The sequence below is a fragment of the Scyliorhinus torazame genome, chromosome 5, assembly GCF_047496885.1.
Source record: "Scyliorhinus torazame isolate Kashiwa2021f chromosome 5, sScyTor2.1, whole genome shotgun sequence".
In the NCBI taxonomy this organism is placed as follows: domain Eukaryota; kingdom Metazoa; phylum Chordata; class Chondrichthyes; order Carcharhiniformes; family Scyliorhinidae; genus Scyliorhinus; species Scyliorhinus torazame.
In genome coordinates, this window is record NC_092711.1 from 139,121,878 (window position 1) to 139,242,570 (window position 120,693).

At 49.8% G+C, this 120,693-nt stretch overlaps 2 protein-coding genes across 3 annotated transcripts; both read right to left on the reverse strand.

Moving 5' to 3' along the window:
* Nucleotides 1-16,392: 16,392 nt before the first annotated feature.
* LOC140421886 (uncharacterized) lies at nt 16,393-21,989 on the reverse strand. 2 transcript variants are annotated; one of them, XM_072506850.1, is made up of 2 exons: nt 21,676-21,989; nt 16,393-17,873 (listed from the first exon to the last, which is right to left on the reverse strand). In XM_072506850.1, exon 2 carries the CDS (start codon nt 17,530-17,532, stop codon nt 16,606-16,608), a length of 927 nt encoding a protein of 308 aa, XP_072362951.1. In that variant the 5' UTR covers nt 17,533-17,873; nt 21,676-21,989; the 3' UTR covers nt 16,393-16,605. The 2 variants fall into 2 exon arrangements, with proteins under 2 accessions (XP_072362951.1, XP_072362952.1); XM_072506851.1 differs by having other exon boundaries at nt 21,666-21,989.
* Nucleotides 21,990-36,633: 14,644 nt separating this feature from the next.
* On the reverse strand, nt 36,634-96,828 carry LOC140421893 (uncharacterized). Its single transcript, XM_072506861.1, has 4 exons — nt 96,697-96,828; nt 90,982-94,221; nt 56,519-57,745; nt 36,634-38,435 (listed from the first exon to the last, which is right to left on the reverse strand). The coding sequence occupies exons 3-4, from the start codon at nt 57,380-57,382 to the stop codon at nt 37,674-37,676; spliced, it is 1,626 nt and encodes a 541-aa protein (XP_072362962.1). The 5' UTR covers nt 57,383-57,745; nt 90,982-94,221; nt 96,697-96,828; the 3' UTR covers nt 36,634-37,673.
* Nucleotides 96,829-120,693: the final 23,865 nt, after the last annotated feature.

The window sequence follows — 120,693 nt, forward strand, 5'->3', positions numbered from 1 at the left end:
TCATCCCTCACTCCCGCTATTTCCCTCGCTGCTCCCCTTTTCCTCAATTGGTGGGCCAGCAACCTGCTCGCCTTCTCCCCATATTCGTACTGTACACCCTGTGCCTTCCTCCACTGTGCCTCTGCAGTACCCGTTGTCAGCAAGTCAAATTCTACGTGTAGCCTTTGCCTTTCCCTGTACAGTCCCTCCTCCGGTGCCTCCGCATATTGCCTGTCCACCCTCAGAAGTTCTTGCAGCAACCGCTTCCGTTCCCTACTCTCCTGCTTTCCTTTATGTGCCCTTATTGATATCAGCTCCTCTCTAACCACTGCCTTCAGCGCCTCCCAGACCACTCCCACCTGGACCTCCCCATTATCATTGAGTTCCAAGTACTTTTCAATGCACCCCCTCACCCTTAGACACACCCCCTCATCCGACATTAGTCCCATGTCCATTCTCCAGGGTGGACGCCCTTCTGTTTCCTCCCCTATCTCCAAGTCCATCCAATGTGGAGCGTGACCCGAAATGGCTATAGCCGTATACTCCGGTCCCCTCACCTTCGGGATCAACGCCCTTCCCAAAACAAAAAAGTCTATTCGCGAATAGACTTTGTGGACATAGGAGAAAAACGAAAACTCCTTACTCCTAGGTCTGCTAAATCTCCACGGGTCTACTCCTCCCATCTGCTCCATAAAATCTTTAAGCACCTTGGCTGCTGCCGGCCTCCTTCCAGTCCTGGACCTCGACCTGTCCAGCCCTGGTTCCAACACCGTATTGAAATCTCCCCCCATTACAACTTTCCCACCTCTAGGTCCGGGATGCGTCCTAGCATACGCCTCATAAAATTGGCATCATCCCAGTTCGGGGCATATACGTTTACCAAAACCACCGTCTCCCCCTGTAGTTTGCCACTCACCATCACGTATCTGCCCCCGCTATCCGCCACTATAGTCTTTGCCTCAAACATTACCCGCTTCCCCACTAATATAGCCACCCCCCTGTTTTTCGCATCTAGCCCCGAATGGAACACCTGCCCCACCCAACCTTTGCGTAGTCTCACCTGGTCTATCAGTTTCAAGTGCGTTTCCTGTAACATAACCACGTCTGCCTTAAGTTTCTTAAGGTGTGCGAGTACCCGTGCCCTCTTTATCGGCCCGTTCAGCCCTCTCACGTTCCACGTGATCAGCCGGGTTGGGGGGCTTTTTACCCCCCCCCCCTTGTCGATTAGCCATCCCCTTTTTCCAGCTCCTCACCCGGTTCCCACGCAGCTGTATCTCCCCCAGGCGGTGCCCCCCCGCCCATCCCCTCCCATACCAGCTCCCCCCTCTCCCCAGCAGCAGCAACCCAATAATTCCCCCCCCCCCCCGCTAGATCCCCCACTAGCGTAGTTACACCCCCCATGTTGCTCCCAGAAGTCAGCAAACTCTGGCTGACCTCGGCTTCCCCCCGTGACCTCGGCTCGCACCGTGCGACGCCCCCTCCTTCCTGCTTCCCTATTCCCGCCATGATAATCATAGCGCGGGAACCGAGCCCGCGCTTCCCCCTTGGCCCTGCCCCCAATGGCCAACGCCCCATCTCCTCCACCTCCTTTCCTCCCCCCACCACCTCCTGTGGAAGAGAGAAAAGTTACCACATCGCAGGATTAATAACATAAAACTCCTCTTTCCCCCCTTTTTACCCCCCTCTTCGCCCCCCATACTCGCCCCACCACTTTGTTTCAAACGTTCTTTTTTTTAATTATTATTAAATAACCCGCTCATTCCAATTTTTCTTCCACGATAAAAGTCCACGCCTCATCCGCCGTCTCAAAGTAGTGGTGCCTCCCTCGATATGTGACCCACAGTCTTGCCGGTTGCAGCATTCCGAATTTTATCTTCTTTTTGTGAAGCACCGCCTTGGCCCGATTAAAGCTCGCCCTCCTTCTCGCCACCTCCGCACTCCAGTCTTGATATACGCGGATCACCGCGTTCTCCCACTTACTGCTCCGAGTTTTCTTTGCCCATCTAAGGACCATCTCTCTATCCTTAAAACGGAGGAATCTCACCACTATGGCTCTAGGAATTTCTCCTGCTCTCGGTCCTCGCGCCATCACTCGGTATGCTCCCTCCACCTCCAGCGGACCCGCCGGGGCCTCCGCTCCCATTAACGAGTGCAGCATCGTGCTCACATATGCCCCGATGTCCGCTCCCTCCGCACCTTCAGGAAGACCAAGAATCCTTAGGTTGTTCCTCCTCGCGTTGTTCTCCAGCGCCTCCAACCTTTCCACACATCGTTTATGGTGTGCCTCGTGCATCTCCGTCTTCACCACCAGGCCCTGTATGTCGTCCTCATTCTCGGCAGCCTTTGCCTTCACGACCCGAAGCTCCCGCTCCTGGGTCTTTTGCTCCTCCTTTAGCCCTTCGATCGCCTGTAATATCGGGGCCAACAGCTCCTTCTTCATTTCCTTTTTGAGTTCTTCCACGCAGCATTTCAAGAACTCGTGTTGTTCAGGGCCCAATATTAAACTGCCACCTTCCGACGCCATCTTGGTTTTTGCTTGCCTTCCTTGCCGCTGCTCTAAAGGATCCACCGCAATCCGGCCACCTTCCTCTCCTTTTTTCATCCGTATCCAGGGGGGATTCCCTTCTGGTTCGCCGCACAGTACTTTTAGCCGTTAAAATTGCCGTTGGGGCTCTTATTAAGAGCCCAAAAGTCCGTTACACCCCGTAGCTGCCGAAACGTGCGACTCAGCTGGTCATCGCCGCACCCGGAAGTCCAATAACTCAAATTATTAATAATAATATTTCTATAATAGGGTGACCAGAGCTGTACACAGTATTCCAAGTGTGGCCTTACTAATGTCTGGTATAACTTCAACAAGACGTCCCAACTCCTGTATTCAATATTCTAACCAATAAAACCGAGCATACTGAATACCTTCTTCACCACCCTGACCACCTGCGACTCCACCTACAAGGAGCTATGAACCTGTACTCCTAGATCTCTTTGCTCTGTAACTCTCCCCAACTCCCACCCATTAACTGAGTAGGTCCTGCCCCGATTCGATCTACAATGCCCATTCGAATGCTAAACTGTTCAGATGAATGTTAGTTAATATACCATATCCCTATTTCTTTGTCAAATCACTCCTGGTATCCTTGCCTCACAGTTTTACAAAATTAAACTAAAATATTGGGGTTTCTAGTATGCCAGCCACTTTTGGCGTACAGTGCAGGATTGGAATACTTCAAAGTGAGCAGCAAAAACCTGCGCCACAGAACCGAGACCATCGTCCATAACATCATTCGCAATGGCAGCCATCATCTTGATGCTGACAGCACCGTCGAGGTGTAGGCCGGCTCACTAGCAACACCGTCCCTGCAAGCTGGGCCCCACCTCATCGCCAACCTCCAGTCAGGATCATCCGGTAACATATTACAAGATACATCTCCCTAAAAAGTCATTATGGGATGTGCATTAGGATAAAATGAAGGATCAAAAGTCGAGCAGAGCCAGAGCCCGCAAAAACGCAAACGCTCCCGAGCTCACATCACGTGACCCACTCTTCACCCCAGCCCAGCATTTACTGCCCGTCCCTAATTGCCCCTCGAGGAGGTGGTGGGTGAGCCGCCTTCTCGAACCGGCTGCAGTCCCTGTGTGGTGTGGGTAACACCCACAGTGCTGTCAGGGAGGGAGGTCCAGGATTGTGACCCGGCGACAGTGAAGGAACGGCCGATATATTTCCCAGTCAGGATGGTGAGTGTGGGGCTCGGAGGGGAACTTGCAGGCGGTGGAGTTCCCCATGTGTCTGCTGCCCCTTGTCCTTCTAGATGGTAGAGGTGGTGGGTTTGGAAGGTGCTGTCGAAGGAGCCTTGGTGAGTCGCTGCGGTGCATCTTGTAGATGGTACACACACTGCTGTCGCTGTGCGTCGGTGGTGGAGGGAGTGAATGTTTGTGGATGGGGTGCCGATCAAAGCATCCAATCCATGCCAGTGTTTATTTTTCACTTGATGCTCCTCCCATGCTTTCCCATCTGACTATCAGTGTTGTAGCTGTACTGGCACAGCTTGGCTAGGGGTGTGGCATGTTCTGGAGCACAAGTCTTCAGGACTGCTAAATTGCCCTTGGGTTAGGTGGGGTTGCTGGGTTGCGGGATCGGGTGGAGGTGTGGGCTTAAGTAGGGTGCTCTTTCCAAGAGCTGGTGCACACTCGATGGGCTGAATGGCCTCCTTCTGCACTGAAAGTTCTATTCTATTCTATTGCTGGAATATTGTCAGGGGCCATAGCCTTTGCAGTATCCAGTGCTTACAGCCTTCTCTTGCTATCACGTGGAGTGAATTGAATTGGCTGAACACTGACATCTGTGATGGTGAGGACCTCCAGAGGAGACCGAGATGGATTATCCACTCAGCACTTCTTTTTTTTAAAAAAAAATTTTATTAAAGGTTTTCATAAAATATCAATAACAAAATGAGAAAGAAAAAAGAACCCAACATGGTTAAGTACAAAACACAATCTAAAAAAGCAACCCCCCAAACCCCTCCCCTGTACCTAAATAATAAATTAACATTAACACCCCGACTTAGGACAACAGGTGTATACACCCCCTCAGACCCTCCAGTGTAAATAACATAAACAAAAATAAAGTAAACTCCCCCCCCCCCCCCCCACACCCCGGGCTGCTGCTGCCATTGACCAATGTCTACCGTTCTGCCAGGAAGTCTAAGAACGGTTGCCACCGCCTAAAGAACCCTTGTACCGACCCTCTCAAGGCGAATTTCACCCTCTCCAATTTAATGAACCCTGCCATATCGTTGAGCCAGGATTCCACGCTTGGGGGCCTCACATCTTTCCACTGAAGGAGAATCCTTCGCCGGGCTACCAGGGACGCAAAGGCCAGAATTCCGGCCTCTTTCGCCTCCTGCACTCCCGGCTCCTCTGCCACCCCAAATATTGTGAGCCCCCAGCCCGGTCTGACCCTGGATCCTACCACCCTCGACACCATCCTCGCTACGCCCTTCCAAAATTCCTCCAGCGCTGGGCATGCCCAGAACATATGGGTGTGATTTGCTGGGCTCCCTGAGCACCTAACACACCTGTCCGCACCCCCAAAGAACCGGCTCATCCTTGTCCCGGTCATGTGTGCCCTGTGCAGCACCTTAAACTGTATGAGGCTGAGCCTCGCGCACAAAGAGGAAGAATTCACCCTCCCTAGGGCATCTGCCCACATCCCCTCCTCGATCTCCTCCCCCAACTCCTCCTCCCACTTACCTTTCAACTCCACCACCGAGGCCGCCTCCTCCTCCTGCATCACCTGGTACGTCCCACCTCTTGAACTCCTCCTCTATTTACTCCACCAGCCTTGTAAAGTTAAGCCTATGCAGGGCCCCCAGGCTCCTGGCCACCTGGACCCCCAAATATCTGAAGCTCCTCTCCGCCCTTTTTAGTGGGAGCTCGCCAATCCCCCTCTCCTGGTCCCCTAGCTGAACTACGAATAGCTCGCTCTTCCCCATATTGAGCTTGTACCCCGAAAAGTCCCCGAATTCCCTAAGGATCCTCATTACCTCTGGCATTCCTCCCACCGGGTCCGTCACATACAGCAGCAGGTCGTCCGCATAAAGCGACACCCTATGCTCCTCCCCACCCCGCACCAACCCCCTCCAGTTCCTCGACTCTCTCAGTGCCATAGCCAGGGGTTCAATCGCCAGTGTGAAGTGCAGGGGGGACAGGGGACACCCCTGTCTCGTCCCTCGGTGCAACCGATAGTACTCAGACCTCCTCCTATTTGTGGCCACACTCGCCATCAGGACCTCATACAACAGCCTAACCCACCTGACAAACCCCTCCCCAAACCCGAACCTCTTCAGCACCTCCCACAGGTACCCCCACTCTACCCTATCGAAGGCTTTCTCAGCGTCCATCACCACCACTATCTCCGCCTCCCCCTCCCTCGCCGGCATCATGATAACGTTCAAAAGCCTCCGCACATTCGCGTTCAACTGTCTCCCCTTCACAAACCCCGTCGGGTCTTCATGGATGATCTGCGGCACACAATCCTCAATCCTCGTGGCTAAGACCTTCGCCAGCACCTTGGCATCTACATTTAGCAAGGAAATCGGTCTGTAAGACCCACATTGCAGGGGATCCTTGTCCCCCTTCAGGATCAAGGAGATCAGTGCCCGGGACATCATCGGGGGTAAAGCCCCCCCCTCCCTTGTCTCATTAAAGGTCCTAACTAACAGCGGGCCCAACAGGTCCATATATTTTTTTATAGAATTCGACCGGGAAACCGTCCGGCCCCGGTGCCTTCCCCACCTGCATGCTTCCTATCCCTTTGATCAGCTCCTCCAGCCCAATCGGGGCCCCCAGTCCTGCCACCAGTCCCTCTTCCACCTTTGGAAACCTCAATTGGTCCAGGAAACGGCCCATCCCTCCCTCCTCCCGTGGGGGCTCGGATCGGTACAATTCCTCGTAGAAGTCCCTGAAGACCCCATTGATGCCAACCCCACTCCGCACCACGCTCCCTCCCCTGTCATTAACTCCCCCGATCTCCCTAGCTGCGTCCCGCTTCCGAAGCTGATGCGCCAGCACCCGACTTGCCTTTTCCCCATACTCGTAGACCGCCCCCTGGGCCTTCCTCCACTGCACCTCCGCCTTCCTGGTGGTCACCAGGTCGAATTCGGCCTGGAGGCTGCGCCTCTTCCTCAACAATCCTTCCTCAGGTTCTTCCGCATACCTCCTGTCTACCCTCACCATCTCCCCCACCAGCCTCTCCCTCTCCCCCCCCCGCTCCCTCCGCTCCTTGTGGGCCCTGATGGAGATCAGCTCTCCCCTCACCACCGCCTTCAGTGCCTCCCATACCATCCCCACTCGGACCTCCCCGTTGTCGTTGGTCTCCAAGTACCTCTCTATACTTCCTCGGACCCGCTCGCTCACCTCCTCGTCCGCCAACAGCCCCACCTCCAAGCGCCACAGCGGGCGCTGGTCCCTCTCCTCCCCCATCTCCAAGTCCACCCAATGCGGGGCGTGGTCCGAAATGGCTATTGCCGAATACTCAGTATCCTCTACTCTCGCTATCAGCGCCCTACTCAAAATGAAAAAGTCGATTCGAGAATAAGCCTTATGGACATGTGAGAAGAATGAAAATTCCCTAGCCCCGGGCCTTGCAAATCTCCAAGTGTCCACCCCTCCCATTTGGTCCATAAATCCCCTCAACACTCTAGCCGCCGCCGGCTTCCTACCCGTCCTAGACCTGGAGCGATCCAGTGCAGGATCCAACACCGTGTTAAAGTCTCCCCCCATTATCAGGCCCCCCACTTCCAAGTCTGGGATCCGACCCAATATACGCCGCACAAAACCCGCATCATCCCAGTTCGGAGCATACACATTGACCAGTACCACCCTCTCTCCCTGCAACTTACCACTTACCATTATGTACCTACCGCCATTATCTGCCACAATGCTCGACGCCTCGAATAACACCTTCTTTCCCACCAAGGTCACCACCCCTCGATTTTTGGCATCTAGCCCCGAGTGAAACACCTGACCTACCCACCCTTTCCTCAGTCTTACCTGGTCTGCCACCTTCAGGTGTGTCTCCTGGAGCATAACCACATCCGCCTTCAGCCCCTTCAGGTGCGCGAACACGCGGGCCCGCTTAACCGGCCCATTCAGTCCCCTTACATTCCAGGTTATCAGCCGGATCAGGGGGCGACCCGCCCCCCTTCCCCGCCAACTAGCCACGACCCCTCCTCGGCCAGCCACCCGCCCGCACCTCACACCCGGCCCGTTCCCCACAGCGGCTGGATACCCTCCTGTTGCTCCTCCGCCCACTGCCTCCACGCTGCCTGGTCTCCGCCCGCCGCCATTTTGTCCTTCTTCCCTTCCTTCTTCTGGTCCACCACCACCTTTTTTGTCGCCCCGCTCCTAGTTAAAGCCATATACTGACGGGGAGCTATTATTAACCCCTTCCCACACCGGGAAACATCGGAAAAGTGCCCTTGGGGGCCCTGAAAAGAGCCCAAAAGTCCGTTTTTGCGGGAGCCGCCGAATGTGCGACTTAGCTCCGCATAGCCGCAACCGGAAGTCTCGAGAGGGAATCCTTTTGGCAGTGTTTGCTTCACCAATCTGCCCCAAAAAGTCTGTGGAAACTCCTGAAAAAGGTCTGAGAGTCCGTTCCAGACGGGAGCTGCCGAATTCGCGACCTACTCCTCCATGGCCGCCACCGGAAGCCTCGTCCCCGCTTCTCAATGGCCTTGGTAGATCTTTTAACAGTTGTTTCCTCTGCTGCTAGAATTCACCTTTAATAGAGGCCCTCAAGTCAGCTTGCAGCTTTAAGCTTGCCCTTCCCCCGCCTGCATGCTGGAAGAGGTTCCTCTCTCTCCTGCACTTCCAGCCAAATCTTTTACTGTTTCTGCCGGGTCTGGTAGCCAAAAGACATAACATTCCTGGGGGACACTGTCAGGGGAATGCTGCAGTCTTCTTCCCACACCGGGAAATGTCAAACAAATGCCGTGGGGGCCCTGTAAAAGAGCCCAAAAGTCCTTTCCAAGCGGGAGCTACCGAATATGCGACCTAGCTCTGCATAGCCGCACCCAGAAGTCCACTCAGAACTTCTAACTACAGATGGCTGCAAATTCTTCAGCCTTGTCTTTTACACAATGCGCTGGGCTCCCCCATTATTGAGGATGGAGATCCACTCATGGCTGGACTGCAGAGCTTCGATCTGATCCGTTGGTTGTGGGATTGCTTTGCTCTGCTTGCCACGTTCTGTTTAGGCTATGTCCCATGCAAGAAGAGCTTGCTGCTACTAGCACTCTTCATTGAACCAGGGTTGATCCCCTGACTTGGTGGTAATGGTAGAGTGGGGGATATGCTGGGCCATGAGGTTGCAGATTGAGGTTGAATACAATTCTGCTGCTGCTGATGGCCCACAGCGCCTCGTGGATGCCCAGTCTTGAGTTGCTAAATCTGCTCAGTCTATCCCATTTAGCACGGTGGTGGTGCCACACAACACAACGAGGGTATGCTCAATGTGAATACAAGACTTCATCCCCACAAGGACGGTGGTCACTCCTACCGATCTGTCATGGACAGATGCACCTGCAACAGATATCTTAAAGAAGACAAGGGCCTGTCTTGCCAGTGAGGCAGGACATACCCAGGGACGGTGATAGTGGTGTCTGGGATGCTATATGGAAGGTACGATTCCGTGAGTATGACTATGTCAGGCTGTTGCTTGGCTAGTCTATGGGGCAGTTCCCCTAAATTTTGGCACAAGTCCCCAGATGTTAGGAAGTACAAATTTGAAGGTTCTCCACCTAACCTGCACTATTGTCATTTCCTAGCCCAATGTAGCATGGTCTGTTCAGTTTCATTCCTTGTTCTTTGGGAGCCAAAACAAGGAGGCAGATTATTATCTGAATGGCCATAAATTAGGAGAGGGGAATGAGCAACGAGACCTAGGTGCCCTCGTACACCAGTAGCTGAAGGGCTTTATCTTTACCGCCTGAAGGTAAGCAGGCGGTAAAGAAGGCAAATGGTAAGCTGGCCTTCATTGCAAGAGGATTCGAGTACAGGAGCAGGGATGTCTTGCTGCAATTATATAATCTTTATTATTGTCACAAGTAGGGTTACATTAACACTGCAATGAAGTTACTGTGAAAATCCCCCAGTCGCCACATTCCGGAGCCTGTTCGGGTCACAGAGGGAGAATTCAGAATGTCCAATTCACCTAACAGCACGTCTTTCGGGACTTGTGGGAGGAAACCGGAGCACCCGGAGGAAACCCACGCAGACACAGGGAGAACGTGCCGACTCCGCACAGACAATGACCCAGCCGGGAATCCAGGTCCCAGGTTCGATTCCCCGCTGGGTCACTGTCTGTGCGGAGTCTGCACGTTCTCCCCGTGTGTGCGTGGGTTTCCTCCGGATGCTCCGGTTTCCTCCCACAGTCCAAAGATGTGCCGGTCAGGTGGATTGGCCGTGATAAATTGCCCTTCGTGTCCAAAAAGGCTGGGTGGGGGTTACTGGGTCACGGGGATAGGGTGGAGGTGTGGGGTTAGGTAGGGTGCTCTTTCCAAGGGCCGGTGCAGACTCGATGGGCTGAATGGCCTCCTTCTGCACTGTAGATTCTATGATTCTCTAGCACTTAGAGGATCAAAGGATATGGGGGAAAGTAGGATTAGGGCTATTCAGTTATATGATCATCCATGATCATCATGAATGGCGGAGCAGGCCTGAATGACCTCCTCCTGTTCCTATCTTCTCTGTTTCTATAGTGTGTTGACAGACTTGCCGGGCATTACAAGGGTACTTAAGTGTCAACCGGGTTGCAGGGAAGATGTAAAAGATCCCACCGTTCTCGAGTGATAGGCTTGAAAAGCGGTGAGGTTATGTTCAACTTTTTTAGAACCAGGGTTAGACTACACGGGAAGGAATGTAAACAATTGTGATCTCCATAAAAAAGGAAATGGAGGCATTGGAAAAGGTGCAACAGAGATTCACCAGAATAATACCAGAACTGAGAGAGTGTCACCCTCTGCAGTGGTGTTGTCGCTGGACTCATGATCCAAAGACTCAGGGTAAAGCTCTGGGGGCCCAGGTTCGAATCCCACCATGGCTGATGGTGAAAATTGAATTCAATAATTATCTGGAATTAAAAGCGGCATGGTGGTTAGCACTGCTGCCTCACAATGCCGGGGACACGGGTTTCATTCTAACCTCGGGTTTGCGTGGTGTCACGCGAGAGTGCCTTTAAGAACTGGATGTTTAAGCAATGTACCTTTAAGAAAACAGTGATGTCATAGAGTGGGTGGAGCTCAGCTCAGGTCAGCCATTTTGCAGTTTTTAAGTTTCAGTTTTGAAAAGTGCCTGGCTGGTTTTGCTGAGAGCAGCTTCAAAGTGCCTGGCTGTTCTGCTGTGAGCTGATTAAAAGGAGAACGCCAGTTTGAGACAGAAGCTTGAGAAGTTCTGGTTTGCTGTGAGTTGCTTGGAGGGAGAAAGCCAGTTGGAAAAAGCAGTTTGTGTGTGTCTGTGTGTGTCCAGAGAGCTGCAGGAAGAAAGCAAGGTGCTGGAGCTGAAGTCAACCAAGCTAATATATCTCTGCCATTCTACAGAAAATATATATATCCTTTAACCTGATGTGATTTTGTTTAAAGGTGTTAAGTCTCTTGGAAGTTTGAAGGAACATTTTAAGGAATTATTTACTGTTGCAATATTTTCTGAGTTATCTTTGAAGTAAGGGGTGTTAAGAGATCCAATGTTCATTTAAGATGTTAAGTTGAGTTCATGGAATAAACAGTATTTTGTGTTTAAAACCCACGTGTCCATTATTGTAATCCCACACCTAGGGAAAAGCCGTGTGCCAGGAAAAGCAACAAATCCATTAAAGGGAGAGGTTGGTTGAACTCCATGATACATTTTGGGGCCGTTGCAGACTTGATGGGCCGAATGGCCTTCTTCTGCACTGTAGAGATTCTATAGCAGACCGTGAACACCACTGTCGATTGTCGTTAAAACCCAGCCTGTTCATGAATATCCTTTAGGGAAGGAAATCTGCCGCCCTTACCTGGTCTGGTCTCCATGCAAGTCCAGACCCACAACCTTAAACGCCCTCTGAAATGGCCCAGTAAGCCTCTCAGAAAGGAGGGAAACCGGACGGACCACCCAGCATCGAGCCAGGCACCGGAAACGACAAACGCAGCCCTGTCGACCCTGCAGAGTCCTCCTTACTGACATCTGGGGCCAAATGTGGGAGAGCGGTCTCACAGACTAGTCAAGCGACAGCCTGGCATAGTCATACTCACAGAATCATACCTTACAGACAATGTCCCAGACACCACTATCACCATTCCTGGGTTCGGCCTATCCCACAGGCAGGACATACCAGCAGAGGTGGTGGCACAGAGGTATACAGTCGGGAGGGAGTTGCCCTGGGAATCCTCACCGTCGACTCCAGACTGCATAAAGTCTCGTGGCTTCAGGTTAAACATGGGCAAAAAAACCTCCTGCTGATTACCACGTACCGGCCACCATCAGCTGATGAATCAGCACAGCTCCATGTTGAACACCACTTGGAGGAAGCACTGAGAGTGGCAAGGGGCAGGACATGCTCTGGGTGGGGCCTTCAATGTCCATCACCAAGAGTGGCTAGATAGCACCACCACAGACCGAGCTGGCCGGGTCCTAAAGGTTATAGCTGCTAGACTGGGACTGCAGCAGGTGGCGAGGGAACCAACAAGAGGGAAAAACATACTCGACCTCATCCTCACCAACCTAGCTGCCATAAATACATCTGTCCATAACAATATTGATAGAAGTGACCACCGCACAGTCCTGGTGGAGACAAAGTCCCGTCTTGACATTGAGGACACCCTCCATTGTGATGTGTGGCACAGTGCTAAATGAGAGCCTTCGAACATATCGAGCAACTCCAGACTGGGCACCCATGAGGCGCTGTGGGCCATCAGCAGCAGCAGAATTGTATTCAACCTCATGGCCCGACATATCCCCCACTCTACCATTACCACCAGGCCAGGGGGTCAACCCTGGTTCAATGAAGAGTGTAGAAGGGCATCCCAAGAGCAGAGGAGGAGACTCCACAAATATCCCCATCCTCAATGATGGAGGAGCCCAGCACATCTGTGAAAAAGACAAGACTGAGGCATTCGCAACAATCTTCAGCCAGAAGTGCCGAGTGGATGATCCATCTCGATCTCCTCCAGAGGTCCCCAGTATCACAGATGTCCGTCTTCAACCAATTTGATTCACACTACATGATATCAAGAGAAGGCTGTAAGCACTGGATACTGCAAAGGCTATGGAGCCCTGACAATATTCCAGCAATAGCACTGAAGACGTGTGCTCCAGAACTTGCCGCACCCCTAGCCAAGCTGTTCCAGTGCAGCTGCAACACTGGCATCTACCCAGCAATGTGGAAAATAGCTCAAGTGTGTCCAGTACACAAGAAACAGGATAAATCCAATCCAGCCAATTAGCACCTTATCAGTCTACTCTTCATCATCAGCAAAGTGATGGAAGGGGTCATCAAAAATGTTAGCATGCGGCACTTACTCAGCAATAACCTCCTCACTTATGCTCAGTTTGGGTTCCGCCAGGGTCACTCAGCGCCTGACCAATTACTAATGTAATTGTTTCTCCGGCACCTAAATGTATATCTACCTCCCCAGTTCCCCACCCCCCACAAACAGGTGCCTACTTATGTGTTAAAAATAATACTGCTAACTGTACAGAGTTGCTGTTGTTGAGCTAGTGCACAATATCCTACCAGTTTTTTGGGTTTTCTTTTTTCTTCTCTTCTATTATATATATATATATATATAAATTTTATTCTGTGTACATAACTGTAAATATATTTTATTCAAAAACCCAATAACAAACATTTATAGCCATGATGTGGAGATGCCGGCGTTGGTCTGGGGTGAGCACAGTACGAAGTCTTACAACACCAGGTTAAAGTCCAACAGGTTTGTTTCGATGTCACTAGCTTTCGGAGCGCTGCTCCTTCCTCAGGTGAATGAAGAGGTATGTTCCAGAAACACATATATAGACAAATTCAAAGATGCCAGACAATGCTAGGAATGCGAGCATTAGCAGGTGATTAAATCTTTACAGATCCAGAGATGGGGTAACCCCAGGTTAAAGAGGTGTGAATTGCATCAAGCCAGGACAGTTGGTAGGATTTTGCAGGCCAGATGGTGGGGGATGAATGTAATGCGACGTGAATCCCAGGTCCCGGTTGAGGCCGCACTCATGTGTGCGGAACTTGGCTATAAGTTTCTGCTCGGCTTACAAACATTTATAGGGCAGCACGGTGGCGCAGCGGTTAGCACTGTTGCCTCACGGCGCCGAGGTCCCAGGTTCGATCCCGGCTCTGGGTCACTGTCTGTGTGGAGTTTGCACATTCTCCCCGTGTTTGCATGGGTTTCAACCCTACAGCCTAAAAGATTTGCAAGGTGGGTGGATTGAACACGCTAAATTGCCCCTAATTGGAAAAAATGAATTGGGTACTCTAAATTTATAAAAAACATTTATTTAAAAAACGGTTGCTCTTTCAGTGCGACTCCTCAGATAATGAAGCAGTCCATGTCCAAATGCAGCAAGACCTGGACAATATCCAGGCTTAGGCTGACGTGGCAAGTTACATTCACGCCACAGAAGTGCCAGGCAATGACCACGTCCTACAAGAGAGGATCTAACTATAGCCCCTTGACATTTAATGGCGTTATCATCACTGAATCCCCAATTACTTACAGCCTGGGGCTTACCATTGAGCAGAAATTGAAATGGTCCAGCCATATTAATACTGTGGCCACCAGAGCAGGTCGGAGGCTGGGAATCCTGTGACGACTAACTCACCTCCTGACTCTACCCGCACCACCCCTCCGCCCAAAGCCTGTCCCCCATCGACAAGGCACAAGTCAGGAGTGTGATGGGATACTCTCCACTTGCCTGGGTCAGTGCGGCTCCGACAACACTCGAGAAGCTCGACACCATCCAGGACAAAGCAGCCCCGCTTTGATCGGCACCCCATCCACAAACATTCACTCCCTCCACCACCGACGCACAGTGACAGCAGCGTGTGTACCATCTACAAGATGCACTGCAGCGACTCACCAAGGCTCCTTCCACAGCACCTTCCAAACCATAACCACTACCATCTAGAAAGACAAGAGTAACAGATTTCTGGGAACGCCACAACCTGGATTCACCCTCCAAGTCGCTCACTATCTGACTTGGAAATATATCGGCTGTTCCTTCACTAACCTAACCCTAACCCACACCACACAGCGACTGTGGAGGGTTCAAGGCGGCGGCTTGCCCACCACCTTCTCACGGGGCAATTTATTTTAGATCTACTTGTCGTGCGGAAATATTCTATTTTACTATCCAAGATAAAATAAATGTCTTTCATCAGCTTTTGTGGATCATTTCAGTGGAAATGTGCACAGACTAATGGACCCTAGTGGGATCACACAAGGTTGCAAGTGAAATCTAATCACTAAAACATCTGCATCACAAGATTTAATGCTTTGAACAAAAACAAACTTGAATGTAAATAAAAAAAATATGGTGTGCACTCCAAGCCTAACACCATATTTTATAATTACTTAAGTTGCAAAGCCAGTTCTACATTTTTGTTCCATCGAAGAGTTCCCTCCAATGTTACTGGAACTTGAAGATTGCAATTACATTTCCTGGGACTAACCCAAAGGTGTGCCACAGTCCTCTGGAATTCACTCCCCCCCCCTCCCCCCCCCCCGGCCCCATGTTCCAGCTACTCTATCGGTGTCCAGGATTTCCCACGCTTCTTTCCATTACCTTCTTGTTTATCGGCCCTCCGAATTTTCCTGAGGACCCCATTACGTGGATTCCACAGCTCAAACTTGAGCCTGCCTGCCTTTACATTGAATTTAACATTCCATATAAAAGATGTCAAAGGACAAAAATAAACACTATTTACAAATTACTCACCCTCCCTGCCTCCCCCCCCACCCCACCCAAACTAACCACCCAACAATGAATAAACATCCCCCCCCCAACATTTAGTAGTGTCCAATTCTTTAAGTATACTATAAACGGTCGCCATCTACAGTAGAACACCTCAATCGACCCCCTTATGGTGTATTTGACCTTCTCGAGGTACAAGAACTCCATTGGATTAGCTATCCGCACCACAACCTTCAGTGGTGCCGCCAGCCTCCAGCCCAACAGGATGTACCTCCGTGCCACTAATAAGGCGAAGGCCAAGACATCTGCTCCCGCCCCCGTCCGCAGTTCCGGCACATTGGAGACCCGGAAAATTGCCACCAGTGGGCAGGGTTCCACCTCCATTCACGATCACCAACATGGTGTGAAAATGTACCCCCAAACTGCACCAGCTTGGGGAATGGCCAGAACGTGCATGGGCTGCCTGAAACAGCACTCGCACCTGTCCTCTGTCCCTTCAAAAAAAAGAGGCTCACCCTTGCTTCAGTACGTTGTGCTCGGAAAACTCTTTTTAACTGAATGAGGCTCAGCCTTGCACAAGACAATGTCGCGTTCACCCTCCGCCTCACTGCCTTCTTGCGCTGACTTTGAACAGACAGATTGTTTTTCCCCAGCCCACTCCCACAGCTTCTTCACAGCTCTTTCCAAGTTCACTGTTCAAGCGGACCGATTTCTGCTGCAAAGCCTTCACTCGGAGGGGCAATGGAGATTTCTTCCTCGAGCTCCAAGTTAGGTAAATCTTTATTTTATTCCCCTCAACAACACCATGTGAGCTGCAAACCACACAAGACCAAATCTGTAACTGACCTCTGTGAGAGACGCCCAGATAAATTAAACAAAGGAACCACGTGACACCCAAGACCCATCTCCACGGCAATGTGGCACGCTTTGGGAGGTACCAAACAGAAAAACAAACTAAATATCTTTTAACTTCAAAACACCCATTTGTTTTATGATCCATTGGAAATATGCAACTTGATTTTCACAACAAGGGTTAAATAACACCAGCCCACTGGAACAAAGTTATGAGATCAACCAGTCCAGCAGAAATAAGCTCCGACTGTACGACTTTGCGAGATGTCAAAATTAATGTGGTTCAGTGCGAATGTGATTAACAGCAGAATCCAATCCCTGTCATCACTTGTGACATTGCTGATGTTTCTGTAGGTGGGATAACTGACTGAATCCCTTCTCACACTGAGAGCAGGCGAATGGCCTCTCCCCAGTATGAACTCGCTGGTGTCTCTGCAGATTGGTTAACCGGGTGAACCCCTTTTCACATTCAAGGCAGGTGAATGGCCTCTCACTAGTGTGAACTTGCTGGTGTCTCTGCAGGTTGGATAACCAAGTGAATCCCTTCTCACACTGAGAGCAGGTGAACGGCTTGGCCCTTGTGTGAACTTGATGGTGTGTCTGCAGGTGGGGTAACTGAGTGAATCCCTTCCCACACTGAGAGCAGGTGAACGGCTTCTCCCCAGTGTGAACTCGCTGGTGCATCAGCAGGTTGGATGACTTGGTGAATCCCTTCCCACACTCGGAGCAGGCGAACGGTTTCTCCGCAGTGTGAACTTGTTGGTGCATCAGCAGGGTGGACGAATCAGGGAATCCCTTCCCACATTCGGAGCAGGTGAACGGCCTCTCCCCAGCGTGAACCCGCTGGTGGGTCCGCAGCTTGGATGACTGAATGAATCCCTTCCCACACACGGAGCAGGTGTGTGGCCTCTCCCCGGTGTGAATCCGCTGGTGCTCCAGCAGGGAGGATGTGCGGCTGAACGTCTTCCCACACTGAGAGCAGGAGTACGGCCTCTCCCCAGTGTGAACTCGCTGGTGTCCCTGCAGGTTGGATGACTCAGTGAATCCCTTCCCACATACAGAGCAGGAGTACGGCCTCTCCCCAGTGTGAACTCGCTGGTGTCCCTGCAGGTTGGATGACTCAGTGAATCCCTTCCCACACACGGAGCAGCTGAACGTCCCCCCCAGAGTGTGAATGCGTCGATGGGTTTCGAGTGCTGACGAGAACCGAAATCCCTTCCCACAGTCCCCAAATTTCCACAGTTTCTCCATGTTTTGGGTCTCCTGGTGTCTCTCCAGGTCGGACAATCAGTTGAAGCCTCGTCCACACACAGAACACGTGTATGGTCTCTCCCACTGTGAATGGCGGATGTTTTTTCAGGCTGTGTAACTGGTTAAAGCTCTTTCCACAGTCAGTGCTCTGGAACACTCTCACTCGGGTGCGTGTGTCTCGGGGCTTTTCCAGTCACACTGATGTTTAAAATCGGCTGAAGCCGACAGATCGGGCAAACATTACTCCTTCTAGATTCAAAGGCCGATGATATTTCTCAGCTGTCAGATCTTGACGTGACATTTGGTTTGAGATTTTGATCTGCAAACTTTCTCCTTGTATCCTGGAAAAGGAGTTTACAAAAGACATCGCTGTCAGTACATATTAGAAATTCAGAACAGACAATTCTAGTTGCTATGGAATATTCTTTCCTCTCATTCCCCTAGATCTGTAAATCTCCATCCCACACACTCTCCCTCCATTCTCACTCTGCTGTATCTAATATTCACCCTCCCAATTCTCCTGAAGGTGCTGATTCAGGCTGAGTGACAGATCCCTGCTCACTGCTTCCTGTCCTGGACACAGAGACTTGAAAAACTGGACAGAAAGTGTGTGTGATATACAGACTGGATTCACTTCCTTTCCCTTCAGTTGCTGCAAGTCACCAATGTCTTCCCAGAATGAGGAAAGAAATGGAAAGAGGGGCTTCCGATTGCGCGTATGTAGGGGAAGCGCCTGATCTGGTCCTCCTGATGATCCTTTTTGCAAGTTCTATCTTATTGCGGCAGTATCTCAATGAATCCCTACAGTACAGCAGGCCATTAGGCCCATTGAGTCTGTAGCGACCCTCTGAAAGAGCACCCTATCTGGGCCTCCTCCTCCCCGCCCTAAACCCGTAACCCCACCTAACCTTTTGAATCATAGAATCCCAACAGTGCAGAAGGAGGCCATTCGGCCCATGAAGTCTGCACCGAGCCTCTGAAAGATCACCCTAGCTAGGCCCACGTCCCCGCCCTATTCCCATAATCCCACCTATCCTTTGGACACAAATGGCCAATTTAGCATGGCTAATCCACCTGGTCATGGTATGCAGACATGCAGATAATGATATACAGACAGGCACAGGCGGACAGCTAATGAACACAGATAACATTGAAGCCTACTTGTGACAATAAGCGATTATTATTATAACGGGACATGACCAATGAGCAGGCAGGACACTCAGGGGTGGTATCTCACTATAAAAGGCACGAGGCACTCACACTCCGCCTCTTTCCACTGATGAACATCTACAGAGTGAGTCAGGGTGTATGTACAGTATCACACCTCCAGCACGTGGCTAAGAGCTAGTCTGGTTCAGTCAGACAGAGTAACCACACTTAGGTTAGCAGAGAGTCGAACTCATAGAGAACTGTGCTAACTGTGCTATTGGTTCAATAAATCAGATTGAACTAACTTCAAGGTCTGGAGTATCTTTTGGTTAAAGCTGCATCCAGTTGCAGCCGGTGTTATCCCAGAGCACATAACATATCGCACCTAACCTGCACATCTTTGGACTGTGGGAGGAAACCGGAGCACCCGGCGGAAACCCACGCAGACACGGGGAGAACATAGGAATTAGGAACAGAAGTGGGCAATTCAGCCCCTCAAGCCTGCTCCGCCAATCAGATCATGGCTGATCTCTTCCTGGCCTCGAATCCACCTCCCTACCTGTTCCCCCTTATCCCTTTAACCAGATTTTATGACGAGCTCAGGCGGTTCGGTTGGTACGGGGCTCTCAATCAGTTTAGTCACATGGAATGTTAGGGGGTTAAATGGCCCTGTTAAATGTTCCAAAGTGTTTCCCCATCTCAAGAGTCTTAACACTGATTCCTTCAGGAAAGACACCTATGTGTCAGAGATCACAGCAGATTATGTAAAGCATGAGGTGTTTTACTCCAGCTTTAACTGCAGAGCTGGGTGGGGGGACATCCCAGGCCCTGGCGGAATTTACACAATAATCAGCGGCACGCTTTTTTTTCAAACCCCTATAATTTTGGTGAACATCTATGCCCCTAACTGGGACAATATGAAAGTTATCACGTCGCTTCTACCTTGCATTCTAATCTAGGCATTCACCATTTTATTTCCAGAGGGGATCTAAACGGGGAAGTCCTTGGAATTTCACCCTCTCCGACGTTTCCAAGGCTCTTCCCACCACTATGGCTGTGCCGACTGCAAGTCTTTGTGAATATTGGATTCTAAGTATTGGGCGATGCAACTCGTTAAAAGCTTGGGGTTAGAGTGTGTTGAGCTGCAGTGGTCATGTTTTTTTTTTTAACAAAATCTGTTTTGCAGTGCTTGGGTGCTTTTAGCAGCCAGAAGGTGAAATTGACAAAGGAATGTGTTTTTCAGTCTGGACTACTGGACTGTGGTTTGACTGGGTAAAGTCCCCGGGGCATTAATGTGCTTTGCAGTCTGCAGAGATAATGGGCGGGATTCTCCTTTTGTAGCCGACGCTGAAATTGGGAAATGTGATTTGGCAGAGGATAGCTTCCAACGCCAAAATCGGGGCAGGCGCCGATTTGACGACAACTCGCGATTCTCCGTCACCTCGAAAACGGCGTCAATGCGTTTCACTCCGCACGTACAGTAGGCACCGTTTGCATATCGTTAGTGGGCCCGACCAGGTACTCTCCAGGGCCTCGGCGATTCGCCGCCTCTGATTGGCCGAGTTCCCAACGGCGCAGTTCACTTGTGCTTTTTAAAATCATGAAACCAGCGCGGCGGCTGCCGAGCGAGGGAAAGGGGGTAAGGACGGTGTCCAACTTCGCCATAGTGTGCTGACAGTTGTGCCGCTGGCCAGGGGGCTTCTGCCTGGGTTGGATGGAGTAGTGATGGGTGGCCAGGTGGTGGGCTGTGGGGTCTTTCAGCTGCGCACGCTGCTAACAGCCTACTTTGAACCTGGCGCAATGGGTCATAGAGGTCGGTAGTTTCTTGATGTCACATACAGTGAATTTAATTGGCTGAAGACTGACATCTGTGATGCTGGGGACCTCCGGAGGAGACCGAGATGGATCATCCACTCGGCACTTATGGTTGAAGATTGTTGCGAATGCCTCAGTCTTGTCTTTTGCACATATGTGCTGGGCTCCTGCATCATTGAGGATGGGGATATTTGTGGAGCTTCCTCCTTCAGTGAGTTGTTTAATTGTCACCACCATTCACGGTTGGATGTGACAGGACTGCAGAGCTTAGATCTGTTGCGTTCATTGTGGAATCGCTTAGCTCTGCCTATTACTTGCTGCTTATGCTGTTTAGCGCACAAGCAGTCCTGTGTTGTAGCTTCACCAGGTTGACACCTCATTTTTCAGCATGCCTGATGTTGCTCCTGGAATGCTCTCCTGCACTCTATCTGAACCAGGGTTGATCCTGTGGCTTGGTGGTAATGGTAGAGTGGGGTATATGCTAGGTCATGAGGTTACAAATTGTGGTTGAATACAATTCAGCTGCTGCTGATGGCCCACAGCACTTCATGGATGTCCAGGCTGGAGTTGCTAGATCTGTTCGAAATCTATCCTATTTAGCTCGGTGGTAGTACTAGATAACAAACTGCATTAAGTTGATGCAAAGTGGTAAGGCCCCAGGCCCTGATGGCTTCCCTACTGACTTTGTTTGCAATTTTGGGTAAATTTGGGTTTGGTCCAAAATGTATTTCATACAGTGTAGGAGGCCATTCAGCCCATTGACATTGCATTGACTCTCCGAAAGAGGACCTATGCCCATAACCCCACCTAACTTGCACATCTTTGGACACTAAGGGGAAATTTAACCTGGCCAGTCCACCTAAACTGCACATCTTTGGACTGCAGGAAGAAACTGGAGCAGCCGGAGGAAACCCGTGCAGACACGGGTGAATGCACAACCTCCACACAGTCTCCCAAAGCCTGTATTGTACTTTGGTTACCTGATCCTTTCCTCATTTGGAAAAACAATAAAAATAATTTACAAAAAAAGGAAAGGCATTAATTTCCTCACAGATGTTACACAGTGGTCAGCACTGCTTCCTCACTGCGCCAGGATCCAGATTGAATTCCAGCCTTGGGAGACTATATATCTACAAATACACATCTAGTAAATACCATATTACACATACCCAAACTTACATTGTCCATTTATATGTCAGCCATTCTCTGGGGAAACCACCACTTTAATTCTGAGACAGACACCTGGGCCAAGCTTTGCAGAGTCTGCACCCTCCCTGGATTCACTTCCTTTCCCTTCAGTTGCTGCAAGTCCCCAATGTCTCCCCACAATGAGGAAAGAAATGGAAAGGGGGAAACATGGATTTCCTCCCAGATGTTGCAGAGGAGGAAGCTTTAGCTCAACTTCCGTACTGTGACGTCACAGGGGAACGCTGCCTAAATCAGCCAATAGGAATCAGCTTGCTTCGTGGTGACGTCTCCGGGTTCCAGTGCGCAGGCTCGGCGCGGACACGAGAGCCCTGTCCCGTCCCGCCCCCCACCCTCACCCATTGTTCCCCGTCCAATTCCTCGAGACAAGGTTTCCAGGCAACCGGCTGCGGCCAGAGCGAGAAGCCGCTCAGTGACCTCTCCTTCCCCGGGACTGCGCATGTGCGAATGAGTGCCCGCCTCCTGACCTTCACGCTCAATGACCAAGATTGGAGAACCGGAAGGACTCACGTCCTCCAGCCAATCACAGCGTGGACTTTCGGTGACTGAAGATTGAGCTTCACACAGACTGAAACTTCCTCCTGTCTCCAGCATCTGTGAGTCAAACACTTTCTTTTCTCCCCCTTTCCATTTCTTTTCTCATTCTCACCTTCAATTGGTCACTTGCAGCAACTGAAGGGAAAGGAAGTGAATCCAGGGAGGGTGCAGACTCTGCAAAGCTTGGCCCAGGTCTCTCTCTCTCTTAAAGACATTGACATCCTTTGCTCCATCAGCTTGACACATTTATTTGGCTAAAAGGATGGTCTCTTTCCCAATGTTCACAATTAAAGGGCTGGTTTCCCGAGGAAATCATAGAATGAAATCCCTAAAGTGCAGAATTTGGCCCATTGAGTGGGCACCGAACCTTGGAAAGAGCACCCTATTCGGGCACTCCCCCACTCAATGCCAGTAACCCAGTAACTCCACCTAACCTTTTGAGCACTTATGGGCCAATCCACCTAACCTGCACATCTTTGGACTGTGGGAGGAAACCGGAGCGCCCGGAGGAAACCCACGCACACACGGGGAGAAAGTGCAAATTCCACACAGACAGTCACCAAAGGCCAGAATCGAACCCGGGTCCCTGAAACTGTGAGGCAGTAGTGCTAACCACTGTGCCACCATGGCTAAACGTCTTAGTTGACTTTGAAGAGGATGTTAAATTAATAGATGACAGAGATGTATCCAGTATTGTTATATGGTACTGATTAGATATATTATTTATGGTTCTGTAATAAAGTGCATTTATCATTATTTCTTGTTTTGTAATTAGCACTGTAACCACGTCATTTATTTCCAGTCACAGAATCATTCCAGCACAGAAGGTGTCTATTCGGTAACTTTGTCCATTCTGACTCTCTGTCGAACCATCCATTCAGTCTCATTCCATCTCTATATCCCCGTTCGCCTGCAAGTTTCCTTCAAATGCTCCTCCAATTTCATTTTGCAATCATCGATCATCTCTGACCTCCCGGCTATGACCCCTCGCTGCCGAAATAAAGTTCTTCCCCACATTCCTGAGCATCTCTAACCAAGGAAAAGAGAACTCTGTATTACTCACATTGTGAGTGTATGTATTTAGCAATTATTGATTGTCTCTGCTTGCATTCCCCTCATTGGCAGCGAGATGCAATCTGTGTCCAGGACAGGAAGCAGTGAGCATGGGTCTGTCAAATCAGCTCAATCAGCGCCTTGAGGAGAATTGGGAGGGTGAATATTATTTACAGCAGAGTGAGAATGGAGGGAGCTTTTGTGCAAAGGTGATTTACAGCTGTTAAGGAAGGAGAGAGGAACGAATGTTCCATAGAATCTAGAATTGTCCTGAATTTGTATCCTGTACTGACAGTGATGATTTTTGGAAACTCCTTTTACAGGTAATTACAAGAGGAAGATTTTCAGTCAGAAATCTCAAACCAAATGACACGTCAGGATCTGACAGTCAGTCCATTCATCAGGACCTGAATATTATCAGTGTTTGGATCTAGAACGAAAAGTGTTTTTCTATTCGGTCGACTTCAAGAGGTTTTAAACATCAGTGTGACTGGAAAAGCACCGAAACACACACGCCCGAGAGAGAGCGTTCCAGAGCACTGACTGTGGACAGAGATTTCAACAGGATAAAACATTGCACCATTCACGGTGGGCAGAGACTGTGTCCGTGTTCTGTGTGTGTGGGTGGAGGAGACTCCAACTGATCATCAAAACTGGGGCAATACAAGCCCTTACTATGGAGAGATCGTGGCAATGTGGGGACTGTGGAAAGGCATGCCAGTGTCCATCTGAGCTGGAAACCCATCGACGCAGTCACACTGGGGAGAGACCATTCACTTGCCCAGAATGTGGGAAGGGATTCACTCAGTCAAGCAACCTGCTGAGACACCAGCGAGTTCACACTGGGGAGAGGCCTTTCACCTGCTCTCAGTGTGGGAAGGGATTCACTCATGCATCCACCCTGCAGGATCACCAGCGAGTTCACACTGGGGAGAAGCCAGTCACTTGCTCTCGGTGTGGGAAGAGATTTAGTCGGTTATCAAACCTGCAGGAACACCAGCGAGTTCACACCGGGGAGAGGCCGTTCACCTGCTCTCAATGTGGGAAGGGATTCACTCATTCATCCAGCCTGCAGGAACACCAGCGGGTTCACACCGGAGAGAAACCATTCAGCTGCTCCACGTGTGGGAAGCGATTCACCAAGACAGCTACCCTGCTGACACACCAGCGAGTTCACACTGGGGAGAGGCCCTTCACCTGCTCTCAGTGTGGGAAGGGATTCACTCAGTTATCCAGCCTGCAGAGACACCGGCGAGTTCACAAGCGATTGCAGCGGTTGGACTCTGCTGTTATTGCTGCTGTTAATCACATCCAGGACTGAACCATGTTCATTCTGACACTTGGTGCAGTGGGAGGGTCGGTGCGTGTCATTCTGCTGGACTGGCCGGTCTCACAACTTTGCTTCCAGTGGGCTGATGCTCTTTGAGCCTGGGAGAGAACATTTCCACTGAAATGATCCACAAAAGCCGATGAAGGACACTTATTTTATCCTGAATAGTAAATAGTGTTTTTCCCCCATTACAGGTAGATCTGAAATAAATACATTTGTCTCTGTTCCATTGAGTCTACAGCACAGGGCCAGGCCAGTCAGCTCAATTGGTCTCTGTCAGTATTAATGCTCCACATGAGCCTCCACCCAGCCCTCTTCATCTCCCCCATCAGCATCTCCTTCTATTCCTTTCTCCCTCATGTCTGTATCTAGCTTCCCCTTCAATGTATTCATTTTTACAAAATATGTTTATTAGGGTATTTGCCATTTTTTAATAATAATAACAGCGACGTAACATGACACAATACACATTTCCACCCCCATCACAAACTTCACACCCCCAACAACAACTCCCCCCCCCACCCCCCCCACCCATTTTTGGATTTCTGCTTCTGCCGACATTTAAATTTTCCCCGAGAAAGTCGCCGAACGGCTGCCACCTTCGGGTGAACCCTAACATTGACCCTCTTCGGGCGAACTTTATTTTCTCGAGACTGAGAAACCCAACCACGTCACTAACCCAGGTCTCCACACTCGGGGCTTCGAGTCCCTCCACATTAACAAGATCCGTCTCCGCGCTACCAGGGAGGCAAAGGCCAAGACGTCGGCCTCTTTTGCCCCCTGGACTCTTGGATCTTCCGTCACTCCAAAGATCGCTACCTCCGGACTCGGCACCACCCGTGTTTTGAGTACCATGGACATTGCCTTAGCGAAATCCTGCCAAAACCCTCTGAGCTCCGGGCATGCCCAAAACATGTGGACATGATTTGCTGGGCTTCCCGCGCACCTCGCACACCTGTCCTCTACCCCGAATAACTTGCTCATCTTAGCCACTGTCATGTGTGCCCGGTGGACTACCTTAAATTGTATCAGGCTAAGCCTGGCACATGATGAGGATGTATTAACCCTGCTGAGGACATTCTCCCACAGACCCGCCTCTATCTCTCCTCCTAGCCCGTCCTCCCACTTGCCCTTAAGCTCCTCCACTGGAGTGTCCTCCTATTCCATAAGTTCTTGATAGATGTTCGATACCTTCCCCTTTCCCACCCAGGTACTGGAGACTACCCTGTCCTGTATCCCCCATGGCGGCAGCAGCGGAAAGGCCGGAACCTGCTTTCTCAAGAAGTCTCGCTCCTGCAAATACCTAAACTCATTGCCTGCCGGCAATTCAAATTTATCCTCCAAGGCTTTCAAGCTGGGGAAGCTCCCGTCTATAAATAGATCCCCCATCCTCCTAATTCCTGCCCTTTGCCATTTCCGGAACCCACCATCCAGCCTACCCGGTACAAACCGATGGTTATTACAAATCGGGGTCCACACCAATGCCACCTCCACTCTCGTATATCTCCTCCACTGCCCCCAGATTCTCAGAGCCGCCATCACCACCGGACCTGTGGAGTATCGGGCCGGCGAGAACGGAAGAGGTGCCGTTACCGGTGCTCCCAAACTGGTGTCTGTGCATGACGCCGCCTCCATCCGCTCCCACACCTCCCCCTCCCCCACTACCCACTTCCGAATCATGGCTCTATTCGCCGCCCAGTAGTAATTGCAGAGGTTCGGCAGCGCCAACCCACCCTCCCCCGCGACTGTGCTCTAGCAACACTTTCTTTACTCCCGGGGTTTTACCCGCCCACACAAAGCCCGAAATAACCTTGTTCACCCGCATGAAAAAGGCCTTTGGGATGAAGATGGGGAGGCACTGAAAGACAAACAGAAATCTGGGGAGGACCGTCATTTTCACGGTCTGTACCCTCCCCGCCAGTGATAGTGGGAGCATGTCCCATCTCTTAAAGTCCCCTTCCATTTGTTCTACCAGCCGGGATAGGTTTAATTTGTGCAGTGCCTCCCATTCCCGGGCCACCTGGATTCCCAGATACCAAAAGCTCTTCCCTATCATTCTAAGCGGCAGCTCTCCCAGTCTCTTCTCCTGTCCTCTTGCCTGGATCGCAAACATCTCGCTTTTCCCCATGTTCAATTTATACCCCGATATATTGCCAAATCCCCTTAAGATCCGCATAACTTACCCCATCCCCCCAAACGGGTCTGAAATATACAAGAGCAGGTTATCTGCGTAAAGCGAGACCCGGTGTTCCACCCCCCTCCTCCCCCCACTGAACCAGCCCTTTCCAGTACCTAGAGGCTCTTAACACCATGGCCAATGGCTCCATGGCCAGCGCAAACAGTAACGGGGAGAGGGGACACCCTTGGCTCGTCCTTTGGTGTAGTTTAAAATACACTGTCCTCAGTTGGTTCATACGCACACTCACCACTGGTGCCTGAAAGAGCAACAGCACCCAATCAATAAAGCCCTCACCAAACCAAAACTTTCCCAGCACCTCCCACAGGTAATCCCACTCCACCCGATCAAAAGCCTTCTCTGCATCCATCGCTACCCCACATCCGCCTCCTCACCTTCTGAGGGCATCATTTAGAAGCCTTCGAACATTAGCCTTGAGTTGCCTGCCCTTTACAAATCCCGTCTGGTCTTCCCCTATCACCCCCGGGACACAATCCTCTATCCTTGTGGCCAGTATCTTAGCCAGCAGTTTGGCATCCACATTCAGTTGAGAAATCGGCCTGTATGACCCGCATTGCTCTGGATCCTTCTCCCGTTTCAGGATCAATGAAATCGAGGCCTGCAACATTGTTGGGGGGGGGGGGGGGGGGGGACACCCTTCTCTCTTGCTTCATTAAATGCCCTCACCAGCAGTGGGCTCAATATCTCTGAAAACGTCTCATAAAATTCCACCGGGTAGCCGTCAGGCCCCGGGGCCTTGCCCGACTGCATGCCCTCCAACCCCTCCATTATTTCCTCAATCTCAATTGGGGCTCCCAGCCCTTCCACCAGATCCTCATCCACCCTCGGGAAACTCAACTGACCCAAGAACTGCCTCATCCCCTCCACCGCAGCCGGGGGTTACGACTCATATAAGTTGCTGTAAAAGCCCTTGAACACTTCATTCACCCCCACTGGGTCCAGGACTGTGATCCCACCTCTACTCTTTACTCTCCCTATTTCCCTGGCCGCCCCCCTTTTTCTGAGCTGGTGCGCTAACATTCTGCTAGCCTTTTGCCCGTACTCATAGATCGCCCCACTTGCCTTCCTCAACTGATCCACAGCCAAAATTGCACCTGTAACCTCAGCCGCTCCTTCAGTAACCCCGCGTGTGGGGCTTCCGAGTATCTCCTGTCCACCTGGAGTATCTCCCCAACTAGCCTATACCTCTCAGCCCGCTCTGCCTTTTCTCTGTATCGAGATTAATTCCCCTCTGACCACTGCCTTCAAAGCTTCTCAGACCGTTGCTGCAGAGACCTCCCCCGTATCATTTTTTTTACAGGTAATACTGGATGGACTTGTCCACCTGCCCACAGATCGCTTTGTCCGCTAGCAACTCCACATCCAGTCTCCACAGCGAGTGTTGTCCTCGCTCCAAACTAACCCGCAGATCCACCCAATGCGGGGCATGATCCGACACTGCGATTGCCGAGTACTCAGTATCCACCACCCCCGGTAGCAGAGCCCTGCCCAGAACAAAAAAGTTGATCTGAGAGTATACCTTTTGGACATGGGAGAAGAAAAGAAACTCCTTCGCTCATGACCGTGCAAACCTCCTTGGGTCTACTCCCCCCATCTAGTCCATAAACCCCTTCAATTCTTTTGCCGCGGCCGGCCTCCTCCCTGTCCTGGATTTTGACCGGTCCAATTCCTGTGTTGAAGTCCCCTCCCATAATCAGGTTATGCGACTCTAAGTCTGGGATCTTACCTAACACTCGCCTCAGAAATTCCACATCGTCCCAATTCGGAGCATATACGTTCACGAGTACCACCCGCACCCCCTCCAGCTTCCCACTCACCATTATGTACCTGCCCCCGTGTCTGACACGATTCTCCCTGCCTCGAATGCCACCCGTTTATTAAGCAGAATCGCTACCCACCCTGGTCTTTGAGTCCAGCCCTGAGTGGAATACTTGTCCAACCCACCACTTCTTCAATCTAGTCTGGTCTGTAACCTTTAGGTGTGTCTCTTGTAGGGCAGCACGGTGGCGCAGTGGTTAGCACTGCAGCCTCACGGCGCCGAGGTCCCAGGTTCGATCCCGGCTCTGGGTCACTGTCCGTGTGGAGTTTGCACATTCTCCCCGTGTTCGTGTGGGTTTCGCCCCCACAACCCAAAGATGTGCAGGGTGGGTGGATTGGCCACGGTAAATCGCCCCTTAATTGGAAAAAATAATTGGGCACTCTAAATCTTTTTTTTTTAAAGGTGTGTCTCTTGTAAGATTGCCACGTCCACCTTCAGCCCCCTCAAATGCGCCTCCCATATCAAGCCCAAGCTTATCACCTGCCCGCCCCCCCAGTGTGCTTTCGTGAGTCAGCTGACCTAGCTGACCTGATAGCTCTCGCCCTTGTTGCTCGTTTTAGCCTTAGTTTACTTTATTCTTATTCTGTCACCTTTGCTCATGAGTCGGCAGGTATATTTCTGATACCGCCACGTGATTCAAGTCCAAGTAATGATTAATAATGCAACACACCGCTTAGTAAAAGTTAAATCAACGCTCATTTATTATATACAGCAATAAATACTTATACAATAATCGTACTTCTAGACTACTACCTACCACTAAAGGCCAATACTTAACTTTGGAAATGGCCCACCAGGTCAGGGAAACGAATGGTCTTTCGAATTGGTTCTGAGCCTGCGGGATTCAAAGGCAGGTACAAGTCGATAGTCAGGAGTGTCTATCTGGTAGCGATCGTTGGAGGAGTAACACTTACAGTTTTCTTTGTCGAAGGGTCTCGAAGGTTACGAGCAGGAGAAGGAGGGTCGAGTTGAACTTGGCCCCTATTCTTATAGACCCCAGGGGCTTCCCGCCTCTCGGGGCGGATCTTGTACCTGGTTCCAAGTGATTGGACTTGGTCCCAATCACTTGGTTCGATATTCTCCAATACTGGAGCGATTCCTTGATCGGGGGGGGTGGTCGTTTACCTTTCTTTGTGTTAGCCCCTGCTGGCGCCAAAAGGTCTGGGTCGGCTTTCAATTGCTAATTTGTAGCAATTGTTCCCGGGATGGCTGATTAAAATGCAGATGGCTGGGTTGTTGTGATGTTGATGGCTGCAGGTATCGGTCTGGGCCGACTTCCCCAGAGGCGAATACACTGTTTTACCTGCAGCTGTCCGTTTGAGTCCTGTTGGCTGATTTTCCCATCAGCCTCTTTCGTTCGCCATTTTAAATCGGGGTTTTGACCATTCTAATCGGGAAGCAGCCATTTTACGTGGCTACACCCGTGGCACCAGATTGTCTCCCCATTGTTCCATCAATGGCGGGAGCTATCAAATGTGCGACCTACTCCTCCATGGCCGCAAAAAAATTGTTTTCTCGCAATATGTACAAATATAGAAAAAAATAATTCATAGAAGTTCTGTCTGTCTCTTATTTTTATTCCTATTAAAAAAGGTACCTTTTGCCATTTTTAATGTTCCTCCTCCTTTGGTTCAAATGGAGAGTCCTGCTGGAGTCCTGGATTCTCATATTGGACACACACACACTCCACTCTCTTACGCAGACATCTCTCTTCACATACACTGTCATCTCTATCTCTCTCTCCCTCGCATGCACTCCTCTCCCACACACTCCTCTCACATACATTCACTCATCTTTATCTCTCACACACACTTCTCTGTCTCACACACACACTTCTCTGTCTCACACACACACTTCTCTGTCTCACACACACACTTCTCTGTCTCACACACACACTTCTCTGTCTCACCACACTCATCTCCCAGACACACACATTATCTCTCAGACACACTCCTCTCCTTCATCTTCCTCTACACACTAATCTTTCTCTCTCATACACATTTCTGTCTCTCACACACATCTTTCACATACTTTGATCTCCCACACGCACTGATCTCTCACACACATGTGCACTCACCTCTGCCACAGTCCTCTCACACACTCACTCTTATCTCCTACACACATTTACTCATTATCTCTCTCACACACTCATCTCAAACATACACTCACTTGCTCTCATATCACACCGTAAACCTCTTTCCGAGGCCCAACTCGCTCTCTCCGAGGCCTGTCTTAACCACCTCCACCCTACCGCTCCTTCTCTGAGGCCCAGGCCTCCCAGTTTCATCTCTGAGGCATCACTCCCTCTCGCAGATCCAACTCCCTCTTGCAGGCCCCATCGCTCCACTATCCACGCTCATCCTGGATGTTTCCAGCACATCCAATCAGAGGCTGCATTCTGGGGAAGCCAACCTCGGATTGTATGAGCGGGAAACAGCATCAAACTCAAGTTGTATTGTCATGAGAATGTCACTTTAAGAAATGTTTGGCTGCTCATCTTACTGCAGTGATGTCAGAGTGTGGGTGGAGCTGGGCGCTGGCTCTGTTTTTTAGTTTCACTTTGAGAAAAGCTTGGGTGTGTCTGTGTCTTTTTGGTTTCGTTTTCAGTGTTGGAGCTGAAGCCAGACAGAGCAGGTGTACTGTTGATCTCTCTGCCATGAAAAGAGTATCTCTTGATCATTTGGTGAATTCAGAATTATAAATGTTCTGAGTAGTGACTTTAACCTAACGTGCTTCTGTTAAAGGTTATGTTTTTTGTAAGTCTTCTGGATGTTGTTTGGGAAGTTATTAAGGATTACTTAGTGTTGTATTCTTTGGGGGTTGTATTTGAATTAATGGTTGCTAAGATGTTCACTGGATGTTTTAAAAAGGTCAACTTGAGTTCATAGAATAAACATTGTTTTGCTTTTAAAAAATACTTTTCCATTTCTGCTGTACCACACCTGTAGAGTGGGCCGTGAGCTCCCCGTACCACAATCTAGTAAAAGCTGTGGGTCAGGTGAACTCCATGATACACTTTGGGGTTCTCTACACTCTGGTCCATAACAGTACAGATCAGCCTGGCCTGCCGCGGAACCCTGGAAGCCAGTTTGGGAACCTTTGGCAGGTTTCGAATCGGGGTGAAAGCATCTTTCGCAGATCTGGATATCGCAACAAATGACAGGATTGGAACAGCACGATTGAGTGAATGAACCCCAGTAATGAATGGGTGTTACAGAGTGTCATTCTGAATACAGAGGTTCTTACATGTCTTTCTCCTCTGTAATTGTTTTAATGGTGTCTGATGAGGTTTCTGAGCATGTGCTGGCTTTGGGCGGGATGTTGCAGTCAGTAAGTGATGACCTGGAAACAAGACCTGTTTTATTACTGCTCCTGTTTTCATGATTATTACTGTTTTCATGTTATTACAGTCTGCTAAGTTATTGCGATTGTTAAATTTTGTTATTTACTGATATAATTTTGTTTTAAACAACACATTCGACTAGCTTATTTGTTGGCTCAAGTTACCACACTGGGGAACAATTTACGTGATTCCGAGCTGACTCAAAATATCATCGAGATGAACTTCTCAAACAGGAAATCAGGGAGCGAGATTCTCCGGTCGCCCAGCCACGTGCTCCTCGGCTGCACAGCGTTCCCTGGCGGTGGGTTTCTATCTTCCCATTGCTTAGCAACGGAATTTCCCATTGAAACCACCCCATGCCGCCGCAAAGCCCTGCTGGAAGTGCGCTGTCAGCGGGCAAAGTGAATCCCGACCATCAGAGAATTCCGGTCAGGGTCTTCAAAGTGACACAGGAAATTCTGAGGCTGAAGGTGGTGATCACGCTGAAGAAATTGGACGAGTCACACGGGAGTTTTTTGGTCCAGTGTGTGTTTGTCATTGACTCATTCAACTGTGTTAGACAGTGGCTGCACCTCACCAGTCACTGACTCATTCAACTGTGCTGTGTTAGACTGTGGCTGCACCTCACCAGTCACTGACTCATTCAACTGTGCTGTGTTAGACAGTGGCTGCACCTCACCAGTCGCTGACTCATTCAACTGTGCTGTGTTAGACAGTGGCTGCACCTCACCAGTCGCTGACTCATTCAACTGTGCTGTGTTAGACAGTGGCTGCACCTCACCAGTCACTGACTCATTCAACTGTGCTGTGTTAGACAGTGGCTGCACCTCACCAGTCACTGACTCATTCAACTGTGCTGTGTTAGACAGTGGCTGCACCTCACCAGTCACTGACTCATTCAACTGTGCTGTGTTCGACAGTGGCTGCACCTCACCAGTCACTGACTCATTCAACTGTGCTGTGTTAGACAGTGGCTGCACCTCACCAGTCGCTGACTCATTCAACTGTGCTGTGTTAGACAGTGGCTGCACCTCACCAGTCGCTGACTCATTCAACTGTGCTGTGTTAGACAGTGGCTGCACCTCACCAGTCGCTGACTCATTCAACTGTGCTGTGTTAGAGAGTGGCTGCACCTCACCAGTCACTGACTCATTCAACTGTGCCGTGTTAGACAGTGGCTGCATCTCACCAGTCGCTGACTCATTCAACTGTGCTGAGTTAGACAGTGGCTGCACCTCACCAGTCGCTGACTCATTCAACTGTGCTGTGTAAGACAGTGGCTGCATCTCACCAGTCATTGACTCATTCAACTGTGCTGTGTTAGACAGTGGCTGCACCTCACCAGTCGCTGACTCATTCAACTGTGCTGTGTAAGACAGTGGCTGCATCTCACCAGTCATTGACTCATTCAACTGTGCTGTGTTAGACAGTGGCTGCATCTCACCAGTCACTGACTCATTCAACTGTGCTGTGTTAGACAGTGGCTGCACCTCACCAGTCACTGACTCATTCAACTGTGCTGTGTTAGACAGTGGCTGCATCTCACCAGTCACTGACTCATTCAACTGTGCTGTGTTAGACAGTGGCTGCACCTCACCAGTCGCTGACTCATTCAACTGTGCTGAGTTAGACAGTGGCTGCACCTCACCAGTCACTGACTCATTCAACTGTGCTGAGTTAGACAGTGGCTGCACCTCACCAGTCACTGACTCATTCAACTGTGCTGAGTTAGACAGTGGCTGCACCTCACCAGTCACTGACTCATTCAACTGTGCTGTGTTAGACAGTGGCTGCATCTCACCAGTCACTGACTCATTCAACTGTGCTGTGTTCGACAGTGGCTGCACCTCACCAGTCGCTGACTCATTCAACTGTGCTGTGTTAGACAGTGGCTGCATCTCACCAGTCACTGACTCATTCAACTGTGCTGTGTTAGACAGTGGCTGCACCTCACCAGTCACTGACTCATTCAACTGTGCTGTGTTAGACAGTGGCTGCATCTCACCAGTCGCTGACTCATTCAACTGTGCTGTGTTAGACAGTGGCTGCACCTCACCAGTCGCTGACTCATTCAACTGTGCTGTGTTAGACAGTGGCTGCACCTCACCAGTCACTGACTCATTCAACTGTGCTGTGTTAGACAGTGGCTGCACCTCACCAGTCACTGACTCATTCAACTGTGTTAGACAGTGGCTGCATCTCACCAGTCACTGACTCATTCAACTGTGCTGTGTTAGACAGTGGCTGCATCTCACCAGTCGCTGACTCATTCAACTGTGCTGTGTTAGACAGTGGCTGCACCTCACCAGTCGCTGACTCATTCAACTGTGTTAGACAGTGGCTGCATCTCACCAGTCACTGACTCATTCAACTGTACTGTGTTAGACAGTGGCTGCATCTCACCAGTCGCTGACTCATTCAACTGTGCTGTGTTAGACAGTGGCTGCACCTCACCAGTCACTGACTCAACTGTGCTGTGTTAGACAGTGGCTGCACCTCACCAGTCGCTGACTCATTCAACTGTGCTGTGTTAGACAGTGGCTGCATCTCACCAGTCACTGACTCATTCAACTGTGCTGTGTTAGACAGTGGCTGCACCTCACCTGTCACTGACTCATTCAACTGTGCTGTGTTAGACAGTGGCTGCACCTCACCAGTCACTGACTCATTCAACTGTGCTGTGTTAGACAGTGGCTACATCTCACCAGTCGCTGACTCATTCAACTGTGCTGTGTTAGACAGTGGCTGCATCTCACCAGTCACTGACTCATTCAACTGTGCTGAGTTAAACAATGGCTGTACCTCACCAGTCACTGACTCATTCGACTGTGCTGTGTTAGACAGTGGCTGCACCTCACCAGTCACTGACTCATTCAACTGTGCTGTGTTAGACAGTGGCTGCATCTCACCAGTCACTGGCTCATTCAACTGTGCTGTGTTAGACAGTGGCTGCATCTCACCAGTCACTGACTCATTCAACTGTGCTGAGTTAAACAATGGCTGTACCTCACCAGTCACTGACTCATTCAACTGTGCTGTGTTAGACAGTGGCTGCACCTCACCAGTCCCTGACTCATTCAACTGTGCTGTGTTAGACAGTGGCTGCACCTCACCAGTCGCTGACTCATTCAACTGTGCTGTGTTAGACAGTGGCTGCACCTCACCAGTCACTGACTCATTCAACTGTGCTGAGTTAGACAGTGGCTGCACCTCACCAGTCACTGACTCATTCAACTGTGCTGTGTTAGACAGTGGCTGCATCTCACCAGTCGCTGACTCATTCAACTGTGCTGTGTTAGACAGTGGCTGCACCTCACCAGTCACTGACTCATTCAACTGTGCTGTGTTAGACAGTGGCTGCATCTCACCAGTCACTGACTCATTCAACTGTGCTGTGTTAGACAGTGGCTGCACCTCACCAGTCACTGACTCATTCAACTGTGCTGTGTTAGACAGTGGCTGCACCTCACCAGTCGCTGACTCATTCAACTGTGCTGTGTTAGACAGTGGCTGCACCTCACCAGTAGCTGACTCATTCAACTGTGCCGAGTTAGACAGTGGCTGCACCTCACCAGTCGCTGACTCATTCAACTGTGCCGAGTTAGACAGTGGCTGCATCTCACCAGTCACTGACTCATTCAACTGTGCTGTGTTAGACAGTGGCTGCACCTCACCAGTCACTGACTCATTCAACTGTGCTGTGTTAGACAGTGGCTGCACCTCACCAGTCACTGACTCATTTAACTGTGCTGTGTTAGACAGTGGCTGCATCTCACCAGTCGCTGACTCATTCAACTGTGCTGTGTTAGACAGTGGCTGCACCTCACCAGTCACTGACTCATTCAACTGTGCTATGTTAGACAGTGGCTGCATCTCACCAGTCACTGACTCATTCAACTGTGCTGTGTTAGACAGAGGCTGCATCTCACCAGTCACTGACTCATTCAACTGTGCTGTGTTAGACAGTGGCTGCACCTCACCAGTCACTGACTCATTCAACTGCACCGGATGCAGGAAGCTGGGATTAGAAAGGGCACGTGGGTTTCTCGGGCTGGTATGGACAAGATGGGCCGAATGGCCTCTTTCTGGGCTGTAACTTCTCGATGGTTCGGTGGTTCTCTGGAGGAGGGATTTTAACCACAAGGCTCAGACGGAGAAGCCGGGCTTGTTCACTTTGGAGCAAAGGAGGTTGAGGGGAGATTGGATGTAGGTGGACAAGACAAAGAAAAGCTGCTCCCATTAGCTGATGGGACACGGACGAGGGGGACACACATTTAAGCTTTAGCACGATATATATATATCATTGTTCTTCACTGTGGCTGGGTCCCAATCCTGGACCTCCCTCCCAGACAGCACTGTGGGTGTTACCGGGGTGTCACCGACACCACACAGACTGCAGCAGTTCAAAAAGGTGCCTCACCCACAACCTAAAGCGGCAATTAGGGATGGGCAACAAATGCTGGGGGGAGGTACACAGTGAGTGGTAATGACCTGGAACTCGCTGCCGTGAAGCAGACACCCTGAACAATTTCAGATTGAAATTTGGATGGGCACTTGAGGGAAATGGGACTGACCGGTTTGCTCCACACCGAGCCAGCATGGGATCAATGGGCCGAATGGCCTTCTTCCCTTCCCGAATGACGCCATGGTCTGAAAGAACAATTTCAGCTGCTCCGGTCTCTCCAACTAACTGAAGTCCCTCATCCCTGGTGCCGTTCTCATAAATCTCCTCAGCCCCTCACTGAGTCCAGCAGAGAGAAACCCTCTGACCCTCCCACTTCACCAAGTGTCAGAATGGACATGGTTCAGTCCTGGGTGTGATTAACAGCAGCAATAACAGCAGAGTCCAACCCCTGTCATCACTTGTGAACTCGCTGGTAGCTGCACAGGGTGGATAACAGGGAAAACCCTTCCCACACACACAGCAGATGAACGGCCTGATATTTACTGATTTATTGATTCACTGATTTATTGATTCACTGATTTATTGGTGCCTTTAAGAATTGATGCAGTACATTTCTTAATTCAGTGCACAGACAGAGAATGGAATATCCACAAGGCTAATGTGGAAAGATAGTCATTGTTTCAGATAATAAATAAGAACTGCTAAGCTGGAATCTAACACTGTTTCATGAAAAGTTGTATCAAAGCCCCTTGTAATTAATAAACCATTGTTCCTCAACACAATCTGTAATGAAAATGTATCAAAGCCTCAGCAACAGCAAGGTTAATGCCAGCACCTATTATTTGTAGGATTGGTACACGTGACGGGGACACGTAGACATTTAATGAATTTGATGGAGATTCGTAAATCTTAAGAATTGACCAATGCTTGGATAACACATCATTTTCTAAGTGATAGACAGTTATTTGAATAAATCAGGAAGCTTCAGCTGAGAATTAGAAACCAATGAGAGTAAATGAGGGATTAGACCATTCATCAGAATTTCTTTAAGAATAAGGCTTCATGATTAAAGCTTTATTCTGAACTTATACTTGAAGAAATTCTGAACCATCTATTTATTTACTAACTCTCTTTATTATGTTTTGATGTGTTATCTGATCAAAGTTTTGATTTAGTTTTTCTATTGAAGAGAACTAAGGTGAATGATTAGCAAATAAAGTTGTATTTTTGGACTCCTCCAAACACCGAGGCTAGGACTCTTATTTGAAGATAAAATAAGAGATCGTATCACAGCCTCTTCCCGATGTGAACCTGCTGGTGTTTGAGCAGGTAGGTTGACCGAGTAAATCCCTTCCCACACTCGGAGCAGGTGAACGGCTTCTCCTTACTGTGAATTCGTTGGTGTGTCAGCCGGGAGGATGAATCGCTGAATCCCTTCCCACACACAGAGCAAGTGAATGGCCTCTCCCCAGTGTGAACTCGCTGGTGTGACACCAGGTTGGATGACTTTGAGAATTTCTTCCCACAGTCCGAGCAGGTGAAGGGCCTCTCCCCGGTGTGGACTCGCTGGTGTACCCGCATGTTGGATAACTCACTGAATCCCTTCCCACACTGGGAGCAGGTGAATGGCCTCTCCCCAGTGTGGACTCGCTGGTGTGTCTGCAGGTTGCACAACCGAGCAAATCCTGTCCCACACACAGAGCAGGTGAAGGGCCTCTCCCCGGTGTGGACCCGCTGGTGTGTCTGCAGGTTATACAACTGGAGGAATCCCTTCCCACACTCAGAGCAGGTGAATGGTCTCTTGCCAATGTGGTCACGCTGGTGTGTCTGCAGGGTAGATGACCGAGTGAATCCCTTCCCACATTCGGAACAGGTGAACAGCCTCTTGGTGTGAACTCGCTGGTGTGTCCGCAGGCTGGATGAGTGCTTGAATCCCTTTCCACACCGAGAGCAGGTGAACGGCCTCTCCCCAGTGTGACTGCGTCGATGAGCTTCCAGTTGTGATGGGGATCTGAATCCCTTCCCACAGTCCCCACATTTCCACGGTTTCTTCATGGTGCGGGTGTCCTTGTGTCTCTCCTGGTTCACCGCCCAGTTGAGGCCTCGTCCACACAGAGAACACGTGTACGGTCTCTCCCCGCTGTGAATGGTGTGATGTGTTTTCAGGCTGTGTTCCTGGTTGAAGCTCTTTCCACAGTCAGTGCTCTGGAACACTCTCACTCGGGTGCGTGTGTCTCGGTGCTTTTCCAGTCACACTGATGTTTAAAGCATTCTGAAGCAGACAGAACAGACAAACATTTCTCCTTCTAGATTTAAAGGCCGATGATGTTCAAGTCCCGATGAATTGAGCGACGCTGTCGGATGTTGACGTGAAGTTTGCTTTGAGATTTCTGTCTGTAAATCCTCACCTTCTGAGATCCTGTAAAAGGAGTTTACAAAATCATCACTGTCAGTACGGGATAGAAATTCAGAACAGACAATTCTAGTTTCTATGAACATTCAATCCTCTTCCTTCCCAAAAGTCATCCAACACTCAATCCACCCAATATATCCCCTGCCAATTCTTGTTAAGGTACGATTTAATTGGCTAAGTTGTTGGCGGGGAGAATGGAGGAGTGTGTCCCGCGGGTGGTTGCAGAGGATCAAACAGGCATCGTGAAGAGCAGGCAGCTCGCGAGTAATATAAGACGGCTGTTGAATGTAGTGATGAATCTGTCGGGGGCTCTGGTACCGGAGGTGGTGGTATCCATGGACGCGGAGACGGCATTTGAGAAATGGGAAACGGTTGGACAATCTGTATAGTTGATTGCTGGGAAGTATGTTTCCCGGGCTGTCTATTTGCTGTAACCTGTTTTAATACATGTTTGTAATAAAATACATTAAAAAAAACATTTCTGTGTATTGCTGTGGACCTGGGGTCACATGTAGGCCGGACCAGGTAAGGACGGCAGATTTCCTTCCCTGAATGACATGAGCGAACCAGTTGGGTTTTTACGACAATCGGCAATGGTTCCATGGTCATCATCAGACTGTTAATTCCAGACTTTTACTGAATTCAAATTGCACCATCTGCTGTGGTGGGATTCGAACCCTGGTCCCCAGAGCATTTACAAAGCATCTGCTGTGACAAAGAGTCATCCAGACTCCAAACGTTAGCTCCCTTCTCTCTCCACAGATGCTGTCAGACCTGCTGCGATTGGCCAGTATTTTCTGTTTTTGTTTCAGATTCCAGCATCTGCAGTAATTTGCTTTTATCCCCAGAACATTATCCTGGATCTCTGGATTACTGAGCCAGTGATAATACCACTGCACCATGCACAGTGGTTAGCACGGGCCCTCCACCCTTGGCAACACAAAGAAGTGCAGGTTAGGTGGATTGTCCCTGTTCCCCTGAAAGTTTATTCCCCTCACGTGCCGATCCAATTTCATTTTGAAATTATTTGCCTCCCCTTCCATAATTTAGATTGTCTGTCAGTTCCAGATTTCTCACGTCCTCCTCCCACATAGGGTTCAGTATATTGCTCATTATCAGTTCAGTTATATACACTGGGCCCGGTTTAGCTCAGATGGCTGGACAGTTGGTCCGAGATGCAGAGTGACGCCAACAGCGTGGGTTCAATTCCCGTACTGGCTGAGGTTATTGATGAAGGCCCACTTTCTCTACCTTGCCCCTCGCCTGAGGTGTGGTGATGGTCAGATTAAATCACCACCAGGCAGCTCTCCCCCGCAAAGGGGAAAGCAGCCTATGGTCATCTGGGACTATGGCGACTTTGCTATAGATACAAATGGAGAATACAAGCAGCCTGGACAAAGATTTTAAGGTCTCTCTGTCTAGGACATGAAACAGTAGCCAATGCTTTCACACCGTGTTCAATAGTGATATGGGCCTACACGACCCACAGTCCGCCGGGTCCTTCCCTTTTTCCGGGATTAGTCTAATTACTGCCGGTGTCATTGTCTCCGGCAACTCCCCCTTCGCCAGCGCTTCAATAAATGCCCCCAACAGATGAGGTGCCAGGTCCGTCGCAAATTCCTTATGAAATTACGCCGGGTACCCAGGCGGCCCTGGGGCCTTCCCTGACTTCATACCCCTGATAATACACAGCACCTCTCTCAGCCCCAGGGGCTCCTCCAACACCTGCCTCTTGCTTCCTTCACCTGGGGAAACTCCAGCTCGTCCAGAAACCGCCCCATATCCCCCTCCTAAAGACACAGGTAGTACTCCCGAAACTCTTTATCTTCCCAGGCTCCGACACCACATGCCCAGCCGCAGTCCATATCTTCAATATTTCCCTGGACGCGGCCTGCCTCCGCAGCTGGTACGCCAGCATGCGGCTCGCCTTCTCCCCATACTCATATTTCACCCCCCTTGCCTTACGTAATTTCCCTACTGCCCTCCCCGTTGTCAGCCTGTCAAACTGCCTCTGCAACCCTTTCCTCCTCGCCAATCCCTCCGCAGTGGACACCCTCGAATACTTCCTGTCCACCTCCACTATCTCGCTCACTAGACAGTCATGTTCCTCCCTCCTTTCCCTATCCGCACGAGCCTTAAACAAAATAATTTCCCCCCAGACCAGTGGCTTTAGAGCTTCCCAAAAAATGGCTGCTGATACCTCCCCATTTGGATTCAACTCCACATACTGCTTAATCACCGTCCGTACCTTATCACAAAAACCTCCATTCGCTAACAACCCCGGATCAGACCTCCACCCCGGCCTCTGCTCTCGTCTCGATCGAACCCGAATCTCCAGCCAGTGGGGCACATGGTCCGAGATAACTATCCTCACACATTCTGCTCCCTCCACCCCAACCTAAATCTCCCAACTCATACAAAGTAATCAAACCTTGAATACACCTTATAGACGTGTGAAAAGAAGGAATATTCCCTTCCTCCTGGGTTCTGAAAGCGCCATGGATCCAGCATACCCATCCTCTCCATAAACCCACCAGCTCCCTTCCATTCGCACCCTACCCATCGACCTGGGGCTCGACCTATCCACCCTCGGCTCTAGGACACAGTTAAAATCTATTCACATGATCAACTGCTTTGTGGCTGTTGCACCCTCAATAACGACGCTTAGAGAGTAAACGGTAAAGAAGGCTTTAATAAGCTAAGAACTAGCCTGGTGCTGAGACGGGTAATAACTGGGTGCCGCCCACAAGGCGGCCCCTTATATACGGCTCCCAGGTGGGCGGAGCCGGAGGCAGAGTCCCCCAGGGTTCCAAGCCCGGTCTTAAAGGGGACATCGCCTTACATGAGGACAAGGGGACAGTAGTACAGTAACCGTTCATCACAGTGGCCAAATCCGGGATCGCTGCCAGCAACCCATTCATAAAACCCATATCATCCCAATTTGGTGCATACACGTTTACCAACACCGGCTGTTCATTAAAATCGCCACTCCCCTTCATTTTGAATCAAACCCCAAGTGGAAAACCGGCCAGACCCACCCTTTCCTTCATACATTATAGATAACCAACTCCCATTCCCCTCCCACTGCTCCCCACTATCGCCCCCTTCATGGTGATGATATGCATTAGCAATCATATAAATATTAATAGATACGACCTCCAACCAGCAGATGGCAGTAAAGAACCACATGGTACTGTGGGGCGAGGGAATGAAAGAAGAGTCATAGCCACAGAAATCAAGGCAAAAGAGTGCGAACGGCAGTCCCCAGAGACAATAAGGTGTGAACGGCCAAACAGCAGAGAAACTAAAATCAGAGAGTAAGTTGTGACAGATGGAGATGTGGGGGAGTGGGGACATGGGTGGGAGAGAGGTAAAATGAGAAAAAGGGGGGAAGGGAAGCAAAGGGGACAAAGAATTCTATCATATTATCATAGATCATAGAATTTACAGTGCAGAAGGAGGCCATTCGGCCCATCGAGTCTGCACCAGCTCTTGGAAAGAGCACCCTACCCAAGGTCAACACCTCCACCCTATCCCCATAACCCAGTAACCCCACCCAGCACTAAGGGCAATTTTGGACACTAAGGGCAATTTATCATGGCCAATCCGCCTAACCTGCACATCTTTGGACTGTGGGAGGAAACCGGAGCACTCGGAGGAAACCCAAGCACACACGGGGAGGATGTGCAGACTCCGCACAGACAGTGACCCAAGCTGGAATCGAACCTGGGCCCCTGGAGCTGTGAAGCAATTGTGCTATCCACAATGCTACCGTGCTGCATATTATGGTCACACATCACCAAAGGTTCTCTCACAACTCGATTGCCAACAAATCCTTTCTCATTGAACAACACCCAGTCCAAGATGGGCAGTTTCCTTGTTGGTTCCTCAACCAAAAAAACATCCAAAAAACCATCCCATATACATTCGAAAAATTCCTCCTCTATTGTACTGTGACTAATTTGACTCACCCAATCTATATGCAGATTAAAGTCAAATTTAATTACAGATGTTCCTTTATCGCATACATCTCTGATTTCCTGTCTAATGCTACTCCCAACGTTACCAATGCAGTTTGAGGGTCTGTGTACCACCCCTACGAATGTATTTTGCCCCTTGGTGTTTCTTAACTCAACCCATATAGTGGTTGACTTTTAAATGCCCTCCGAATTGGAGGAATCGGCAAAAAATGCTGACCAAACGAGCGACAACTGCGTCCCGTGAATGAATTTTTAAAAATTATTTTCCTGTCCCCTTAAATGTCAGCCATCTCCTGGGGAAAGCAGCCCTTTAATTGTGAACATTGGGAAAGAGACCATCCTTTTAGCCAGAGAAAGAAATGTGTCGAGCTGAGGGAGCAAAGGATGTCAATGTCTTTAATGACTCGGCCAACGTTGTCTACCTCATATGCTGCAGGAAAGGATGTCCCGAAGCGTGGTACATTGGCGAGACCATGCAGACGCTGCGACAACGAATGAACGGACATCGCGCGACAATCACCAGGCAGGAATGTTCCCTTCCAGTCGGGGAACACTTCAGCAGTTAAGGGCATTCAGCCTCTGATCTCCGGGTAAGCGTTCTCCAAGGCGGCCTTCAGCACCCGCGACAACGCAGAATCGCCGAGCAGAAACTTATAGCCAAGTTCCGCACACATGAGTGCGGCCTCAACCGGGACCTGGGATTCATGTCGCATTACATTCATCCCCCACCATCTGGCCTGCGAAATCCTACCAACTGTCCTGGCTTGATGCAATTCACACCTCTTTAACCTGGGGTTACCCCATCTCTGGATCTGTAAAGATTTAATCACCTGCTAATGCTCACATTCCAAGTGTCGTCTTGCATCATTGAATTTGTCTATATATGTTTCTGGAACAGACCTCTTCATTCACCTGAGGAAGGAGCAGCGCTCCGAAAGCTAGTGATATCGAAACAAACCTGTTGGACTTTAACCTGGTGTTGTAAGACTTCGTACAATGTCTTTAAGAGAGAGAGAGAGAGAGAGAGAGACCTGGGCCAAGCTTTGCAGAGTCTGCACCCTCCCTGGATTCACTTCCTTTCCCTTCAGTTGCTGCAAGTCACCAATTGAAGGTCAGAATGAGAAATGGAAAGGGGGAGAAAAGAAAGTGTTTTACTCACAGATGCTGGAGACAGATTTCAGTCTGTGTGAGTCGCCATTTTCAGTCACAGACAGCCGCGCTCCGATTGGATGAACGAACATAGTCCTTCCGGTCCTCCAATCTTTCCATTGGTCAACACCTCAGCCGGAAGGTCAGGGTGCGGGCTCTCATCCGCACATGCGCAGTTCCGGGCAAGGGGGAGATTACTGAGCGGCTTCTCGCTCTGGCCGGAGCCGTCAGTCGGTTGCCTGGAAACCTTGTCTGGAGGAGGCGGACGGGGAACAATGGGTGGGGGCGGGGCTCTCATGGACACGCCGGGCCTTGCGCACTGGAACCCGGAGACGACACCACGAAGCAAAGTGATTCCTATTGGCTGATCCTCGCCCTTGTGACGTCACAATACGGAAGTTGGACTAAAACTTCCTCTGCAACATGTGGGAGGAAATCAATGTTTCCCCCTTTCCATTTCTTTCCTCGTTCAAGGGGGGGGGGGGACATTGGGGACTTCCAGCAATTGAAGGGACAGGAATTGAATCCAGTCTGTATATTACACACATTTTCTATCCAGTAGTGTAGACAGATGTATGTCTACACTACTGGATAGAAAATGTGTGTAATATACAGACTGGATTCAATTCCTGTCCCTTCAATATGTCTGGCAGACTGCATGAAGATTTTCAGGTCTGTGTGTCCAAGACAGGGAGCAGTGAGCAGGGATCTGTCAATCAGCTTGAATCAGCACCTTCAGGAGAATTGGGAGGGTGAATATTAGATACAGCAGAGTGAGAATGGAGAGAGTGTGCGGGATGGAGATTTACAGATCTTGGGGAATTAGAGGAAAGAATGTTACACAGAAACTCGAATTGTCTGTTCTCAATTTCTATACTGTTCTGACAGCCATGACTTTTGTAAACTCCTTTTACAGGATATCAGATGTGGATGTACTGTCAGGATCTGACATCCTCACTCAATTCATTGTGACCTGAATATCATCAACCTTTAAATCTAGAAGGAGAAATGTCTGTTTTGTTTTCTTTAAAACATTTAAACATCAGTGTGATTGGAAATGCACCGAGACACACAAAGACCTGAGTGAGAGTGTTCCAGTGAACTGACTGTGGAGCGAGCTTTAAACGGTTACATATGAGAAAATATCACACCATTCACAGTGGGGAGAGACCGTACAAGTGTTCTCTGTGTGGACGAGGCTGGAACTGATCATTGGGACTGGAGAAACACAAGGACACCATCACCATGGAGAAACCGTGGAAATGTGGGGATTGTGGGAAGGGACTCAGTTACCCATCTGCTCTTGAAACTCATTGACGCTGTCACACTGGCGAGAGGCCATTCACCTGCTTCAGATATGGGAAGGCATTCACTCATTCATCTGCCCTGCTGACACACCACCACATTCACACCGGGGAGAGGCCATTCACCTGCTCTCAGTGTGGGAAGGGATTCAGTGATTCATCCGCCCTGCAAACACATCAGCGGGTTCACACCGGGGAGAAGCCATTCATCTGCTGTGTGTGTGGGAAGGGCTTCACTCAGTCAGCCAGCCCTCAGACGCACCGTAAGGTTCACACTGGGAAGAGGCCATTTGCCTTCTCTGAGTGTGGGAAGAGATTCAGCGATTGGTCCAAACTGCTGAAGCACCAGCGAATTCACACTGGGGCAAAGCCATCCATCTGCCATGCATGTGGTAAGGGTTCACCTTCAAAGATCTAACTGTGGAATTCTGTCCTTTCCTGGCCCGTGCTGCAGACTCAACAGGGCAGAGACAAATTCATCCGCCCTCAGACACCAGCGAGTTCACACTGGCAAAAGGCCATTTCCCTGCCCCATGTGCAGGAAGGGTTTCAGTCAGTCATCCAACCTGCAGAGGCACCAGCGCATTCACACTGGGGAGCTGTTCGCCTGCTCTCAGTGTGGGAAGGAATTCAATCGGTCACCCCACTTGTTGAGACACCAGCGAGCTCACAAGTGATGACAGGGGTTGGATTCTGCTGTTTTTGCTGCTGTTAATCACATCCAGGACTGAACCATGTTCATTCTGACACTTGGTGAAGTGGGAGGGTCGAGGGTTTTGTTCTGCTGAACTGGTCGGTCTCACGACTTCCAGTGGGCTGACGTTCTTTTAGCCTGGGAGAGCACATCTCCACTGAAATGATCTGCAAAAGCTGATGAAGTCCATTTATTTTATCCAGGATGTTAAATAGTGTTTTTCCCCCACGGCAGGTAGATCCAAAATAAATACATTTGTCTCTGCTCTGTTGAGTCTGCAGCACGGGCCAGGAAAGGACAGAATTCCACAGTTAGATCTTTGAAGGTGAACACGGGAATCCCTCACGAGAGACTGCTTTTCAGTGAGATTGGCTGACTCAGTGTTTACTGACGTTTGGGTGAGATTTCCATGGACTCGGTCTTGGTCGCACCTGCCATTTATGGTGCGGTGTGCGTTCGAGCACATTGTATATGTTTCTTTACACGTCCCTCATATCCACCGTGCAGGTTGGAATTTAAGGTAGATAACGTAAAGTGTTTTATCTTTCTGACTTTGTATCGTAAACTTTATTTTTGTTTGTTGACAACCTGCGGAATCCTGTGGTTTTATTTGCTGACTGAGTGTCTTCAATGTCAAACTTTTATCGACTTCATCAAAATCTCAAACTTTTATCGACTTCATCAAAACATTATTGCTTCCGAAGGGATCTGCTCAAGAATCATAATATATATACGTTTACTGAACCAATTCACAAATCTATTACTGAGTGATATGGGAGGATGAGCAGTGATTGGTCAAGTCTGCACTGTCGCTCTGAAAGACCACCCTCCCTCGGCCCAATCCCTCACCGATCCCAGTAACCCCACCTGATCGTTGAACACTTAGCGGCAACTTAGCATAACCAATCCACCTTAACCTGCACATCTTTGAACAGTGGGAGGAAACCCACACAGACATGGGAAGAATGTGCAAACCCCACAGTCACCCGAGGTCAGAACTGAACCCAGGGCCTCTGCCTCTTTGAGGCAACAGTGCAAACCAGCATGTCACCATATTTCTCCATGTCCTGGAACTCGCTGTCTACGAGGGTGGTGGAAGTGGGGTTACGGGTATAGGTCGGGGGATTGGACCTAGGCCGGGCGCTCTTTCAGAGGGTCGGTGCAGCCCCACTGGGCCGAATGGCCTCCTTCTGCAGTAGGGATTTTATGGGTGAAGACGGCCTGCCGTGCATCAGGAACGCGGCTCACCTCCGCTCGGGAAATTAGGGATGGGCAATAATGCTGGCCTTGAAAGGATTAATTTGAAAAGCCTTTGTTTCTGACATTGCGCCCGTGACAAAGGAGGGCAACAAATGCACCACCCTGTCCCACTTTGGTACTCAAAAATGCCTATGACCCGGTCATCTCTTCCTGAACCTGACTGGCTTTGCTCTCCTGCCTCTCACTCTCCTTGGAGATGCTCGCTGACCATTTCCGACCCCGGGCCACAAAGGAGAACATTACCATCCCGGAAGGGACTGTTAATGTTTGAAGAGAAGTCTGACCACCCAGCAATTCAGTGAAAGAACTACGTCATAAAATGTCATGTTGCTCAACAAAAACAGACCTTGATTGTAAATATAAAATTAAAGTATGCTCTCCTACCTTATCACTCGCGTTTTTATCTTTATTCTATGAATCCAGTTTTTGCTTTACTCCCTCCCCAGGAGTTTCCTGATGTCACAAAAACTTCTAAAGCTTATTCGCTTTCTTTAGGGACCAACCTGAAGATATGCCACAGCCCTCTGGAATTCACTTTATTTTCTCCCCAACCTCTCAGTTTGGACTTTAGACTTTCAGAGATCTTTTCTCTGTGAAGGTTCCACTTCCTTCTTGAGCTGACTTTGGACAGACCTGCTTTTACTCAGACAGCTCCCACAGCTTCTTCACAGCTCTTTCCAAACTGACTGTTTTCTGCCACATGGCTAACTGCCTCTCACTGTGGGGACCCCAGGAGATTTCTTCCTCTCGCTTCAAGCTGGGAAAATCTTCCAGCTTATCTTCCTCTCCCACACCAAATTCCAAGACCAACGAAGGAACTCGTTGTTTGCCGACACAAGGCCAACAATCCGTTCACTCATTGGTCAAAGTCTTCCTTGGGCCACTTTACGAATATCACTCAGAAGCTTTTTATGTTCCAGTGGAAAGGTTTGATGTTCCCATTTGGTCTGATCATCAAACAATTCGAAGGCCAGAATTCTCCAGCCACTGCGATTCACCTGTCCCGCTGGCAGCGCACCCCCACCCGCAAGTTACCCCACGGCGTGGGGGGCTTCAATGGGATATCCCAGTGACAAGCGGCAGGAACAGAGAATCGCACCACACCAAACGGCACACTGCCAAGAAACACACGGCCGGGGGAGCGGAAAATCCATCCCGAAATGTCCCAATTTTTCCTCATCCCATTCAGAATGAATTTCATTTGCTTCCTTGTGACTGATGTCGACAGCTTATCCAATTTTGGAATTTTGTTTTTCTTTCTAATACTAACTCTTTTCTAAGTCTTTGAATCTTCCACGTGTCATGGACAGGAAGGGGGGGAGGGGGTCTTTCTCCTGTTAAAAACGGTGGGGTATTTCTCCAACCCTTAATTTTGGACATTTTCCAATCCTCGATCAATAACTTGCACAACAAACTTGGTGAAGGTGAAATAAAGAGGTTGGTTAATTTTTACACACACACGCGTGCAAGAAGGGTTTTGCGATAGCTGCCCCCTTCCACACGCACACAATAAATGGAGGGCTGAGTGAAAAGGAAGAGTGATCGGGGCTCGAGGTTCCAGCGGTTGACAGGACCCAGTTCCTTCTTCTGTCGCCGGCTGGGTGGCAGCCAGCGCAGGCCGTTACCTGGAGTTCCGTTCACGCTGGAGTTAAACAATAGCCGCTGGGATTCAGTTCCAACAGACGGTATCATGGTGGAGCTTTGTGGAGGGGCATGTGACCGACCTCCTCAATGCTGGACACAGGATGACTGCAACCTCGAGGTCTATTTGAGACACTGGGTCGTGTAAACTAACTGGCTCTCTCCTTGCCAAATCCTCCTCTACTAATTACCTGTAAAAGGAGTTTCCAAAAGTCATCACTGTCAGTACAGGATACAAATTCAGAATAAACAATTCTAGTTTCCATGGAGCATTCTTTCCTCTCTCCTTCCCTAACAGCTGTAAATCAGCCTCCATTCTCCGCTCCCTCCATTCTCACTGCTAGTACCCAACATACATCCTCCCAATTCTCCTCAAGGTGCTAATTGAGCTGATCGACAGACCCATGCTCACTGCTTCCTGTCCTGGACACAGATTGCATCTCGCTGCCAATGAGGGGAATGCAAGCAGAGACAATCAATAATTGCTAAATATATATGCTCACAATGTGAGTAATACAGAGCTCCCTTTTCCTTGGTTAGAGATGCTTGGGGATGTGGGCAAGAACTTTATTCCGGCAGCGAGTGGTCATAGCCGGAAAGTCAGAGATGATCGCTGATTGCAAAATGAAATTGGAAGAGCACTTGACGGAAACATGCAGGGGAACGGGGATATAGAGATGGAATGAGACTGAATAGATGGTTCGACAGAGTCGGAATGGACAAAGTTACCGAATCGACACCTTCTGTGCTGTAATGATTCTAAGACTGGAAATATATAACGTGGTTACATTGCTATCTTACAAAACAAGCAGAGACAATCAATAATTGCAAAATATATATGTTTTGTGGACTACAAATAAGTAAATAATAAGAAATGCACTTTATTACAGGGCCATAAACAATATATCTAATATATATCATGTAACAATACTGGACACATCTCTGCCCAATATTAATTTAATGTCCCCTTTAATGTCAGCCATAACATTTAGCCATGGCGGCACGGTTGCACTGTGGTTAGCACTGCTGCTTCTTAGCCCCAGGGACCCAGGTTCGATTCTGGCCTGCAGTCTGGAGAAGCGGGACGAGCGGGAAACAGCATCACACTCAAGCTGCATAAATCAGCCTGGCCTGCCACGGAACCCTGGAAGCCAGTTTGGGAACCGTTGGCAGGTTTCGAATCGGGGTGAAAGCATCTTTAGCAGATCTGGGTGTCGCAAAAAAAGACAGGATTGGAATAGCGCTAATGAGTGAATGAACCCCAGGAATGACCGGGTGTCAAGAGTGTCATTTTGAGTACAGAGTGTTCTTGCAAGTATTTCTCCTATGTAATTGTTTTACTGGTGGCTGATGAGGGCTGAGCATGTTCTGGCTTTGGGCAGGCTTATTCAGTCTGTAAGAGGTGACGTATAAGCAAGACCTATTTTACTACTGCTCCTGTTTTCATGGTTATTACTGTTTTCATGTTATTACGGTCTGCTGAGTTACTGTATTGTGCGGGTAGTTGATGAAGAGAATACGAGGGTCAGAAGAGATTAGTGGAAAATGTGAAATGTGTAGAACGTATCAGAGATTTGACAAATATAGCCATGATTAGGAAGTGGGTGGGGGGGGGGTCGGTGTGGGAGAGGGTTGAGGCGGCCTCATGTAAGGGCACAAGCTTGGGGGCATTGGTAACGGCTCCTCTGCCATTCTCACTGGCCCATTACTCCACACGCCAGGATGTAGTGGCAGCCCTGAGAGTTTGGGGGCAGTGACAGGAGCATATGGGACTAGAGGGAGCATCGGTGTGGGCTCCAATTTGTGGTAATCACCGGTTTGTGCCGAGGAGGCTGGATGGGGGGTTTCCAAGGTGGCAGAGAGCAGGTATTTAGAGGCTGGGGAATCTTTTTATTGATGGGAGCTTTCCCTGTTTGGAGGATCTGGAAGAGGAGTTTGAATTGTGGGGAGGGAATGGGTTTTGTTATTTGCAGGTGAGGGATTTAGCGCAAAGGCAGCTTTCAATCTTTCCGCTTCTACCGCTACACGGGATACAGGACAAGGTAGTTTCGAGAACACGAGTGGGGGAGGGGGAGGTTTCGGGAATCTATAAAGAACTTATGCAGTGGGAGGAAACCCAGATAGGTGAGCTAAAGCGTAAATGGGAAGATGAGTTGGGAGGGGAGGTAGAGGCGGGTCTGTGGGAGGATGCTCTGAGCAGGGTCAACACGTCCTCATCATGTGCCAGGCTCAGCCTGATACAATTCAAGGTGGTTCATTGGACACGCATGACGGTGGCCCGGATGAACAGGTTTATTGGGGTGGAGGACAGGTGTGTGAGGTGTGCAGGAGGGCCCGCAAATCATGTCCACGTGTTCTGGGGATGTCCGAAGCTTAGGGGACACTGGCAGGGATTTGCGGATGTCATGTCCACGGTGCTAAAAATGAGGGTGGCGCTGAGTCCAGAGGTGGCGATCTTTGGACTGTTGGAAGACCCGGGAGTCCAGAGGGCGAGAGAGGCTGATGTTTTGGCCTTTGCCTCCTTGGTAGCCCGGAGACGGATCTTATTGGCGTGGAGGGACTCGGAGCCCCCAAAATCAGGGGTATGGGTTAGTGACATGGCTGGGTTTCTCAAGCTAGAGAAAAATATGTTCGCCCTGAGAAGGTCAGTATTCGGGTTCATTCGGAGGTGGCAGCCGTTTATCGACTTCTTCGGGGAAAACTAAACTGTTAGCAGATTCATTAAGGGGGGATTAAGAGGGGCAGGGGGAGTTTGGCTAATTTAGTTTAGGTGGGAACAGTGAGAAGAGATGGAGGGGGGTGTTACACACCGAATTATGTTTACATTTGTATTTGTATCTTTTGTTGTTATGAAACCTTAAATGCCTTAATAAAATGTTTGTTAAAAAAAAAAGTATCAGAGGACGCCGTCACATCACATTGTAGACCTTCCCTCAGCACGCAACTTTGAGGAGGGAGTTGTCGTGGATCTAAAGGTGTGGGACACAAATGTTGGAATCTGTAATTGATAGAATCTTAACCCCTGGCTGGCTCACCAATGTTAGAATCTTGTATTTGAAAGAATGTTAACTCTTGGCTGGCTCGCCAATTGTTGAGAATCTTTAATTTGAAGGGATCTTAACCTGCCGAACTATGCCAAGTTTGGGGGAAGCTTAGTTGATGAATCAAAGTCCTGGCGCAATACGACAAGTTGTAAGATTTGTAATATTTCTGGACTCTGCCAAGTTGTTGGATTCCTAGTATTATTCGACTGTGTAAAGTTGAAGGAATTTATATCATTTCTGCTATTTGGTTACCAGTAGCACTTTGCGAATACTGGGACTCAGCAGAAACTTCAGTTAAAACTTCTCAGGTGCCAAAAAGAATTGTTTTATTTGTAGTCGCTTGATTACAATTTGAAAGTCATTTAAAAGTATTTTATAAAATTTGTAGACAATTCGAAGCTTTCAGAGAATTACAGACATTATCTTTTTTGCTTAGGCAGACAGCTCGAAAGTAACTTTTAAAAGGTCAAAGTCTGGCAATGAAACATGAAAAGAGAGAGAAAGCTAATCTTCAGCTAAACTCAAACTCAAAGTCAAAAGTACACTACATCACTGACACAGACTGACAGAACCCCCAAAAGACAAAACAAAACTAAAATGGCAGGCGGAAACTTTTCAGTTATACACTTTCATATCTGTCGTAAGTCATCGAATCACACCCCAATATAATCCTAATTGGTTTTGGTTAGACTCAAACACATTTGATTTGATGGCAAGCCGTCCATCTTCAATGTGCAACATCAGCTTTTAACTGTTTCATGTCTTCATGTTATGGAATGTGATATTCTGACCAACAAAAACTGGGACTTTTGCTGACTTAGCTGTTATCTGCATTGTGAACAATGGTGCCTTCATGTTGCTATGGTATCCAGTCCTTGTCCTTGACAATTAGCACAAGCAGTGTCAAATTGTCTTGCAACTGTGCTGTTTTAATGTCACACTGTCTTTGAAAATATGCATTTGCCAGAACAACGGACCTCAGTAAAAGTGAATTATGCTGTATAAATGGGTATTTAAAACTGGGGCTTAATATTTATGCTTAAACAGCTATCTTTTACCTACACTAGTTGTATTCGAAATACCTGGCTTCTCAGAAATATTTTCCCTCTACACTTTATAGACATGGTAACCTGATTTAGTCTTTCTCCAATAATATGTGGCAAGGAAAAAAGGGTGATTCTAGACCAACTTGTAGAGCAATGGACAGGGACTGGACCTGGGGCACCAGCTAAGTTTCTGACTGATGATGGAGGGGAATTTGCCGATGAGGAGTTTCGAGACGTGTGTGAAAACATGAACACTGCAGCTGAAAGTGCTTTCAGCTCCGGACTCTGTGAAAGGAATCACACGGTCATCGATGAAATGCTGCAGGAAATCTGAGCTGATCAGTCAAACTGCAAGTTGACACCTGCACTGGCCGGGACAATTCATGTACACAATTCACATCAGATGGGTGGAGGGTATCGTCCCGATCAATTGGTCTCTGGGAAAAATCCCAAATGACCCAGTAATTAACTGGAACAATGTCACAAGATTCCACATTTTTAACCAAAAACAAACTTTACTGTTTATTTAAAACAAAAGAAAATTGGAAATCCAGCACCTCACCCACCACCTTCTAAAGCGGCAATTCGGGACGGACAACAAATGCTGGGCCCGGCCAGAAACACCACATCCCATGAAAGAAATTAGAAAGATGCGGGTGTGTGGGGAGGTACACAGGGAGTGACCTGGAACTCGCTGCCCGTGAGGATGGTGGAAGCAGACACCCTGAAATTTGGATGGGCACTTGAGGGAAAAGGGACTGACCGGTTTGCTCCACAGAGAGCCAGCATGGGATCAATGGGCTGAATGGAGGTGGCAAATGGAGTTTAATGCAGAAAAGTGTGAGGTGATTCATTTTGGAAGGAATAACAGGAAGACAGAGTACTGGGCTAATGGTAAGATTCTTGGTAGTGTGGATGAGCAGAGAAATCTCGGTGTCCATGTACATAGATCCCTGAAAGTTGCCACCCAGGTTGAGAGGGTTGTTAAGAAGGCGTACAGTGTGTTAGCTTTTATTGGTAGAGGGATTGCGTTTAGGAGCCATGAGGTCATGTTGCAGCTGTACAAAACTCTGGTGCAGCCGCATTTGGAGTACTGCGTGCAATTCTGGTCGCCGCATTATAGGAAGGATGTGGAAGCATTGGAAAGGGTGCAGAGGAGATTTACCAGAATGTTGCCTGGTATGGAGGGAAGATCTTATGAGGAAAGGCTGAGGGACTTGAGGCTGTTTTCGTTAGAGAGAAGAAGGTTAAGAGGTGACTTAATTGAGGCATACAAGATGATCAGAGGATTAGATAGGGTGGACAGTGAGAGCCTTTTTCCTCGGATGGTGATGTCTAGCACGAGGGGACATAGCTTTAAATTGAGGGGAGATAGATATAGGACAGATGTCAGAGGTAGCTTCTTTACTCAGAGTAGTAAGGGTGTGGAATGCCCTGCCTGCAACAGTAGTGGACTCGCCAACACTAAGGGCATTCAAATGGTCATTGGATAGACATATGGCGATAAGGGAATAGTGTAGATGGGCTTTAGAGTGGTTTCACAGGTCGGCGCAACATCGAGGGCCGAAGGGCCTGTACTGCGCTGTAATGTTCTATGTTCCCTTCCCGAATGACTCTATGGTCTGAAGAGAACAATTTCAGCTGCTCCAGTCTCTCCAACTAACTGAAGTCCCTCATTCCTGGTGCCGTTCTCGTAAATCTCCTCAGCCCCTCACTGAGTCCAGCAGAGAGTCCAGCAGAGCTGGTAATTGACTTCAGGAAGCAAAGTACTGTACACACCCCTGTCAGCATCAACGGGGCCGAGGTGGAGATGGTTAGCAGCTTCAAATTCCTCGGGGTGCACATCACTAAAAATCAGTCCTGGTCCACCCACATCGACGCTACCACCAAGAAAGCACAACAGCGCCTATACTTCCTCAGGAAACTAAGGAAATTCGGCATGTCCACATTGACTCTTACCAACTTTTCCAGATGCACCATAGCCTGGTATGGCAACTGCTCGGCCCAGGACCGCAAGAAACTTCTGAGAGTCGTGAACACCGCCCAGTCCATCACACGAACCTGCCTCCCATCCATTGACTCCATCTACACCTCCCGCTGCCTGGGGAAAGCGGGCAGCATAATCAAAGATCCCTCCCACCCGGCTTACTCACTCTTCCAACTTCTTCCATTGGGCAGGAGATACAGAAGTCTGAGAACACGCACGAACAGACTCAAAAACAGCTTCTTCCCCGCTGTCACCAGACTCCTAAATGACCCTCTTATGGACTGACCTCATTAACACTACACCCTGTATGCTTCATCCGATGCCAGTGCTTATGTAGTTACATTGTGTATGTTGTGTTGCCCTATTATGTATTTTCTTTTATTCCCTTTTCTTCTCATGTATTTAATGATCTGTTGAGCTGTTCGCAGATAAATACTTTTCACTGTACCTTGGTACACGTGACAATAAACAAATCCAATCCAATCCAATCCCTCTGACCCTCACTGAGTCCAGCAGAGAGAAACCCTCTGACCCTCCCACTTCACCAAGTGTCAGAATGAACATGGTTCAGTCCTGGATGTGATTAACAGCAGCAATAACAGCAGAATCCAACCCCTGTCACCACTTGTGAACTCGCTGGTAGCTGCGCAGGGCGGATAACAGGGAAAACCCTTCCCACACACACAGCAGATGAACGGCCTGATATTTACTGATTTATTGATTCACTAATTTATTGCTTTAATGATTTATTGGTGCCTTTTAGAATTGATGCAGTACATTTCTGAAATCAGCGCACAGACAGAGAGTAGAATATCCACAAGGCTAATGTGGAAAGATAGTCATTGTTTCAGATAATAAATAAGAACTGCTAAGCTGGAATCTAACATTGTTTAATGAAAAGTAGCATCAAAGCCCCTTGTAATGAATAAACCATTGTTCCTCAACACATTCTGAAATGAAAATGTATCAAAGCCTCAGCAACAGCAAGGTTAATGCCAGCACCTTATATTTGTCGGATTGGTACATGTGGCGGGGGCACATAGACATTTAATCAATTTGATGGAGATTAGTAAATCTTAAGAATTGACCAATGCTTGGATAACAAATCATTTTCTAAGTGACAGACAGTTATTTGAATAAATCAGGAAGCTTCAGCTGAGAATTAGAAACCAATGAGAGTAAATGAGGGATTAGACCATTGATCAAAATTTTATTAAGAATAAGGCTTCATGATTAAAGCGTTATTCTGAACTTGTGCTTGAAGAAACTCTGAACCATCTATTGATTTTCTACTTCCCTTTATGATGATTTGATGTATTATTTGATCAAAAGTTTTGATTTAGTTTTTCTATTAAAGAGAACCAAGGTGAATGATTCGCAAATAAAATTGTATTTTTGGGCTCCTCCAATTAACCAGACCTGTGACTCTTATGTGAAGATAAAATCAGAGATCGTATCACAGCCTCTTCCCGATGTGAACCTGCTGGTGTTTGAGCAGGTAGGTTGACCGAGTGAATCCCTCTCCACACTCGGAGCAGGTGAACGGCTTCTCCTTACTGTGAATTCGCTGGTGTGTCTGCCGGTTGGATGAATCGCTGAATCCCTCCCTCATACAGAGCAGGTGAATGGCCTCTCCCTGGTGTGAACTCGCTGGTGTGTCACCAGGTTGGATGACTTTGAGAATTTCTTCCCACAGTCCGAGCAGGTGAAGGGCCTCTCCCCGGTGTGGACCCGCAGGTGTACCCGCAAGTTGGATAACTCACTGAATCCCTTCCTACACTGGGAGCAGGTGAATGGCCTCTCCCCGGTGTGGACTCGCTGGTGTCTCTGCAGGCTGGATAACCGAGTGAATCCCTTCTCACACTGAGAGCAGGTGAACGGTCTCTCCCCAGTGTGAACTCGCTGGTGTCTCTGCAGGCTGGATAACCGAGTGAATCCCTGCCCACACAGAGAGCAGGTGAACGGCCTCTCCCCAGTGTGAACTCGCTGGTGTTTCTGCAGGTCGGATAATTGAGTGAATCTCTTCCCACACTGAGAGCAGGTGAACGGCCTCTCCCCAGTGTGAAATCGCTGGTGTCTCTGCAGGCAGGACAACTGAGCAAATCCTGCCCCACACACAGGGCAGGTGAACGGCCTCTCCCCAGTGTGAACTCGCTGGTGACTCTGCAGGTGGGATAACTGAGTAAATCCCTTCCCACACTGAGAACAGGTGAACGGCCTCTCCCCAGTGTGGACTCGCTGGTGTCTCTGCAGGCTGGATAACCGAGTGAATCCCTTCTCACACCGAGAGCAGGTGAAGGGCCTCTCCCCAGTGTGAACTCGCTGGTGTTTCTGCAGGTCGGATAACCGAGTGAATCCCTTCCCACACTGAGAGCAGGTGAATGGCCTCTCCCCAGTGTGAATGCGTCGATGAGCTTCCAGTTCTGATGGGGCCCTGAATCCCTTCCCACAGTCCCCACATTTCCACGGTTTCTTCATGGTGCAGGTGTCCTTGTGCCTCTCCAGGTTCACCGCCCAGTTGAGGCCTCGTCCACACACAGAACACGTGTACGGTCTCTCCCACTGTGAACGGTGCAATATTTTTTCAGGCTGTGTAACTGGTTGAAGCTCTTTCCACAGTCAATGCTCTGGAACACTCTCACTCGGGTGTGTGTGTCTCGGTGCTTTTCCAGTCACACTGATGTTTAAAGCATTCTGAAGCGGACAGAACAGACAAACATTTCTCCTTCTAGATTTAAAGGCCGATGATATTCCAGTCCCGATGAATTGAGTGACGGTGTCGGATGTTGACGTGAAGTTTGCTTTGAGATTTCTGTCTGTAAATCCTCACCTTCTGAGATCCTGTAAAAGGAGTTTACAAAATCATCACTGTCAGTAGACATTCAGAACAGACAATTCTAGTTTCTGTGAACATTCGATCATCTCTCCTTCCCAAAAGTCATCCAACACTCAATCCACCCAATATATACCCTCCCAATTCTTGTTAAGGTACAATTTAATTTAACCAACTGATCCATGGCCCAGACAGAGAGACCTTAAAATCTTTGTCCAGGCTGCTTGTATTCTCCATTTGTATCTATAGCAAAGTCGCCATAGTCCCAGATGACCATAGGCTGCTTTCCCCTTTGCGGGGGAGAGCTGCCTGGTGGTGATTTAATCTGACCATCACCACACCTCAGGCGAGGGGCAAGGTAGAGAAAGTGGGCCTTCATCAATAACCTCAGCCAGTACGGGAATTGAACCCACGCTGTTGGCGTCGCTCTGCATCTCAAACCTACTGTCCAGCCATCTGAGCTAAAGCGGGCCCAGTGTATATAACTGAACTGATAATGAGCAATATACTGAACCCTATGTGGGAGGAGGATGTGAGAAATCTGGAACAGACAGACAATCTAAATGATGTATGGGAAGGCAAATTATTTCAAAGTGAAATTGGATCGGCACGTGAGGGAAATAAACTTTCAGGGGAACAGCGATATGGAGAGGGGAGGGTGTGTTGCAGTGTTTTTTTTGAAATTTTTCGAATTAAGGGGCAATTTAGCGTGGCCAATCCACCTACCCTGTACATTTTTGGGTTGTGGGGGCGAAACCCACACAGACACGGGGGGAATGTGCAAACTCCACACGGACAGTGACCCAGGGCTGGGATCGAACCTGGGTCTTCGGCACAGTGCTATCCACTGCGCATGGTGCAGTGGTATTATCACTGGCTCAGTAATCCAGAGATCCAGGATAATGTTCTGGGGATAAAAGCAAATTACTGCAGATGCTGGAATCTGAAACAAAAACAGAAAATACTGGCAAATCGCAGCAGGTCTGACAGCATCTGTGGGGAGAGAAGGGAGCTAACGTTTCGAGTCTGGGTGACTCTTTGTCACAGCAGATGCTTTGTAAATGCTCTGGGGACCAGGGTTCGAATCCCACCACAGCAGATGGTGCAATTTGAATTCAGTAAAAGTCTGGAATGAACAGTCTGATGATGACCATGGAACCATTGCCGATTGTCGTAAAAACCCAACTGGTTCGCTCATGTCATTCAGGGAAGGAAATCTGCCGTCCTTACCTGGCCCGGCCTACATGTGACCCCAGGTCCACAGCAATACACAGAAATGTTTTTTTAAATGTATTTTATTCCAAACATGTATTAAAACAGGTTACAGCAAATAAACAGCCTGGGAAACATACTTCCCAGCAATCAACTATACAGTTTGTACAACGTTTTCCCATACCTCGCCTCACTCTTCTCAAACCCCTCTGCAGAGCCCCTGAACTCATACTTTATCTTCTCCAACCACAGGAAGTCGTACAGGTCACCCAACCAAGCCACTACCCCCGGTGGCGATGCCGACCGCCACTCCAGTAAAATTCGCCGCCGTGCAATCAGAGAGGCGAAGACCACGACATCGTCTTTCCTCCTCTCCATGAGCCCCGGCTTCTCTGAAACCCCAAATATCGCCACCAAAGGGTCCGGGTCCACCTCCTCCTCCACTATCCTGGCTAAGACCGCGAACACTCCCGCCCAGGATCTTCCCAATTTTACACAACCCCAAAACATGTGCACGTGATTCACTGGCCCCCGCCCACACCTCTCACACTCATCTGCTACCTCCTGAAAGAACCCACTCATTCTCGCCCAAGTCATATGCACCCACCACCTTAAACTGTATCAGGCTCATCCTTGCACAAGAGGAGGTCCCTTTTGCCCATTGCAGTGCCTCACTCCATACTCCCCAACTGATCTCCCCTCTCAACTCCGCTTCCCATTTCATAAGAACATAAGAACTAGGAGCAGGAGTCGGCCATCTGGCCCCTCGAGCCTGCTCCACCATTCAATGAGGTCATGGCTGATCTTTGTGGACTCAGCTCCACTCTCCAGCCCCTACACCATATCCCCGAATCCTTTTATTCTTTAGAAAGGTATCTATCTTTTTCTTAAAGACGTTTATAGAAAGGCCTCAACTGTTTCACTGGGCAAGGAATTCCAGAGATTCACAACCCTTTGGGTGAAGAAGTTCCTCCTACACTCCGTCCTAAATCTACTTCCCCTTATTTTGAGGCTATGCCCCCTAGTTCTGCTTTCACCCGCCAGTGGAAACAACCTGCCCGCATCTATCCTATCTATTCCCTTCATAATCTTATATGTTTCAATAAGATCCCCCCCGCATCCTTCTAAACTCCAATGAGTACAGTCCCAGTCTACTCAACCTCTTGTCATTATCTAATCCCCTCAACTCTGGGATTAACCTAGTGAATCTCCTCGGCACTCCCTCCAGTGCCAATATGTCCTTTCTGAGGTAAGGAGACCAAAACTGAACACACTGCTCCAGATGCGGCCTCACCAACACCCTATACAATCGCAGCATAACCTCCCTAGTCTTGAACTCCATCTCTCTAGCAATGAAAGACAAAACTCGATTAGCCTTCTTAATCACCTGTTGCACCTGCACACCAACTTTTTGCGACTCGTGCACCAGCACACCCAGGTCCCTCTGCACAGCAGCATGTTTTAACATCTTACCGTTTAAATAATCCATTCTGCTGTTATTCCTCCCAAAATGGATAGCCTCACACTTGGCAACATTGAATTCCATCTGCCAGACCCTAGCCCATTCACCTAACCTATCCAAATCCTTCTGCAGACTTCCGGTATCCTCTGCACTTTTTGCTTTACCGCTCATCTTAGTGTCGTCTGCAAACTTTGACACATTGCACTTGGTCCCCCACTCCAAATTGTCTATGTAAATTGTGAACAGTTGTGGGCCCAACACTGATCCTTGAGGGACCCCACTAGTTACAGGTTGCCAACCAGAGAAACACCCATTTATCCCCACTCTCTGCTTTCTGTTAGTTAACCAATCCTCTACCTATGCTACCACTTTACCCTCAATGCCATGCATCTTTAGTTTATGCAGCAACCTTTTGTGTGGCACCTTGTCTTCACTACCCGCTCGCCGTCCTGCTCCCCCAACCACTTGTACATATCCCCAATTCTTCCTTCTCCTTCCACATCCGGAAACAGCAGTCGCCCAGCAGGGTGTATCCGGGCAATCTAGGGAACCCCCTCCTGACCTTTTGTGCAAAGCCCCTAACCTGCAGATACCCAAACTCACTCTCCCTTGGCAGCTCCACCCTCTCCTTTAGCTCCTCTAGACTGGCGAACCCTTCCTCCAAATACAGATCCTTCACCTTGACCAGCCCCACTTCCCTCTACCTCCTGTATGCACTATCCATCCCCCTCGGCACAAACCCATTAGTCTCGCACAGCGGCGTTAACACCGACATCCCTTCCACCCTAAAATGCCTCTTCAACTGATCCATATCTTCACCGTGGACTGCACCACCGGGCCCCCTGAATACCTACTCAGAGCCATTGGCAACGCTGCCGTCACCATAGCCCTCAAACCAGACCCCTTACGAGGGCAGCACGGTGGCAAAGTGATTAGCACTGCTGCCTCAAGGCGCCGCGGCTCCAGGTTCGATCCCGGCTGGGGGCCACTATCCTTGTGGAGTTTGCACATTCTCCCCGTGTTTGCAAGGGTTTCGTCTCCACAATCCAAAGATGTGCAGGGTAGGTGGATTGGCCACACTAAATCGCCCATAAATTGGATAAAAATGAACTGGGTACTCAAAATTTATGAAAAAGAGACCTAGGTTACAAGGTTCCTCCTCCATCCTAACCCTCTCTCCCCCTTCTTCTGACCACTGCCACACCTTGTACCCATTCGCCGCCCAATAATAACGAAACAGGTTTGGCAATGCCAACTCCCCCCAGCTGCCTCTGTAGCAGGGTCCCCCCACCCTCGGCACCTTCCCGGCCCACACAAAGTCCAAAATGATTGTGGACAATTTTGGTAAAAAGCTGTTTGATATAAAGATCGGGAGAGCCTGAAAAATAAACAAGACCCTCGGCAGAATATTCATTTTCACCACTTGGACCCTCCCCGTCAACGTCAAGTGCAGTGCATCCCACCTCTTAACATCCTCCCTGGCTTCCTCCACCAGCTTCGTTAAGTTCCACTTATGGAGCCCCGTCCATTCCCTCGCTACCTGAATCTCCAAATACCTAAATCTATCCCTCGCTCCCGTAGATGGCATCCCCACACAATTATCCCGCTGTCCCAGCTTATTCACCGGGAAAACCTCGCTTTTCCCTACATTCAGTTTACACCCAGAGAACCCTCCAAACCTCCCCAGCAGGCCCATAATCCTTCCCATACTCTCCAGCGGATCCGAAACATACAGCAAGAGGTCATCGGCAGAGAGCTACACCCAATGATCCCTGTGTCCCCTCATAATCCCCCACCACACCACCGACCCTCTGAGAGCCATCGCCAATGGTCCTATGGCCAGGGCAAACAGCAACGGCGACAGCTGGCACCCCAGCCTAAGTCAAACTTCGCAAACTCATATTATACGTCCTCACACTCACCCTTGGCGCCACATCCAGCAACTGCACCCATGCCACAAATCACAGCCCAAATCTAAACCTTGCGGAAACCTCGAACAAATACCACCACTGCACCCGATCAAATGCCTTCTCCGCGTCCATGGATACCACCACCTCCGGTACAGATTCATCACAGCATTCAACAGCCGTCTTATATTACTCGTGAGCTACCTGCCCTTCACACCTGTTTGTTCCTCTGCAACCACCCACGGGACACACTCCTCCATCCTCCCCGCCAACAACTTAGCCAATACTTTCACATCCGTGTTCAATAGTGATATGGGCCTACACGACCCACAGTCCACCGGGTCCTTCCCTTTTTCCGGGATTAGTCTAATTACTGCCTGTGTCATCGTCTCCGGTGACTCCCTCTTCGCCAGCGCTTCAATAAACGCCCCCAACAGATGAGGTGCCAGGTCCGTCGCAAATTCCTTATGAAATTACGCCGGGTACCCATGCGGCCCTGGGGCCTTCCCTGACTTCATACCATTAATTTTGTTTTTTATAAATGTTTTTTATTGGGTTTTTGAAGAAAGTATATTTACCGTTATGTACACAGAACAAGGTATCTATAGCAGAGAAGAAACATAGCAAAAAAAAAAAGTAAAAAAAAAAAAGAAATGAAAAATCAAGTAACTGGTAGGGTATTCTGCACCAGCTCAACAGCAGCAACTCTGTACAATTGGCAATATTATTTACAACACATAAGCAAGCATCTGTTTGTGTGTGTGTGTGTGTGTGTGTGTGTGTGTGTGTGTGGGGGGGGGGGGGTGAGATTGGGTAGGTAGATATACATTTGGATGCTGGAGAAACAATTACAGAGAGCGAGTGGGTCTGGTGTTGGTGTCACTTGCTTCTCCCAGACGGATTTTGCTGTCATCTCCGCGCTCACCTCTGTTGCAGTCTGGATTCTCCTTGTTCTCGGTTCCTGTAGATGCCAAATTTGTTATTGTTTCCCGTGACCTCCTTCCGGCTATCATTTCCCTGCCCCACCCCACCTCCCCGGTTCCCCTCTTTTGTTCCCTGTCTCTTCCCTCTCCCCCCTCACTTCTGCCCACCCCCCTCCCTCCCCTTTCCTGTGGTTCACCTTTCTTTCCTTTAGGTTTTGCTGTCCCCCCCCCCCCCCCGCCCCCCTCCCGGTCTATCCCTCCCTCTCATGCCTTGGCTATTTTCCCCTGATTCTTGGCTACCTGGCTATTCTTCCTCTTGTTCGTTGGCCTCAAACAGGTCCCGGAACAATTGGGTGAATGGCTCCCACGTTCTGTGGAAGCCGTCGTCTGACCCTCGGATGGCGAATTTGATTTTCTCCATTTGAAGAGATTCCGAGAGGTCGGCCAGCCAGTCTGCAGCTTTGGGTGGTGCTGCTGACCGCCAGCCGAACAGGATTCTACGGCGGGCGATCAGGGAGGCAAAGGCAAGGGCGTCCGCCCTCCTCCCCAGAATAGATCTGGCTGGTCTGAAACCCCGAAGACCGCCACTTTCGGGCATGGCTCCACCCTCACCCCCACCACCTTGGATTTTGCCTCGAAGAAGGCTGTCCAGTACCCCGCAAGTCTGGGGCAGGACCAGAACATGTGGGTATGGTTGGCTGGGCCTCCTTGGCACCACTCACATCTATCCTCCACCTCCGGGAAGAACCTACTCATACGGGTTCTTGTTAAGTGGGCTCTATGTACCACTTTTAGTTGTGTCAGGCTGAGACTTGCGCACGTGGAGGTGGAGTTGACCCTATGCAGTGCTTCGCTCCAGAGTCCCCACCCTATTTCGATCCCCAGGTCCTCCTCCCATTTCTATCTTGTTGCGTCCAGTACAGTGTCGGCCCTTTCTACCAGTCGGTCATACATGTCACTACAGTTTCCTTTATCTAGTATGCTTGTGTCCAGTAACTCTTCCACTAATGTTTGTCGTGTCGGTTGTGGGTATGTCCCTGTCTCCTGTCGTAGGAAGTTTTTGAGTTGCAGGTACCTTAGCTCGTTCCCCCGGCTAGCTGGAATTTCTCTGTCAGTTCGCCCAGTGTTGCGAACCTGCTGTCCGTGTTTAGGTCCCTGACTGTCAGTGTCCCCCCGTCCTGTCCCCACATTTTGAAGGTGGCGTCAGTCAGCGCTGGTGTGAACGTATGGTTGTTGCAGATGGGAGCTTTGTCCGACATTCTGGTCAGGCCAAATTGCTGCCGTAGTTGGTTCCAGGACTGGAGGGTGGCTATTACCACCGGGCTGCTGGAGTGTTTTTTGGGTGGGGATGGGAGTGCTGCCGTGGCGAGGGCCCGGAGGGAGGTCGCCATGCAGGAGGCCTCTTCCGCGCGCACCCATTCAGCTTCTGGCTCCGTGATCCATCCCCTTATTCGCTCGGCCGTCGCCGCCCAGTGGTAAAGTTGTAGGTTTGGGAGGACAAGCCCCCCCCTGGATTTCGTTTTTTGTAGGACCTTCTTTGGGATCCGAGCATTCTTCCTCCCCCCCCCCCCCCCCCATACGAACACCATGATTAATTTGTCTAGTGCTTTGAGAAAGGCCTTGGGGATGTAGATCGGAATGGATCTAAGTAGGAAGAGGTACCTGGGCAGCACATTCATTTTGATCGTCTGGACTCTCCCCGTGAGGGAGAGTGGGAGCGTGTTCCATCTTTTTTACTTCCTCTGTCAAACTGGTGAGGTTCCATTTGTGGATCCCTTTCCAGTCATGGGCTATTTGGATCCCCAGGTAGCGGAATTTGTGTCGGGCTTGTTTAAGCGGCAGTCCCGTTAGTGCTGCCCCACCTACTTGTGGGTGTACGGGGAAGATCTCGCTTTTGCTCATGTTGAGTTTGTAGCCCGATGGGGCTGGTTTAGGACAGGGCTAAATCGCTGGCTTTGAAAGCAGACCAAGGCAGGCCAGCAGCACGGTTCAATTCCCGTACCAGCCTCCCCGAACAGGCGCTGGAATGTGGCAACTAGGGGCTTTTCACAGTAACTTCATTTGAAGCCTACTTGTGACAATAAGCGATTTTCATTTAATTTCATTTTCAGGAGGCACTAAACTCTTTCAGGAGCGCGATGATTCCGTCCATGCTGCTTTGTGGGTCCGAAATGTAGAGGAGCAGGTCATCTGCATAGAGTGAGACTCTGTGCTCTCTGCCGCCCCTTCGGATCCCCCTCCAGCTTTTTGCAACTCTGAGTGCAATTGCTAATGGCCCGATCCCGACAGCGAACAGCAGCAGGGACAGTGGACATCCTTGTCTGGTGCCCCTATGCAGCTGGAAGTATCGGGAGTTAGTGTTGTTGGTCCGTCGCTCGCCATGGGAGCGTTGTTTAGGAGTTTTACCCAGGAGGTGAACCCTGTTCCAAGCCCGAACCGCTCCAGTACCTCTATGAGGTATTTCCATTCGACCCTGTCGAAGGCCTTTTCTGCGTCTAGGGAGACGATCACCTCTGGTGTTCTCTCCCCGGAGAGGGTCATTATCACGTTCAGCAGGCGCCTGATGTTCGAGGTAAGCTGTCTACCTTTGACAAAGCCCGTCTGGTCCTCTGCGACCACCTCAGGTACACAGTCTTCTAGCCTTTTGGCTAGGATTTTGGCCAGTATTTTGGCATCTGCGTTCAGCAGTGAGATGGGTCTGTATGACCCACACTCCGTTGGGTCTTTGTCTTTCTTAGGTATCAGCGAGATTGAGGCCTGTGCTAGCGTGGGTGGCAGTGTGCCCCTAGCCAGCGAGTCTGTGAACATCTCCCGCAGGTGCGGGGCCAGCGCTGTCCCAAGTGTTGTGGCGTAGAAGTCTGCCAGGAACCTGTCTGGTCCCGGCGCCTTCCCCGCCGCATGGAGCTAATGCTGTCCATGATCTCTCTCAGTGATAGTGGTGCTTCCAAGCCCCGTTTTCTGCCCTCCCCCACGACTGGAATGTCCAGTCCATCAAGGAACCGTTTCATCCCGGACTCTCCCATTGGGGGCTCTGAGGTGTACAGCCCTTGGTAGAAGGCCTTGAAGGTTTTGTTGATCTTTTCTGTTTCTAGCGTGCCTCTGGTATCCCTGATTTGTGCAATTTCCCTGGTGGCTGCCTGCTTTCTCAGCTGGTGTGCCAACAGGCGGCTGGCTTTGTCTCCGTGTTCGTATAGGGTCCCACGTGCCTGGTGGAGTTGGTGCACTGCTTTCCTGGTGGAGAGCAGATCAAAGTTCCCTTGTAGCTCTTTCCTCTCTGCCAGGAGCTCTACAGTCGGGGCCTCGCAGTATTTACGGTCTTCCTCCAGCATGGAGTCGACCAACTACTGCCACGCCGCCCTTTCCTCTCTATCGCTTTGCGCTTTGAAAGCGATGATTTCCCCTCTTAGTACAGCCTTTAGTGCTTCCCAGAACGTGGAGAGTGAGACCTCCCGTTCTGGTTGTTCTCTGTGTACTCCGCTGTGGCCTGCGATATCTTTTCATTGAAGGCCTCGTCAGCTAGTAGAGCGATGTCCAACCTCAATGTGGGGGCGTTGGGCCCTGCCCGTCTCCAGCCTCATGGCCATGTAGTGTGGAACGTGGTCGGATATCACAATTGCGGAGAATTCCACTTTGTCTATCCCCGGAAACACCGTTTCCACCCCCCCCCCCACAGTGTATACGTTGTGTGCTGAGAAGGAGAACTCCTTCTCCCCTGGGTGGGTGAACCTCCAGGGGTCCACCGCTCCCACCTGTTCCATAAAGTGACCAAGTTCCTTTGCCATGCTTGAGGTTTTCCCGTTTTGGAGCTTGATCTGTCAGTCGTTGGATCCTGTATACAGTTGAAGTCCCCCCCATGATTAGTCGATACCTCGCTACGTCTGGGATTTTTGCCATGTCTTTTTGACGAAGCTCGTGTCGTCCCAGTTGGGCGCGTACACGTTAACTAGTACTACCGGTGCCCCATCCAGGGCCCCGCTGACCATGACGTACCGTCCCCCTGGGTCCGTAACCGTCTTTGTCGCCCTAAACATAGTCCTCTTGCTGACCAGTATTGCCACCCCCCTGGCCCTCGCCCCATAGCAAGAATGGTAGGTCTGCCCCACCCAGCCCTTCCTTACCCACAGTCGGTCCTGCTCTCTCAAGTGTGTATCTTGGAGGAAGACTATGTCGGCCTTCATATTTCTTAGGTGGGTGAGGACTCTGGATCACTTCACTGGGCCGTTGAATCCCCTTACGTTCCAGGTGACTATCCTGATGGGGGGCTTCTGCCCCCTCGCTCCGGTGGGATTAACCATACTTACCTAGTGGACGCGCCCCTGCCCTCCGGGGTTTCCCTTTGTTCGGGGGCCGTCCAGGATGGCCGCGGTCACTGCTCTCTCCATGCGGTCCGGCCCCTGAGCTCCGGGGTTTCCCTTTGTCCCCCCCCCCCCCCCCCCCCCCCCGGGGTTTCCCTTTGTCCAGGCCCCCCCCCGCGCCATGGTCGCCCGCTGTGCGCCCACCACACAGGTAGCCCGCTGCACTCTGGGGTCTCCCTTCGCCCAGAGACCGTACTGGGTGGATGCTTGCAGCGATTCCTTGTTCCGAGCCCTTCGTTGTGGCACTTTGTAGCTCTGTTGCTGTTCCCTTTCTAGCCTGGTTTGTCCCTCCTTCCCTGTGTTCCACCCCCCCCCCCCCCCCCTTCCCACACACACCCCGGTCCCTCCCTCCTTGCGTCCCCCCCCCCCCCCCCCACCCTGGTCCCTCCCTTTCTCCCCCTTCTCCCGTATACCCCTCCTTTGCCCCTCTTTCCCCTGTTCCTATCCACGTTTGCTCTCCCGCCACGGTTAAGTGGTCCCCCCACCCCCTGCCTGGCTCCTTCCCCCTGTCGGGGGGGGGTGCTGCGGCACTGGTTTGTTGCATGCCCTCAGCGTGGTGGGGGGAGCCTGGCGTTGCCCCCCCCGTCGGCGTGTTGTTGCCTCTTGCCAGGGGCCCCTTATTTCTACCCTAGCTGTTGGTTTTCCAGCCCGTGTTCCTCGACAAACTTGTTTGCTTCGGCGGGGGCTGTGAAGAAGTATTCTCTTTCTTGGAATGTGACCCAGAGTTTCGCTGGGTACAGCATACCAAAACGCACATTGCGCTTGTGAAGAGCTGCTTTCGCTCTATTGAAGTTGGCCCGTCTCCTGGCTCGGTCTGCCCCAATGTCCTCGTAAACTCTAATGAAGTGTCCGTCCCATTTGCAAGTTCTGTTTTGCCTGGCCCAGCGCAGGATTGTATCCCTGTCTTGGTACCGGTGCAGTTTAGCTATAACGGCCCTCGGGTGGTCCCCTGCCTTGTGCTTCGGGCACAGCGACCGGTGTGCACTGTCCATTTCTGGTGGATTGGGGAAGGTTTTCCTCCCCACTAAGCTGCCCAGCCTCTCGGCCACCTATGTTGTGGGGTTTCTACCCTCGATCCCCTCTGGTAGGTCCACTATCCTGACATTTTGCCTTCTCGAGCGGTTTTCCTGATCGTCCACTCTGCCCTTCAGGCTCCCCTGCGTTGTGCCCAGTCTCGCCACCTCTCTTCGCCAGGGCCGTGATCCAGTCGCTCATGTCAGTCGCGGCTTTTTCCAGCTCCTTAATGGTCGCCTCTTGGGCTTCCAGTTTCTCCTCTCGAGCTTCCAGTTTCTCCTCTGCTCTGCCCAGGGCCTGCTGCACCTCCGCCAGGGCCTTGGCCATTGCTGCCTGCACTGCGGCCTCTATGTCTGCCCTAGCCTCTGCCTTGTTTTCCTGCCGATGTTCCCTCAGCGCCTCGGCAAAGGCTGCCTTCCTGGCCCAGGGGGGGAAAATGCTCCTGTCTTTAGAGTTCTTTTTGTGCGGCGAACCTTCCGTTCCGCTGCTTCGTGCGTCTGAACGGGCTCGCCCATTGCCCCGTCTGCTTTTGGTGCCCTTTCTCCGACTGCTTTGGCTCCCTTCTGGTATTTTCTTTTCCTTCCCCCTTTTTTCACTCCTCCTTTCTTTTTTATCCCCCCTTTTTCTTTTCCCCTCCCTTCTCTCCTTTAACACTTTTTTTTTAATGAAACTCTTCAAGGAAATCTTTTTTTTTAAAGAAGCGAAAAAATTCTTTCTCTTTCAAAGTTTTTCTTTTCAAAGTTTTTTTTTGAAAAAGGGGAAGTTCTTTTTTTTTGCCGAACTCACCCAGGATCGAGAGAGACTTCTGGACGCGGCCTGCCTCTGCAGCTGGTGCGCCAGCATGCGGCTCGCCTTCTCCCCATACTCATATTTCACCCCCCTTGCCGTACGTAATTGCGCTACTGCCCTCCCCATTGTCAGCCTGTCAAACTGCCTCTGCAACCCTTTCCTCCTTGCCAATCCCTCCGCGGTGGACACCCTCGAATACTCCCTATCCACCTCCACTATCTCGCTCACTAGACGGTCATGTTCCTCCCTCCTTTCCCTATCCGCATGAGCCTTAAACAAAATAATTTCTCCCCAGACCACTGCCTTCAGTACTTCCCAGAAAATGGCTGCCGACACCCCCACTTTCTGATTCAACTCCACATCCGCCTTACTCGCTGCCTGCACCTTATCACATAAACCTCCATCCGCCAACAGCCCCGAATCAGACCTCCACCCCGGTCTCTGCTCTCGTCTCGATCGAACCCGAATCTCCAGCCAGTGGGGCGCATGGTCCGAGATAACTATCCCCGCATACTCTGCCCCCTCCACCCCAACCAAAATCTCCCGACTCACTACAAAGTAATCAATCCTTGAATACACCTTATAGACGTGTGAAAAGAAGGAATATTCCCTTCCCCCTGCGTTCTGAAAGCACCATGGATCCACCATACCCATCCTCTCCATAAACCCCCCCAGCTCCCTTCCATTCGTACCCTACCCATCGACCTGGAGCTCGACCTATCCACCCTCGACTCTGGGACACAGTTAAAATCTCCTCCAGTGATCAACTGCTGCGTGGCCAAATCCGGGATCGCTGCCAGCAACCCCCTCATAAAACCCACATCATCCCAATTTGGGGCATCCACGTTTAACAACACTGGCTGTTCATTAAAATCGCCACTCCCCTCGATTCCGAATCAAACCCTGAGTGAAAAGAAAAACCACATGGCACTGAGCGGTGAGGGAATGAAAGAAGAGTCACAGCCACAGAAACCACGGCTAAAGAGTGCTCATGGCAGCCCCCAGAGAGAATAAAAGGTGTGAAAGGCCAAACAGCAGAGAAATTAAAATCTGCGACAGATGGAGATGTGGGGGGACATGGGTGGGAGAGAGGTAAAATGAGAAAAGGGGGGGGAAGCGAAGCAAAGGGGAGAAAAGGTAAGTAAAAGGAGCATAAGATAGGTGGAAAGAGTGGGGGGGGGGAAATATATAAAAGGAAAGACAAGAAAGAAAAAGGGTAAAAGACAATGTCATGTGAGAGTGCCTTTAAGAAATGGGTCTTTATAAATGGGTGTGTATATAAATATCTGTAGTGAGTGTACCTTTAAGAAATGGGTGTTTCCTACTGCAGTGATGTCAGAGAGTGGGTGGAGCTGGGTTGTCTGTCAGCTTTTTATTTTTGTTTTAGGCTGTTTGCTGCAGGGTGTTTTGGTTTCGTTTTCAGAGCTGGAAAGCTGCAGTCACAGCCAGAAGGTGTATTAGAGTCTCTCTCTGTAACCTAAAGACTGTAAATCGATCCTGGTGATTTAAAACTAATAACAGTAGTGACATTAACCTGATGTGCTTCTGGTAAAAGGTGTTTTAAGTCTTATGGATGTTAAAAGGAAAGCTTAAAAGATTACTTAGTGTTGTATTCTTTGGGGGTTGTATTTGAATTAATGGTTGCTAAGATGTTCGCTGTATGTTTTAAAAAGGTTAACTTGAGTTGCCAGAATAAACATTGTTTTGCTTTAAAAAATACTTTTCCATTTCTGCTGTACCACACCTGTAGAGTGGGCCGTGTGCTCCCCATACCACAATCTATTCAAAATTGTGGGTCAGGTGAACTCCATGATACACTTTGGGGTTCTCTAAACCCTGGCCCATAACAACAGTTAAAATGAAATGGAATGGGGACTTCCGGTGACGGCGGGCGGGAGGCGGCCGCACAATGGAGGGCTCCGGTTCGGGAACGGCATTTTCGGGGCTTTAAGCCCGGTCCCAGGGTCCACGGAGGCAGCAAAAGCAGGGAGAAGGCACGGAGGAGGCACTGAGAAGGCACAGTGAAGAACAATGTCGAGGGGGAGCAAACAAACGGCCGTAAAGAAAACAGCTGAAGGTCCGTCGGGGAGTGGAAAGGTCACCGCGGGGTCACCAAGGAAAATGGAGGCTGGAGCACCAGGGGAGGCCGCATTGCTGACGGCTGAAGAAATGACTAATGTGATGGCTGCGGAATTCGAAAAGCAGTTTACAAAATGTATGGAGACGGTGAGGAAGGAGATGAGGGAGGTTTTGAGTGTGCTGGTGGAGGAGGCGGTTTCCCCGGTGAGGACGGAAGTGGCGAGCGCAGTGGTGGAGGTGCGAGAGCAAGGGGAGGCGCTGAAGGAAGTGAAGGAGACGTTATTGCAGCACGGTGATCAACTTGCCTCGATGGGGAAGGAGATACGGAAGGTGATGGAGATTAACAAGGATCTGCGAGGAAAAATAGAAGACCTGGAAAACAGATCCAGGCGACAGAATTTGAGGATTGTGGGGCTGCCCGAAGGAGTTGAAGGACCGAGGCCGACTGAGTATTTTGCTGCGATGCTGGCAAAACTATTGGGGGAGGGGGAGGATCCCTCCCGATATGAACTGGATCGGGCTCATCGGTCGTGGAGGCCTGTACCAAAGGCGAGTGAGCCGCCAAGGGCAGTGACTCTGTGCTTCCGTAGGTACAGTGTGAAGGAGAAGGTCCTGAGCTGGGCCAAGCAGAAGCGGGTGGTGCAGTGGGCTGGAGCTGGTGTATGTGTATACCAGGACTTTACGGTGGAGCTGGCGAGGAGGCGGGCTGCCTTCAACCGGGTGAAGAGTGCACTGTACATTAGCAAGGTGCAGTGCGGCATTGTATATCCAGCGAAGCTGGGGGTGACTTACAAGCTCAAGGACTTTTATTTTAGAACGGCGGAAGCAGCGGAGGAGTTTGCGAAGGCAGAAGGACTGTGGCAGAACTGAGAAATGGCCATGTGCCGATGTAACCTCATGACTGTATTTTCTTCTTTTTTGTTTCACTGCGTGCGGGTGTATGGGCTACAGGAACCAACGTTGTGTATATTTGGACAAGGGAAGTGATGGGACTTTCACTCGAATTGAGGGCTCTTTGGGGTGTATATGCGGGGTTTGTGTGCTAAAAGGGGATTTCTGGGCTTTCCTAGGGCTGGGCAAGGGGGAAAAGGGACCCGGGTGGGGGCCTCCACGCTGGCCGGTTTAAGCCGACCAGTGAACAGGAGTGAGGGGGGGGGGGGGGGGAGGCTGCGGCCAGTGGAGCCTGGCAGAACAGAGTCCGAGGGGTTGAGCCGGGGTGGAAGGTTGGGGGGGGGAAGGAACCAAGGTTGGGGGGAGGAGTTTTACAAGAGGCAGTGGAGGGGAGGAGTTGGAGAGAGTGGGGGGGGGGGGTATTTACAACTCTTGGGTATCATGTACGGTACTCTTTCAGAGGTTGGATGGCGTTGAGTGGGGGGGGGGGGGACTCTATAGGTTAATGGTGACCATGGGTGGTCCTGGACTCCTTTTTCTCCTTTGTTTTTTGTTTCCACAGTGGGAGGGTTTGTTTTATTGGATGCATATATTGACAGGCGGGCCGTTTGGGGTGTTGGGAGGATGGGATCGTTATTAATGTTAAGGAGATTGATTTTGTATTTGTTACCATCTACGGTCTGTGGGTGGGGTGTAAATTTTGAAGGAAAATGGAGAATAAAAACATTTTTTTAAATGAAATGGAATGAAAGTGGTCAAGGTCGGTTAGAACTAATTATCTGAAGTTGTTGAATTCAACACCATCTCAGATTAAAGGGACGATCCTTTAAAACAGAGATGAGGAGGAATTGTTTCAGCCAGAGGGCGGTGAATCTGTGGAAGTATTTGCCACAGAAGGCTGTGGAGGCCAATTCACCAAGTGTCTTTAAGACAGAGCTTTATAAAAAGGGACTGAGGGGGGGGGGATGGGGAATGGGGGAGCTGCGCCATGGGGGGCGGGGCCGATCCAGGAAAGCGCGGGTTTTTTCCCGCGCTAGGGAGATGATGGCGGGAAGATAGGCGCAAGGAGGATGAGAGTTCCACACACGGGGGTGGTCAAGGAGAAAGCGGGGGAAGCCGGGGTCAGTTGGAGTCAGCTGACTTTCGGAAGCATCATGGGGGGAGTAACCATGCTAGATGGGGATCTAGCGGAGGGGGGGGGGGGGGTGGGTCAACTGGGTTGCTGCTGCTGGGAGCGAGAGGGAGCTGGCAAGGGAAGAGGTGGTCGGGACGGGAGTGCGCCACCTGGGGGACGGGTGGGTGCGCGGGACTTGGACGGGGGACTGGCCTAGAATAGAGGATGGCTAATCGGCGGGGGGAGGGGGCGGGCGGCCCTCCAATCCGGCTGATCACGTGGAACGTGAGAGGCCTAAATGGGCCGATTAAGAGGGCCCGAGTGTTTGCGCACTTAAAGGGACTGAAGGCAGACGTGGTCATGCTTCAGGAGACGCACCTGAAGGAGGCGGATCAGGTTAGGTTAAGGAAAGGATGGGTGGGACAGGTGTTCCACTCAGGGTTGGACGCGAAAAATAGAGGGGTGGCGATATTGGTGGGGAAACGGGTGTCATTCGAGGCTAGGAATATAGTAGCGGACAACGGTGGTAGATATGTGATGGTGAGTGGTAGATTGCAGGGAAAGGAGGTCGTGCTGGTAAATGTATATGCCCCGAACTGGGACGACGCGGGATTTATGAAGCGGATGCTGGGACGTATCCTGGACCTGGAGGTGGGAAGCCTGGTAATGGGACGGGATTTCAATACTGTGCTGGATCCAGGGTTAGATCGGTCTAGATCCAGGAGCGGAAGAAGGCCGGCAGCGGCCAAGGTGCTCAGGGGGTTCATGGAGCAAATGAGGGAGTGGATCCGTGGAGATTTGCTAGGCCGTTGGCCAAAGAGTTTTCCTTTTTCTCCATTGTCCATAAGGTATACTCCCGGATAGATTTCTTTGTTTTGAGCAGGGCACTGATTTCGAGGGTGGCAGGAACGGAGTACTCGGCCATAGCCGTTTCAGACCATGCCCCGCACTGGGTGGATCTGGAACTAGGAGGGGAGAGGGAACAGCGCCCACTCTGGCGACTGGATGTGGGACTATTGGCGGATGAGGGGGTCTGTGGAAGGGTGCGGGGATGTATTGAGAGGTACCTGGAGGCCAATGAAGATGGTGTGATCCAGGTGGGGGTAGTATGGGAAGCGCTGAAGGCGGTGGTTAGGGGAGAGTTGATCTCCATTAGGGTTTACAAGGAGAAAACAGAGGCCAAAGAGAGGGAGAGATTACTGGGGGAGATTTTGAGTGTGGATAAAAGATATGCGGAGGCCCCGGACGAAGGACTATATAGAGAGAGGCGAAGACTTCAGACGGAGTTTGACCTGCTGACCACAGGGAAAGCAGAGGCACAGTGGAGGAAGGCACAGGGGATGGGATACGAATATGGGGAAAAGGCGAGCCGGCTGCTGGCCCACCAGCTTCGTAAGAGGATAGCGGCGAGGGAAATAGGGGGCGTCAGGGATGAAATGGGAACTACGGAGTGGAGAGCAGGGAAGGTAAATGAGGTGTTTAAGACCTTTTATGAGAGGCTATGTAGGTCCCAACCCCCGGAGGGAAAAGAGGGAATGCAACAGTTTCTGGACCAACTAAGGTTCCCAAGTGTGGAGGAGCAGGAGGTGGCAGGCCTGGGGGCGCCAGTTGGGGTGGATGAGGTGACTAAAGGGCTGGGGAACATGCAGGCAGGGAAGGCCCCGGGACCAGACGAGTTCCCAGTGGAATTTTACAGGAAATATGTGGACTTGTTGGCCCCGCTGCTGGCGAGAACCTTTAACGAGGCCAGAGAAGGGGGGACTCTACCCCCGACAATGTCGGAGGCGGCGATATCACTAATCCTGAAGCGGGATCAAGATCCGCTGCAATGCGGGTCATATAGGCCTATCTCGCTCCTGAACGTGGACGCCAAGTTGCTGGCAAAAGTGCTGGCGATGAGGATCGAGGATTGTGTCCCGGGGGTAGTGCATGAAGACCAGACAGGGTTTGTAAAGGGGAGACAATTGAATGTCAATGTGCGACGGCTGTTGGGGCTGATAATGATGCCCCCAGCGGAGGGGGAGGCAGAGATAGTGGTAGCGATGGATGCAGAGAAGGCATTCGATAGGGTAGAGTGGGAATATCTATGGGAGGTGTTGAGGAGGTTTGGGTTCGGAGAGGGGTTTGTCAGTTGGGTTAAACTCCTCTATGGGGCCCCGGTGGCAAGTGTAGTCACAAATCGCCAGAGATCGGAGTATTTTCGGTTACATAGGGGAACAAGGCAGGGGTGCCCCCTGTCCCCACTACTGTTCGCGCTGGCAATTGAACCACTGGCCATAACGTTGAGAGACTCTAGGAAATGGAGAGGGGTGGTTAGAGGGGGAGAGTATCACTCTACACAGATGACCTACTGCTGTATGTGGCGGATCCTGTGGAGGGGATGACAGAGGTTATGCAGAAATTGAGGGAGTTTGGAAATTTTTCGGGATATAGGCTTAATATGGGGAAGAGTGAGCTTTTCGTAGTACACCCCGGGGATCAGGGAAGAGGGATAGATGCCCTGCCGTTAAGGAGAGTGGAAAGGAGCTTCCGATATTTGGGGATTCAGGTAGCCAAGAGCTGGGGAACTCTACACAAACTCAATCTGACGCGGCTGGTGGAGCAGATGGAGGAGGATTTCAAGAGGTGGGATATGCTGCCGCTCTCACTGGCAGGCAGAGTGCAGGCGGTAAAAATGATGGTCCTCCCAAGGTTTCTTTTTGTGTTTCAATGTCTCCCCATTTTGATCACGAAGGCCTTTTTTAAGAAAATAGATAGGAGTGTTGTGAGTTTCGTGTGGGCAGGGAAGACCCCGAGGGTAAGGAGGGGGTTCCTGCAGCATAGCAGGGACAGAGGGGGACTGGAGTTGCCGAATCTGGACGATTATTACTGGGCCGCCAATGTGGCGATGGTTTGCAAGTGGATGAGGGAAGGAGAGGGGGCGGTGTGGAAGAGGCTGGAGATGGCGTCCTGTAAAGGAATGAGCCTAAAGGCGCTGGTGACGGCGCCGCTACCGCTTTCCCCGAAAAGATATACCACAAACCCAGTGGTGGTGGCAACCTTAAGGATCTGGGGGCAATGGAGGCGACATAGGGGGGTGACGGGTACCTCGGTGTGGTCCCCGATCAGGAATAACCATAGGTTTGTCCCAGGAAGGATGGACGGAGGGTTCCAGAGCTGGCATCGGGCAGGAATTAGGAGATTGAGAGACTTGTTTATTGAAAGGGAGTTTGCGAGCCTGGGAGCACTGGAGGAAAAGTAGGAGTTGCCCCCGGGGAATATCTTTAGATATATGCAAGTGAGGGCGTTTACGAGGCAACAGGTGAGGGAATTTCCGCTGCTCCCGACACAGGGGATCCAGGATAGAGTGCTTTCGGGGGTATGGGTCGGGGAGGGCAAAGTGTCCGAAATATATCAGGAGATGAGAGAAGAGGGGGTGGAGCTGGTAGAGGAGCTGAAAGGAAAATGGGAAGAAGAGCTGGGGGAGGAGATTGAGGAGGGTCTGTGGGCTGATGCCCTAAGTAGGGTAAATTCCTCTTCCTCGTGTGCCAGGCTTAGCCTGATACAATTCAAGGTTCTACACAGAGCACACATGACGGGAGCGAGGCTGAGCAGGTTCTTCGGAGTGGAGGACAGGTGCGGGATGTGCTTGGGAAGCCCGGCGAACCACACACATATGTTCTGTTCGTGTCCAGCACTGGATGAGTACTGGAGGGGAGTGGCAAGAGTGATTTCAAAGGTGGTGAAGGTCCGGGTCAAGCCGAGCTGGGGGTTGGCTATATTTGGGGTAGCGGAAGAGCCGGGAGTGCAGGAGGCGAAAGAGGCCGATATTCTGGCCTTTGCGTCCCGAGTAGCCCGGTGAAGGATCTTACTTATGTGGAAGGAAGCGAAACCCCCCCGGCGTGGAGGCCTGGATAAACGATATGGCAGGGTTCATAAAACTGGAACGGATGAAGTTTGCGTTGAGAGGATCGGTTCAGGGGTTCTCCGGGCGGTGGCAACCGTTCCTCGACTATCTCGTGGAACGTTAAGGGAAAATAGATCGGCGGCAGCAGCAGCCCGGGGGGGAGCACTATTTCTTGTTACTTTGCTAGTTTACTATTTTATTTAAATAATGTTACTTATTAGTTATTGTGTTATCCCCTATGTTGATTTGTAAAGTGGAAAAATTGTGTTTGAAAACTTTAATTAAATATATATTTAAAAAAAAAGACAGAGATTGATAGATTCTTGATTAATAAGGGGATCAGGGGTGATGGGGAGAAGGCAGCAGAATGGGGATGAGAAAATATCAGCCATGATTGGATGGTGGAGCAAACTCGATGGGCCAAGTGGCCTAATTCTGCTCCTTTGTCTTATGATGTTGAGACTGGAAGGCTGTAGCATGCCCCAGTGGAGGATGAGATGTTGTTCCTCCAGATTGCGTTGAGCTTCATTGGAACACTGCCGCAGGCCAAGGACAGACATGCGGGCATGGGAGCAGGGTCTTGTGTTAAAATGGCAAACAACGAGAAGGTCAGGATCCTGAAAGCCCACAGACCGAAGGTGCTCAGCAAAGCGATTTTCCAGTCTACGTTTGGTCTCTCCAATACAGAGACGACCACATTTGGAGCAGCAAATGCAATAGGCCAAATTGAAAGAGGTGCAAGTGAAACGCTGCTTAACCTGGAATGAATGTTTTGGGCCTGGGATGTTAATCCCCCGTTTCTGACTGCAAGGGGCCGACATTAGGTTTTATCAGACTTTTTCTCTTTACATACCTAAAGACACTTTTGCAGTCAGCTGTTATTGTTTCCCTCCCGCTATCTTACTTTCAGATTGTATTTTCTCCTTCTTAATCAATCCCTTGACCTGACTTTGCGGAATTTTAAACTGTTCCCAATCCTCAGGTCTGTTGCTTTTCCTTGCTAATGTGTATGCCTGTTCTTTGTATCTAATACTATCTCCAATTTCCCTTGCAAGCCATGGTTTGGCCACAACTCCCTTTCTACTCTTGTGTTAAATAAGAATAAACAACTTTTGGAGTTCACCTATTTATTCCTTGAATGGCTGCCAATACCTGTCCACAGTCCTTCCTTTCAGTAATGTTTCCCAGTCCATCATAGTCAACCCATGCCTCATAGTTACCTTTATTGAGATCCAGGACCCCAGTCTCAGAATCAGCTACCTCACTATTCTCCTTGATAAAGAACTCTATCATATTATGGTCACACATAGATCATAGAATTTACAGTGCAGAAGGAGGCCATTCGGCCCATCGAATCTGTACCGGCTCTTGGAAAGAGCACCCTACCCAATGTCAACACCTCCACCCAATCCCCATAAGCCAGTAACCCCACCCAACACGAAGGGCAATTTTGGACACTAAGGGCAATTTATCATAGCCAATCCACCTAAGGATCCATCCCCAAAGGTTCTCTCATAACTAGATTGTCAACAAATCCTTTCTCATTGCACAACACCCAGTCCAAGATGGGCTGTTTTCTTGTTGCTTCCTCAACATATTGGTCCAGAAAACCATCCCGTGTACATTCCAGATATTCTTCCTGTATTGTACTGTGACTAATTTGACTCACGCAATCTATATGCAGATTAACGTCACCCATAATCACAGAAGGTCCTTCATCGCATACATCTCTGATTTCCTGTCCAATGCTATTCCCAACGTTACCAATGCAGTTTGGGGTCTGGGTACCACCCCTACGAATGTATTTTGCCCCTTGGTGTTTCTTAACTCAACCTATACAGTAGGTTGACTCTTAAATGCCCTCTGAATTGGAGGAATACGGAATAAATGCTGACCAAACGAGCGACAACTGCATCCCATGAATGACATTTTTTTTCCCCCTTTTATTTTTTTAATTTAGAGTACCCAATTCATTTTTTCCAATTAAGGAGCAATTTAATGTGACCAATCCACCTATACCTGCACATCTTTGGGTTGTGAGGGCGAAACTCACGCAAACATGGGGAGAATGTGCAAACTCCACATAGACAGTGACCCAGAGCCGGGATCGAACCTGGGACCTCGGCGCCGTGAGGCAGCAGTGCTAACCCACTGCTCCACCGTGCTGCCCCGTGAATTAATTTTTAAAAATTATTTTCCTGTCCCCTTAAGTGTCAGCCATCTCTGGGGGAAACCAGCCCTTTAATTGTGAACATTGGGAAGGAGACCATCCTTTTAGCCAGACAAATAAATGTGTCAAGCTGAGGGAGCAAAGGGTGTCAATGTCTTTAAGAGAGAGAGAGACCTGGGCCAAGCTTTGCAGAGTCTGCGCCCTTCCTGGATTCACTTCCTTTCCCTTCAGTTGCTGCAAGTGACCAATTGAAGGTGAGAATGAGAAAATAAATGGAAAGGGGGAGAAAGGAAAGTGTTTTACTCACAGATGTTGGAGACAGATTTCAGTCTGTGTGAATCGCCATTTTGAGTCACCAGAAGTCCGCGCTCTGATTGGATGGACGAAGATAGTCCTTCCGGTCCTCCAATCTTCCCATTGGTCAACACCTCAGCCTGAAGGTCAGAGGGCGGGCCCTCACCCGCACATGCGCAGTCCCGGGCAAGGGGGAGATCACTGTGCGGCTTCCCGCTCTGGCCGTCAGCCGGTTGCCTGGAAACCTTGTCGGGGAACAATAGCTGGGGGCGGGGCTCCCGTGTCCACGCCGAACCCGGAGACGTCACCTCGGAGCATTCCTATTGGGTGATCCTGGTAGGGCTTCCTTGTGACGTCACAACGCGGAAGTTGGACTAAAACTTCCTCCTCTGCAACATCTGGGAGGAAATCAATGTTTCTCCCTTTCCATTTCTTTCCTCGTTCTGGGAAGTCATTGGTGACTTGCAGCAACTGAACGGAAAGGAAGTGAATCTAGTCTGTATATTACACACATTTTCTGTCAAGTAATATAGGCATACATCTGGCAGCCTGCAGGAAGATTTTCAGGTCTTTGTCCAGGACTGGAAGCAGTGAGCAGGGATCTGTCAATCAGCCTGAATCAGCACCTTCAGGAGAATTGGGAGGGTGAATATTAGAAACAGGAGCGTGAGAATGGAGGGAGAGTGTGTGGGATGGAGATTTACAGATTTTGGGGAATGAGGAAAGAATGGTGGCTGCACCTCACCAGTCACTGACTCATTCAACTGTGCTGTGTTAGACAGTGGCTACACCTCACCAGTCATTGACTCATTCAACTGTGCTGTGTTAGACAGTGGCTGCACCTCACCAGGACGGGGATAAGATTGGTGAAAATGCTACGCAGATTCTCCTTGGGGTGAGATTGATACTGGGTCGGGAAGTAGTAAAGCTCTCCTTGTTTTGTTTTGGTGATGTCAACACATTGAAGTCACTCAAAAAGAGTGGTGATGTCATGCAAAATAGCTGGAGGCAGCCAATTTATGGGGACTGGTGTCGTCTCTCGTGAGATACCCTCACTAACGATTCTGGATGATATGCAGTTGATTTAAATTGTGTTATTCCTAAACTATCCATAACTTCTTTGAATAACCTGGAGGTAAAATTTGATCCTTGATCTGATTTTATTTCAGATCAAGTTCCATATCGAGTAAAGAATTTAAGTAACTCCTCCACAATCTTTTTTGCTTAATATTGCGTACTGGAATGGCCTCTAGAAACCTAGTAGACATATTAGTCAAAAGATATTGATTCCCACTTTTTGTTTCACGAAGCGGTCCTACACAATCAATTAAGACACAAGAACATAAGAACATTGTAAAAGGTTCCTCAAATGCTGGAATGGGTATTAAGGGTGCTGGTTTTATCACTGCTTGAGGTGTCCCTATCACTTGACATGTGTGACATGATTGACAAAATTTTACTCTATCTTTATGTAGTCCAGGCCAATAAGAATGTTTCTGGATTTTAGCTTGCCTTATTCCCAAATGACCTTCCACTGGTACCTCATGTGCAACTCGCAACACCTCCTTTCTATACCCTACTAGCAATACTACTTGATGAACTTCTGCCCATTTTTCATCCGCCTGCATATGTAAAGGTCTCCATTTTCTCATCAAGACATCACTTTTATGGTAATAACACTCTGGTATACACGCAGATTCTTCTCCCGTGCATGCTTTCTGATACCTCCGGTTTATTTCTATATCTTTCTGTTGTAACTCCGCCAATTTTCCTGAACTAAAAATGTCTGCCTCATCCTCCACCTGTTCTTGTTAAAAAATAAATGTTTTATTAAAGTTTTCCAATGAACGTTTTTACATAACAAAAATAGAAATACAAATAATGAAAAATAACAATCAACATATCCCAAAGCTTACAGTGAAACTACTTACACAACAGAATTTTTTTAAAAAAACAGAACAAGGTGGGTTTTGTCTCCATGCCCAACTCACATTATATCAACAGTACCCCCACCTGAACCCCACCCCCCCAGGATGCTGCTGCTGACACTTATTGCTCCCCTAGAAAGTCAAGGAAAGGTTGCCACCGCCAGGAGAACCCCATCAAGGACCCTCTCAAGGCGAACTTGGTTTGCTCCAGGCTGAGGAACCCCGCCATATCGCTAACCCAGGTCTCCACACCCGGGGGTATCGAGTCCCTCCACATTAACAAGATCAGTCTCCAGGCTACCAGGGAGGCAAAGGCCAGGACCTCGGCCTCTTTCGCTTCCTGCACTCCCGGATCCTCCACCACCCCAAATATCGCTACTGTTGGACTCGCCTTCACCCGAGTGTCCAAAATCCTGGACATCACCCTCGCAACCCCTGCCAGCATTCTTTAAGCGCCGGGCATGCCCAAAACATATGGGCATGGTTCGCCGGACTCCCTGCACATCTCGGGCACCTGTCCTCCACCCCAAAAAACTTACTCATTCTTGCCGCCCGATGCACCACCTTAAACTGAATTAAACTGAGCCTGGCACATAATGAGGAGGAATTCACTCTGCCCAGGACGTCGGCCCACAGGCCCTCATCCAGCTCCTCCTCTCACTTGCCCTTCAACTCCTCCACTGAAGCTTCCTCTACCTCCTGCAGCTCCTGATATATGTCCGACACCTTCCCCTCCCCTACCCAGATGTCTCCCCTACCCAGATGCCAGACACCACCTGGTCCAGGATCCTACGCGGGGGTAGCAGCGGAAATGTCCCCACCTGTTTTCTAAGAAAGTCCTGAACCTGGAGGTACCTGAACGCATTCCCCAGGGGTAGGCCGATCTTCTCCTCCAGCGCCTGCATGCTGGGGGAAACCCCATCTATAAACAGGTCTCCCATCCTCCTAATACCTGCTCTATACCAGCCTTGGTATCCCCCATCCAACCTACCCGGAGCAAATCTGTGGTTATTCCGTATCGCGGTCCAGACCGAGGCCAGCTCCTCTCCCAGTGTCTCCTCCACTGCCCCCAGATCCTCAGTGCCGCCGTCACCACCAGACTAGTGATGTATCGCGCCGGCGAAAACGGCAGCGGAGCCGTAACAAGTGCCCCTAGACTGGTGCCTCTACACGACGCCGCCTCCAACCTCCTCCATCATCCATTTCCTGATCATGGCCACATTGGCTGTCCAGTAATAACCGCAGAAGCCCGGCTACGCTCCAAGAATACCCTTCTGACTCGCGGGGTTTTATTCGCCCACACAAATCCCGTCACAATCCTATTCACCCGCTTGAAGGAGGACTTGGGGATGAAAATGGGAAGGCACTGAAATACGAAGAGGAACCTGGGGAGAACCGTAATCTTCACAGTCTGCACCTGTCCTGTCAAGGAAAGCGGGAGCATATCCCACCTTTTAAACTCTCCCTCCATCTGCTCCACAAGCCGGGTTAAGTTGAGCCTGTGCAGGGCATCCCAGCCACTTGTATCCCCAAGTACCGAAAGCTCCTCTCCACTATCCTTTGCGGGAGCTCCCTCAGTCTCTCCTCCTGGCCCCTACCGTGTACCACAAACTGCTCACTCTTCCCCACGTTCAACTTAAACCCCGAGAACCTCCCGAAGTCCCCCAGGATCCGCATGACCTCCCCCATCCCCTCTAACGGGACCGAAATATACAACAGCAGGTCATCCACGTAGAGGGAGACCCGGTGCTCCTCCCCTCCGCGCACCAGTCCCCCCCAATCCCCCGAAGTCCTGAGCGCAATGGCCAACGGCTCAATTGCCAGGGCAAACAGCAACGGGGGCAGGGGACACCCCTGTCTCGTCCCCCGATGCAGCCTGAAATATTCCGACCTTAGCCGGTTTGTGGACACACTCGCTACAGGGGCCTGATACAGCAGCTTGACCCACCCTATAAATCCTTCCCCAAATCCAAACCTGCCTAGCGCCTCCCACAGATACTCCCACTCCACCCTGTCAAAGGCCTTCTCCACGTCCATCGCAGCCACCATCTCCAACCCCCCCCCCTCCGAGGGCATCATGATAATATTCAGGAGCCTCCTCACATTCGCGTTCAGCTGCCTGCTCTTAACAAAACCCATCTGGTCCTCCCCAATCACTCCCGGGACACGATCCTCTATTCTGGTGGCCAACGTTTTTGCCAAAAGCTTGGCATCTACATTCAGGAGCGATATCGGCCTGTAGGACCCACACTGAAGCGGATCCTTCTCCTTCTTCAGAATGAGCAAGATCAATGCCTGCGACATTGTCGGAGGGAGGGTCCCTTTCTCCTTTGCCTCATTGAAGGTTCTCAGCAGGAGCGGGCTCAACAGCTCCGAGAACTTCTTATAAAATTCTACGGGGAAGCCGTCTGGGCCCGGGGCCTTGCCCGGCTGCATGCTTGCCAGCCCCCTGACTACCTCCTCCAACCCAATCGGGGCCCCCAGTCCCTGCACCTCTCTGCCTCCACCCTTGGGAACCTCAACCGGTCCATGGACCGCCTCATCCCTTCCCCTTCCCCGGGGGGGTTCCGACTTGTATAACCTTCTGTAGAACTCCCTGAAGACTTCATTCACCCTCTCTGGGCTCAGCACCATGTTGCCTTCCCTATCCCGCACTCCCCCAATCACTCTGGCCGCCTCCCTCCTTCGCAGCTGGTGCGCCAGCATCCTACTCGCCTTCTCCCCATACTCATAAACTGCCCCCTTCGCTTTCCTCAGCTGTGCCTCCACCTTCCCCGTGGTCAGCAAGTCAAACTCCGCCTGTAATTTCCGACGCTCGTTGAACAGCGCCCCCCCCCCTCTGGGGCCTCCACGTACCTCCTATCTACCCTGAGTATCTCTCCCACCAGTCTCTCCCTCTCCTTCTTCTCTCTATGGGACCTAATGGAGATTAACTCTTCCCTAATGACCGCCTTCAGAGCCTCCCAAACCACTGCCACCGTCACCTCTCCTGTGTCATTCGCTCCCACATAATTCTCAATACTCCTCCTTATCCGCCCGCACACCTCTTCGTCAGCCAGCAGCCCCACACCCAGTCGCCAGAGAGGGCGCTGACCCCGTTCCACCCCCAGTCGCAGGTCCACCAAGTGCGGGGCATGGTCCGAGACCGCAATGGCCGAGTATTCTACCCCTCCACCCTCAGGATTAACGCCCTACTCAACACAAAGAGGTCTATTCACGAATAGACTTTATGGACATGGGAGAAAAAGGAAAACTCATTCGTCCTTGGCCGCGTAAACCTCCAGGGGTCAACTCCCCCCATCTGCCCATGAACTCCCACAAGGCCTTGGCCGCCGCCAGCCTCTTTCCCGTTCTGGACTTGGAACGATCCAAGACCGTACTAAAGCCCCTCCCATAATCAGGTGACTTATCTCCAAGTCCGGGATCCTACCCAACACGCGCCTCATAAAGTCCACATCATCTTAGTTTGGGGCATATACATTCACGAACACCACCCGGGCCCCCCTGCAGCTTGCTACTCACCATTATATACCTGCCCCCCTTATCCGCCATGATGCTCCCGCCTCAAATGCTCCTCGTTTACTGACCAAAATAGCCACACCTCTGGTCTTTGAGTCTAACCCGGAGTGAAACATCTGTCCCACCCATCCTTTCCTCAGCCTCGTCCGGTCCGCGAGCTTTAAGTGCGTCTCTTGCAACATGGCCACGTCCACCTTCAACCCCTTTAAATGCGAGAACACGCGGGACCGCTTGACCGGCCCCTCACGTTCCACGTGATCAGCCTGGTCGGGGGGGGGGGGTAACCCCCCCCCCCTCCCTTTTCCGGCCAATCGCGTGCCCCCGCCTCCCTCCTCCAGCTCTCCCCCCGGCGGCCCCCTCGCCCGACTCTCCATCCATAGCCCTCACCTGGCACCCCCTCAGTCAGCAAAGCAGCACCCCCCACCCCCCCCCCCGCCAAGCATCCGCTTAGCTCTGGTTTCCCCCCCATTGTGCTTCCGTGAGTCAGCTCACCAATGCTGACCCCGGCCGCTCCTGCCTCGATATACCAACCCTCAACTTGTTGCCTCCTTCGGGCCGCCCTACACCCCCTCCCCCGCAGGGTAGAGGGGCAAGCGCCATCGGAGACCTCCCCATGCGCCGGACAGCCCGTCCCGGGTGTTTCCCACCCCCTAGCACCTGGAAAACGAAACACCTGGAAAACAAGCAAAATCCCCAACCAAACTAGGGCAGACATGCCCATAAACGTATGCTTTACCCGCTGTCCTCCCCTCGATCCCTCCCCACCCGCACATTTCACCCCCATACAACAGTCCCTTAGTTCAGGTCCAGCTTCTCCTGCCTGATGAACGACCACGCCTCGTCTGGGGTATCAAAATAGTGGTGCCTGTCCTGGTATGTTACCCACAGTCTCACCGGGTGCAGGAGCCCAAACTTCACCCCCTTACCGTGGAGGACCGCCTTCGCCCGGTTAAAACCTGCACGCCTCCTCGCCAGCTCAGCTCCAAGGTCCTGGTAAATTCGGATCTCGCCATTCTCCCACTTACTGCTCCGCTCTTTCTTCGCCCACCGCAGGACTCGCTCCCGGTCTGCCAAGCGCTGAAACCGTATCACCATCGCCGTCGGTGGCTCGTTTACCCTCGGTTTCTGGTGAGAACCCTGTGCGCCCCATCCAGCTCCAAGAGCCGCGGGAAGGCCCCCGCGCCCATCAGCGTCCCCAGTATTGTGGCCACGTACGTGCTCGCGTCCGCCCCCTCTGCTCCTTCAGGAAGGCCCAGGATCCGCAGATTGTGGCTCCGAGACCTACACTCAAGGTCATCCAGCCTCTCCTGCCATCTCTTATGGAGTGCATCATGCGCCTCCACTTTCACTGCCAGGCCCAGGATCTCGTCCATGTTCTCCGCCACCTTCCTCTTCACCTCCTTGATCTCCTCCTGCACCTTCTGGGTCACCACAATTCTCTCCATGGAGGCCAGCATCTCCGTTTTCAGCTCCATGAAGCAGTTTTTCAGGAGGTCCTGCTGTTCTCTGGCCCACTGGGCCCACACCTCCCGATCCTCTCTGGCTGCCATTTTGTCCTCCCGGACCTTCTCGACCTTCTTCCCCGGGGTCGCGCGTCTGCCAGCTCCGCTCCTGGTCCTCTCCATCCACCTGCGGGGTGGGGGGGCTCTCCCACGTCTGTTCCCACGCCGGTCCCTCCTGTTAACTGCCGCCGCTGCTCCTTTTAGCGGCCTGAAACACCGATCCCGGCGGGAGCTGCCGTTCGTGTGACCTAGCAGGTCATGGCCGATACCAGAAGTCTCCGTTCTCTTGTTCTTTTTCAACCATCTGATCAAAAATCGTTTCTGATATTTGCACTTCAACTTCATCTTCACTCTTTGATTTCTCCTCGTCTTAACTGTCACTTTGCGACCTTGTTACTACACAATCCGGAAAAATCCCAGGTTAGTCATCCTTCAACACTTCAGTTGTCTAATTTTCCACTGGCTTATCAACCACAGTAGGCATCATTCCCTCCTGTGATCCAGCTATATCATTACCCAAGATAAACCGTATTTCTGGACAAGATAGTTTCTCTATTACTCTTACTACCACTTCACCACTCTTCACTGGACTTTCCAACCGTACCTTATATAATGGAACACTACTCCTCTCACCCTGAATTCCACATATTACCACCTTTTCTGGCAATATTCTTCCCAAACTACATAACTCCTCATCTCTTACCATTAAAGATTCACTAGCTCCCCTATCTCTTAAAATTGTGACTTATTTACCTACTCCTCCTGATACACGAGTAAACTTTACTCACACAAGTAAATTCTTTAACGACATCTGGCACCTTCTTTTCAATCACTTCTTGATCAGGCTGTACAATCTTTTGTACCTCCTTCGCTTCACTTGGGCTTTCCTTTACTACTTTAACAAACCCCGCTGTTTTATCCTGCTTTACCTCATCAGCCTTCCCAGTGCTCTTCTTCAACCACCAACACTGTGACTTTACATGGCCTAGTTTATTACAGTGAAAACATTTGACACTTTTCATTTCTTTACCACCCTCCTGGATTTCTTTTTTAATCTGAGGTACACTCTCCTTATTATCTCCCATCAGATCACCTTTGCTTTACCACTTGAGTATTTCTCATGTCCCCAGTTTCTATCCCTCACCGGCTGAAACTATGTCGGAAACCAAGCTTTGATTTATGAACTAATTCATAATCATCTGCCATTTCTGCTGCTAATCTCGCAGTTTTAACCCTCTGCTCTTCCACATGAGTTCTCACTACATCAGGAATTGAATTTTTAAACTCCTCCAAAAGTATAATTTCTCTGAGAGCTTCATACGTTTGGTCTATTTTCAAAGCCCTGGTCCACCTACCAAAATTACTCTGTTTGAGCCTTTCAAACTCCACGTATGTTTGACCAAATTCTTTCCTTAGATTTCTAAACCTTAGTCTGTAGGCCTCAGGCACTAGCTCATATGCACTTAAGATGGATTTTTTTCACCTCATACGTCCTAGATACCCCCTCCTGTAGTGATGCAAACACTTCACTAGCCCTACCTATCAGTTGTATTTGAATAAGGAATACCCACATGTCCTGTGGCCATTTCATTTGTTTAGCTAACTTCTCAAATGAAATGAAAAAGGCTTCTACCTCTTTCTCGTCAAACCTTGGCAATGCTTGGACATATTTAAATAGATCCCCACCAAGCCTTTGACTATGACGCTCTTTCTCACTATCCTCATCACTATCATCCACCTGTACATTTCCCTTTATGTCTGCCAATTTTAACTGACTGTCATGTTTCATGGCCATTTTCTGAAGTTCAAACTCTCTCTCTTTATCTTTTTCCCTGATCTGTATCTCCCTTTCACTTTGTTCTGCTCGAGCTATTCTTTCTTTTCTCCTTTCTCTCTCTCTTTCTTTTTCCTCTCTCTCTCTCTTTCGTATTCAAGCTGCTTTAATTCTTTCTCATGTTCCATTTGTTTAATTTGTAACTGAATTTTTGCCATTTCCAATGAGTCAAACTGTATCTCAGGCAATTTAAAATGCTTAGCCACCGCCATAATTACCTCATCTTTTCGCATTTTGTCAGGTAATGTTAACTGCAATGTTTTTTGCCAAATCTAAGTCTGCTTTTAGCCCCTGTCCATAAGGTACTGCGTGTGATCGTCTCCACCCCAAAAAACTTCAGAGCCTCAGAAAGAGCCATTGTCCACAACACACTCCCCACTTAAACTGGAATACCACACCTGAAAAGCAACCACAATATGCTCACCCCTCACTGTCTTTAAGTTTACTAAGCCAATCCAATAGATAGACTTTTATCCCCCTCGAGCCCCCAATTTGTTATGGGCCAGGGTTTAGAGAACCCCAAAGTGTATCATGGAGTTCAACTTACTCACAAGTTTTACTAGATTGTGGTATGGGGAGCTCACGGCCCACTCTACAGGTGTGGCACAGCAGAAATGGAAAAGTATTTTTTAAAGCAAAGTTTATTCTATGAACTCAAGTTAACCTTTTTAAAACATAGTGAACATCTTAGCAACCATTAATTCAAATACAACCCCCAAAGAATACAACGCCAACTAATCCTAAATAAATTCCCAAACAACATCCAGAAGACAAAAGACCCTTTTAACACTGAGATCAGGTTTAAATTCACTATTGAGAGCAGTTATCCCTTCGAAATCACCCAAATGACACACTTTAGCTTGTACAGAGATCCATGGACATCTGCGAGCTTCCACTGCAGCTCTTCTCCCTGAAAACGAAACTAAATCCTCACTCACTGCAGCCTGCTCAAAAACGAATGTAAAGCAGACAGACAGCCCACTCTCTGACATCACTGCAGTAATAAACACCCATTTCTTAAAGGTACACCCACTACAGTTATTCTATAAAAAACACCCATTTTCTCACATGACAACTGTTTATTTAAAACAAAAGGAAATTGGAAATCCGGCACTAAAAATTAACACAATAATTTAGAACTACTTGTGCTGTAACCTCAGTTCAACTTTTTAACTTCACCCCCTTATATGTAACAATATCTTTAAACTGCATTCTTTCCTGTTCCCCGGACCATCCTGAAAGTATGTGAAAACTCTCCAGAATTCACTTTAATTCTCCTCAGTATCCCAGCTATTCCCCAAGCTCCAAGATTTTATGGGGATCCTTCCATTAGCTTTCGACTGAACAACCCTCCAACTTTCCTTTGAGACCTCAAAATTGTTGACTCCTCAGTCGAAGTGTGAGCTTCACTCCCTTCCTCCTGAGGGATTTAAACATTAGGAACACCCCTGGTTCCTCATGTACCTCTAGGTTCCTGCTCCCACAACTGGTTCCCAGCTCCTGGGTCCCACAGCTGGTTCACAGCTCCTGGGTCCCACAGCTGGTTCACAGCTCCTGGGTCCCACAGCTGGTTCACAGCTCCTGGGTCCCACAGCTGGTTCACAGCTCCTGGGTCCCACAGCTGGTTCACAGCTCCTGGGTCCCACAGCTGGTTCACAGCTCCTGGGTCCCACAGCTGGTTCACAGCTCCTGGGTCCCACAGCTGGTTCACAGCTCCTGGGTCCCACAGCAGGTTCACAGCTCCTGGGTCCCACAGCTGGTTAACAGCTCCTGCTCCCACTGCTGGTTCACAGCTCCTGTTCCCACAGCTGGTTCACAGCTCCTGCTCCCACAGCTGGTTCACAGCTCCTGCTCCCACAGCTGACTGCTTCCAAGCTAACTGCAGACTGCCTGCTTTCTATGAGAAACACCCAGAATTCTGACCAAGGCCCCACCCTGAATCACTTTTCCCCACGGTAACACAGATTTGTTGGGTTGGCCAACAGATGTTCAAATTAATCGACTTTCTGCTTCAAAACCAAACCATTCGACCCTGAGGTCTGCACAAAGACAGGACAGTAATTGTCAGACCCGATGTCTCCGGGTCTCCAGCTAAAGGAGCCCAGCTGCCCTTTTACAGAACTTACCCTTCCAGCTTTGACTTCTTCAGTCAACATGGACCACACCTTGTGATTGCAAATTCCCGGAGGGTGTTTTTATCTGATCCAGAACCCAGGGTTTCCATTAATCTCACATTTTAAAAAATCCAATTCCCAAACTATGTTAAATTTCTAAAACATGAATTCCGAAAGTAGATATTATCAACATTTTCCCCAGGAAGAAATGAAAATTTATCACCCTCGTAATAACCCATTCGGAATATTACCAGTTACAACGTGCATCTTAACCACAGCCGTGATCTTGTTGAGTGGTGGAGCAGGCTCGAAGGGCCGAATGGCCGACTCCTACTCCGATGTTTCCCAGTGTTTAAATATCTGATAACCTGGAAAATCCATAATAATCCCTCCATTGTCCCCTTCACATTCACAAGTCTATCTTGCTGACAGCACGCTGCTGAATTCCATGTCCAGGAATCACCGTCCACTGAAGATGGAAACATTGCTGCTGCTGTGTTTTCTGAAAGTTTTCATCTTCCAATAATTATCGTCCAAAGTTCCTTCTGCGAGAGGAGAGTCCTCGTTGCTGCTCAGATGGGAGGTTTCAAGTTTGGTTTTGAAAACAGTCTGTTCAGAGTTCACCTTTTGAACTTTATTTTCTTCCATGTGTGTAGTTTCCCCATTGTTTCGATCCAAAGGGAATGTCCCGGTCAATCCCACATTTAAACTCTCTTCTTCTGGCTCAGTTGTAGGCGGAGCCTCATTTTCCAGTTCATTTCCCAGACTCCAACATTTTGGATTCTCTTTTGGAGCCAGCAAGTTCAAAATGGCTTCTTTTTACGTCAATGGTCAAACTCATCTTCAGCCAATTTTAAGAATGTCATTCAAATGTTTGATAATGTTCAGGAAAAAACAATTCTGATATTCCTGTTTGGAGCAAATGGGATCTTGGGCTTCAGAAATCGAGGGATTGAGAACAAAAGCAGGAAGGTTCTGCCGAACCTTTCTAAAGCTCTGGTTAGGTCACAACTAGAATATTGAGTCCAGTTCTGGATCCCTCCCAGACAGCACTGTGGGTGTTACCGGGGTGTCACCGACACCACACAGACTGCAGCAGTTCAAAAAGGTGCCTCACCCACAACCTAAAGTGGCAATTAGGGACGGACAACAAATGCTGGGGGGAGGTACACAGTGAGTGGTAATGACCTGGAACTCGCTGCCCGTGAGGATGGTGGAAGCAGACACCCTGAACAATTTCAGAATGAAATTTGGATGGGCACTTGAGGGAAATGGGACTGACCGGTTTGCTCCACAGAGAGCCAGCATGGGATCAATGGGCTGAATGGCCTCCTTCCCTTCCCGAATGGCCCTGTGGTCTGAAGAGAACAATTTCAGCTGCTCCGGTCTCTCCAACTAACTGAAGTCCCTCATCCTTGGTGCCGTTCTCGTAAATCTCCTCAGCCCCCTCACTGAGTCCAGCATAGAGAAACCCTCTGACCCTCCCACTTCACCAAGTGTCAGAATGGACATGGTTCAGTCCTGGGTGTGATTAACAGCAGCAATAACAGCAGAGCCCAACCCCTGTCACCACTTGTGAACTCGCTGGTAGCTGCGCAGGGTGGATAACAGGGAAAAACCTTCCCACACACACAGCAGATGAACGGCCAGATATTTACTGATTTATTGATTCACTGATTTATTGATTCACTGATTTATTGCTTTAATGATTTATTGGTGCCTTTAAGAATTGATGCAGTACATTTCTTAATTCAGTGCACAGACAGTGAATGGAATATCCACAAGGCTAATGTGGAAAGATAGTCATTGTTTCAGATAATAAATAAGAACTGCTAAGCTGGAATCTAACATTGTTTCATGGAAACTAGCATAAAAACCCCTTGTAAGTAATAAACCATTGTTCCTCAATACATTCTGGAATGAAAATGTATCACAGCCTGAGCAACAGCAAGGTTAATGCAAGCACCTTATTGTTGTCGGTGTGGTACACGTGGCGGGGGCATGTTGAAATTTAATTAATTTTATGGACCTTGATAAGTCTTAAGTAATGACCAATGCTTGGATAATGAATCATTTTCTAAGTGATAGACAGTTATTTGAATAAATCAGGAAGCTTCAGCTGAGAATTAGAAACCAATGAGAGTAAATGAGGGATTAGACCATTGATCAGGATTTTGTTAAGAATAAGGCTTCATGATTGAAGCTTTGTTCTGAACTTGTGCTTGAAGAAATTCTGAACCACCTATGGATTTTATAATATTTTCTTATGTTTTTGTTTAACTCCTTTAATATGTTTTGATGTATTATTGGATCTAAGTTTTGATTTAGTTTTTTTATTGAAGGGAATCAAGATGAATGATTAGCAAATAAAGTTGTATTTTTGGACTCCTCCAATCAACCAAGCCTGTGACTCTTATTTGAAGATAAAATCAGAGATCGTATCACAGCCTCTTCCCGATGTGAACCTGCTGGTGTTTGAGCAGGTAGGTTGACCGAGTGAATCCCTTCCCACACTCGGAGCAGGCGAACGGCTTCTCCTTACTGTGAATTCGTTGGTGTGTCAGCCGGGTGGATGAATCGCTGAATCTCTTCCCACACACAGAGCAGGTGAATGGCCTCTCCTTGGTGTGAACTCGCTGGTGTGTCACCAGCTTGGATGACTTGGAGAATCTCTCCCCACAGTCCGAGCAGGTGAACGGTCTCTCTCGGGTGTGGACTCGCTGGTGTACCCGCAGGTTGGATAACTCACTGAATCCCTTCCCACACTGGGAGCAGGTGAATGGCCTCTCCCCAGTGTGGACTCGTTGGTGTGTCTGCAGGTTGTACAACCGAGCGAATGCTGTCCCACACACAGAGCAGGTGAATGGCCTCTCCCCGGTGTGGACTCGCTGGTGTGTCTGCAGGTTGGACAACCGAGCGAATCCTGACCCACACACAGTGCAGGTGAATGGTCTCTCCCCAGTGTGGACCTGCTTGTGTCTTCGCAGGTTACAGAACCGAGTGAATCCCATCCCACACCGAGAGCAGGTGAACGGCCTCTCCTCAGTGTGAATGCGACGATGAGCTTCCAGTTGTGCTGGGGATCTGAATCCCTTCCCACAGTCCCCACATTTCCACGGTTTCTTCATGGTGCGGGTGTCCTTGTGTCTCTCCAGGTTCACCGCCCAGTTGAGGCCTCGTCCACACACAGAACACGTGTACGGTCTCTCCCACTGTGAATGGTGTGATGTGTTTTCAGGCTGTGTAACTGGTTAAAGCTCTTTCCACAGGCAGTGCTCTGGAACACTCTCACTCGGGTGTGTGTGTCTCGGTGCTTCTCCAGTCACACTAATGTTTAAAGCATTCTGAAGCAGACAGAACAGACAAACATTTATCCTTCTGGATTTAAAGACCGATGATATTCCAGTCCCGATGAATTGAGCGACGCAGTCGGATGTTGACGTGAAGTTTGCTTTGAGATTTCTGTCTGTCAATTCTCACCTTCTGAGATCCTGTAAAAGGAGTTTACAAAATCATCACTGTCAGTACAGGATAGAAATTCAGAACAGACAATTCTAGTTTCTGTGAACATTCGATCATCTCTCCTTCCCAAAAGTCATCCAACACTCAATCCACCCAATATACACCCTCCCAATTCTAGTTAAGGTACGATTTAATTTGAGCAACAGATCCATGGTCACTGTTTCAGGTCCTAGACAGAGAGACCTTAAAATCTTTGTCCAGGCTGCTTGTATTCTCCATTTGTATCTCTAGCAAAGTTGCCATAGTCCCAGGTGACCTTCCAATAAACAGCACAGAAAGAGACCCTTTGGCCCATTGCGTCCACATCGACCATCAAATACCTCAATATTCTAACCCCATTTTCCAGCACTTGGTCCATAGCCTTGTCTGCAATGGCATTTCAAGTCTTATCTAAATACTTCTCAAAGGTTGTGAGGATTCCCGCCTCTACCGCCCTTTCAGGCAGCGAGTTCCCGATTCCCACCAACCTCTGGGTGAAAAAGCTTTTCCTCACATCTCCTCTAAACCTCCTGCCCATTCCATTAAATCTATGCCCCTGGTTCCCTGGTTATTGACCCTCCACAAAGGGGAAAAGTACCTTCCTATCCACCCTATCTACGTCCCTCATAATGTTATACACCTCAATCAGGTCCCCTCTCAGCCTTCTCTGCTCCAGACAAAACAACCCCAACCTAACCAGTCTCTCCAAAGAATTTTGGAAAATGACCACCAATGGATCTACTTTTCTCAGGCCCACTTCCTTAAGTACTCTGGGATGAAGATTATCAGGCCCAGGAGATTTATCTGCCGTTAATCCCATTAATTTCCCCAAAACCATCTCTCTACTAATACCAATTTCCGTCAGCTCCTCACAAAATCTTGTGTTACTCAAAACGTCCGATACATTATTCCTTTACGCAGGCAGAAGCAAAGTACGAATTTAGTTCCTCGGCTATTTCTTCGTTCCCCATTGTGAATCCACCGTTTCTGACTGCAAGGGCCTACATTAGTTTTTATCAAACTTTTTGATTTACATACCTATAGAACTTTTACAGTCAGTTTTTATGTTCGCCGCTAGCTTACTTTCATATTGTATTTTCCCCTTCTCAACCAATCCCTGGGCCTGACTTTGCTGAATTTTAAACTGTTCCCAATCCTCATGGCTATTGCCTTTTCTTGCTAATTTGTATGCCTCTTCTTTGAATCTAATACTATCTCTAATTTCCATTTCAAGCCATGGTTTGGCCACAGCTCCCTTTGTACTCTTGCGTCAAATAGGGATAAACAACTTTTGGACTTTATCTCTTCATTCCTTGAATGCCTGCCATTGCCTGTCCACAGTCCTTTCTTTCGGTAATGTTTCCCAATCCATCATAGTCAACTCATCCCTCATACCCTCAGTTACCTTTATTGAGATTCAGGACCCTGCTCTCAGAATCAGCTACCTCACTATTTAGCTTGATAATGAATTCCAGCATATTATGGTCACTCATTCCCAAGGGTTCTTTCACAACTAGATTGCCAACTAATCCTTTCACATTGAACAACATCCAGTCTATGATGGCCTGTTCCCTTGTTGGTTCCTCAACACTGTGGTCCAGAAAACCATCCCATATCTACTCCAGAAACTCCTCCTCTATTGCACATGACTAATTTGACTCACCCAATCTGTATGCAGATTAAAGTCACCCATAATCACAGATGTTCCATTATCGCAGACATCTCAGATTTCCTGTCTAATGCTATTCCCAACGTTACCAATGCAGTTTGGTGATCTGTGCACCATCCGTCCGAATCGATTTTGCCCCTTGGTGTTTCTTAACTCGACCAATACTGTGGTTGACTCTTAAATGCCCTCTGAATTGGAGGAATAGGCAATAAATACTGACCAAACGAGCTACAACCGAATCCGATGACTGAATTTAAAAAAAAAAAATGTTTTTTAATTTAGTGTACGCAATTCATTTTTTCCAATTAAGGGGCAATTTGGCATGACCAATCCACCTCCCCTGCACATCTTTGGGTTGTGGGGGCGAAACCCACGCAGACACAGGGAGAATGTGCAAACTCCACACGGACAGTGACCCAGAGCCGGGATCGAACCTGGGACCTCGGCGCCGTGAGGCAGCAGTGCTAACCCACTGCGCCACCGTGCTGTCCCCTGAATGAATTTTTAAAGATTATTTTCCGGTCCCCTTAAATGTCAGCCACCTCCTGGGGAAACCAGCCCTTTAATTGTGAACATTAGGAAAGAAACCATCCTTTTAGCCAGACAAATAAATGTGTCAAGCTGAGGGAACAAAGGATGTCAATGTCTTTGAGAGAGAGAGACCTGGGCCAAGCTTTGCAGAGTCTGCACCCTCCCTGGATTCACTTCCTTTCCCTTCAGTTGCTGCAAGTGACCAATTGAAGGTGAGAATGAGAAAAGAAATGGAAAGGGGGAGAAAAGAAAGTGTTTTACTCACAGATGTTGGAGACAGGAGGAGGTTTCAGTCAGTCAAAATCGCCATTTTCAGACACAGGAAGTCCCCGCTCTGATGACCTGATGGAACAGCGTCCTTCCGGTCCTCCGATTTTCCCATTGGTCAATAGCGTAGCCGGAAGGTCAGGGGGCGGGCTCCATACCGCACATGCGCGGACCGGGCAAGTGGGGCGATCACTGAGCGCCTTCTCGCTCTGGCAGGAGCCGTCAGCCGGTTGCCTGGAAACGTCTCGATGAGGTGAACGGGGAACAATGGGTGGGGGCGGGGTCCGCGCCGGGCCCGCGCACTGGAACCCGGAAACGTCACCACGAGGTAAGGTGATTCCTATTGACTGATGCAGGCAGGGGTCCCTTGTGACGTCACAATGCGGAAGTTGGACCAAAACTTCTTGTGCAACATCTGGGAAGAAATCAATGTTTCCCCGTTTCCATTTCTTTTCCCATTCTGGGGAGACATTGGTGACTTGCAGCAACTGAAGGGAAATGAAGTGAATCCAGCCCAGTGATGTAGACACACATCTGTCTGGTAGCCTGCAAGAAAATTTTCAGGTCTGTGTGTCCAGGACAGGGAGCAGGGTGATTGACAGGCTGTCAATCAGCCTGAATCAGCACCTTCAGGAGAATTGGGAGGGTGAATATTAGATACAGCAGAGTGAGAATGGAGGGAGAGTGCGGGATGGAGACTTACAGCTTTTGGGGAATGAGAGGAAATAGTATTCCATAGGAACTAGAATTGTCTGTTCTGAATGTCTATTGTGGACTGACAGTGATAGCAGAAGGAGAGTATTTACAGACAGAAATCTCACACCAGAAATTGAATGTCAGAATTGCTCAGTCATGCAATCTGTGGCCACACCGTGTTGACACCAAGGAGAGTCCATTCACCTGATCTGAGTGCAGGAAAGGTATCATCAATATTCATCCTATTGACACACCAGCAGCTTCACACCGATTAGAGACCTTAGATGCTCCGACTGAGTGTTAACTCTCTCAATCGTAGTTTAGTATATACAGATGGGGGGAACTTCTTGGATAGTCCCTTGAGCCATAAGACCATAAGACATAGGAGCGGAAGTAAGGCCATTCGGCCCATCGAGTCCACTCCACCATTCAATCATGGCTGATTTCAACTCCATTTACCCGCTCTCTCTCCATAGCCCTTAATTCCTCGAGAAATCAAGAATTGATCAACTTCTGTCTTAAAGACACTCAACGTCCCGACCTCCACCGCCCTCTGTAGCAATGAATTCCACAGACCCACCACTCTCTGGCTGAAGAAATTTCTCCTCATCTCTGTTCTAAAGTGACTCCCTTTTATTCTAAGGCTGTGCCCCCGGATCCTAGTCTCCCCTGCTAATGGAAACAACTTCCCTACATCCACCCTATCTAAGCCATTCATCATCTTGTAAGTTTCTATTAGATCTCCCCTCAACTTCCTAAACTCCAATGAATATAATCCCAGGATCCTCAGACGTTCATCGTATGTTAGGCCTACCATTCCTGGGATCATCCGTGTGAATCTCCGCTGGACCCGCTGCAGTGCCAGTATGTCCTTCCTGAGGTGTGGGGCCCAAAATTGCTCACAGTATTCTAAATGGGGCCTAACTAATGCTTTATAAAGCTTCAGAAGTACATCCCTGCTTTTATATTCCAAGCCTCTTGAGATGAATGACAACATTGCATTTGCTTTCTTAATTACGGACTCAACCTGCAAGTTTACCTTTAGAAAATCCTGGACTAGGACTCCCAAGTCCCTTTGCACTTCAGCATTCTGAATTTTGTCACCGTTTAGAAAATAGTCCATGCCTCTATTCTATTTTCCAAAGTGCAAGACCTCACACTTGCCCACGTTGAATTTCATCAGCCATTTCTTGGACCACTCTCCTAAACTGTCTAAATCTTTCTGCAGCCTCCCCACCTCCTCCATACTACCTGCCCCTCCACCTATCTTTGTATCATCGACAAACTTAGCCAGAATGCCCCCAGTCCCGTCATCTAGATCGTTAATATATAAAGAGAACAGCTGTGGCCCCAACACTGAGCCCATGTAAAGAGAGACTCCTTCAGTGCCCGATAGGCACCGCAGGGGCTGGGGTGCATCATCACCCCCAGGAATGACAATTTAGTTTAGTTTGTTTAATCTCCTTTCATATTTTTTTAGTTACAGAGCCCACCAGGGGCTGTCACCCCTCCTAAATTGTTTGTTTTAATCAAAATGAGTATCAAGAGTCACTTATTGATAAAGACCGGAGGGGGTCAGGAGGTATATACCTGTAATGTTTCACCCGTGAATAAATCTATACCAAGTACAGATCGGCTGCAGTTTCTTCCTTCACCATGAGGCTGTCAGGATTATAACATGGAAACCGAGAATGCTTGTCTAAATGGTGAAGGTTGGAAAATAACATTTCAGACAGAATCTCAAAATCCCAGTAGTTTTTGTGAGAAATAACTGAAGCAAGTGGAAATTGTCAGGGTCTGATTACCCGCTGCTGTTCTCGGAGTCTGAGCCACACAACCAGTGGAAGAATGAAGTGGAGATGTGGACACGGGTTACGTCTCCGCCAAGGAGGAAACAAGGTCTGGCCTCGGCGTTCTCACTTCCTAACAAAAGGAAAATCAGAAGGAAAGTATTTTGGGAGCTGGGTGCCCGTCAGTGGGGCCCTGATTAAGTTTTGAATCTTCTATTAGGGTTCATTGAAGAGATTGACAATTAAGATGATCTATTGCAGGGCTTCCCAAACTTCCATCCACGGAACCCTTTTTTTTTTGTATAAATTTAGCGTGCCCAATTAATTTTTTCCAATTAAGGGGCAATTTAGCGTGGCCAATCCACCTACCCTGCACAACTTTGGGTTGTGGGGGCAAAACCCACACAAACACGAGGAGAATGTGCAAACTCCACACGGACAGTGACATCAGTGCCGTGAGGCAGCAGTGCGACCCACTGCCCACCGTGCTGCCCCCCACAAAACCCTTGTGACCTCCCAAGAGGACTGACGAAACCCCTGAGAAACATTCTTATTGTGTTGAAGAGTTAAACCACCAAAAAAATTGTTTTCGCGCAATATGTACAATTTCTCACTTGCACTCACTCCACACACACTCCTCTCACATACACTCTCTTCTCTCTCACAGACTCTCATCTCTCGCGCACACACACATCTTTCTGTCAAACACTTTCGTCTCCCACACGTGCACTCTTCTCTGTCACAGTCCTCTCCCACACACACTCCTCTCTCACACACACTCCTCTCACATACACTCTCATCTCTCGCACACATATTTCTGTCACACACACACTTTCATCTACCACATGTGCACTCTTCTCTGTCACACAGTCCTCTCTCACACACACTCTCACACACTCTTAATTCATACACTCTCATCTCTCACATATACTCACTTGCTCTCGTATTTCACTCGTACACCTCTTTCCGAGGCCCAAGTCGCTCCTCACCCCGCTCCTTCTCCAAGGCTTGTCTCAGCCACTCACATCCCACCGCTCCTTCTCTGAGTCCCAGGCCTCCCAGTTTCTTCTCTGAGGCACCACTTCCTCTCACAGGTCCAGCTCCCTCTTGCAGGCCCCAGTCTCACCATCGCTCCACTATCCGCACTAACCCCGATCTCAACATTTTAATTTTGTGCTGTTTCCAGCACCACCAATCAGAAGAGAAACCAACCACGGATTGGACGAACAGGAAACTACATGAAACTCAAGTTGAACAGATCAGCCTGGCCTGCCACGGAACCCTGGAAGCCAATTTTGGTACCTTTTGTAGGTTTCAAATCTGGGTGAAAGCATCTTTAGCAGATCTGGATATCGCAACAAGACAGGATTGGAACAGCGCTAATGAGTGAATGAACCCCAGGAATGACCGGGTATTACAGAGTGGCATTTTGAGTACAGAGTGTTTATTGATGTCTTTCTCCTCTGTAATTGTTTTCTTGGTGTCTAAGAGGGTTCTGAGCATGTGCTGGTTTTGCGCAGAAAATCAGGAGCGAGATTCTCCGTTCTCCCGCCGCGTGCTTTTTGGCCGAATGTCCCCATTGAAACCAACCCGTGATGCCGCAAAGCCCAGCTGGGGGTGTGCTGGCAGCGGGCAAAGGGAATTCTGACAACCGGAAAATTCCAGCCAGGGTCTTCAAGGTGACACAGGGAATTCTGAGGCTGAAGGTGGTGATCACACTGAAGAAATTGGACCAGTTACAAGGAGCTTTTTGATCCAGTGTATGTTTGTCACTGACTCATTCAACTGTGCTGTGTTAGACAGTGGCTGCACCTCACCAGTCACTGACTCATTCAACTGTGCTGTGTTAGACAGTGGCTGCACCTCACCAGTCACTGACTCATTCAACTGTGCTGTGTTAAACAGTGGCTGCACCTCACCAGTCGCTGACTCATTCAACTGTGCTGTGTTAGACAGTGGCTGCACCTCACCAGTCACTGACTCATTCAACTATGCTGAGTTAGACAGTGGCTGCACCTCACCAGTCACTGACTCATTCAACTGTGCTGTGTTAGACAGTGGCTGCATCTCACCAGTCACTGACTCATTCAACTGTGCTGTGTTAAACAGTGGCTGCACCTCACCAGTCACTGACTCATTCAACTGTGCTGTGTTAGACAGTGGCTGCATCTCACCAGTCACTGACTCATTCAACTGTGCTGTGTTAGACAGTGGCTGCATCTCACCAGTCGCTGACTCATTCAACTGTGCTGTGTTAGACAGTGGCTGCACCTCACCAGTCACTGACTCATTCAACTGTGCTGTGTTAAACAGTGGCTGCACCTCACCAGTCACTGACTCATTCAACTGTGCTGTGTTAGACAGTGGCTGCACCTCACCAGTCACTGACTCATTCAACTGTGCTGTGTTAAACAGTGGCTGCACCTCACCAGTCACTGACTCATTCAACTGTGCTGTGTTAGACAGTGGCTGCACCTCACCAGTCACTGACTCATTCAACTGTGCTGTGTTAGACAGTGGCTGCACCTCACCAGTCACTGACTCATTCAACTGTGCTGTGTTAGACAGTGGCTGCACCTCACCAGTCACTGACTCATTCAACTGTGCTGTGTTAGACAGTGGCTGCATCTCACCAGTCGCTGACTCATTCAACTGTGCTGTGTTAGACAGTGGCTGCACCTCACCAGTCGCTGACTCATTCAACTGTGCTGTGTTAGACAGTGGCTGCACCTCACCAGTCACTGACTCATTCAACTGTGCTGTGTTAGAGAGTGGCTGCACCTCACCAGTCACTGACTCATTCAACTGTGCTGTGTTAGACAGTGGCTGCACCTCACAGTCACTGACTCATTCAACTGTGCTGTGTTAGACAGTGGCTGCACCTCACCAGTCACTGACTCATTCAACTGTGCTGTGTTAGACAGTGGCTGCACCTCACCAGTCACTGACTCATTCAACTGTGCTGTGTTAGACAGTGGCTGCACCTCACCAGTCACTGACTCATTCAACTGTGCTGAGTTAGACAGTGGCTGCACCTCACCAGTCACTGACTCATTCAACTGTGCTGTGTTAGACAGTGGCTGCATCTCACCAGTCACTGACTCATTCAACTGTGCTGTGTTAGACAGTGGCTGCACCTCACCAGTCACTGACTCATTCAACTGTGCTGTGTTAGACAGTGGCTGCACCTCACCAGTCACTGACTCATTCAACTGTGCCGTGTTAGACAGTGGCTGCACCTCACCAGTCCCTCACTCATTCAACTGTGCTGTGTTAGACAGTGGCTGCACCTCACCAGTCACTGACTCATTCAACTGTGCTGTGTTAGACAGTGGCTGCAGCTCACCAGTCACTGACTCATTCAACTGTGCTGTGTTAGACAGTAGCTGCATCTCACCAGTCGCTGACTCATTCAACTGTGCTGTGTTAGACAGTGGGTGCACCTCACCAGTCGCTGACTCATTCAACTGTGCGGTGTTAGACAGTGGCTGCATCTCACCAGTCACTGACTCATTCAACTGTGCTGTGTTAGACAGTGGCTGCACCTCACCAGTCGCTGACTCATTCAACTGTGCTGTGTTAGACAGTGGCTGCAGCTCATCAGTCACTGACTCATTCAACTGTGCTGTGTTAGACAGTGGCTGCACCTCACCAGTCACTGACTCATTCAACTGTGCTGTGTTAGACAGTGGCTGCACCTCACCAGTCACTGACTCATTCAACTGTGCTGTGTTAGACAGTGGCTGCACCTCACCAGTCACTGACTCATTCAACTGTGCTGTGTTAGACAGTGGCTGCACCTCACCAGTCACTGACTCATTCAACTGTGCTGAGTTAGACAGTGGCTGCATCTCACCAGTCACTGACTCATTCAACTGTGCTGTGTTAGACAGTGGCTGCACCTCACCAGTCACTGACTCATTCAACTGTGCTGAGTTAGACAGTGGCTGCATCTCACCAGTCACTGACTCATTCAACTGTGCTGTGTTAGACAGTGGCTGCACCTCACCAGTCACTGACTCATTCAACTGTGCTGTGTTAGACAGTGGCTGCACCTCACCAGTCACTGACTCATTCAACTGTGCTGTGTTAGACAGTGGCTGCACCTCACCAGTCACTGACTCATTCAACTGTGCTGTGTTAGACAGTGGCTGCACCTCACCAGTCACTGACTCATTCAACTGTGCTGTGTTAGACAGTGGCTGCACCTCACCAGTCACCGACTCATTCAACTGTGCTGTGTTAGACAGTGGCTGCACCTCACCAGTCACTGACTCATTCAACTGTGCTGTGTTAGACAGTGGCTGCACCTCACCTGTCGCTGACTCATTCAACTGTGCTGTGTTAGAGAGTGGCTGCACCTCACCAGTCACTGACTCATTCAACTGTGCTGTGTTAGACAGTGGCTGCACCTCACCAGTCACTGACTCATTCAACTGTGCTGTGTTCGACAGTGGCTGCACCTCACCAGTCGCTGACTCATTCAACTGTGCTGTGTTAGACAGTGGCTGCATCTCACCAGTCACTGACTCATTCAACTGTGCTGTGTTAGACAGTGGCTGCACCTCACCAGTCACTGACTCATTCAACTGTGCTGTGTTAGACAGTGGCTGCATCTCACCAGTCACTGACTCATTCAACTGTGCCGTGTTAGACAGTGGCTGCACCTCACCAGTCCCTCACTCATTCAACTGTGCTGTGTTAGACAGTGGCTGCACCTCACCAGTCGCTGACTCATTCAACTGTGCTGTGTTAGACAGTGGCTGCACCTCACCAGTCGCTGACTCATTCAACTGTGCTGTGTTAGACAGTGGCTGCACCTCACCAGTCACTGACTCATTCAACTGTGCTGTGTTAGACAGTGGCTGCATCTCACCAGTCGCTGACTCATTCAACTGTGCTGTGTTAGACAGTGGCTGCATCTCACCTGTCACTGACTCATTCAACTGTGCTGTGTTAGACAGTGGCTGCAGCTCACCAGTCACTGACTCATTCAACTGTGCCGTGTTAGACAGTGGCTGCACCTCACCAGTCGCTGACTCATTCAACTGTGCTGTGTTAGACAGTGGCTGCACCTCACCAGTCGCTGACTCATTCAACTGTGCTGTGTTAGACAGTGGCTGCAGCTCACCAGTCACTGACTCATTCAACTGTGCTGTGTTAGACAGTGGCTGCATCTCACCAGTCGCTGACTCATTCAACTGTGCTGTGTTAGACAGTGGCTGCACCTCACCAGTCACTGACTCATTCAACTGTGCTGTGTTAGACAGTGGCTGCACCTCACCAGTCACTGACTCATTCAACTGTGCCGTGTTAGACAGTGGCTGCACCTCACCAGTCCCTCACTCATTCAACTGTGCTGTGTTAGACAGTGGCTGCACCTCACCAGTCACTGACTCATTCAACTGTGCCGTGTTAGACAGTGGCTGCACCTCACCAGTCCCTCACTCATTCAACTGTGCTGTGTTAGACATTGGCTGCACCTCACCAGTCACTGACTCATTCAACTGTGCTGTGTTAGACAGTGGCTGCACCTCACCAGTCACTGACTCATTCAACTGTGCTGTGTTAGACAGTGGCTGCAGCTCACCAGTCACTGACTCATTCAACTGTGCTGTGTTAGACAGTGGCTGCAGCTCACCAGTCACTGACTCATTCAACTGTGCTGTGTTAGACAGTGGCTGCATCTCACCAGTCGCTGACTCATTCAACTGTGCTGTGTTGGACAGTGGCTGCATCTCACCAGTCACTGACTCATTCAACTGTGCTGTGTTAGACAGTGGCTGCACCTCACCAGTCACTGACTCATTCAACTGTGCTGTGTTAGACAGTGGCTGCATCTCACCAGGACGGGGATCAGATTGGTGAAAATGCTACGCAGATTCTCCTTGTAGTGAAGATCGATACTGGGTTAAGAAGTATTAAAGCTCTCCTTGTTTCGCTTTAGTGATGTCAACACATTGAAGTCACTCAGAAAGAGTGGAGGCAGCCAATTGATGGGGACCGGTGTAGTCTCCAGTGAGATATCCTCACTGCTGAGCAAACCTTCCATAAAAAGGCACAAATACAGCTGGACATGGAGCAGGGTAAAGTCATTGTTTTTGGAAAGTCAGTGGATGTGCAGTTTACTCAATCAGGACATTACCGTAACCCCTCAACAATCTCTGATGTTTCTGATCAGTGTTTGACAAGGATTAATGGCGTTGGGTGATGGGAATCAGAGAGAAATCAAGAAAATAGTTTGAAAGCTACACAGACAATTTGCTGACTGATGGGATCAGTTTCTCCACAAAAGTTCCATAATGTCTCTGCAGACCGCGGATCTCTTGCAAATGGCTCAAGTGGACGTTGGGGACAATTTAAATCATTTTCCCATTAGTATAGTGCGATTTTATCTGGCCAGGGCAAAACTCATTTCCATCCCATTGTTTCTCTGGGAGTGAATTTGAGCCGTGCAGACCCTCCCGCATAATCTTTCCGTTGGCCTTGTCATGACCCATGGCCCTGCTTTGTTCCTATCCGAGATGAGTCTAGGGGATGTAAATTCTGCTGTCTGTCTGCAGAGATGGTTTCTGGACAGCATTTGTCCTTTTAAAATGGAATATATCCTTTGCAATTCTCGTCCAGTTTTGGTCTGTTCTTTTGTTCAGCTTAGGAGTTGCAATAACTTACATTGTAAGTTAATGGAATGACTTGTGCAAAACCCGTACTTCCCTCCCTGAACAGGCGCCGGAATGTGGCGACTAGGGAGCGTTTCACAGTCACTTTACTTAAGCCTACTTGTGACAATAAGCGATTATTATTAGATTACAAAAGGAAAATCATGATTTTTTCTTTTTCGAATAGTTTTGAAATATTGTTTGTGTGAATCGTAACGATACCGTTTGGGACCATTGATGTTTAAAGAGAAATGTGAACACCCAGTAATTAACTGGAAGAATTCCATCACAAGATTCCATGTTTTTAACCAAAATCAAACTTTACTGTTTCTTTAAAACAAAAGAAAATTAAAATCTAGAAACTTGATGCAATGGGATAGAAATACTTGTGCTGTAAACTCAGTTCCTTATACATAACAATATCTTAACTTCATTCATTTCTGTTCCCAGGACCACCCCGAAGGTATGTGAAAACTCTCCAGAATTCACTGTAATTCTCGTCAGTATCCCAGCTATTCCCCAAGCTCCAAGAATATCTGGGGTCCTTCCATCAGCTTTCGACTGAACAACCCTCCAACTTTCCTTTGAGACCTCAAAATTGTTGACTCCTCAGTCCAAGCGGAGCTTCACTCCCTTCCTCCTGAGGGATTTAAACATTAGAAACACCCCTGGTTCCTCTTTGCCCTCTAGGTTCCTGCTCCCACAGCCGGTTCACAGCTCCTGCTCCCACAGCCGGTTCCCAGCTCCTGCTCCCACAGCCGGTTCCCAGCTCCTGCTCCCACAGCCGGTTCGCAGCTCCTGCTCCCACAGCCGGTTCGCAGCTCCTGCTCCCACAGCCGGTTCGCAGCTCCTGCTCCCACAGCCGGTTCGCAGCTCCTGCTCCCACAGCCGGTTCGCAGCTCCTGCTCCCACAGCCGGTTCGCAGCTCCTGCTCCCACAGCCGGTTCGCAGCTCCTGCTCCCACAGCCGGTTCGCAGCTCCTGCTCCCACAGCCGGTTCGCAGCTCCTGCTCCCACAGCCGGTTCGCAGCTCCTGCTCCCACAGCCGGTTCGCAGCTCCTGCTCCCACAGCCGGTTCGCAGCTCCTGCTCCCACAGCCGGTTCGCAGCTCCTGCTCCCACAGCCGGTTCGCAGCTCCTGCTCCCACAGCCGGTTCGCAGCTCCTGCTCCCACAGCCGGTTCGCAGCTCCTGCTCCCACAGCCGGTTCGCAGCTCCTGCTCCCACAGCCGGTTCGCAGCTCCTGCTCCCACAGCCGGTTCGCAGCTCCTGCTCCCACAGCCGGTTCGCAGCTCCTGCTCCCACAGCCGGTTCGCAGCTCCTGCTCCCACAGCCGGTTCGCAGCTCCTGCTCCCACAGCCGGTTCGCAGCTCCTGCTCCCACAGCCGGTTCGCAGCTCCTGCTCCCACAGCCGGTTCGCAGCTCCTGCTCCCACAGCCGGTTCGCAGCTCCTGCTCCCACAGCCGGTTCGCAGCTCCTGCTCCCACAGCCGGTTCGCAGCTCCTGCTCCCACAGCCGGTTCGCAGCTCCTGCTCCCACAGCCGGTTCGCAGCTCCTGCTCCCACAGCCGGTTCGCAGCTCCTGCTCCCACAGCCGGTTCGCAGCTCCTGCTCCCACAGCCGGTTCGCAGCTCCTGCTCCCACAGCCGGTTCGCAGCTCCTGCTCCCACAGCCGGTTCGCAGCTCCTGCTCCCACAGCCGGTTCGCAGCTCCTGCTCCCACAGCCGGTTCGCAGCTCCTGCTCCCACAGCCGGTTCGCAGCTCCTGCTCCCACAGCCGGTTCGCAGCTCCTGCTCCCACAGCCGGTTCGCAGCTCCTGCTCCCACAGCCGGTTCACAGCTCCTGCTCCCACAGCCGGTTCACAGCTCCTGCTCCCACAGCCGGTTCACAGCTCCTGCTCCCACAGCCGGTTCACAGCTCCTGCTCCCACAGCCGGTTCACAGCTCCTGCTCCCACAGCCGGTTCACAGCTCCTGCTCCCACAGCCGGTTCACAGCTCCTGCTCCCACAGCTGGTTCGCAGCTCCTGCTCCCACAGCTGGTTCGCAGCTCCTGCTCCCACAGCTGACTGCTTCCAAGCTAACTGCAGACTGCCTGCTTTCTGTGAGAAACACCCAGAATTCCAACCAAGGCTCCACCCTGAATCACTTATCCCCACGGTAACACAGACTCGTTGGGATGTCCAACAGATGTTCAAATTAATCGACTTTCCGCTTCAAAACCAAACTTTCCGGCCCTGAGGTCTGCACAAAGACAGGACAGTAATTGTCAGACCCGATGTCTCCGGGTCTCCAGCTAAAGGAGCCCAGCTGCCCTTTTACAGAACTTACCCTTCCAGCTTTGACTTCTTCAGTCAACATGGGCCACACCTTGTGATTGCAAATTCCCGGAGGGTGTTTTTATCTGAACCAGAACCCAGGGTTTCCATTAATCTTACATTAAATAAATCCAATTCCCAAACTATGTTATATTTCTAAAACATGAATTCAGAAACTAGATATTCTCAACATATTCCCCAGGAAGAAATTAAAATGTATCACCCTCCCATTCGGAATATTACCAGTTACAACGTGCTGTACATCTTAACAACAGCCGTGATCTTATTGAGTGGTGGAGCAGGCTCGAAGGGCCGAATGGCCGACTCCTACTCCGATGTTTCCCAGTGTTTAAATATCGGATAACCTGGAAAATCCATAATAATCCCTCCATTGTCCCCTTCACATTCACCAGTCTATCTTGCTGACAGCACGCTGCTGAATTCCATGTCCAGGAATCACCGTCCACTGAAGATGGAAACATTGCTGCTGCTGTGTGTTCTGAAAATTATCTTCTTCCAATAATTATCGTCCAAAGTTCCTTCTGCGAGAGGAGAGTCCTGGTTGCTGCTAGATGGGAGGTTTCAAGTTCTGTTTTGAAAACAGTCTGTTCAGAGTTCACCTTTTGAACTTTATTTTCTTCCAGGTGTGTAGTTTCCCCATTGTTTCGATCCAAAGGGAATGTCCCGGTCAATCCCACATTTAAACTCTCTTCTTCTGGCTCAGTTGTAGGCGGAGCCTCATTTTCCAGTTCATTTCCCAGACTCCAACATTTTGGATTGTCTTTTGGAGCCAGTGGGCTGGGGTCTCCGATCGCCGGCGCTGAAATCGTGTTCGGCGATGGGCCGGAGAATCCCCGTTTGTGCCGGAATCGGGGGCGGCACTGTTTTTGTGATGCTCACTCCCTCAAAAACGCCGTACTCGGGGAGTACTCCACACACCATATGGACGGCCTCTGGACGTCACCCAAGGCCCCATCCCGAGGCAGGCCGGGTCCGCGCGTGGCCGGCACCATGTTGCATGGCCATTCTCCGGCCGTATCCATAGGTAAAGCCACGGGCTTTACGCTGCACGGCTGAAAGCCCCCCCACCGGGCAGAGGATCGGTGAGGGGGGGGCACCGACTTTCTGGTCGTAGGACCAGACAGATCCTGTGGACATAGCCGCAGGATGGGAGAATCCAGCCCATGTAAGTTCAAAATGGCTTCTTTTTACGTCAATGGTCAAACTCATCTTCAGCCATTTTAAGAATGTCACTCAAATGTTTGTTAATGTTCAAGAAAAAACAATTCTGATATTCCTGTTTGGAGCAAATGGGATCTTGGGCTTCAGAAATCAAGGGATTGAGAACAAAAGCAGGAAGGTTCTGCTGAACCTTTCTAAAGCTCTGGTTAGGTCACAACTAGAATATTGAGTCCAGTTCTGGATCCCTCCCAGACAGCACTGTGGGTGTTACCGGGGTGTCACCGACACCACACAGACTGCAGCAGTTCAAAAAGGCGCCTCACCCACCACCTTCCAAAGCGGCAATTAGGGACGGACAACAAATGCTGGGCCCGGCCAGAAACACCACATCCCATGAAGAATGAAAACAGAAAGATGCGGGGGTGGGGGGAGGTACACAGGGAGTGACCTGGAACTCGCTGCCCGTGAGGATGGTGGAAGCAGACACCCTGAACAATTTCAAAATGAAATTTGGATGGGCACTTGAGGGAAATGGGACTGACCGGTTTGCTCCACAGAGAGCCAGCATGGGATCAATGGGCTGAATGGCCTCCTTCCCTTCCCGAATGACCCTGTGGTCTGAAGAGAACAATTTCGGCTGCTCCGGTCTCTCCAACTAACTGAAGTCCCTCATCCCTGGTGCCGTTCTCGTAAATCTCCTCAGCCCCTCACTGAGTCCAGCAGAGAGAAACCCTCTGACCCTCCCACTTCACCAAGTGTCAGAATGGACATGGTTCAGTCCTGGGTGTGATTAACAGCAGCAATAACAACAGAGTCCAACCCCTGTCACCACTTGTGAACTCGCTGGTAGCTGCGCAGGGTGGATAACAGGGAAAACCCTTCCCACACACACAGCAGATGAACAGCCAGATATTTACTGATTTATTGATTCACTGATTTATTGTTTTAATGATTTATTGGTGCCTTTAAGAATTGATGCAGTACATTTCTTAATTCAGCGCATAGACAGTGAATGGAATATCCACAAGGCTAATGTGGAAAGATAGTCATTGTTTCAGATAATAAATAAGACTGCTAAGCTGGAATCTAACATTGTTTCATGAAAAGTTGCAAAGCCCCTTGTAATTAATAAACCATTGTTCCTTAACACAATCTGTCATGAAAATGTATCACAGCCTGAGCAACAGCAACATTTAGTAATAAAAATGTATCAAAGCCATAGCAACAGCAACATTTAGTAATAAAAATGTATCAAAGCCTTAGCAACAGCAAGGTTAATGTAAGCACCTATTATTTGTAGGATTGGTACACGTGACGGGGGCACGTAGACATTTAATTAATTTGATGGAGATTAGTAAATCTTAAGTAATGACCAATGCTTGGATAACAAATCATTTTCTAAGTGAAAGACAGTTATTTGAATAAATCAGGAAACTTGAGCTGAGAATTAGAAACCAACGAGAGTAAATGAGGGATTATGGGGCAGCACGGTGGCGCTGTGGTAGAACTGCAGTCTCACGGCGCCGAGGTATCAGGTTCGATCCCGGCTCTGGGTCACTGTCCGTGTGGAGTTTGCACATTCTCCCAGTGTTTGCGTGGGTTCCGCCCCCACAACCCAAAGATGTGCAGGGTAGGTGGATTGAACACGCTAAATTGCCCCTTAATTGGAAAAAATGAATTGGGTACTCTAAATTGGTTTTGTTTCTTAATGAGGGATTAGACCATTGATCAGAATTTCATTCAGAATAAGGCTTCATGATTAAAGCGTTATTCTGAACTTGTGCTTGAAGAAATTCTGAACCATCTATTGATTTTATAATATTTTCTTATGTTTTCGTTTAACTCTCTTGATTATGTTTTGATGTATTATTGGATCTAAGTTTTGATTTAGTTTTTTTATTTAAGAGAATCAAGGTGAATGGTTAGCAAATAAAGTTGTATTTTTAGACACCTGCAATCAACTGAACCTGTGAATCTTATTTGAAGATAAAATCAGAGATCGTAACACAGCCTCTTCCCGATGTGAACCTGCTGGTGTTTGAGCAGGTAGGTTGACCGAGTGAATCCCTTCCCACACTCGGAGCAGGTGAACAGCCTCTCCCCAGTGTGAACTCGCTGGTGTGTCTGCAGGCTGGATAACTGAGTGAAACCCTTTCCACATTGAGAGCAGGTGAACGGCCTCTCCCCAGTTTGAACTCGCTGGTGTATCTGCAGGCTGGATAACTGAGTGAATCTCTTCCCACACCGAGAGCAGGTGAACGGCCTCTCCCCAGTGTGAACTCGTTCGTGTTCCGGCAGGTTGGATAACCGAGTGAATCGCTTCTCACACTGAGAGCAGGTGTACGGCCTCTCCCCAGTATGACTGCGTCGCTGAGCTTCCAGTTCTGATGGGGATCTGAATCCCTTCCCACAGTCCCCACATTTCCACGGTTTCTTCATGGTGTGGCTGTCCTTGTGTCTCTCTAGCTTCAGCACTCAGTTGAAGCCTCGTCCACACACAGAACACGTGTACGGTCTCTCCCCGCTGTGGAAGGTGCAATATTTTTTCAGGCTGTGTAACTGGTTAAAGCTCTTTCCACAGGCAGTGCTCTGGAACACTCTCACTCGGGTGCGTGTGTCTCGGGGCTTTTCCAGTCACACTGATGTTTAAAACATTCTGAAGCAGACAGAACAGACAAACATTTCTCCTTCTAGATTTAAAGGCCGATGATGTTCAAGTCCCGATGAATGGAGCGACGCTGTTGGATGTTGACGTGAAGTTTGCGTTGATATTTCTGTCTAAATTCTCACCTTCTGAGATCCTGTAAAAGGAGTTTACAAAATCATCACTGTCAGTACAGGATAGAAATTCAGAACAGACAATTCTAGTTTCTATGAACATTCGATCCTCTCTCCTTCCCAAAAGTCATCCAACACTCAATCCACGCAATATATACCTTCCCAATTCTTGTTAAGGTACGATTCAATTTGAGCAAGAGATCCATGGTCACTGCTTCAGGTCCGGGACAGAGAGACCTTAAAATCTTTGTCCAGGCTGCTTGTATTCTCCATTTGTATCTATAGCAAAGTCGCCATAGTCCCAGATGACCATAGGCTGCTTTCCCCTTTGCGGGGGAGAGCTGCCTGGTGGTGATTTAATCTGACCATCACCATACCTCAGGCGAGGGTAAGGTTGAGAAAGTGGGCCTTCATCAATAACCTCAGCCAGTACGGGAATTGAACCCATGCTGTTGGCGTCACTCTGCATCTCGAACCAAATGTCCAGCCATCTGAGCTAAACCGGGCCCAATGTATATAACTGAACTGATAATGAGCAATATACTGAACCCTATGTGGGAGGAGGATGTGAGAAATCTGGAACTGACAGACAATCTAAATGATGGAAGGGGAGGCAAAGTATTTCAAAAGGAAATTGGATCGGCACTTGAGGGAAATAAACGTTCAGGGGAACAGGGACAATCCACCTACCCTGCACATTTTTGTGTTGCCAAGGGTGGAGGGCCCGTGCTAACCACTGCGCATGGTGCAGTGGTATTATCACTGGCTCAGTAATCCAGAGATCCAGGATAATGTTCTGGGGATAAAAGCAAATTACTGCAGATGCTGGAATCTGAAACAAAAATAGAAAATACTGGCCAATCGCAGCAGGTCTGACAGCATCTGTGGGGAGAGAAGGGAGCTAACGTTTCGAGTCTGGGTGACTCTTTGTCACAGCAGATGCTTTGTCAATGCTCTGGGGACCAGGGTTCGAATCCCACCACAGCAGATGGTGCAATTTGAATTCAGTAAAAGTCTGGAATTAACAGTCTGATGATGACCATGGAACCATTGCTGATTGTCATAAAAACCCAACTGGTTCGCTCATGTCATTCAGGGAAGGAAATCTGCCGTCCTTACCTGGTCCGGCCTACATGTGACTCCAGGTCCACAGCAATACACAGAAATGTTATTTTTAAATGTATTTTATTACAAACATGTATTAAAACAGGTTACAGCAAATAGACAGCCCGGGAAACATACTTCCCAGCAATCAACGAGACAGATTGTCCAACCGTTTCCCATTTCTCAAATGCCGTCTCCGCGTCCATGGATACCACCACCTCCGGTACCAGAGCCCCCGACAGATTCATCACTACATTCAACAGCCGTCTTATATTACTCGCGAGCTGCCTGCCCTTCACGATGCCTGTTTGTTCCTCTGCAACCACCCACGGGACACACTCCTCCATCCTCCCCGCCAACAACTTAGCCAATGCTTTCACACCGTGTTCAATAGTGATATGGACCTACACGACCCACAGTCCACCGGGTCCTTCCCTTTTTCCGGGATTAGTCTAATTACTGCCGGTGTCATCGTCTCCGGTGACTCCCCCTTTGCCAGCGCTTCAATAAATGCCCCCAACAGATAAGGTGCCAGGTCCGTCGCAAATTCCTTATGAAATTACGCCGGGTACCCAGGCGGCCCTGGGGCCTTCCCTGACTTCATACCCCTGATAATACACAGCACCTCCCTCAGCCCCAGCGGCTCCTCCAACGCCTGCTCTTTGCTTCCTTCACCTGGGGAAACTCCAGCTCGTCCAGAAATCGCCCCATATCCCCCTCCTAAAGTCACAGGTAGTACTCCCTGAGCACCTCGTTTATCTTCCCAGGCTCTGACACCACATCCCCAGCCGCAGTCCATGTCTTCAATATTTCCCTGGACGCGGCCTGCCTCTGCAGCTGGTGCGCCAGCATGCGGCTCGCCTTCTCCCCATACTCATATTTCACCCCCCTTGCCTTACGTAATTGCCCTACTGCCCTCCCCGTTGTCAACCTGTCAAACTGCCTCTGCAACCCTTTCCTCCTCGCCAATCCCTCCGCAGTGGGCACCCTCGAATACTCCCTATCCACCTCCACTATCTCGCTCACTAGACGGTCATGTTCCTCCCTCCTTTCCCTATCCGCACGAGCCTTAAACAAAATAATTTCCCCCCAGACCACTACCTTCAGTACTTCCCAGAAAATGGCTGCCGACACCCCCACTTTCTGATTCAACTCCACATCCGCCTTACTCGCTGCCTGCACCTTATCACAAAACCTCCATCCGCCAACAGCCCCGAATCAGACCTCCACCCCTGTCTCTGCTCTTGACCCGATCGAACCAAAATCTCCAGCCAGTGGGCTGGAGACATGGTCCGAGATAACTATCCCCGCATACCCTGCCCCCTCCACCCCAACCAAAATCTCCCGACTCACTACAAAGTAATCAATCCTTGGATACACCTTATAGTCGTGTGAAAAGAAGGAATACTCCCTTCCCCCTGGGTTCTGAAAGCACCATGGATCCACCATACCCATCCTCTCCATAAACCCCCCCAGCTCCCTTCCATTCACACCCTACGCATCGACCTGTGGCTCGACCTATCCACCCTCGACTCTGGGACACAGTTATAATCGCCTCCAGTGATCAACTGCTGCGTGGCCAAATCCGGGATCGCTGCCAGCAACCCCCTCATAAAACCCACATCATCCCAATTTGGGGCATCCACGTTTACCAACACCACCGGCTGTTCATTAAAATCGCCACTCCCCTCGATTCCGAATCAAACCCCAAGTGGAAAGAAAAACCACATGGCACTGAGCGGTGAGGGAATGAAAGAGTCACAGCCACAGAAACCACGGCTAAAGAGTGCGAACGGCAGCCCCCAGAGAGAATAAAAGGTATGAAAGGCCAAACAGCAGAGAAGGAGAGGAGAGAGAGGGAGAGGTTGGTGGGGGAGATTTGAAGGGTGGATAGGAGGTATGCAGAGGTCCCCGAGGAGGGACTACTCAAGGAGCGACGAAGCCTCCAGGCTGAATTTGACCTGTTGACCACCAAGAAGGCGGAGGTGTAGCGGAGGAAGGCGCAAGGGGCGGTGTATGAGTACGGGGAGCAGGCTATCCAGATGTTGGCACACCAGCTTCGGAAACGTGAGGCAGCGAGTGAGATTGGGGGAGTTAGGGATAAAGGTGGGAACACGGTGCAGAGTGTGGTGGGAATAAATGGGGTATTTAGAGACTTTTATGAGTGGCTGTATAGGTCTGAGCCCCCGACAGAGAAGGGGGGGGATGTGTCGATTTTTGGATAGACTGAGGTTCCCGAGGGTGGAGGAGGAGCAGGTGGTTGGGCTTGGGGCACCGGCAGGGCTGGAGGAGCTGACTAAGGGGCTGGGGAGTATGCAGGCGGGGAAGGCACCGGGGCCAGATGGGTTCCCGGTGGAATATTACCGGAAGTACATGGACCTGCTGGGCCCTATTCCTGAGGACTTTCAATGAGGCGAGGGAAGGGGGGGGGGGGGGGGGGGGGGCGCCCTACCCCCGACAATGTCCAGGGCGATGATCTCGCTGATCTTGAAGCGGGACAAGGACCCATTAGTGTGGGTCGGATAGGCCAATCTCGCTCCTCGACGGGGACGCAAAGCTGTTAGCGAAGGTGTTGACTACCAGAATTGAGGACTGTGTCCCGGGGGTGATTCACGAGGACCAGACGGGTTTTGTTAAGGGAAGGCAGCTGAATACCAATGTGCGCAGGCTCCTTAACATAATCATGATGCCTACAGTGGAGGGGGTGGCGGAGATAGTGGCGGCGATGGACGCGGAGAAGGCCTTCGATAGGGTGGAGTGGGGGTACCTCTGGGAACTGTTGAGGAGGTTTGGGTTCGAGGAGGGGTTCATTAGTTGGGTTAGGCTACTTTACGAAGCCCCGGTGGCGAGTGTGGCCACAAATTGGAGTTGGTCGCAATACTTTCGGCTGTACCGGGGGACGAGGCAGGGGTGCCCCCTATCCCCCTTGCTATTTGCATTGGCAATTGAGCATTTGGCTATGGCTCTGAGGGAGTCCAGGAACTGGAGGGGGCTGGTCCGGAGGGGGGAGGAACACCAGGTTTCGCTGTATGCCGATGACCTGTTACTGTATGTGGCGATGTACAGTGGGGGCGATGCCGGAGGTGATGCGGATCCTCAGTGAGTTTGGGGACTTTTCCAGGTCGAAGCTCAATGTGGGGAAGAGTGAGCTCTTCATGGTACACCCAGGGGACCAGGGAAGGGGGATAGACGAGCTTCCACTGAAGAGGGCAGAAGGGAGTTTTCGGTACCTGGGGATCCAGGTGGCCAGGAGCTGGGGGGCCCTACACAAGCTCAACTTGACGAGGCTGGTGGAGCAGATGGAGGAGGAGTTTAAAAGGTGGGATGTGCTGCCACTCTCCCTGGCGGGTAGGGTACGGTCGGTGAAGATGATGTTGCTCCCGAGGTTCCTTTTTATATTCCAGTGCCTCCCCATCCTGATCCCTAAGGCCTTTTTTAAGCGGGTCAGTAGGAGCATCATGGGATTCGTGTGGGCGAAAAAGACCCCGAGGGTGAGAAGGGTGTTTCTGGAGCGGAGTAGGGACAGAGGAGGGTTAGTGTTACCTAATCTGTGTGGGTATTACTGGGCTGCCAATGTGGCGATGATACGCAAGTGGGTAATTGATGGGGAGGGGGCGGCGTGGAAGAGGCTGGAGATGGCGTCCTGTGTGGGCACATGTCTGGGAACGCTGGTGACAGCACCGCTGCCGCTCCCGCCGACTAGGCACACCTCGGGTCCGGTGGTGGCGGTAACTTTGAAAATTTGGGGGCAGTGGCGACGCCACAGGGGTGAGGTTGAGGCTTCGGTTTGGTCCCCGATCCGGGAGAATGAATGGAGGGTTCCTGAGCTGGCACAGGGCAGGAATTAGAAGGATGGGGGACATGTTTTTAGAAGGGACGTTTGCGAGCCTTGGTGCGCTGGAGGAAAAATTCGGGCTTCCTCCCGGAAATGCCTTCAGGTACATGCAGGTAAGGGTGTTTGTAAGACGGCAGGTGAGGGGGTTCCCGCTGCTTCCAGCACTCAGGATCCAGGATAGGGTGCTCTCGGGGGTGTGGGTTGGAGAGGGAAGGGGCTTGGCGATCTAACAGGAGATGCAGGAGGAGGAGGAGACGGAGACCTCGGTGGAGGAGCTAAAGGGTAAATGGGAGGAGGAGCTTGGGGAGGAGATAGACGAGGGTGCGTGGGTGGACGCCCTGGGTAGGGTAAATTCTTCCTCCTCTTGCGCCAGGCTTAGCCTGATACAATTTAAGGTTCTTCACAGAGCGCATATGACAGGGGCGAGGCTGAGCAGGTTCTTTGGGGTGGAAGACAGGTGTGGGAGGTGCTCGGGGATCCCAGCAAATCATACCCATATGTTGTGGGCGTGCCTGGCGCTGCATGGGTTCTGGAGGGGTATTGCGAGGACGATGTCTCAAGTGGTGAACACCCAGGTTAAGCCGAGCTGGGGGTTAGCACTATTTGGGGTATTGGACGAGCCGGGAGTGCAGGAGGCGAAAGAGGCCGGTATTCTGGCCTTTGCGCCTTGGTAGCCCGGTGGAGGATTCTGCTAGAGTGGATGGATGCGAGGCCCCCGAGCGTGGAAGCCTGAATCAGCGACATGGCAGGGTTCATTAAATTGGAGAGGGTAAAATTTGCCTTGAGAGGGTCTGTGCAAGGGTTCTTCAGGAGATGGCAACCGTTCCTAGACTTTCTAGCGGAGCGTTAGGAGGTGGTCAGCAGCAACCCAGAGGAAAACTTTGTGTTTTCTACTGTGTTTATTATTGCTTAATGGGGGGTTTGTATATTGGGGGAATTTGTGATGTAGTTGTAAGATGTTTATTTATGAGTTCTTTGTTTTTCTCTTTTCTGTAGGGGAGGGGGGTTTGTTGAAAATATGTAAAAATGTGAATAAAAATATTTCTAAAAATAAAAGTTGTGGGTCAGGCGAACTCCACGCTACACTTTGGGGTTCTCTAAACCCTGGCCCATAACAGTTAAAATGAAATGGAATGAAATAAGTGGTCAAGGTAGGTTAGAGCTAATCATCTGAAGTTGTTGAATTCGACACCATCTCAGATTAAAGGGACGATCTTTTAAAAGAGAGATGAGGAGGAATTGTTTCAGCCAGAGGATGGTGAATCTGTGGAACTCTTTGCCGCAGAAGGCTGTGGAGGCCAATTCACCAAGTGTCTTTAAGACAGAGATAGATCGGTTCTTGATCAATAAGGAGATCAGGGGTTATGGGGAGAAGGCAGGAGAATGGGGATGAGAAACTATCAGCCATGATTGAATGGTGGAGCAGACTCGATGGGCCAAGTGGCCTAATTCTGCTCCTGTGTCTTCTGGTCTTATGATGTTGAGACTGGAAGGCTGTAGTGTGCCTAACTGGAAGATAAAATGCTGTTCCTCCAGATTGCGTTTGAGCTTCATTGGAACATTGCCTCAGGCCAAGGACAGACATGCGGGCATGGGAGCAGGGTCTTGTGTTAAAATGGCAAGCAACGAGAAGGTCAGGGTCCTGAAAGTGCACAGACCGAAAGTGCTCAGCAAAGCGATTTTCCAGTCTACATTTGGTCTCTCCACTCTAGAGGAGACCACATTGGGAGCAGCAAATGCAATAGACCAAATTGAAAGAGGTGCAAGTGGAACGCTGCTTAACCTGGAATGAGTGTTTTGGGCCTGGGATGTTAATCCCCCGTTTCTGACTGCAAGGGACTTACATTAGTTTTATCAGACTTTTTCTCTTTACATACCTAGAGACACTTTTACAGTTAGCTTTTATTGTTTCCCTCCCGCTATCTTACTTTAATATTGTATTTTCCCCTTCTTAATCAATCCCTTGATCTGACTTTGCTGAATTTTAACCTGTTCCCAATCCTCAGGTCTGTTGCTTTTCCTTGCTTTGGCCACAGCTCCCTTTCTACTCTCGTGTCAAATAAGAATAAACCACTTTTGGAGTTCACCTATTCATTCTTTGAATGGCTGCCATTGCCTGTCCAGAGTCCTTCCTTTCAGTAATGTTTCCCAGTCCATCATAGTCAACCCATGCCTCATAGTTACCTTTATTGAGATCCAGGACCCCAGTCTCAGAATCAGCTACCTCACTATTCTCCTTGATAAAGAATTCTATCATATTATGGTCACACATCCCCAAAGGTTCTCTCTTAACTAGAATGCCAGGAAATCCTTTCTCATTGATCAACACCCAGTCCAAGATGGGCTGTTTCCTTGTTCGTTCCTCAACATATTGGTCCAGAAAATAATTGTGTACATTCCAGAAATTCTTCCTGTATTGTACTGTGACTAATTTAACTCACCCAATCTATATGCAGATTAAAGTCACCCATAATCACAGATGTTCCTTTATCGCATGATTTCCTGTCTAATGCTATTCCCAACGTTACCAATGCCATTTGAGGGTCTGTGTACCACCCCTACAAATGTATTTCGCCCCTTGGTGTTTCTTAACTCAACCCATACAGTGGTTGACTCTTAAATGCCCTCTGAATTAGAGGAATAGGCAATAAATTCTGACCAAACGAGCGACAACTGCATCCTATGAATGAAATTTTTCCCCATTATACGTAACAATATATTTAAACCTCATTCATTTCTGTTCCCAGGACCATCCCGAAGGTATGTGAAAACTCTCCAGAATTCACTTCAATTCTCCTCAGTATCCCAGCTGTTCCCTGAGCTCCAAGATTTTATGGGGATCCTTCCATCAGCTTTCGACTGAACAACCCTCCAACTTTCCTTTAAGACGTCAAAATTGTTGACTCCTCAGTCCAAGTGTGAGCTTCACTCCCTTCCTCCTGAGAGATTTAAACATTAGGAACACCCCTGGTCCCACATCTGGTTCACAGCGTCTGCTCCCACAGCTGGTTCACAGCTCCTGCTCCCACAGCTGGTTCACAGCTCCTGCTCCCACAGGTGGTTCACAGCTCCTGGGTCCTACAGCAGGTTCACAGCTCCTGCTCCCACAGCTGGTTCCCAGCTCCTGCTCCCACAGCTGGTTCACAGCTCCTGGGTCCCACAGCTGGTTCCCAGCTCCTGCTCCCACAGCTGGTTCACAGCTCCTGGTCCCACAGCTGGTTCACAGCTCCTGGTCCCACAGCTGGTTCATAGCTCCTGCTCCCACAGCTGGTTCACAGCCCCTGCTCCCACAGCTGGTTCACAGCTCCTGCTCCCACAGCCGGTTCACAGCTCCTGCTCCCACAGATGGTTCACAGCTCCTGCTCCCACAGCCGGTTCACAGCTCCTGCTCCCACAGCCGGTTCACAGCTCCTGCTCCCACAGCCGGTTCACAGCTCCTGCTCCCACAGCCGATTCACAGCTCCTGCTCCCACAGCCGATTCACAGCTCCTGGGTCCCACAGCTGGTTCACAGCTCCTGCTCCCACAGCTGGTTCGCAGCTCCTGCTCCCACAGCCGGTTCACAGCTCCTGCTCCCACAGCCGGTTCACAGCTCCTGCTCCCACAGCTGGTTCACAGCTCCTGCTCCCACAGCTGGTTCA

Coding starts and splice junctions, on each gene's coding strand:
- LOC140421886 (XM_072506850.1), bottom strand. CDS start 17,532: ATGGAGAAACTGTGGAAATTTGGGGACTGTGGGAAGGGATTTCGGTTC.
- LOC140421893 (XM_072506861.1), bottom strand. CDS start 57,382: ATGAAGAAACCGTGGAAATGTGGGGACTGTGGGAAGGGATTCAGGGCC. Junction 38,436..56,518: donor AGAGGCCATTCACCTGCTCT/GTATGAGGGAGG, acceptor CGCACCATGAAG/AAACCGTGGAAATGTGGGGA.